At 33.0% G+C, this 144,179-nt stretch overlaps 8 protein-coding genes, 3 long non-coding RNA genes and 1 pseudogene across 15 annotated transcripts; 7 read left to right on the forward strand and 5 right to left on the reverse strand.

Moving 5' to 3' along the window:
• Positions 1 to 18,992: 18,992 nt before the first annotated feature.
• On the forward strand, positions 18,993 to 20,627 carry LOC146940123 (uncharacterized). The gene has a single exon (XM_085749845.1). The coding sequence runs from the start codon at positions 18,993 to 18,995 to the stop codon at positions 20,625 to 20,627; it is 1,635 nt and encodes a 544-aa protein (XP_085605971.1).
• Positions 20,628 to 24,771: 4,144 nt separating this feature from the next.
• LOC146940124 (uncharacterized) lies at positions 24,772 to 25,677 on the forward strand. Its single transcript, XM_085749846.1, has 2 exons — positions 24,772 to 24,988; positions 25,130 to 25,677. The coding sequence occupies exons 1-2, from the start codon at positions 24,772 to 24,774 to the stop codon at positions 25,675 to 25,677; spliced, it is 765 nt and encodes a 254-aa protein (XP_085605972.1).
• Positions 25,678 to 31,269: 5,592 nt separating this feature from the next.
• Positions 31,270 to 35,980, forward strand: LOC146940125 (sulfate transporter 1.3-like). Of its 4 annotated transcripts, none has more exons than XM_085753738.1 (14): positions 31,270 to 31,729; positions 31,838 to 32,190; positions 32,282 to 32,330; positions 32,425 to 32,632; positions 32,766 to 32,946; positions 33,127 to 33,192; positions 33,289 to 33,402; positions 33,518 to 33,634; positions 33,729 to 33,855; positions 34,058 to 34,344; positions 34,700 to 34,890; positions 34,978 to 35,060; positions 35,156 to 35,232; positions 35,387 to 35,980. In XM_085753738.1, the coding sequence occupies exons 2-14, from the start codon at positions 31,855 to 31,857 to the stop codon at positions 35,528 to 35,530; spliced, it is 1,980 nt and encodes a 659-aa protein (XP_085609864.1). In that variant the 5' UTR covers positions 31,270 to 31,729; positions 31,838 to 31,854; the 3' UTR covers positions 35,531 to 35,980. The 4 variants fall into 4 exon arrangements, with proteins under 4 accessions (XP_085609864.1, XP_085609863.1, XP_085609862.1 ...); XM_085753737.1 differs by having other exon boundaries at positions 31,270 to 31,322; XM_085753736.1 differs by having other exon boundaries at positions 34,700 to 35,060.
• Positions 34,619 to 35,498, reverse strand: LOC146940126 (uncharacterized). The gene is made up of 2 exons (XR_015031892.1): positions 35,361 to 35,498; positions 34,619 to 34,782 (listed from the first exon to the last, which is right to left on the reverse strand). It is a non-coding gene; the product is annotated as an uncharacterized LOC146940126 (long non-coding RNA).
• A 10,834-nt stretch (positions 35,981 to 46,814) lies between the features above and the next one.
• On the forward strand, positions 46,815 to 52,162 carry LOC146940127 (tRNA modification GTPase). Its single transcript, XM_085753739.1, has 8 exons — positions 46,815 to 47,423; positions 48,645 to 48,766; positions 48,932 to 49,135; positions 49,328 to 49,387; positions 49,665 to 49,803; positions 50,228 to 50,346; positions 51,202 to 51,432; positions 51,717 to 52,162. The coding sequence occupies exons 1-8, from the start codon at positions 46,862 to 46,864 to the stop codon at positions 51,909 to 51,911; spliced, it is 1,632 nt and encodes a 543-aa protein (XP_085609865.1). The 5' UTR covers positions 46,815 to 46,861; the 3' UTR covers positions 51,912 to 52,162.
• A 2,650-nt stretch (positions 52,163 to 54,812) lies between these two features.
• Positions 54,813 to 68,361, reverse strand: LOC146940128 (acetyl-CoA carboxylase 1-like; annotated as a pseudogene). Its single transcript, XR_015030014.1, has 28 exons — positions 68,005 to 68,361; positions 67,669 to 67,875; positions 67,431 to 67,592; positions 66,744 to 66,836; positions 66,557 to 66,652; positions 66,301 to 66,474; positions 64,299 to 64,392; positions 64,028 to 64,215; positions 63,910 to 63,960; positions 63,786 to 63,825; positions 63,369 to 63,493; positions 63,163 to 63,279; positions 62,923 to 62,997; positions 62,770 to 62,826; positions 61,250 to 61,354; positions 61,007 to 61,093; positions 60,550 to 60,930; positions 60,337 to 60,447; positions 60,169 to 60,255; positions 59,905 to 60,081; positions 59,451 to 59,528; positions 59,228 to 59,350; positions 58,515 to 59,068; positions 58,160 to 58,397; positions 57,695 to 58,050; positions 57,388 to 57,601; positions 57,089 to 57,265; positions 54,813 to 57,006 (listed from the first exon to the last, which is right to left on the reverse strand). The product of XR_015030014.1 is annotated as an acetyl-CoA carboxylase 1-like (transcript).
• Positions 68,362 to 75,173: 6,812 nt separating this feature from the next.
• On the reverse strand, positions 75,174 to 75,843 carry LOC146940129 (uncharacterized). The gene has a single exon (XM_085749847.1). The coding sequence runs from the start codon at positions 75,840 to 75,842 to the stop codon at positions 75,174 to 75,176; it is 669 nt and encodes a 222-aa protein (XP_085605973.1). The 5' UTR covers position 75,843.
• A 213-nt stretch (positions 75,844 to 76,056) lies between these two features.
• Positions 76,057 to 78,378, reverse strand: LOC146940130 (uncharacterized). Its single transcript, XM_085749848.1, has 2 exons — positions 76,685 to 78,378; positions 76,057 to 76,572 (listed from the first exon to the last, which is right to left on the reverse strand). Exons 1-2 carry the CDS (start codon positions 78,365 to 78,367, stop codon positions 76,057 to 76,059), a joined length of 2,199 nt encoding a protein of 732 aa, XP_085605974.1. The 5' UTR covers positions 78,368 to 78,378.
• Positions 78,379 to 81,104: 2,726 nt separating this feature from the next.
• Positions 81,105 to 92,943, reverse strand: LOC146940131 (acetyl-CoA carboxylase 1-like). The gene is made up of 30 exons (XM_085753740.1): positions 92,640 to 92,943; positions 91,486 to 91,864; positions 91,054 to 91,260; positions 90,816 to 90,977; positions 90,465 to 90,557; positions 90,281 to 90,376; positions 90,026 to 90,199; positions 89,652 to 89,745; positions 89,358 to 89,545; positions 89,226 to 89,276; positions 89,107 to 89,146; positions 88,830 to 88,954; positions 88,628 to 88,744; positions 88,461 to 88,535; positions 88,308 to 88,364; positions 88,103 to 88,207; positions 87,861 to 87,947; positions 87,399 to 87,779; positions 87,170 to 87,280; positions 86,980 to 87,066; positions 86,715 to 86,891; positions 86,276 to 86,353; positions 86,054 to 86,176; positions 85,327 to 85,925; positions 84,974 to 85,211; positions 84,512 to 84,867; positions 84,188 to 84,401; positions 83,889 to 84,065; positions 81,603 to 83,756; positions 81,105 to 81,490 (listed from the first exon to the last, which is right to left on the reverse strand). The coding sequence occupies exons 2-30, from the start codon at positions 91,831 to 91,833 to the stop codon at positions 81,434 to 81,436; spliced, it is 6,771 nt and encodes a 2,256-aa protein (XP_085609866.1). The 5' UTR covers positions 91,834 to 91,864; positions 92,640 to 92,943; the 3' UTR covers positions 81,105 to 81,433.
• Positions 92,944 to 120,690: 27,747 nt separating this feature from the next.
• Positions 120,691 to 122,138, forward strand: LOC146940132 (uncharacterized). The gene is made up of 2 exons (XR_015033486.1): positions 120,691 to 121,130; positions 121,909 to 122,138. It is a non-coding gene; the product is annotated as an uncharacterized LOC146940132 (long non-coding RNA).
• A 677-nt stretch (positions 122,139 to 122,815) lies between these two features.
• Positions 122,816 to 124,286, forward strand: LOC146940133 (uncharacterized). The gene has a single exon (XM_085757968.1). It carries the CDS (start codon positions 123,041 to 123,043, stop codon positions 124,025 to 124,027), a length of 987 nt encoding a protein of 328 aa, XP_085614094.1. The 5' UTR covers positions 122,816 to 123,040; the 3' UTR covers positions 124,028 to 124,286.
• A 189-nt stretch (positions 124,287 to 124,475) lies between these two features.
• On the forward strand, positions 124,476 to 125,922 carry LOC146940134 (uncharacterized). Its single transcript, XR_015033485.1, has 2 exons — positions 124,476 to 124,915; positions 125,693 to 125,922. It is a non-coding gene; the product is annotated as an uncharacterized LOC146940134 (long non-coding RNA).
• The last annotated feature ends 18,257 nt before the right edge of the window (positions 125,923 to 144,179 follow it).

Consider the following 144,179-nt stretch of genomic DNA (forward strand, 5'->3'; position numbering starts at 1 on the left):
GGTTAAATCATCGACGACTGCAAAAAATGTGTTACTAATAAGAATAATTAAGAAAATAAAATTCTTTTATTCTTAAATTACTTATTCTTGTGAAAAAAATTCTAAATAATACTTAATATGAAATAGAGGTCATATTTAATAAGTGATCTATACGACGTTTTTTTATTTTATTTTGCTAAAGATTAAAAACCTCTTCATTTGTTTTTGTATTTTACATTTTTATCCAACAAGACAAACGACAAAATTATATATCTTCATCCAAACGGTATTTAAAATTCACTTTTTAATTTTATATTTCATGCTTAGAGGATCTTTTGTTTTTTATAAGCTTTAGTAATTGACGAATCGACAAGCTTTAGTAATTGACGAATCGACCAAAAATACCTAAGTTTAAATTCTGGCTGAGACATGACAAACTAGACTATGAATTACCTGAGTTCTGCCCTCTATAAGAATTAGAGAGTTAACATTTAAAAAATTGTTGTTATCCCAATTTTCAAAAAATTAATTAATAGATATGATCGATAAATATTTTTTTTTTGGTACAAATAAATATATTTTTTTTAAAGAAGCCATACTAGTCTATCGAAATTGGCGTCAGGCAGAATCAAACATGAGACAGAGCACACTCTAAGGTTGTAAACCAACACCACCAAACCAACCAATAATATAATCCTTAGGATAAACTTTAAAGGATTAATAATTTAATATTTGAATATTGATGATGTAAGCTTGTTCAAAAAAATATGGATGATGTAATATATAATTAAACTATATCACAAAAAAAAATATAATTAAACTTTATGTTTCATAAAATTTATATTTCTTAAATAATTTTGCATCTTGTGGAAGGACTGGAATTTATCAATTATATGTGGTTGGTTTGAGAAGCCAGTCGTCTCTGTGTGTGTGGTTGATAATATTTGGGCTGCTAGCTTGCTTAAAAAATAGATTTGTTAAGCTTGTCATTATTTATTTTTTTGAGAGCAAGCTTATCATTATTGTTAAGAACAAATATAAAATCTTAGATTTTTTTGTCAAAAAAAAAAAAAACTTAGATGTTTCAAAAAAATAAATATAAAATCTTAGACTTACTTGAAAAAATAATTAATGATTGATGTCTACAGTACATAGATTCATATACATCACATGTTCAGTATGCAAGCCATTGACCATTTCAAAGAAATTATGCAATATTCTATTTTGGGGAGGGAGGAAAAAGGACTTGTATCATTGCTTTTTACCAGCAAAAAAATAAAACGTACCAATGCCAAATCATTCCAAAGTGTTCATTGAGCGTTTATGTTTCTTCAATTATAGTAGCAATTACATTAGGTTGAACCTTTATAGTATTAGCAAATTTGTAAGGAGTGAGTGGATAGATGAAGTAAATATGTTTTCTATTCAATATTTCTCTTACCATTGTTTTTAGAATTTAAAAAATAGATGTAATATCTAAAAATTATATAACTTTTTTTTTGAAGAAACCAGAATAAAATACATTAATCGAAATGAGCTCCAAACTCGCACAAGGAGTGCTTAGCTAGGACTCAAAGCATGATACGACCAAAGTTACAAGAAGAAAATCAAAACCTATGAATGAATAACATGGATAACACAATGAAGTGGATTTATCCTCCATTGATGAAAATCAAAAGTTAAGTGGTTGTTCTTTGCTTTCAACCATTAGAAGGAGAAGAGTTTGACTTTATCGAATAGACATTTTATGTTGTTGAAAAATACATTGTTCCGCTCCTTCCATAACACTCATACACTTGCCAACCAAATCAGATGAAGCAAATAACGACTCTTCCTGAAATTTCATCCTAAATGTTCAAAATATTTAAATTGATCAACTATAAGCAACATGTCTGTTGAGAAGATGCTCAACCATTGACGAATAAGTGGCCATATGGGACTAAACAAGTCACCACAAAAATATGGTCCGCATTTTCCTCCTGCTCACAACCACTTGTGCAAAAACCTGAATTAACTTGAATACATCCACGATGAATCAAATTATCTTTTGTTTGTAATCGGTTTTGAAGAACCTTCACGCAAACAAGGAGACCTTCAACAATATCACTTTTGTCCAAACTATATCATATAGGAATGATTTATCCCTTGACACTTCCATGGCCAACATGTGATCAATGCCACGAGCTGAGTACCCATCTTCCATATCTAGCTTCCATTTCTAGATGTCATCCACACCATTCAGCAAGAAAACGTTAGACAACGAGAGACTAGACTCCCACACATGTTCCTTCTCCCAAACTAACAACCTCCTCGGCCAATTCCACTCATCTTCCCATGTGCCCCAACCTAAAGCACAAATCTCAGTCACCATCGCAAACTTGTTTTCCGCAAAGTCAAATATTTCCTAAATATGAAATATTGTTTTCATTATTTTTTAAAATGCATTCTTCCTAACTTGTTTTATAACTTACCTCTATCACATGTTCACTACAAGAGTCTTCAATTTTTATGGAAAACGGTAGAATTCATAAAAATTGGAGGTGTTCTACGAAATCATTGTGGCATATTATATATGTCATGGTCCCCTCCTCACTAGGGTTTTTGGCTCTTATGGTTTTGGTGAAAAGATGCATATGAGCTCCACAGCCTTATGTAACTGACCTTTTAAGCCGGCCCACTATAATAATAATTATTATTCCGAGCATTATATACATCACTAAAGCAATACTTTCCAAATTTATATAAATTCCCTGCTTCATTTCATGCGATAGAATTAATTGAAAGCTCCATCCAAACTCATTTATGGTTTGGACGTGCAGAGAAGTTAAAATGCATATATTGTAGCTACTAATCATTTCTTACGAGTTGAGGAACTTTCTATTTTTTTTCAATAGAAATTGAGTGTTTTATTTAGATAGGAGATAGACACAAATAAAATATTGATGAGACGCATTTTAAAAATATTATAAAAAGCGAAATTCAAATATCTCATTTGTGTCGATCTCTTTCGTAAATGGAGCTGTCAATTTATTTTGAGAAATTGAACTCATTTCTTTCTTATCATTTCACTGCTGCTTAAAGTTGATTATTCTCCCATTTTCAACAGGATGTATAAATCAACTTCAAAACATCACTATATATGTGTTAGATTTTATTTGTTTGACTTCTATGGTAGATTATGATAGTAGGATGCTCATGTGGTTTGCAATAAATGCAATCATATTTGAAATTTATGGGGATGTAACGTAAGTATGCTAGTTATGCAATAAAATTCAAAGATGCCTTGCTTTATAAATCATTGCAATTTTAGTGGAAGTCAATTTCAATTCAAGTATTCACGTTTCTGGGGACTTGTATTGTATAGATTCTTGTTTTTGGTTTTTTCTTACTCTTGAAGTCTTGTTTGTATAGATATGCTCTGAGTCGTTATTAGTCCACAGAACATGCTATGTGATACAACATATTTGGCGAATAGTTTGATAAATAAATCTCTCTTGAGTCTGACCACACAGGAGAAAGAAATAAATATTCAAATTAAGTTACTATATCACTAGAATAGGAATAGATGTTGGGGTCATAAATTAAGACCATTAAGTTATATATATCTTCATATCCTAAAAAAAAAAAAAAAATCTATATCATCATATCAAAGTTGCTCTTTAAACATCTAATATTAGCTCACAAACACCTCCAACTGTCCAGAATACTACCGACGGCAATTAATTATCACTCGCTCGTAAATGGTCGTTCATTACCGTTCGCTCGAGAATGGTAGTTAATTGTTGTTCCTTGTGAACAAATACAGAAATGCATAGCGACATTCAAACTCATTAAAACGCAAACCATACATACTTCTTCCCTACTCCAACAAATCAAACCCCGTTAAAATTCTTCAAAGTCAAGCAACTAATCAATCAAACAACAAGTGTTCAAAATCTCTAAGCCTATACAATGTGATTTTTATATGTTATGTTTTTTTTAATTACTCGTTATATGTTAGGGTTTTTATTGCGAAATCGATGGTTGTTTGGGTATTTTTGATCAATTACTTGCTTGTTTTTGTTTGGCGATGATTGTGGATAAAACATTGTCGGCCACTCAATATCAAGTTGCATGAAGGAGGAGGATTTTCCAATGATTGTTTTTGCATTTTGATTTTACTTTTGTTTCATGATAAATGTTGGTATTGTACTACATAAACATCATTTTTCACTTTTGAATGAACGACTTAGAAATTTATGCATTTTGGAATTTCATTTTGAATTAATATTGGTAGAGTGCTTGAACGTGTTTACGTGTGTGCGCCCAATTGCTAATGATTTTTTGTATTGTTCATATGAATGAGTGCTTGAAAGTGTATAAGTTTAAGTGGTGCCCGATTTGACTAATTCTGAGTTTCTGCTACTGTATTGTTCATATTGATGTTGGTTTATGTGAACGATAGTTAATTGTCGTTCGAAGTATTTTGGACAGTTTAAGGTGCTTGTAAGCAAACACTAACTACCCTATATGTTAGGCCATAAATTAAGACCATGGAAGATCCAAGATGGTTGCAAATTCATAGTATTAGCCTTGAGCTGATGAGCATGCTCTAGAGGTTCAATCAAATAACTTTGTTCTTTGGAGCACCAATTTTCCCACCCCTTTATAATCTATGATAAAGTGTGTGTTTTCATTATAGTATTTGTTCCGGACATGCATACAGTCCAATGAAAAAAATCCAACAAAACGGTTCAATAAAGCCAAGCTTAACATCTCGTATAGAAGCACCGCAAAGGTGCACGCTAAGGCATGTGCGTGTCATCGCACATGAGCATGCTACCTCCAATCTTGGCCATTCAAATAATCTCTAACGGACTCCAAAGACCGGTGCTGCAAAATTCAAAGACTATTAACGCTCTCCATGGCTATATAAGGTGACTCAGGGTCACGCCCACCCATTTTTGCACACTTTTTCCACCTTCATACAATGACTCGAGCGTTGTAGTTCTAACGTGCCCGCATACACAATTATCCTCCGGCAAAGAAGACACAATTATCCTCCAACGACGAAGCTTGCTCTTTCCCTCCCCGAAACACGGGAACCACCGCGACAACAACCACAAATCCCGGAGACGGTTAACGCTCTCCACGAGTATATAAGCATGACTCAGCGTCACGTCCACCCATTTTTGCACACTTTGTCCACCTTTATACATTAACTTGAGCGTTGAAGTGCTAACGTGTGTCCGCAGACACAATTATCCTCCAACGATGAAGCTTGCTCTTTCCCTCCCCGAAACACCGTGAACCACCATGACAACAACGGTAAATCCCAGAGCTTCACCGCAACAAACTTTTACCGAATAGATCAGTATTAAATGCACACAATTAAATCACAACAGCAAATCCACGTTCATTTCTCTACTTGTAACCGGTGTGTTATGTGTGTCTTTTCCTAATTATGTGTGATCTCCGTGTTTTCATTTATGTGCGAGTTTTATATATGAAAATTGCTAAACTTCCCGAAAAAATTTCCAGCGACATATTCACGATGGAAATTGCTTGTTGCAACAAAAAAAAAATGGCACCACTACCTCCGTGTTTTCCGTCAAAAGCAAATTTTAATTGGCTGATGGAAATTCTTGAGACATTCGGGATGAAATGTCTCGGGAAATATAGCATTGCTGTTTATATATATGCTTTGTTTGGAGTTTGGAGGGGAGAGGAAAGGAAGGCTTTGGAGGGTTGAAAATATAGGGAAAAATGGTAAAACCTTTCACTTTTTTTGAAAGAGTGACTTTTTTGAGAATGATAAATTAATGTTTATGATTAATATATTTTAATTTTAAAAATATTATAAGATTAAATTTGACGAATTCATATAAACCCTCTTAAACCCCCAAAACTCTCATCCATTACAATTTTTGAGTTCCTTTAAATGAGAAAGATTTTGTATTATGAAAAAAAATGAATCTCCTAAAGTCTTTTGCTCTCAATATCATCTATTTCTTTCACCTGTTTCTTCCTTTATTTTCAAACCCCTCTTCCCTTCTCTTCCAAACTCCCAAACAAAGCCTTAAAATCTAAACAATTGTCGATATATAAAGTCTGATAAACAAACTACATGCAAAACAATTGTGCGCGTTTTATATATAAGAGTCTGAGCCATATAAAGTCTGAGCAAATGTGCGTGTTCTCAACCTTAACTCAAAAGTTAATATAAAGTCAGATAAACAAACTACATGCAAAAACAATTGTCAAGTTTCTTCAAACATTTTGTCAAAGAAAAAGTTTCTTCAAACATAACTACTTCACAAGTTACAACATTCTAATGCCGAAACCTAAGATTGGCTGGCAAAGAAAATAGCTCTTCGTGATGCCAATATCCTTGGCATTGATGTGGAAGCACTGTCTCCTGCACACAAGGTCATACAAAAATCATTAGCATACGTTAACGCTCTATTTGATAAAAAAAAATAAAAAATAGTTCATAAATTAATTTATAGCGGATGAACTTATAACGAATAAATTATAAACTAATTTATATCTGATAGCATATAAATTCGTTTATTGAGTTTGTATGGTTTGGTAAAATTAGCGGTTGAACTAACTTATGAATATTTATTTTTTTAATTAAGATTACAAAGGTAAAATTGAGAGAAATGATGATAACCTATAAGCTACTTGGACTAGCTTGAATATCAAGGGTTAATTAATAGCCCAAATACCTTTTGTAGTCTTTAAGTTAGATGTTTATAACAAGTTAGTTCTTTAAGTATTTTTAGTTACAAATTGATCCTTTAAAAAAAAAATTACAAATTGATTCTTTAAGTCATAGGATATTTACACTGTTAACCATTCTTTCAGTCAAATTCGTTAAAAAATCTATATGGACCATTTGACATTGAGGTGGTAGGTCCAAAAGTGTATGACATCAAACATGATTACTTATGCACATTTTCTGCTTCTTGTTTTTTAATTTCAAGCTTAATTTTACAAATAAATATTTTACCAACAATTTCATAAATCAAGTAATAGATAAAAAAAATCAAATCAAAATTTAATAATACACATATGAAGCCTAATTTTAAGAGTGGTGAATTTAAACCTACCAACTTAATATTAAACGTCCACATAAACACTTTTTAACTGAGTTTGTTTAAAACTAGTGTAAGGCCCCGTGCCAAGCACGGGATACATTTTATTTAAAATTCTTTAACGGGTTTTACACAAAAATAGGTTTTTCAAATATTATTTGATTTGTTTAGTTTGATTTCATTACAGAATTTTGACATTATGTTGTACTTTATCATCATATTTAAAATTGAAACAATAAATCACTGTTTATTGAGACCAAAAAGGTTAAATTTTATAAAGATATAACTATTTTTGTGAGAGTGGCAAAATAGTGATATAACAATAAAGATATAACTATTTTTATCGGAGTCGCCTTTTTAAATTCCCTGAAGATAGAAAAATAGTACATTCAAACTGATATATCTTCAAAATTAATTGACAAATAATTAAATATTATATTGTGTTATATATTTAAAATAAAAAAATAAAAACAAATTACGTTCAGTCATTCAAATCCAATTCAATGTTCTTGTAATGTATCTCTGTTCTTGTAATGTATCTTTGTATTTACTTTCAATACCCATCAGAGTTGGTTTAATTTCTTTCATTCTTAAAGGCTCACTTAAGTATAATTTCTATTAATGAATCCTTATTATTTTTAGTGTGGAGGGAGTGTGGAAGCTAGGAAAGTCAATTGGGTTAAGTGGGATAAGATGTTTCTTGGTCGATATACTTGTTGCTTGGAGGTTCGTATAGTGCAGAATTTTAACTTATCTTTGTTAAGTGAATTGTTTTGAATGCTAATATGGATCAATGAGTTTACGGTTTAAAGTTTTAGCATATTAGAATAGGTTGGAGGGAGTTCATGTGAAGAGTGGGGACAGTTAGGCGTATATGTGGTAGAAGCACTCCCATAGTGCTAAAATAAGGGCGGAGATGGGGATTTGAAATTGGTTTGATGACAACTTGACGATAGTGGAGAGTAATAAGAAAAATACACTTTTTTGCCATGATTCGTGGTTGTAGAGCGGTCCTTTGTGTATTATATTTAGAAGTTTTTTTTAGTTATCTCAAAATAACTGTGTCATGTCCTCGTGAGCTTAGCTCAGTTGGTTGGGACAATGCATAAAATATGCAAGGTCCGTGGTTCAAACCCCGACCACTACCAAAAAAAAATAATTGTGCCATTTAAGGAGATGCGTAGGTTAGAGTCGAATGAGGTTGAGAAGATGTCAAAGAATTTTTTTTGGAAGGAGGTGCAGGGGATATATTGTTGTTCTTTGTTGGACAACATTTTTTTAAGGCTAGCGTCATTGATAAGTGAACATGGAAAGTTGATCATGGTGAAAGGTACCCTGACAAAGGGGTATATCATCTGATGATGCAGGTGGAGCATGATGAACCTATGGCTCTAAAAAAATCTCATTGGGAACAAAGTAGTTCCTTTAAATGTCTCTCTCTTTTCGTGGAGGCTCTTGAATAACTGAATCTAACAAAGGATAACTTAACTTGATGGAGTATTTTAAATATGGACTCATTTTTATGTTCTGACAGGTGTGAGAAAGAGGAAAATGTTAATCATTTTTATTTTTAGTGTGAATTCTTCGATAATATTTGACATAATATTCTAAATTGGTTGGATAATTATTGTGTTCTTCCCATTAATTCCTGCGACAGTACTCTTAATGGTTCTCAACGGTTAAAAAAAAGGTTTATTTTAGTTTTTAGTTGATTTTGTTGACTTGCATTTGGATTATTTGGAAATACATAAATTCTTACATTTTTGTCACAAGAACCCGTTTATGGTGTTGTTAGATAAATTTACAATTCTCATTTAGTGGTGGCAAAATGCTAAGAAATTACGTTCGTATTTTGAGTTGCAATGTTACTGGAATAGTCCTTCTACTTGTCTTGGTTATTCTACCTCATGATTTGATTTTTTATACCTATGCATCTCGAACTTTGTATTTTCCTTTGTTAGGCACATCTTGTGCTTGAAGGATTTTTAATATAATTGATTTAACGTCTTCATACAAACAAAATCCACCTTAGTCAAGACATCAATTACATCAATATATAATATCTTAAGTGTTAAGTAACTTAACACTAAAATTTTCACGTTGTTAGAAAAGGGATGGGGATGGGGGTTCAAAATTATTGTAATGATAAAAATATGATTCAAATATATATATATATATATATATATATATATATATATATATATAACCAAACAATTACATTGATGGTTATAAATTATTACCTTGAAACAATTTAATTTTTGCTAACATAATGACAACAACAACATTTTGAGATTCACCAGAAGATAGAAAAGAGTTTAACTCTTCAACATACTCTCCAAAAAGAGTACATTTAACGCGATACCTATTCAAAATTGTCAAAGATTATACAAATATTAATTAATACCATAATACATGTTTTAAAAATACACTTACAAAAAATCAAGCTTACCCATTTGACTCCAGTTCAATGACATTCATCTTAATTTTTCCACTGTCTCATTGATATTCTCTTTAAACACACACTCCAGTCATGACTCCAATTACATCAGGTGCAGGTGTAAACGAATACACGTTTGTTGGGACCAAAGCAATTTTAGATAGTTTGACTTTTGTGTTGATTGTGAAATTCAGTTTGTATTCGCTGTGTGATGGTCGATACGAACCACTGTTGCAAGCAACATCAAATGAGGAAATCGTGAACACCATTCCCTCTTGGAGCTGCTCCTTGAACTTGTAGATCAATGTTCATCGTATAAACGCACTAATTCGATCACCCTAGATAACAAAGATTAAAACACTATACTTTAAACAAAAAAATACAAAAAAAAATCAAAAAACAAAAATGATATGAAAAAAGTACCTTTCGATCCTTTAGAACCATCTCCATGGAAAATGGTAGTTTTTGTTTTTGTAGTCTTGAACAAACCAAGCACGAACAACCTCACAACCAATGTTCACGATTGTTTTCTTGGCGAAACATCAGAGATGAAGTCGTGTTTCGTAGATATTTTTCTTTACAATAGAAAAAATTACAGAAATAACTTAGAGTATAGTTATCAGAGAACCAGAGAATAGAATAAGAAGAACTATATTTTATGATTCTTGTGTACTCGTACCCAAAGGCGATACTATTTATATAGAAAAATAGTACCATAACGGTTAATATCTATTAATTATTAATTTGACCGTTTTAAAATTAATATTATCAACGTCTTTAATATTATAAAATGTGCATTAAACGATTAGATTATATTTCATGTAACCTACAAAAAATTAACTTCATAACATTTGAAATTTAATAATATCTTATTAATATTAAGTAATATAATTTTGTAACGAACAAATATTAATTATATAACCTTAAAAACTAATTACTGCAATTAAATTTTTAATTAGTAGGTTACTGTAATAGTGTAACGGACAAAAATTCAAAATATAATTTATTTAAGTTATATATTATAATTTTGTAACCTACCAAATTTTTAATGTAACGTATAAATGTTAATCGAATACTAATTATATTAATAATTATTTGATTGTAACATACATATTTTTAATGTAACATATAAATTTTAATCAAAACAATAGTTATATCAATAATTATTTGATGTAACGTACTAATTTTTAATCTAACATATAAATTTTAATCAAAACAATAATTATATTAATAATTATTTGTTTGTAACCAATTATGTATTTTATGTACAGTTTAATGTTAAATAAAAAACGATTTTTAATAATAATTATAACTATTAAGCTTGTATTAAAAATAAGGAGAAATTTTTGGAACTAATGCCAATTAGGATTTTGTTGAGGTGGACATCTTTAGAGGAGAGGATTTTGAAATAGGCTATTTCTAAGAACTCTAAATTGTTAGTATAAAGATATGATAATGATGCGGATATTTATGACTTAAAGAACCAATTTTAACAACAACAAAAAAAAAAAACTTAAAGATTAACTTGTTATAAACATCTAACTTAAAGGACTGATGGTGGTATTTAACCTCATTAATACTTATAAAGCGTTTGTTGAAATGTTACAACCAAGAACAAATTTCGTAAGCAAAATATATGAACCCCAAAGTCTTCAAGCATTTAATTGTCTTGTTGAACCTCCTTCAAAAAAAAAAAAAAATTGTCTTGTTGAACCTTGACCTCAAGAATCCCTTCAATTCACCACCTTGCTGAGTTTGCACAATCCCTGATACCGGAAAAATCACCTCCGTTGACTTTCACTAATCTTTGTCAATCACCAACAAACATGCATGAACTTGAAAATCCCGAAAAAAACTTTTCGAGGTGAAAGATTAACCCTAATCTATACTTTAGGCTTCCAATTGAAGAACCCTAAAAATCTCATTATTGCTTACAATGATTCTCTTAACAAAGTATCTCTCATAAATTTCTATCTCAATCAAAGTTCTAGAGTTACACAAAGGATTTGAGAATGCAAGAATATGAGTTGGAAGAATATGAGAAAGTTTCATACTTAAAAAAAATGAGCAAGAATTTGAATTATAGAGTTTTGAAAACAACGCGAGTGAGCACTTAAAAATTACTCCCTCCGTTTTAAAATACATGTCCAATTTTTGTAATGTGCACTATTCACTTGACTTACTTTGACCATACTTTTCAACTAATGTGTAAATACAAATATTAATTAGCATGTAAGATGTTGTTTGATTTGTCTCGACAAATATTTTCAAAATATTAAATTTTATAATTTTTTACTTTAGATAATTAAAGATATTAACGGTCAAAATTGTGCATTTAAAGATATTAACGGTCAAAATTGTACATTGGCATAAGTGAAGTGGTTAACTTGGACATGTATTTTGAAACATATGGAGTATGTTTTTTACAAAGTGAATCAATTCACCATAAATATGAATTGATTCACGGACCCCAAAAACTTTTAGGAAAGTGATTTCCAACATAGTGAATTGATTCATATTCACTTAATTATTGTTGATAATATATAGTAAATAATTATATTTATGCTCTAAATATATTTTAGCTTACTCTCTAAGTTACTTAGGATATAATATTATGATGAATATTCATTCTGTAAATATATCATAACTTAGGCCCCAAGCTACTTACTTCTATATAATAAATCTTCCGTTGTGCTATTCAGACACACGGTATTTCATCATATGTCTCTCTTTTCTCTCTTATTCAACATGGTATCAGAGCTTGTCGAATTCAAGGGCCACCTACCGATTCACGCACCAAGCCCAAAGAGTGCTGGGAGTAACGGGGGTGTATTGGGAAACTCCCACGCGCCGCTTTTTCCACCGCGCGTGACGGCACTTCCCACCTCCGTTCAGGGTGCCGCTACTCTCGCCAGACTCGGAATTCTTTGCTGATTCCAGATCTGGTCTTTGTTTTCAGTTTTGATCCACGAAAATACTTGCTCTAGTTCAAACAGCCGTGAATCCTTTCGTTTTGCGTGATTTTTCTCTCTCCGGACAGTTTCAACACCGCTTCCGCTTGTGATCTTTTCTTTATTGCATAAGGCTTTTTTTTTTTTAATTCTCGGGAGTGACCATCTATCTTCATGACTCGTCCCAAATGTAGGTACTGTCACCGTTTGGGACATACTATTGTTCAATGCAGGAAACTTCAAGAGCGCTCTTCACGTCCTTTGATTGGTATATCTGACGCCATTCGGACCACCGATTCTTCTAAGGTTTCTACGCCAACTTATGAAGATTTTCTCCGATGGGTAAAATTTCGTCAAAGTTCCGCTATTTCGGGAGCTCACACCGGTAAATCATTTAGTTGTAACTCTACGTCACCCTCTCTTAGTCCATGGGTTCTTGATTCAGGTGCAACTCATCATATTACCGGTAATAAAGATTTTTTTTCCTCCCCTCTCACTACATCTGGTTACTTACCGAGTATTATCACAGCAAATGGTTTCGAAACACAGTCAACAGGCATTGGCACTGTCAGAGTGCTCCCTTCTCTGTCAATTACATATGTTCTTTATGTCCCTGGATCTCCATTTAATTTAATTTCTCTCAGTTAGCGGATTCGTTCGCATGAATGTGTTGTCACCTTTACTAAAGGCAATGTTACTTTGCAGGATCGGATTTCGGGACGGCAAATTGGTGTCGGATGTGAGTCTAATGGCCTTTATTATCTCTTAAACCCATCAACGGCATGCCCAACCACAGATTCCCCTCTTACTATACATGCTCAGTTGGGTCGCCCAAGTCTCCTCAAACTTCAAAGGTTGGTCCCTAGTCTTTCTAAATTATCCGAGTTGCACTGTGAGTCGTGTCAGTTAGAGAAACACAGTCGTAGTCATTTTCCCGATCGAGTCAATAAACGAGCATCGTCCCCTTTTGCTTTAGTCCATTCTGATGTCTGGGGCCCTTCGCGTCATATCTCCACTCTTGATTCCAAATATTTTGTCACTTTTATTGATGACTTTTCTCGTTGCACATGGCTATTTTTAATGAAAAATAGAGTGATAATGCCAAAGAATATTTGTCTCACCAATTTCAAAATTTTATGTCCTCCAATGGTATTCTTCATCAAACTTCATGTGCCCATACACCTCAACAAAATGGGGTTGTCGAACGGAAAAATCGTCATCTCATTGAAACCACTCGAACTCTTTTACTTCATAGTAATGTTCCGTTTCGTTTTTGGGGGGATGTTGTTCTAACGGCATGTTATCTTATAAATCGCATGCCTTCCTCGGTCTTAGGTAATCAAGTCCCACACTCGGTCCTTTTTCCTAATACCCCTTTACACTCACTTCCACCCTGTGTGTTTGGGTCCACATGTTTTGTTCATGATCTTTCTCCTGGTCTTGACAAACTCTCGGCCCGATCACTCAAATGTGTCTTTCTTGGTTATCATCTGTCTCAAAAAGGTTATCGTTGCTACTCTCCTACTCTTCGACGGTACCTAATGTCAGCTGATGTTACATTTTTTGAGTCTGTTCCTTTTTTTGGGTCAACCAATGTACCTCTTGACCCACTTCAGGATGATATGCCAACCTCGTCTGATATTGTTCCTCTTCAACCTATTGTGTCTGTTCCGCCCGAGTCCACTATTTATGTTCCTCCTCCCACGGAGCCTCCTACAACCATTCTTGGAGACCCTCCTGCGGAGCCTCCCACTCCACGACCTCTTCAAACTTACCAACGTCCTCAACCACCATCTGTTGTGCATGTTCCGACACCTATTCCAGATACTGAGGCCATTCCAGACTCTCCTTCGTCGCCACCGCCTTTATCGGATCAAACTACAGATGTTCCTATTGCTATTCGTAAAGGTATACGTCCTACTCGAAATCCATCTCCTCATTACATTGACTTGTGCTATCATCGTCTTTCCCCCTTGCATTATACTTGCTTGTCTTCTTTGTCTTCTATTTCTATTCGTAAATCTCCAGGAGAAGCATTATCTCACCCTGAGTGGAGACAAGCAATGATTGATGAGATGTGTGCTCTCCAAAGCAGTGGCATTTGGGAACTGGTTTCTTTACCTCCCGGAAAGTCGGTAGTAGGTTGTCGTTGGCTTTATACGGTGAAAGTTGGCCATGATGGTAAAGTTGATCGATTTAAGGCTCGCTTGGTGGCCAAGGGATATACTCAGATTTTTGGGTTAGATTATGGTGACACATTCTCTCCGGTCGCCAAAATGGCATCTGTTAGACTTTTTCTCTCTATTGCAGCTGTTCGTCATTGGCCTCTCCATCAACTTGACATTAAAAATGCTTTTTTGCATGGTGATCTTGAAGAAGTATATATGGAGCAACCACCTGGGTTTGTTGCTCAGGGGTAGTCATCTACCATGGTTTGTCGGCTGCATAGATCCCTTTATGGTCTTAAACAATCTCCTCGAGCTTGGTTTGGCAGATTCAGCACAGTAGTGCAACAGTTTGGTATGATTCGTAGTCAAGCCGATCATTCTGTTTTTTATCATCACTCATCCCAAGGGTGCATTTATCTTATTGTTTATGTGGATGATATTGTCATAACTGGTAGTGATCAACAGGGAATACTCCAGTTAAAACAACATCTTTCTAATGAGTTTCAGACTAAGGACCTTGGTAAACCCCGTTACTTTTTGGGTATTGAGGTAGCCCAATCCAAGGATGGTATTGTAATTTCACAAAGGAAATATGCTTTGGATATTCTTGAAGAAACATGTCTATTGAATGCCAAGCCAGTTGATACTCATATGGATCCAAATGTCAAACTTTTACCTAATCAGGAGGAGCCTTTATCAGATTCAGGAAGATATAGGAGATTGGTTGGAAAATTGAATTATCTCACAGTCACTCGTCCAGACATTTCCTTTGCAGTTAGTGTGGTAAGCCAATTCTTAAATTCTCCTTGCCAAGAACACATGAATGCTTTAATTCAAATTCTTAAATACATCAAAGATGCTCCGGGAAAAGGTCTCATTTATGAGGATAAAGGACGTACTCAGATAGTTGGTTACTCAGATGCTGACTGGGCAGGTTCGCCCATTGATAGACGATCCACTTCTGGGTATTGTGTACTTGTTGGAGGAAACCTGATATCCTGGAAGAGTAAGAAACAAAATGTAGTTGCAAGATCAAGCGCTGAGGCAGAATATAGGGCCATGGCACTAGTAACATGTGAACTCATTTGGTTGAAGCAGCTACTTAAGGAACTTCAATTCGAAGAAGCACGGCCAATGACGCTTATATGTGATAATCAAGTTGCGTTGCATATCGCCTCAAATCCAGTGTTCCATGCAAGGACCAAACATATCGAGATAGACTGCCACTTCGTCAGAGAGAAGATTGAATCAGGAGACATCGTCACAAGCTTTGTCAATTCAAATGATCAACTGGCAGATGTTTTTACAAAATCTCTGTGAGGTCCTAGAATAAGTTATATATGTGGCAAGCTTGGCGCATTTGACTTATATGCTCCAACTTGAGGGGGAGTGTTGATATATAAATATATAGTAAATAATTATATTTTTGCTCTAAATATATTTTAGCTTACTCTCTAAGTTACTTAGGATATAATATTATGATGAATATTCATTCTGTAAATATATCATAGCTTAGGCCCCAAGCTACTTACTTCTATATAATAAATCTTCCGTTGTGCTATTCAGACACACGGTATTTCATCATATGTCTCTCTTTTCTCTCTTATTCAACAATTATGAATTGATTCAATACCACCATAAAGTTTATCAAGCTAATTTTGAAAATAAGACCCACCAATTTGATAGAAAAAGACGTGAATCAATTCATATTGCATTATGAATTGATTCACTGTATGCAAAAATTTAAAAGACATGAAATTTTGAAGAATTACTTAAGCTTAGGTGATAGGACCATTGAGGGATAATAAACCTAGTTTTGACATTTAATCAAAACTATCCAACATACCTATCTAAATGAGCATATGCACTTACATTAGATCCATCCCCGGTTAAGTCTAAAGGATGGAAATCCATCACAAACTTTCTCCTCGTTAGAGTTCTCAAAGCTAAATATTTTTCAATAAGTGGTTTTTCGGAGGCCACCTTGGTTACAATCCTACATACACATAGAGGAGTATTTGGAGTAGCATCTCATTGTTATTCCTTGGATATATGTGGAAAATTGGTAATTAAATGACATCAAAGTTTGGTTAGACATTTGGATCTGATCGAGACAAACTTCGAGGCATACTGCTTCGATTCCTCCTAATCTCTAAAATCTGAAAGTCTCTTTTCTTTTTGAACCTGCTCTTAAAAATTGGAATCATGCACTTGTTACATTGTTCATGAATCACCATGACCTTGAGGATGTATGTAAAATTCCAATTCACTTTCATTCATCGTGTGATACTTATGGTCCTCCAAGACGCTTGTGAATCCCATAACGATCCCTCTACACTCCCTTAGAAGAAGCCATGTAGTTGATGGCTGAAATCTAAAGTAGATTGTGTGTCTTTTAGGACCCAAAGAAGCTTCAAGATTGATATTTGTTTGAATTTTGCTCTCCACCCAGCACATTTTGCTCGCACCCTGCAGCCATGCCAAAATTGCCCTTGCTTATGTTAAGTAACGCTGCGCAAGTAAACTCACGCTGCGCAAGTTAAGTAACGCTGTGCAAGTTAACTCACGCAGTGTTCCTGTTTTCGTACAAAACCCATTAAGCCGAACTCCAACCACCATTTTCTTTCTCTCCACCTTCAAAAAACCCAAAAAGTGTGATTTTTTGGGTCAAAATCATCATCCCAAATCATTGCAAATCGTCAGGAAGCAAGTTTCTACGCTCATCAAGCACCAAATATCAGGTATTGTATCATCAAAACTCATCTCATTTTGCTGGTTTTTGTGCTTGGTTCGTCTGGTTTTCGTAGGCTATAGGGTAAGGTGCGCAAGTTAACTTGCGCAAGTTAACTTGGCTGCGCGACTTAACTGTCGCAAGTGTTAAAGTGTTGCGTGACTTAAGTCACGCCACTGTGCAGTCATGTTTTTTGAATTTTTTGCGCCACTTTTGTTCTTGGTTAGCTTGTTCCGCAAGTAATTTATTTATTCTTCCTTTGTAATTTTTTTTATTCAATAGATATATAGGGAGATGGTTGACAAAGTCGCGGATGATGACGTTGAACCAAAACCGGCCAAAAAAGAAGGTTCCGGTGAAGGTTTCGGCGAAGGTTCCGGCGATGTCAAACCAACCTTTAATTTGAAACCATTTAAAGTCCAAATTCCAATTCAAGCTCGAATTGGTAAAATTGAAGAACCTAAACCGGTACCTACCGGTGTTATTTGTGAAGCTCGTGACACCGCCTCATTTTTTACAACAAATGCAAGATGGAGAGAGAGAGAAGAGTTACTTACTTGGGTTCGCGGACAAGGGGTAAAGGCTGGATTTGGTGTTTGTATAGATAAATCCGTTATAAAAAGGTCGTACTTGACGATGCAATGTGAAAGGAGTGGGGTATACAAGCCACCTAAGACAAGGAAGAAACTGAACCTTGAAGGCATTTGGCTCAAGGAAATGTAATTGTCCGTTTAGGTTGAAAGGTTTCTTTGATAAAGATACAAATGATTGGTGGCTTGCAATGCTTTGTGGAATGCACAACCATGACTTGGAGGAGGGAAAGTTACAAGGACACCTAATTGCGGGTAGACTTCGTGCGGAGGAGAAGAAAAAAGTTATCAAAATGACAAAGAGCTTGACGGTGCCTCGGAATATTCTCACCAATTTGAAGGAAAATAACAACGAAATTGTGACAACAATCAAGCAAGTGTACAATGTGCGAACAAGATGGCGCAAGGGGGAAAGAGGTAACATGACGGAGTTGCAATTCTTGATTTCGAAGTTGGTGGAGCATAAATACGTCTATTACACAAGATGCAATAGTGAGGAAACCACTCTTGAAGACATCTTTTTTTCTCATCCGGAGTCAATTAAATTGCTCAACACCTTTCCGACCGTTTTGGTCATGGACTCTACATACAAAACCAACAACTACCGAATGCTGTTGTTTGAGATAGTTGGTTGCACCTCTACAAAAATGACGTATTCCGTTGGTTTCGCCTTTCTTCACTTTGAACTAGAGGATAACTTTGCTTGGGCACTTACGAAGTTGAAAGGTCTCTTGTACTCAAAAGACAACATGCCTAAGGTGATTGTCTCTGATAGGGATGGTGCTTTGATGAAGGCCGTTGGCACAGTTTTCCCTGAAACATACACCATGCTTTGTTATTTTCATATTGGGAAGAATGTAAGGTCCAAGTGCATCACGGATTGTAAAGTTCACCCAAAGCCTCCTAAGGGTGCAAAAGTTAACAAGAAAGAATTGAACAAGAACAAGGTGACGAATAGCGAGGTTGTTGAGAAGTGGTGAATGCTTGGATAGAGTTGGTTGAATCTCCTACGGAGAAATCACATGCAAGTAATTTATTGAAATTCAAAGAGGTATGCATGCCATTTCCGGAATTCATTAAATATGTCGAAGAAACGGTTTTGAACCTTAAGGAAAAATTTGTGAGGGCATGGACGGATAAAGTCTTGCATCTAGGGTGTAGAACCACCAACATTGTTGAATCCGCTCATGGTGTTTTGAAAAAATATTTGAGGAGTAGCGTGGGTGATTTGGCATCATGTTGGGATGAAATTCGCAAGATGTTAGCCAAGCAATTTGGGGAGATACAAGGAAGTTTTGGGAGGAACAAAACGGTCTTTGAGCACAAATACAAAAAAATCAAGATAATGAAAGAGTTGGAGGGTTATGTTTCTAGAAAAGCATTGAGATTTATCTATGATGAATTGAAACGCTCCAAGACATTCGGATTTGGTGAGGAAGATTGTGGTTGTGTTCAAAAGACATCTTACGGGTTACCTTGTGTGTGTATTATTATCATGAAGAGCAAGCAAAAATTGCCTCTTGTCTTGGATGATATATACCCTCATTGGAAAAGGTTGTGTGTACAAGGAGAGAAGATTGATGATGATTTTTCCGTGATGGATGAGTGGAATGACATTCAAGAACTTCTCAAGAAAAGCCTTTACAATATGAAGCTCCACATCAAAGAGATGATGCGACAAATTGCATTTTCGGAAACCACAATTTTGTCTCCGCCTTTGAAAAAGATGGTAACCAAGGGAGCACCTAAAAGGAAGAGGACTACACTCAAAGTGTCATCAACGGGTCGAATCCCCTCTAGGTGGGAGACCATTGATTCTCAAAATCCGGATAGTCAACTTTCACAACCAAAGAGGTCACTTCCAAAGAGGAAAGATACACGCCTTGGCACTTACTCCCGCTCACAAGCTTCATCCTCTACTTCAAAACCGTTTTGGAATATCCCATACATTTCACAAATTCCCAATATCATGAGGCCTTTTGTTGAACAAATTGTGAATGTTAAAGGGGATGGTCATTGTGGATTCCGGGTGATAGCTAGGCACTTGGGGAAGGATGAGGAAGATCATGTTTTGGTTCGGTATGCACTTATTAATGAGTTGAAGAAGAACAATAGTGACTATATGCCGATATATGACACGGAGGAGCGTTATAACAAAAGCTTGAATGGTTTATACCCTCCAAAACGTACAATTTGTGTTGCGCCGGTAGATAAGTGGATGACCACTCTGGATATGGTTCACATTATTGCTTCTTGCTACAAAAGACCCGTTGCTTTATTGACTTTGCCCGAAACGGGTGGTGTATGTGAGACATATTTCCTAATCCGAAGTGCTCCTCCACTTAATCCACATTCCAACATCATGTGTCTTTGCTTAATTCCCGACCACTATCTTCATGTGATTTTGAAGGAAGGTTGTCCGTTACCACCAAGTTATAAGGAGTGGATGAACAACAAGATTGGTGAGGCGGAGAATTGGCATTTTGCGTTTTTGGATAGACAAAACGCTTTCAATGAACTCATGTATAAGGAGCCGAAGCCGCCAAAGAAACCAACAAATGAGCACAATCCAATTGTTTGTGATGATACTCCCACCCCGCAAAAAAAGGAACAAGAATTTGAATGGACGGAAGACATGGAAGAGGACGACAATTTAGGAATGTCACTAGACCTCTTAGATAGGTTATTATAGGTTAGGACAGTTATAGGTCGGTCGGTGTTCGTCCTATTTTTTGGTGGTATTACACCCCGACATATTTTTTGGTGGCCGGTTATGTAATTTGGATATTTGTGGCCAATATGTAACTAATATTATATATATTAAATGAAATGAATTATTTTTTTGGTGGCCGGTTATGTCACACCAATTATTGCTTGCATTACTTACTTTGTCTCTAATTATTCAACTATTTATTTTATCTCATTTATCTCATATTTGTTTTTCATTATATTTTTGTGAAGTTTGTGAGGTGGAACATGTCTGAAGATGCACAAGATCTGGTTAAACTTGAAGTCCGTTAATTATGTAGATGTGAAAAAGAGGGCTTGGTTCACTGTAAACCCCACCGACAAGTTGGACGAGTTGAAGGCAAAGCTTGACGACTTCTTTATCCATATTGGTTCAAATCATAGAACACGTGATGTGATAGTAAATGTGTCAGGCCTGGACTTGGGGGAGGATAAGGAAGAGGACTTCTGGAAGACCGTGTATTATCCACAACTTCTCAAAGATGATAGCGACGTTGATTTCATGTTTAGGGTAATGGTTGAGAATAATACTTTGTATCTTTTTGTCCGATCCGTTGAAGTGTAATCATTATTTAAGTTTAATAGTGTAATGTTTGACCGTTTATGTGAGATTATGTAATTTTATAAATTTATGGACAAATTTGTGTAATTTGGATCGTTTACGTGTCATTAAGTGTGTTTAAATGATTACGGGTCATTACCGGCGAATTTGTGTAATTAGGACCGTTTGGATTGTTATGTGTGATTATGTGATTGTGAAAAAAAACAATGTTTTAGTGTAATTTTTATCGATTGTGTCGTATTATCCCATAATATTGTTAAACTGGCGTAAGTAGGTTCAATTACGAGCATATTAAGGTTTGGACCCAAACTGCATTCAATGCACATCAGTACGGCATTTAATGTTGTACTGATATATCAGTAGTGCGTGAGTTAACTCGCGCAAGTGTAATACATTGCGTGAGTTAACTCAGGTAGTGTTTTATACTATACGTGACTATGCGTTAGTTAACTAACGCATAGTTTTACACTTGCGCAACTTAATTCACGCAGCGTTACTTAACTAACGCATATTATTACACTTGCGTTAGTTAACTTGCGCAAGGGTAAATTTGGAAAGGCTGCAGGGCGCGAGCAAAATGTGCAGGGTGGAGAGCAAATACTTTGTCCAAGCCCACATTGCATAATTTCCTTATGTCGCAACTATTGCTGAAGGTGAGGCCATTGCTCTTCAAGTAGCGCTTCAGTTGGCGGTTGACAATGGCTATGAAAGAGTCATTTTTCGAGAGTGATTGTTAATCTGTTTTTTTTTTTTTAAGAAAGAGTGATTGTCAATATGTAATTAATGATGTGCTTAATGCAGTCAATTATGATGATAAATTAGGGACTTCATTTAATACTCCATCCGTTTCAAAATGAGTGTCGTTTTAGGTGTTTACATACATATTAAGAAATGCAATGATTAAAAGAAAGAGAATGATTATTTTACCAAATTATCCTTATTAACTATTGGTTAGTTTTAAAAGTAATACTTTGGAAGTAGTGTGCAGAGTATTAATTGGAGGGTACAATTGAAAAGAAAAATTTATTATTGCATTGGAAACTGAAAGTGACATTCATTTTGAAACAATTTTTTTTGGCTAAAGCGACACTCATTTCCTCATTATAATTACACATACAAATAAAGGACAATTTAGTAATATTAATATACAAAATAGACACATTAATTACACTGATAATTTTTCTTAAGAAATGTGAAAAGAAAAAAAAAACAAGGGACGGAGGGAGGAGTTTGGATGAAATGAGCTACTTTTACTTCAACAAATAAAAACATCCGTGTAATCCTTTCAACAAAATAATCACAATTGTTTGCTAAAAAAATGAATGAAAATGTTAACTAATGTCCCCGGAGCACTGGATAAAGGACTTAAATAATAATTTTTTATGAAAAGTGTAATCAATGCATTGAAAATTGAAAACTTTGATTTTTTTAAAGAATAATTTTTTAATTTAACATACTTAAAGAGAATGAGCTAACATTGTTGAACAATGAGACGAAATTAAAGGTATTGAATTTGAGAGGGGAAAATGTGGCATCCATCCACGCTTACGTGGTGAAAATGAATATGGACGCAATGACGATTTGATTCAACATTAAAAAAGTACATTGTAGTATTTGTCTTACACATGTGGGGCCCTTGAAAACCAACACAAAAAGATCAAAGCAAACATTGCATTGACCTGACGACTTAAACAAGAGAATAGCATAGCTCTCCTTTTCTGACTTTTCAACCTCCATTGGTGTCACTGCCTGCGTTACAAAAAAGAATGGTCTGCCTGTAAATATCGTTCTTTTTTTTCTTTCTTTTTTGACAAAATAATTGTTCTTTCTACAACTATATAACTAAAATAGCATTGTGCTCACGAGCTTAGCTCAGTTGGCATGAACAATGCATAAAATATGTAAGGTTTGGATTCAAACTCCGGCCATCACAAAAAAAAATATGACTAATAGCATTCACAAAAGACATTGCATATTTTATGCATTATTCATACCAACTGAACTAAACTCACGAGGACATTTATAAATTTTTAATAGTAGTTCCTAAATAAGCACACAATTTCTCCAACTCAGCATCTCACACAAATTTCTTAAATCCACTAATCAACTATCAATAACTTTATATCATTACATTTTAACCTTTTAACATTAAAAGAGTGTGGGTCTCGCTTAAAATTTGGGTCTTAAGTGTGACCCTAAGTCATATAAGACCCCAAAAAATTTCTTCCCAATAGGTGTACCTAATAGGTACCGGGTCTTAAATGTTTAAGACCCTTCCAATGGAGATGGTCTAACATTTTTTTTACAAATTATTACTAACATTATAATAATCATTTTAATAAGGTAAATTATAGGCTAAATTACACCATATGTCATTTAAGTTATTTAATTGCAACAAGTTTATCCTTTAAGTATTTTTCGTATCACTTAGATCATTTAAGTTATTTAACTGTAACTTTAGTCCCGTAATAACTTACATTTTAAAGATCTAAAATTTATCAAATTGTTACGGTTAACTAACTTAAAGACCAAATTGGTGTGGAAAAAACTTAAAGGATTTGCTTATTCAATTAATTAACTTAAATGACATAAGTGGTATAAAAAACTTAAAAGACTAATTTGTTACAATTAAATAACTTAAAGAACCTATGTTGTAATTTAGCCTAAATAATTTTTTTTAGGGAAATTTAACCTAAATTATATAAATACTTTGAAGTTTTGTTGGATACCGATATACCTTAAATAAAAAATCAAAATTTAGTTTAATGTTAACTAAATTAATGTAAACTTATGATAAATCATTGAATAATTTAATAATAATTAAATATCTAATTAAACTTTAAAGTATCAAGGTGTTCACTTTTAAAAATGATAAAGAAACTTTGTTAATAGAGTCTCCTAACCTGTCCCCTTGTAAAAGCATCATGTATTGTTGACGTTAGCGCTTTGATCATTGTTTCTTTTTACCTTTATTTATTTACTTATTTATTTATTTACTAAATTAAATTTTGATTTATTTTTTTAGGGGTAAATTTTGATTTACTATCAACTAAAAATATTTCTTGTTAAAAAATCAACTAAAAATATTTACATTATCAATAAATCAAAATCAATTATATAAATAACTTAAAAAATAATTTTAATTAAAGCTATTTTTCCATCATGTGATAATTACGATTGATCAACACAAAAATATGACATCAAACTCGACTATAAATAAAATATGACATCAAACTCGACTATAAATTAAATTATATAGTTAATACATTTAAAATAAATTATCAAATACAATTAATCATGATTTATAAAGTCATTAAATACGATTTTTAATATTTTGGCCGCTGAGGGCCTGAACACTATGATGTCTGAAATGGTGAATACTAATGTTTTCGAGGGATACACCGTTGGAACGAATAACAGGTTGGTTGTTTCTCATCTTCAATTTGCTGACGACACTTTGTTGTTGGGTGTCAAGAGCTAGGCGAATGTTCGCGCTTTGCGGGCGGCCTTGTTGTTATTTGAGGAGATGTCTGGTCTAAAGGTTAATTTCCACAAGAGTTTGCTGGTTGGTGTAAACATTTCTGAGTCCTGGTTGGTTGAAGCAGCGTCTCTTCTAAATTGTAAAGTGGGAAAAGTGCCTTTTGTGTACTTGGGTCTGTCCATTGGAGGTGATCCTCGTAGGTTAGCGTTTTGGGACTCTCTGATGCATAGCATAAGGTCTAGATTATCTGGTTGGAAAAGCTGTTTCCTTTCTTTTGGGGGCCGTTTAACTTTGCTTAAATTCGTTCTGACCTTTCTGTCTGTCTATGCTCTTTCCTTCTTCAAGGCTTCGTCAGGTATAATCTCTTCCATTGAATCTTTGTTTAAATTTTTTTTTTGGGGAGGGAGTGATGATCATAGAAAAATTCCTTGGATTAGTTGGAATACTATTTGTCTTAAAAAGGAGTATGGAGGTTTGGGGGTTAGGCAACTGAGGGAGTTTAACTTGTCTCTTTTAGGGAAATGGTGTTGGAGGATGTTAGTTGATAGAGGTGGTTTTTGGTATAGGGTGTTGGCAGCTAAGTATGGTGAGGAGGCAGGGAGGTTGGAGATTGGGGGCCGGAGTGGTTCTTTTTGGTGGCGGGAGGTGGCTAAGATCAGGGATGGAGTGGGTGATGAGGGTGTTGGGTGGTTTTCGGAGATGGTGTCTCGTAAGGTGGGAGATGGGGCTTACACTTTTTTTTGGTTTGATAGGTGGTTAGGAGATGTGCCTTTCTGTCAGAGTTTTAGGCGGCTGTTTGATCTAGCGGAGAACAAGTTGGTTTCGGTTGCTACTATGTTCTCTCTAGGTTTGGGGGAGGGTGGTGAGGATTGGCAGTGGAGGAAAGGGTTGAGGGTGTGGGAGGAAGAGTTGTTAGCGGAGTGTAAGATGTTACTTTCTAATGTTCTCTAGCAGGTTAGTGTTTCAGATCATTGGCAGTGGCTCCCTGATGCTGTGGAGGACTATTCGGTGCGTTCAGCCTATCAACTTCTCACTTCACATGATCCTCCGATCTTGGATTCTTCAGAGAAACTGATATGGCATTCTCAAGTGCCTTTGAAGGTGTCTGTTTTAGCTTGGCGGTTACTTCGGGACATGTTGCCAACAAAAAACAATCTCCTTAGTCGCGACATTATATCTAGCGCAAACTATTTTTGCTTGGCAGGTTGCGATCAGGTGGAAACTGTGCAACATCTGTTTCTTCATTGTAACCTTTCTAGTTCTATTTGGCAGCAGGTTCGGTTATGGATTGGAGTTTCAGGTGTAGATCATCAAAGTATACATGCTCACTTTGTCCAATTTACTAATTACTTAGGTGGTTTAAAGGAACGTCGATCCTTTCTACAGCTACTTTGGCTTCTTTGTATTTGGCTAGTAAGGAATGACCGTAATAATAGATTGTATAATAATTCCCATAGTTCCACAATGGAACTTATGGAGAAGGTTAAATTTCATTCCTACTGGTGGTTAAAGGCTAATAATGTCACATTTGTTCATGGTAGTAAGCAGTGGTGGGTCCTCGTGAGCTTAGCTCAGTTGGTTGGACAATGCATAAAAATATGCAAGGTTCGGGGTTCAAACCCCGACCACTACCAAAAAAAAAAAGAACCCTTTGACTTGTTTGAGTATCGGCTAATTGCCGGGTTTGTATTATTTTGACAGCTACTTTGTTTCTTTGAGAGCCCTCTCTGGTACGCCTTGTGCCAAAGAGGTGTCTCTGTTTATGTGAATATATATTCCATTTTTGTTTCTTCAAAAAAAAAATTATTTTGAATGATTTTTTTTTTTGACGATATTTTTGAATGATTAATGAACACATTTGGAGGCACAAAAATCACGGTTAATAACATTAAAAACTATTCCCGTAAAAATAAACATTAAAAACTATGATTAATTTTTTTGAATAAAAAAACTATGATTAATTGTGTTTAAGGAATTACTAATGATTTTTTTTGCATTCCATTATAGTTACTCATAGTTACTAACATACTCCCTCCGATCAAATTTATAAGTAAAAAACAATTTTAAATCTAAATTTTATTTTTTAATAAATGTGATTAGATGAAGTAAATTTTTTTAAGGGCATACTTACTAACATAACTAACCATATATTTGTCGGCTGAAACCCTAATTTCTTCTCCTTCATTCACCAAAGAGGGGTGGTTTAGGGTCAATTTTTGACCCCAAATCACCCCTCTAAATCATTTTTCTCTTTCCATTCTATTTAAATAAGTGATTTTCACATCGAATTAGATTTTCCTTTTGTGATTTGGCCGTCTTAGTGCGACGCTGTTTTGTTTGTCGTCTTTGTGCGACGTTGTTTGTCTTTTCCTCTTGTTCAGGTGTTTGTTTGATTCAGATTGTCAGATTAGCTTTGATCAAGTGCAGATCCAACCAATGACTTTGGCGTCATCAACGTTGCAGATCCGGAGGCATGGCTATTTCGGTGATTTTAATATAGTCATATTTGTAGGCTTATGTACTTTGCCGTTTTATGCTATTAACATGGATGTTGTGAGTTTGTTCACAGATTCATCCTTTTTGTTTTTAGCGAATTTGTATTGCATCGATGTACTCTATCAATTTGAATGAATGAATGTCGTTTGCTTTGTGTCAAAAAAAAAAACCAACCATATATTTAAACTTTTTTTTGACGGAATATATTTAAACAGTTTAGTTATCTAATTTATAGTCAAAATTTAATGTCAAATTTGTTTGTGATGTTGCTAATAGAATGAATGAAATCCTCAAGTTAGGCCCACTCATGAAGTATGCCCGCAACATGGCGGTAATGATACAATGATTCTTAATTTGGATGACAGCGCTTTAATTATCTCAGGTAAAGCAGGATATGGTGGATTGGTTAAGAATTTTGAGGGAAAATTTCAATTTGTCTTCTATGGTAGTGTGTGGTTGTCCAATATTTTGAATGCAGAAATTCATGCCCTTATGATTGGGATTAAGCTTTGCTGGGAAGCTGGTTAGAAGAAACTGATTTGTTTTTCTGACTCTCTTCATGTAGTGAATTTAGTGTCAAAGGAAGTGTCGAGGCTTCATCACTATGCGAACCTCTTGAGCTCAAACAGATGTATTTGGTTAAGGAATGGATATTTCCATTCATCATATTTTTAGAGAATGAAACTATTGCGCGAATATATTTGCAAAATTAGGTACTAATCATTCAGAGTCTCTTGTGATGGTGTATCAACCATTACAATGTCTATCCTTAGCCTTACTAGTTGATGTTTTAAGTGTCTTTTTGGGGTGAATTTTTCGTTCCTATTTAACTGTCGTTTTGGTATTTTAAGGATATGATTTGTCAATTATACTCTTTGTCAATCATTCTTATATTTTTCAATAAAACTAATTAATGTTATATATTTGGAAAACTAAAGTTTGTTTTTTTAAATAAAGTTTGTTTGTTTTGTTTTAAAACAAAAATTTGTTTCTTGTTATCTTCAAATTTAAACAAATTTTTGTTACCTATGATAATAGTTTTTTTTTGTGGCGGTTGGGGTTTGAACATCGGACCTTGCATATATTATGTGTTGTCCCTACCAACTGAACTAAGCTCACGAGGACTACCTATGATAATAGTTGCATGAAGAGTTAAAATTCTATAAATAACATGAGTATTACTTGTTAAAAATTTCAAGAGATATGCACAATATTTAGAAAATTGAAAATTGTTTGTTATGAAAGAAAGATAAAGCGCGCAAAACAATAGGAATCTGTTGGAGAAAGATAGTAGTAACTAACAATTGTTTGTTACATATTAAATTTATTGGAAAGATAAAGTGTGTGTAAAAAAATAGAAAACTATTAGTGGATTAAAAAGAGGGCATAATAGAGAAAAAGTGTGCAAAAATACACTTTGCTATTTTTGTTATTTTTGTGTTAAAATTCTAAAAGGACACTTAAAAAGGAACAGAGGGGTAGTTTTTTCTTAGCTTTTTTCTTGTTTTTTTTCTTCCTTTTCTCATGTAACCGAAACAAAAATTCCTCAATTATTTTATTTTATTTTATTTTTTAACATTTTTATTTGACATTGGGATCATCTAGGTTTCGGTGTTGGTTGTTGTTATCGTGGATGTTTGAATAAAACATCCTAGGCAACTAAACAAACAAAGCTTTTCCTCCTCCGAGGTTTACGATTCGTAACAAACCTCTAATCACGTCTTGATTCATCCAATGCCATCTTAATTCATTATACCCACCGCACAAGAAGAACAAAAAACCAGTATCGCTATTGCGGTTAAGGATTCATCGAACCTAGACAATATATAATTTTGGTTAGGGCTTGTTTTCTCATATCGTTTCTTCTATATTTATGTGAGTCACATTCAAAGTTATAAAGTCGAATCTCACACATGAGAAGCATCAATTTCAGAAAGTGGTAAGCATAGCTGTAATATAATTGTTTAATATACTTTTTCTTCACTTTTATTTATTTCTGTGTGTGATGTTGTTCATTATTTCTTAGCTTAAGTTTTAATTTGTCCTTTTACACAAATTCTGACAGGTGAGTTTTTAAAGTGCATTCGTGAATAATACTTTTGGCGTTATATTATTTTATTGACATTGAAATCTTCCACTATCAATGGCTTGCATGAGAAGCTAAGGTTTAATAGGTGAGTCAATTTTTGACTTTATTCCCTTAAGTTATGATCTTGAATACACGTTAATTAGTGGCTTGTAACAAAAGTCCAGATTTTGTTTTCTAATTGAAGAATGTGTTATATTCTTCATGTGCATCCATTTTAGAACTTAGGAGTACATTTTGTGACTATATATGTTGATGAGAACTCATAGCATTTTCAATATTTGAATGATGTGGCTTCATGTGTTATGTTCTTAGTTCTTTTTTTTTACATGGCTTAAAAGTATTGCATAGGATATAAAAGTATTTATAATTTCTTATTCCAATGTAAAAAAACTCAATTTATGTGCTTCTTAAAATGCTCTAAGTGGTCCCCACAATTGCTAAGAAGATGTTCTTGCCAATGAATTGTTCTCTAGAGTGACTTTCATGCTATCGAAGCACAGACACTCCTCGGATTAGGCGTGTCCCGGTGTCCGACACGTAGACACCGACACCGACACGACACATGTAATTACACTGAATTATGTAATTTTCTCAAATTATAATTATTAGCAGTGTCGGCGTGTCAGTGTCCGTGTCATGTCTAGTATCTGTATCCGTGCTTCGTAGCTTTCATGTCATGCTCCTTCAATATTTCAAAAAATGAAAAAACGTTTTTGTCACTATTGGAGATGCACTATTAGTAGTATTATAAGATATATTACATAGCTTTGTAGATTAATAATCAAATGTTTAGAAATCCTCGTCATTTCTGAAATTGTGGACTTCATTACATACTATGATATTGAGTGTATACAAAAATTAACTATGTCACATGTTTTGAAAATATGTATTCTTATACACCACGAATTATACTAATGGAATCCTGAAATGTAAACCGCTAGTTCCTGTTGGCCAATCAAATATGTTTTTTTGTTTTCTTTATTTGTACTGACTTTTTGGTCTGAGCTTTGTTGAGGTTTAGGGATTTGATTCCTTTCTAATTGTTTTTTTCTTTCTTTCTAAGAATGGTATGTTCTTTTAAATTCATTTTTGTTTTAGAAAGGTACATTACAACTGATAAATTATGTATTTATGCTTTCTAAACAAAGTGGAGCTTTAGCGTGACACTCAACCTTTGTGCGAAGAGCTTTGTATCACCGACCCTTTTGATTGAAGATTTATACCGTGTCTAACACGATACCAACACACATGATTGTATTACATTATGTGATTCTTTGACAAAATTAAATTATGTCATTTTCGACGTGTCAATGACATGTTCGGTGTCCATGTCAGTGTCCGGACTTCATAGGACTGAAGGGGAACGTATCTAGACCCATATACTTACACTATTCGTTGGGGAAAAATTTAGAATAAATTTTCCCATAATATGAACATGATAATTGCTTTACTGTACACAACATTAGACATAATTGACTTTCTGTTAGATTTTCTTTTTCTTCATCAAATTATTAGTCCCTAGATTTGACAAAAGAAACTTACATATTGGTTTCAAATTCCTCAAATAAAAATTAGTATTTCCAATGAATGATTGTGGTTGACCTGGATTTAACTTTGCTGTCTCTCTTTTTCAAACTTCATGACTTTGTGATGGTTTTTAAAAGTCAAAGCAATACACTGCTAATGCCTGATTGTCATGTATTTACTGTCTGTTAGTCTTCTTGTTTTACTGCAGTTACTAAATTGCTATAGGACCATATGACTTGAGAAAATTCCATCTATGGTTATTGTTTGGTAGTGATTGAAAATTATGCATTCAAATTTAAATGCATAATTTGATAAGTATAGGATCCGTTTCACACATTAATTGGTTAAGTTTTCGTTTTCAGCTTGAGATCATTGACTCAAAGATAAAGTCATCGAAGTTATATAATCCACAGCTTCACAACTTCTTTCCTGCTCAATAAGGCATTGCTGATTGAACCAGTGACCATTCAAATCTTCTGTTCAGGTTAGCTGAACTCTTAAACAAAATTCTCTATGTAGGATCTACTTTTGGCAAATTATAAGTGATCCAACGTACTTAGATATTTGAAAATCGTTCAAAACATCGTCAGTAGAAGCTCACAGATGAGTCAAATATTTGATCAGTGTCGGTTAAACAAAAACAAGGAAAAATGAATAAGGATGTCTCAAATTTCACCTTATATCCTAACATTTATTTTATCCAACTATATAAACGAGGAGGACCATGAGTTTCTACTTCTAAGAAACGTCGTCAACCGTTGTTCAAATCTCTGATAATTTTTAATTATCAGTCCACCATAGAAATTGCCTATATTTTATCATCAATCTACATCTCAAAGTTTTATATTATGTCTCATTTATGAACTATCTAGTTGAGGTGTAAGCAACATGGTAGACTTTGCATGCAATATTTATGAACCATATTATATATTGTAATTTAATGTTACGGTTAGACTTTATTGGCATCACTGGTTATGACTTTTCCCTATATAATAACAGATTGAAGGTCACTGTTGATGTCTCCAATGGATTCTCCAACTGATAAAGATACAGACAAAAACAAGATGGATGAGAGAAGTTTGTCAGCTTCATATGATCAACAACCATATGCTTACAAAGTTGCAATTCCTCCAAAACAGAACTTATTCAAGGAATTCCAATACACTGTAAAAGAAACATTCTTTGCTGACGATCCTCTAAGATCTTTCAAAGACCAAAGTACATCAAAAAAGTTGATACTTGGTATTGAGTTCATATTCCCTATACTTAACTGGGGGAGAAGTTACAATCTTAAAAAATTTAGGGGAGATATAATAGCTGGTCTAACTATTGCAAGTCTTTGCATACCTCAGGTAATTTTGACTTATGATGCTAATACACAATTAAAATTCATATTATTATTTGTTACATATTTGATGTTCTTATACTTGGTTTGAAAAATAGGATATTGGATACTCTAAGCTTGCACATTTGGCACCACAGTATGGACTATGTAAGACTCTTTTCTTCAATTCCAAGATTTTTTTTTATAAGTGTTTTGGATGCTGAACTGAAATTTTGTTATATTTTGATATACCCTTTTACAGATTCAAGCTTTGTTCCACCACTTATTTATGCTTTCATGGGTAGTTCTCGCGATATAGCAATAGGACCAGTGGCAGTGGTTTCTCTCTTGTTGGGGACATTGCTTAGTAATGAGATTGATCCTGTTACGCATGCAGAAGAATATCGACGTCTAGCTTTTACTGCCACTTTTTTTGCTGGGATTACACAAGCAACTCTTGGGATTTTCAGGTATATTATACGAAGCACTAACACAGACACCGGATATACATGTACTACCAGCTGCTACTAATGTTACACTACTTAATATACTATGATGATCTTATAACTGAATCGGTTCTTCTGTTTTCTGTCAAAAAACCAGATTAGGATTCTTGATTGACTTCCTATCCCATGCTGCTATTGTCGGTTTTATGGGGGGTGCTGCTATCACAATTGCCCTTCAACAGCTAAAGGGTTTCCTTGGAATTAAAACTAAAATGTTCACAACGAAAACTGATATTATCTCCGTGTTGAAGGCAGTATTCTCATCAGCCAAACATGGAGTATGCTATCTCTCTCTCTCTCTCTCAATCAATATGAACAAGCAAGTTATTAACTAAATAAGAAAATGAGACAGTGTAAACTAATCTGAAGAAGTCCCTGCCTAATATTAAAATTTCCTACCAGTGTGTATGTTTGCAAGTGCAAAACTGATTGATGATATAATATTTAACATTTTGCAGTGGAACTGGCAAACTATATTAATCGGAGCAAGCTTTTTGAGTTTCCTTCTGGTCGCCAAATTTATTGTATGACATTAAACTCCCTACTTCATCTTATTATTATATCTGAAATATTTAGGACTATAAAAGTTTTTACTAATTATTTCATGTTGTGTTGATTAGGGAAAGAAGAACAAGAAATTCTTCTGGGTGCCAGCAATTGCCCCATTGATATCAGTTGTATTGTCCACTTTTTTTGTATTCATAACACGCGCAGATAAACAAGGAGTAGAAATTGTAAGTATATGTACTATTTCCATTCACATTCTGATTAATACTGTAGAATGTGAATGTTGTCACATATAGTCTTAATTACCATAGAACTAAAGTTTTTGACCATTGATATGTGAAGGTAAATCACATAGAGAAAGGGATCAATCCTTCATCTGTTCATGAAATTTATTTTAGCGGCGATTACCTTGGGAAAGGTTTTAAAATTGGCGTCATGGCAGGCATGATTGCACTGACGGTAAGTAAAAATGAATACTAGTACCTCTCTTTATGAGTATTTCTCCATTTACTTCAACAGTTTTCTAATTAAACTATTGCATTTTGGTTTTTAGGAAGCCATAGCTATTGGAAGAACATTTGCATCTATGAAGGATTATCAATTAGATGGAAACAGAGAAATGGTAGCGTTAGGAACAATGAATGTCGTTGGTTCTATGACTTCTTGTTATGTGGCAACTGGTAAGATCAAAGACAACATTTAATCGAGAGTTTTCAATTTCAGACAACAGTTTTTAATTTCGGTGATTTCAGAGATTAAATTGTCATCTTCATACATCTACAATTTTATGGACTAAATTGACGATTTATGCAACATGAACAGAAGTTGAGAGTATGTTTGTTTAGACTATTTTAGCATCTGATCGATTTTTTTCCCTTTCAGGTTCTTTCTCTCGGTCGGCGGTAAATTACATGGCTGGCTGCCAAACTGCAGTCTCTAATATTGTGATGTCAATAGTTGTTTTTTTGACACTGCAATTCATCACTCCTCTTTTTAAATACACTCCAAATGCCATTCTCGCCGCCATCATCATTTCTGCTGTCATCAGTCTTGTGGACTATCAGGCAGCAATTTTGATATGGAAGACTGATAAATTCGATTTTGTTGCTTGCATGGGAGCATTCTTTGGGGTTGTTTTCGTCTCTGTTGAGATAGGACTTCTAATCGCTGTAAGTACCAAATCTTAGTTATACTATGCTCTTAATTGTCAAAGTAATTCCTAATAGGGGTGTACATAAGACATAATATTCTTCAGCCAACCTTAAATTTAAAGACTAGGACTAAGTAGGACAAGAACAAATTGACTTGAAACACAAGCTAAGTAAAAATTTTAGATTCTCGCATAGCATAACCGGAGTCTATGTACTTTATTATAATTTATGACATTGCTAAGTAAACAAATAATATCACAGCAATTTAAACAAGGAATACATTTTTAGATAAATGAAAATATGAAATAATATTAAAACTAAAAAACACATGAGAGTAACTAGAAGTTTTAATGAGACCTTATTTTTGTGACAGGTTTCAATATCTTTTGCAAAGATCCTATTACAAGTGACAAGGCCAAGAACTGCTATTTTGGGGAAGATTCCTGGGACATCTGTCTATAGAAACATCCAACAATACACAGAAGCTAGTAAGGTTCCAGGTGTAATGATTGTAAGAGTTGATTCTGCTATATATTTTTCCAACTCCAACTATGTTAAAGAAAGGTACATAATATCTTCCTCCTTTGTTTATACATTGAAACAATCCAATTTGAACTTTTTCTTGAGACTTAAGATTGTAATTTCTTGCAGAATATTAAGATGGCTAACGGATGAAGAAGCAGTGAAAGGAGACTACCACACAAGAATTCAATTTTTGATAGTTGAAATGTCACGTTAGTATATACTTATTTTTGTCCTTAATTTGTTTTAGCCTCATATTCCTTGAGTAATTTGTTTTAGACTAACAAATTGTGATTATATGTTGCAGCGGTTACTGACATCGATACGAGTGGCATCCATGCCTTTGAAGAGTTACATAGAAGTCTTGAAAAAAGAAGTGTTCAGGTAACAAAATTAATCATGTCTGCTAGGATTTACCATTTATGTATATGAAGAAGCTTGGTTCATTTATATACTATATGATATAAATTATGATACTATAGGATAGGACAAGCTAATATGTTAATTCTTACCAAGAGTATGTTTCTTGTTTGAGCAGCTTGTTCTGGCAAATCCTGGTTCAGCAGTGACAGACAAACTTTACACATCAAATTTGGCTAACATAATTGGTCAGGACAATATTTTCCTCACTGTTGCAGCAGCTGTTGCAAATTGTGCTCCAAAGCTAGATGTGAACCCATGAAAAATTCAGTTAAGAGAGAAAATTGGAATGTGAGAATGATGAAATGGACAATGGCATAGTGGTTTTCATTTCAGCTTAGTAGATGATAGCAAAGTCAAAAGGATGAAAGATACTAAAGATGAGAGATATTATATTATATGATATGATATCACTAACAAAAGTTAGTAGAAAGGGGACTATATATTATACTCCAGAGATCCTTATCCTAAGGTGGGGAAATTAAATTAAAGAAAATAAAAGAAACAAAAAGTGCACCAGTTGTGCACACACACAATAATCATTAACTAGTCCCCTAGATTTTTCTTTGACATATTTAGTCCATAGAAAGCTAACACGGGTGCCTGCATGTATTTGTATTTGTATTTGTAACATTGTATTAATTAAGGATGGTCTCATTTTCTTAAGAGATGTTCTTCTATCCCTCTCATTTCATTAGAGGTTTTCATAAAAGGTGTATGATGCAACAAAATGTTAACTTTTTTCTTCCATTTAGTGTTGGCAATTCTTGTTAAAGGGGGCTTCATCAGTTTGAGCTTTGAATGACACTAGCATATTAAAGTTTGAGTGCCTTAAAGTTTTGACAAAACTATTTTAAGGATTTTTTTTTTTTTCGAGGGAACTATTTTAAGGATTTGAATAGTTGAGAAATGGGTTAAATGTTTGTTTCCAGTAAGTAAAATCAACAAATTTTGGCATTGGTCATTATAATTTATTTTTGGGTTAATTATGTTTCTAGTCCCTATAAAATAGCGACCTTGTGAGTTTAGTCCTTACTTAATTTTAATAGCATTTTTAGTCCCTAATTTTGTTTTTCTGCACTGAGTATTAGTCCCTACTCAATTCAAATTTGTTTAATTTATGCTTAAACTCTTAAATTTTTGAACAATTTTTTGCAGACATGTTTAGAACATTACTAAAAGTTCCTACGCAAAAAATTATCGCAAAATTTGATTTCTACATCCAGATTTTATTACTTTTTATCTTTAACTTTTGTCGTTTTAAAAAATTCATATTTAATTCATTTCATGTCAGAAAATTCTAAATTTTAGTAAACGAACCTTTCATAGTGTTCTAATCTTGTCTTAAAAAAATCGTTCAAAAATTTAAGAGTTTAATGATAATTAATCAAACTTTGTTTTAGCAGGGACTAAATTATAAGTAAATTTTTTTTATAGGGACTAAAAATGCTATTAAAATTAAGTAAGGACTAAATTTACAAGGTCGCTATTTTATAGGGACTAGAAACATAATTAACCCTTTATTTTTCAAGGCTTCATATCTTAAACCATTGTATTTAACGTATTACTACTATGTACTGTATATGGTCTACTAACATTTGTTAAAGCATTTGGATGAGAATTTGAGATGATACATTATTTCCACTTAATTAAAAGTCTTGAGTTTGTTCCATTCTCAATAGAGAATTTTGAGATCCATTTATTTAATGCTATACATATGGAGAGATTAATTTCTGCAACATGTTGGCTGATTATTATACCAAAAAATGCATTCATTAAATATATACAAATCAACTTGAGCATCTAAACTTTGGTTTCCAAGGGTGATATCTTCACACAACTGTTGAGATTATTCCCTTCGAAAATTTAGTGAATTTAAGGATTGCATCTCATCTCATAAATGGTAAATTTTCATAGGCATTGAGTATTTAAATTGGTACTTAGAGATACATACAAAGCTAATTAAATATGTTTTTCATCTCGTGAAATCAACAAATTTTGATTAAAGTGCTTAAAGAATTTTTTTTCCTATTTTCATTCCTCCAATTTAATTTAATTTTTGGGTTTTCTACATGTTTCTCCACATAAGTCAATTTATCTTAGGTACTTAAAGTTGGACATTTCTCCTTGTTGGATTTGAAAATTTGTTTACAATGCTTTTAGATACTAGTATCTTCCATTAAAATTAAACCAAACTTCATTGATCTCCATTCATCCCATCCCATAGATGAAAGCCTCGTAATCTATGCAAAATCTACAAAATTTGTTCGTTCCCTCTCATTGGAGGGAGCTATGTTGTTGTTGCATGATGCTATGACGCTTGACACCCCGCTTAGACTTAGATTTTATTCGCAAAATATGGTTTTAGTCCCTGCAAATATGCCTCATTTTGGTTTTAGTCTCTGTAAAAAAAAATTGTTTTTGGTCCCTGCAAAATTTTTTGTTTTTTAAAATAGTCCCTGGAGGGACTATTTTAAAAAACAAAATATTTTGCAGGGACTTTTTTAAAAAGCAATATTTTGCAGGGACCAAAAACTACAAAATGGGTTCAGTCATCATGTGCCACGTATGCAAATCATCACAAAAATGGGGTCAGGGTCTATTTTAAAAAACAAAAAAAATCGCAGGGACCAAAAACAAATTTTTTTTTACAAGGACTAAAACCAAAACGAGGCATATTTGCAGGGACTAAAACCATATTTTAGCCGATTTTATTTTTTGTTTTGAGTCTAACTTCCCTCCATTGAATAAAATAAAGCAAATGTTAACCGGTGCCCAGGGCACTGGTTAAGGATATTAAAAAAAATTATATAGTAGTTATTGTATTGAAAATTGTGAAATAAATCTATAAAAAGTTTTTAGTAATAACTTTCTTTTTTAATATCCTTAACTAGTGTCTCGGAACCAGGGGCGTATCCAGGATCCTGGGTCAGGGGGGTGCGGATACGCCACTAGTTCTTGGATATCAAAACATCATCAATGTATATCAAAACTTATGAATTAACGAATTATATATAGTTTATGAGTTTAATTTATAAACATCGTCAATGTAACAAAGTTTTACATGTACATTCAATGATGTGTATAAATTTATTATACAATATATATAAGTTAAACTCTATTTTAGTTTTAGAAAGTAACCTCAACAATAACCTTGGCTTTGTGACTAAGGCTTTGTCTGGGAGGGGAGGGGAAAACTTTGAGGGGTGGAAAATATGAGGGAAAATTGAGAAATATTTCAAAAAAATTTAAAAGAGTTTTTTTTAGAGAATGATAAATTAATGCATATGATTACTATATTTTTAATTTTAAAAATATTAAAACAACACAAACTAAATTTGAAAAATTCATACAAACCCTCCCCTCTCATTTTCTTCTATTTCTTCCACTTGCTCATTCCATTATTCTCAAGTTTTCCCCTCCCTTCCCCTCCAAACTCGCAAACAAAGCCTAAGAGAATGAATTCGATTTCTCATCCATGTGTGATCCATATTATTTTAGCCTTGAAATTTAAAAGAGAAACTTTAAACATTACTAATAAGAAAATGGAAAGAAAATCTAATGACTTAAAAAGTAAAAGACAAAGGATAAGCAAAGAGAAGAAATGATATTTGTACAATCATTTTCTAACAACTTTTTAACAACTTTCTCTCTCATACTCACATTATCTTCTTATTCTCTCTTCCTTTTTCTCTCTCTATTATTTTTGATCAATCAAAAGAGAGAAAACCAAAGTTGTCATAAAAGTTGTACTAAAGAGTTGTACAAATATCACTACTCGTAAGTAAAACAATTCAATTCAAGTTCGGCCATGTCATAAGAAGGTGAGATAGAAAAACTGTTGGGCCATGAAAGTTAGGATGTGTCATAAGCTGAACTATGGTGCAAAATATAAAATCCAGGGTCTGCAAAAAGTAAAAAGTAGGATATTTATTCTAAATTTTTGAAACTCAGGGTGTGCAAGTGCCCACCTATGTTGATCCGCCCTTGCTCGGAACACCCATTAGCATGACCTATAAAGTAAATCAACAATATTTGGCTATAATCCTAATATATGAAATTGTATAAATCCGGTGATTTTTTAACTCAACAAATGAAATTGTTAATTTCTAATTTTATATGAACTTGTCAAATGCCGTAAGCCTAAAAGTTTGACACATATATTGGATTGATCAGATAATATTTTGATCAAAGTCTAATGGTGAAGTTTCTCTTCGTATATATTTGAACTGCAGATATTCAAAATCTGATTTCAAATTGTATTTTAATTTAAAACTAGTTTAGAGACCCGGCGTTGCCTGGGTTAGATATTAAATAAGTTTTATAAGTTTGTGTGCACGAATACACGTGTCAGTATATTAGATTGAATTTATTTAAATTTACAATTATAATAATATCATAAAAATAAATATAAATGATGAGATGAATGTCCAATACAAGAATAAAAAGTGTAACAAAATCAATAATGAATTAGTCCAAGTGGTAAGAGTTTTGGGTCCCTTTAAACATGTGGTCATGGGTTTGTTTCGTGGCCCATGCGTATGAGAGAGAAAAATCAATTAAAAGGGAAGAAAGTGATTGGAATATATATATATATATATATATATATCAAAGTATATGTATGAGAAATAATAAAATTAATGTTTGGCAAACCTGAAGAAGGAAAAATGTTAGATGAAAAGAAGGTTTGGGGACTTTGCTTGTGCTCAAAATATGTAAATATGTGATTAACGAAAATTTATTTATTTATAGTTAACATTTGCATTAGAATATGCTGCTAAAAGATAACATAATAACTAATCGAACCTTTTTTTTATCAAAAAAAAAACTAATCGAACCTTTTTTTCCCTCGAACATAAAAACTAATTGAATGATATAGTGCTAAAAGATTAGTAATAATTAATTGAAGCTTCTTTTCCTAAAAACAAATAAACAAATTGGAGTCTTTTAATTATAAAATAAGATCATATATGTAAACTTTGTTGAAAGTATTATGTACAGTTTGTTGAGATATTTCTGCTACATAAAATATTAGAAATTCAATAAAAATTTAAAGAAAATATTGAGTGGATAAGATGAAAATGTTGGTTGAGATATTTATGTTAAATAAAATATTGGTTTTTAAAAATAGAAAAAATAATAAAAATATTGAGAATGAATGTGGAAGTGACACGTGGCATAAAAAATCTTATTTTATATATATACACTATTGATAAGTTTACCATATGTTTGGATCTGGTTGCATTAACCATCACATACGGGTAGCACTTTGGTGCCATTAATGGCACCGTGCCAAAATCTGAGTCATTAATGGCACCAAGATAGATGTGTTGTGTGGCCCAGATGCAATGACAATGTGTTTGTGTGACCCAAATTTAATGACACGGTGTCATTAATGGCACCAAAGTGCTACCCATCACATACTTGAGTTACAATATCAATCTCAATGCGATTCTTCAAAATTGTAAAGTGTAGCTTCGGCGGGACCACATATGGTGCCACCAACCTCACCAATATTCCAAACATGCACATAAAATCAAAATGAAAAGCATTTTTTAAAGAATTATTGCACTTTCTATATTCGATTCCACACGTTGCAATTTCTTTTTCTTTCTGACTTTTTACAAAGTTTGGTTGTATGAACCTGGCCTTCTTTTGCGACTTCATTCATGCAAGAGCTAACATTAGTATTTGTCTCGAGCACCACCTACTATGCTAATCGTAGGAGATATAATAATAATATTAAGGGTTAATATGTTTTTACCCCTGTAATTTGGGCGAGTTCCGATTTAACCCCTGTAAAAAAAAATTAGATTCCAACCCTGTAAAATAAGATTCTTTGATTTTAGCCCCTGACCCATGTGACTGTGCAGAATTGCTGACGTGGCGAGCTGAGTGGCATACTGACTGTGTATATCTGATTATGTGGCGTGCTGATTGTATAATTAATTTTATTTTTCATTTTTTAAAAGGTACACATGGCATTTGTGCCAATTTTTTTTTAAAAAAAAATTTGTAAAAATAAAAAAATGTCAAGATTTTTTTTTATTCGAAAAATATTTTCCAAAAAATTTTAATATATATTTTTCGAAAATTTTGAAATATATATTTCAAAAAAAAATTCAAATTATTTTTGAAAATCTGGAAATATATATTATTCGAAATTTAAAACAGATTTTTTTTGAAAAGAAGTTTTTTAAATTTTCTCAACAAAAATAAAATCTGGAAAATATTTTTATTTTTAAAAATCTGGATACAAATTTATTCCAAAATTTAGGAAAATTCAGATTTTTTTTTTCAAAAATTTTATTCCAAATTTTTTTTTACAATGTGTTACAGATTTGAGAATATTTTTTAATATTTAAAAATTGAGGATTAAAAAAATCTGGAAATTTTTTTAATATTTAAATTTATTCTTATCTATTTGTTACATGTGTTATTTCTATTGAAAAGTGAGGGCATTTTTGAAAAGAAACAGTCAGTCCAAAAGAGCTGAAAGATGTTGTTTTCTTTATATATATATCCCAAAATATTATATAAAAAATAAAAAATTCCTAAATTTACTGTATTTTGAAACTTTTGAAATTTTTTTAAAAAATCCAAATTAAACTAGAATTTTAAAAATATTCGAAAAAAATAATATAAGCTAATTTTTGAATGTTTTGGTAAAAAAATATTAATTTTTTTTGAATTTTTTTATTTTTTGAAAAAAAATCCAATTTTTTTCGTTTTTTTTAAATCGATTTTTTTTCTTCTTATTTTTAAATTTTTGAAAATTAATTTTCAGTTTTTTTTATCTTTTTAAAATTATTTTTTTAAACCATTACACAAATGTCAGGTTTTAAAAAAATAAAAATAAAAATAATTACACAGTGGCGTGCCACATCAGTGTCCATTACACACGTGTCAGGTTTTAAAAAAAATAAAATTAAAATCAAGAAAAATTCTTACGTGAACTCTTTCCCAACATATCATTTTTACACTCAACCAATTAAAGTCATACACCTCATTAAAATAATAAAAAGAATTAGTATCAGAATTTTTTCTCATTATTTTTAATATTTCTCTCTCCTTTTTCCACTTTCTTTAACCGACAAGAACCACCCACCACCAATTATGTTTCCATTTCCTTAATTAAAATCACATTTTTTTAAAGTTAATAACATGTGTCATATTTTAATTGGTTGGGTGTAAGAATAATGTGTTGGATGAAAGTTCATGCAAGAATATCTCTTAAAATAATTACACAGTGGCATGCTACATCAGTGTCTGAATGGGGTCAGGGGTGTTTTGTGAAGAATCTTCATATTACAATGGTGTTTTGTGAAGAATCTTCAAATTATAGGGTTGGAATCTAAACTTTTTTTTTACAGAGGGTAAACCGAAACTCGCCCAAATTACAGGGGGGTAAAAACATATTAACCCTAATATTAAAACCCATGTTTTACTTTTTAAACTTAAGAACTTTTCGTCCTAGCTTTTCTTTATATTCTGGTTTTTCCACTAGCTAGGAAAAAAATACTTGATGAGTTCTTAATATTAGATCTAATTGATTAAAATGTAAAATAATAGGGTTTCTTAGCCCCATTTTTGTTTATTAAGTGGAAAATTAAAGAGCAAGAAAAGAAAACTAAGAAATTCTCTACCTAAACACTCCAAAAATGTCCGCAAACAAGATAATGTTTAAATGAGGAGACGAGGAATCCCACATTTTTGAGAAATCAACATTAGTATTCAATAGGACCAAACATAGTTAATCAATCAAAATATTTGTCGTCTTCTCTTAAAGTATGAGATTTTTTTTATCGAGAAATGTTAGTAATAATTAACTATTAGATTAATATTTTCTTATTCGTCTAATTTTGAACCCATTACCTCTAGCTTAAACCACTTTGTATCCCTTAACTTAAATCAATTGAGTCCCCCACCACCATAAAGTATAAGTAAAAGTGACCACTCAAGAAACACGAGAGCTTTCTAAAAAAAGAAAATAAAGGTGCACGAGGATGAAAGTCATTTGAATTTATATCCAGATTAGAATCAAAAGATAAAAATCATAATTAATATTTTTCCAAATAGAAATTCGACCCCAATCACAATGTATCCTTTGTAAAAAATGAAAATTAAAGGTGTAGGAAGTACAAAGGGCGTGCATGCAGTAAATTTCTTTCCTGAATAAAAAGTTTGAAACGAAAACATTTTTGCTTGGGCCTGGATGAGAAGTGAATGACGGGCCAACGTCATTTGAATGGGCCTAGTGAGCCAGGACTATGGGTAAAAAACAAAAGATTTGGGGGATTGCTCTTTAGTAACCTAGCAATTACTCACAATCATCTAAAAAAAATACTCCAAACGATAGTTAACTATCATATTTAACCACCAAGCAGCAAACAATAGTTAACTACCGTTCATCACTTTTCAAATCATTTTATTGATTAAAAAGCTTCTGAACAAGGATTAACTATGAATGAGGGTGTTTTAACCGTTAGTGAGCGATTGTTAAGTGTCTATATAGCAATCTTCAAAAGATGGTTGTTTAATATACTTATCAATTTACTCACATTTTCTATAAAATAATCGAATGACAAGTTACGACCAAACCGAAGGAAAAAATTTTCCCACCCGATGAGGTTCTCACGCGCCTTATAAATTTTTCAAAAATGCCCTTGTGATTTTCGGATTTTAGAATCTGAACTGAGTTTTTCCTTTGTTATAGGATGAAAAAAAAAATGAGTTTTTCACCAATTCGGGTTTTATAATCCGAAAACCCCAAAAAATAGAGCGCGTTCATTGTTTTTTTTCCAGATTATAGAATCCGAACACCCCATAAATATCCTTATTCAAGGGCAAAATAGTTCGGATTATATAATCCAAACTGTATCAGCACAAATTCTGAATATGCTTGTAACATGGATAGTCATTTCAAGGACCATATTAATCTTCCTAACTCTCATATATCTGTTTTAGGTCATTGTTAGTTGTTTCTAGTCAAAAAAACGATATTTGATAGAATTGCTTCGAAACTTGGCCATAAAATCAGGAAAAAATCAAGGATCAAGACTCCCTTTGAAGAAACTTCTTATGGGACTCTGCCCCTCAAAATCCAAAATTTCATTGTTTAGACCCATTTTTCATTTTTTTTAAATTTTTCATATTTTCAGAAAAATCCGAAAAATATTGTATTAGTTTTATTTAATTTTTAGAATTTTTTAGTGGTATTTTTATAATTTTTTGATTTTATTTGACATGTTTTACCTTTTTTTGTATTTTTTGTTGTTTTTAAAAGCAAAGTTCAAAACTGCTGAAATGTGAGAAATGTTGATTGCTTGCAGCTTATATATAAGCATATTTTGGATTATATAATTCAAACTCCTACAAACTGTGTTAGAATTATATAATTCAAATTAGGAGTGTTTAAAACTGAACCAATCCAATAGAAACCCGCAAACCGAACCAATCCAAAACCGAAACCGCATTTGGTTCGGATGTATTCGAATCATTTTTTAACTCAACCACATGGTTTGGTTTGGTTTGTGGTTTTGATTTTACCAACCGAACTAAACCAAACCAAACCGCAATATAAGAAAAACACTAATTAAATATATATCACCTAGACCAATACTCATAGAAACTCAATGAAAACTTTAATAAAATACATATTTTTCTCTTGTTAAGTTTGTTCTTTTCTTTTTCATTCAAAAATATATTTATGTGCTACTTGAACTCATAGAGAATGATAAAAAATTTAGTCTTTTGTATTTCTTTGGAAACATTATTGGATTAAAATAAAATTGTAATGTTGGATGAAATTTAAAATATTGCTAAAAATATGTTGTGTTTCATCTTTTTAATTTGATTTTAATGTTGAATACAAAAAAAAACTATTGTATAAAAAAAACCGCACCAACCGATCCAATCCAAACCGCATTGGTTTGATTTAGATTTTATTTTAATAGTCAATCGAACCAAACCAAACTGCATACTTTTTTATCTTGCAGTTTGGATGATTTTTTTGGAGTAAACCCTCATTTGGGTCCCTGAAAGTTCACCTCGCTATCAGCCACATCCCTGGATCAATTAAACAAACCAAAAACTCCCCCAATATATGTTCCGTTAGTCAAATGCATCCAAAACATTAACTGGACGTTAAGTGTGATTGGAGAGGGACCTGAATGAATGTAATATCCCTCCATCTTCTTGAAAAAATTAACAAGTTCATATCTTCATCTTCCTTCATACCCTCCATCTCAAAACATTCCAAAAGACAAAAATAAGTTATTTACAATCATTATCTCTGCTATATCAACCATCAAGTCTGTTATCTCTTAATTATCGGTTTAATAATTATTCTCTATTCTTTTGCAGGAAACAAATGCCTAAACTTGGGTAATAACACACCTCCCTACATGTGACAGGTTGCATGAAGAAGTGAGCAAAATCTAAAACGTCATCGGGGGTATTGAAGTCAATGTAAGCTCTAGAGAATGATGATGATGACGATGAATGCTTGTGGTTGAGTGAAAGAAAGAAAGAGATTAAGAAAATTGAATTGAATTAAATTGAGCAACAAGAGCAATAAAATTAGTAAAAGTACGCACCTGGTAATTTTGGGAGGATGGAAAGAGAGCCAATTGTAATGACCAGCGAAGGAAGAGTCAATTAAGGGCATAAGAGAGTCTTGCGTAATTGTTGGAGGCAAGTGCCGAATCACCACCTTCGATCCGACATCACCCTACTTTGATTCAATTCAATTATTGGATTGGATCACATCTCCACTGCTTCTCAATTTCGATGGAATCATTCAATCATAAATTGTAAATAAATTAAATTGAAATTGTGCGCCCTAATTTCACCCAACTTGCCGTAACCACGACAGGAGAGGAACAAGAGTGTTGTTTCTATTTTGAGCATGAACAAGAGGAAATTTAAGATTTTTAATTTTTATTATGGTTTTGGGCTGTTGGATTATGGATTTTGAATTGATGATGAAGAAGAAGATAAAGGGGTAAATCAATTTTGAATTTTGATTTTGAATATGATCATTACTGGGCATAGGTGTTGGTGAGCATGAGTTCATGAGTAGTGTTGGAGAAGATGAAGGAATTGAGGGCATTGAAGAAGATTGAAGAAGATGAAGGCAGAAACATGACAGTTGTCATTTTGGTCCCTCGTCTATGAGTATAAGGGACACATCAGCACAGTTAACACCAAGTTAACGTTTTGGATGCATTTGACTAACGGAACAGACATTGGGGGAGATTTTGGTTCGTTTAATTGATCCAGGGATGTGGCTGATAGCGAGGTGCACTTTCAGGGACCCAAATGAGGGTTTACTCGATTTTTTGCCTCAAAACTGAACGAAACCGCTCCACAGATACCCTTAATTCAAACCAAGAGTATTTAAAAAAAAAAAGGCATGAGAATGTCATAGGTGGAAAAATTAATAGTCAAAATCAAACAAAAACACCAACAGAAAGGTACGACCCAAGTAGTAATCCAAATGGCATATTGAGCAACATTTGGAACGAAAATATCCTTCACCGATAGATAGACACATCAACAAGAGCAGATAGCAAAAGGCAGAACCAGAGCGATGGCCATGGCTATGTCTTCTTTCCGCATTATATTTCGTCGCATACTACACACCAAAACCAACAACCGTTTCTTCACTCCACCAACTACCGCCACGTGGCGTCACTCTCTTCTTTCTTCTCGCATTTCATCTTCAACTAATTACAGTTACAACGTTATCACCAACAAAGACGAACGTTTACTCGAACAAATCGACAACGAAAACAACAACACCGACGTTGTTGCAAACTCAACAACAATTGCAGCCATTGTAACATCCTTAGGCGGTCCCCCTGCCGCCGTCGGAATCGTTCGTCTTTCGGGTCCGCACGCGGTGTCTATCGCGGGTCGAGTTTTCCGACCCGCGAGAAACATGTGGCGGCCTACTAGTCATGTTGTTGAATACGGTGTCGTTTTGGATTTCGATGGAAATGTTGTTGATGAGGTAATAGCGGTGCCGATGTTAGCACCGAGGTCGTATACTCGTGAAGATGTTGTTGAACTTCAGTGTCATGGGAATGAAGTGTGTTTGCGTCGTGTGCTTAGGATTTGTTTAGAAGCTGGAGCAACACTTGCTCAACCAGGTATGTTAATTGTTATTAACCTAATCCTTATCTTTTCGCCTTATTTTAATAATCTCTCTAGAATTGTTTTGTTTATGAAAATAACTTATATGAAAACAATTTGATTTGATTATATTGTATATGTTGTTTATATGTTAGTAGTTATATAATAAGCTCTTATGCTACAAGTGCTTAATTAAGCTGTTTATTCAAAAGCTAGGATTAGAAATGACCTCGGAGTGTGCTTTTCTTAAGGTCTTTAGGTTCGAATCCTCCAGGTGCTAACAATTCATGTGTTAGGTCAGTCTATACAAAGTTTTGCTCTGACTTTAATTGGGCCCCCATTAGTGGACGATTGGACCAGATACCGAGTTTCCAAAAGAAATGACAATATAGGATGTGTGATAAGACTAAACATGATAAGATTAGAAACGACAACATTAGAGAGAGTTGGGGTAGCACCTATCGTAGAAAATCAAAATGGAGGAAACTCGGCTCAATTGTTTTGAGCATGTAGAGAGAAGACCTGTAGATTCTATAGGAAGAAGAGTAAATCAGATGGAGGGTAGTTAAATCCCTGGATGCAAAAACTATAAGGGAAACCATTAAGAAAGATCTAGAGATTAATGAGTTGAAATTGAATAGAGATATGATATATAGTAGAGCATTATGACGTCACTTGATCAATGTAGCCGACTCCACTTCGTGGGATAAGACTTGGTTGTTGTTGTATAATATTCAAACATGGCATTACTTGTTTGATGAAAGCTTCATAAAAAGATTCTGCATAAAACGACTGCACTGTGATATTTGTATTTCCATAGGTTATCTAGTATAGCTTATGAAAACAGCTTATAACTTATATAAAAATAGTTTGTCATTGTTTTATCTTTTGCTCTAGAAATAATTTATACATAAGAACCTATATGATAAGAGCTTATGTTAAAAGCGCGTAATTAAATTGTTTACCGAAAAAGGACCTAAAACTTATATGAAAATAATTTGACTTTATTTCATATTTTGTTACAGAAATAGCTTATACATAAGCACTTATATGATAAGTCTATAAACACTCATTTAAGTTGTTTATCCAAAGAAGACCTTGTTAAATGAAAGCTTCGTTAATAAATCTGTACTGCAATATTCACATTTACGTGCGTATTAAGTGGATATTTATTTATATATGTTAATATGTAGAATGGAGTACATTGCTATTTGGTGATTTGTGTTTTGTTCTTTCAGGAGAGTTTACTCTTCGTGCTTTTCTAAATGGTCGTCTGGATCTCTCTCAGGCTGAAAATGTTGGAAAACTGATTGCGGCCAAATCTGTGGCTGCTGCTGATGCAGCACTGGAAGGAATCCAGGCATGTCTAGCTCAATTTTGTTTTCTTCTTTTTATTACTGTATCAATATCATGATGTTATCTGCTTGTGTTAGATGTCAGACTTAGTTTATTGGTTTCATCTATGAGTGTTGGTGTTATTCTTGTTACTGTTCGATGCTGAAAAAGCTGTTATCTTCTTGGACAGGGTGGTTTCTCTTCTCTTGTCAGATCATTGAGAAATCAGTGCATTGACTTGCTCACTGAGATTGAAGCTCGTTTAGATTTCGAAGATGAGATGCCACCTCTAGATTTGAATGGGATTATGGATAAAATACACCATATGTCACAAGATGTTGAGAATGCATTGGAAACAGCAAATTATGACAAGCTTCTGCAATCTGGATTACAGGTATATGGTACAGAAGATAGCTCTTGACTTTGTAACCAGTGCTTATTTGTCATACAGTGCCCTTAGGTTGTAAGAGGTGTAGAACTTTTCTCTTTTAACCAAAAGAATTCTATGTGGGTCTATTTTTATATGAATTTCATGATATCTGTTCTTTACTTCCCTCTTATTAATCTTAATATGAAATTCTTGCAGATAGCAATTGTTGGCCGTCCTAATGTTGGCAAGTCAAGCCTTCTTAATGCATGGAGCAAAGTATGTCCCAATTACTTTACTTATTTACTACTATAATTTGATAATTTATTTATTTGATGAATCTTTAGTATTAGCTTTGGTATTAAAAGATTGAAATAATTTACTTCATTATTTTATGATGGTTAATTGGCTTCTGAACTCCACAATTTATTTAAGGGGTGTAACTAGTAGATGTTTGTGTGTTTGGGCAAAGGGAAGTCCATAGTTAGTAATCATCTTGGCATATTTTACTTCATGATTAGTTAACTTATTGAGCATGATTTCTTGTAGCATGCAGAGTGAGAGAGCAATAGTTACTGAAATTGCTGGAACAACTCGAGATGTGATTGAAGCAAGTATCAACATTAACGGCATCCCCATAACCCTTCTTGATACTGCAGGCATCAGGGACACTGATGACATTGTGGAAAAAATTGGTTAGACTTTCCTTCTCTGTAATCTGTACTGTATGCTGCAGGTTGTTTGATGTCCCATCAACTGTGATTTTATAATAAGTAAATGGCACACTTAATAAATAATAAAATAAAACTGTGATTTTATAATGACTATAACTGAAATAAAACGGCTTAGTTTAGTTGTTTTACAATCGTCTTCAACTTTCTCAATTAAAGAAATAGAATTATTACTAAAAAGCTGAATATTTTTATATAGGCTTGCAAATAGTTCTCAATTTTTTGAAATGGAAACTCCTGGAAAATCAAATAAGATTAGTTAGATACAGGGCTAGCAACTTTGCCTGATTTGATTAAGCAGTATTTAGAGGTATCTGGTTGCCTGCATGTCCATCAGTGTTTTGCTACTTTAACCATATTGCTCCACATGTATGTATCCTCTTAATAGGTGTAGAGCGATCTGAAGCTGCTGCTAGAGGTGCTGATTTAATTATCATGGCTGTGAGTGCTGTTGAAGGGTGGACTTCTGAAGACATCAAACTTCTTGAAAGGATTCAATCCGCTAAGGTTTTGCCACAATTATCTTTATTCCATTTAGTACTCTTGTTCATGATATTTAATAGGGTTAAATAAGTTTTTCGTCCTTAAAATTATAAGTGAATTTTGACTTTAGTCCCTAAAAAATAAAGCGGGGGATGTTTTCATCCTCGCATAACTTTTTCGTTTTGTTTTTTGGTCCTTAATGGCCAATTTATGTTCATATTAATGTCAAGACTATCACTCTTTTATGTTCAAGATGTATCTATGTTATGTCCATCTACTTTGTTCAACCTTTGTATGTCCATCTATTATGTTCAATCTTTGTATGTCCATATTACTATGTTCAAGAAATTTCAAAAACAAAATGAAATTTTGTGAGGATGAAAACATCCCGTTTTATTTTTTAGGGACTAAAATAAAAATTTGCTATATTTTTAGGGAAGAAAAAATTATTTAACCCTATTTAATAATTTGATAAAGATAAAAATATAACATTTTCTTATTTGGAAAGAGACATTCGAGAGGAATGTTAGCATCAGGATAATGCTGCCTAGTAGGCAGCATTGAACTAGAAGAGTGGAGTGGACATGGATCCCTTTCGTCACTACAAGAGTAAAAGTCTTAAAAAAAAATAGAGAGATCAACTACATGGATCAAACGAAGCTAGTTCCTCAAAAATGCCACTTAGATGCTAGAGTTACACTACACGACAAGAAAAAGACATCCTGTAGCATAAGCACCAAAAACACTAAAGATTTTACATTACATGATATCTTTATTTTGACATTAAACTGGTTCCTAATGTTATTTTCTACCATGTTGTAAGACAATAAAAAATGCATGTTAGTTTGCAATCTTTATTTAATCTTTCTGTAACGACAGGAATCAACTGGATCTTCAACCCCGGTAATCCTTGTGGTCAACAAGATAGATTGTAAGCCTTGTGCAGAGACTGAATGGGACAAAGGAATGCACAGTCACAAAATTTTCAGCAAACAAGTGTTTACATGTGCTGTAACCAGTCAAGGATTACAAGACTTAGAGAGGGCAGTCTTGGAGATTGTGGGTATGGATGGCATTGCTGCTGGGGGTCGCAGATGGACCGTCAATCAGGTATGATATCATATTGGCTTTCTGTCTCTCTCACAAAGTCTAGCTTCAATTTTTTAACCTTTTCATTGGGAAGAATCAATCAGGCAGTGGGAAAGCCTGTTACCACGAATCTATGTTTTGGTAAACTCAAACTAGATGTAAAAGGCGATTTTATACTTATTTGTGAAAATGGGTAGATGGAAAATAGCAACATAACTGGATGCAAAGTCTAGTTGCATTTCTATTTTCTATGACCAACCAAACATGCCCCAAGTGTTGATCTGTTTGACACATTGATGTTGCAGAGACAATGTGAACAACTTGTTCGGACCAACGAAGCACTTGTGAGATTACAATCATCAATAAAGGAAGAACTACCTATGGATTTTTGGACAATTGATTTGAGGGATGCTGCATTGTCACTTGGACAGATAAGTGGGGAAGATATATCCGAGGAGGTTTTATCAAATATATTTGGCAAGTTCTGTATTGGTAAATAATAATACAGTTCCCTCCCTACTTGGTGCTAAGTGATTTTTTGCATATTTTCAATCTTGTAAAACTCTATCTGGGCCAGTACACGTACCTCCATGAATTTAATATTTTAAAGCCGTGGGGATCAGTTTTATTGTATAATTTTTCTGCTTTTCTCACCACATGACCTTTTTGACTATGATCAAATAACCAGTGCTATGTATAACTATTTTTGGGAGGAATTTTCCCACCCTCAAATCAATCAGTTTTTGTGCGATCCGAAAGTGTACTTCTAGACAAATGAAGATTTTGTGTCATCCATGTGTATTTCTAGAGTTATGTATAGTTTTTTTTAGAAATGTTGTGAGTAAAGTTGCTTCCCAGTTATTTTTGTAATACAAGTCACAATGATGCTTGAAATGATTTCGTAATTGCTTATATGTTTTTTAGGGGTGCTTATGTGTTGCACATATTTTTGTGGCACATCGTCATCTTAGTAATTATTTTTAATCAGTGGTTCAAATGAAAGTAAAATATGATGCGACTAAAGTACGAGCAGAAGGCTAATCCACTGAAGAATGCTTATTTGGAGTGAAATTCATTCCCTCTTTAAAATATCGCAGAGACAGGTTTAGATTTAGATTCAAAAACTCTATCCGGTCCCCTACAGCTAATGTTCTTCACGTTATAAAAGACACTCACCCCTCTATGTTAAAAGAGAATATTGACCTCCCATATTTATTTTATCCAATTGACATATACCTCCCGTGTAAGTTACCGTTGTTAGTACTTTAGTACACTGCTGATATTAGCTTAAGTAAGTTGTGATGCTTCTTCTACAAGGCAAAGCAGAGTGTTGTGGCTAGTGGTGCTTAAGAAGTTACGCTTCAGGAGGCTATTAGTGGTGATATGTAATGGAATAGCTAATCACAAGAAGTGCTTGGCCGTTCGCGATGGCTCGCATGAAAAACAAAGGGTGGTGCTTTCGTTTTTGTGGGCATAGAGACAAAATTGTTGTTCACTATAGTGCAAAAATGTGGCATCAGAGGCGTAGCTATGCATGTCAATGAGGTAGCTTTGGCCAACAAAAAAAAATATATTTTAACTTGATCAATTAGTATATTTTGTAATTAGTTACTCTAATAATATATATTTCGCCAATATGTGACACGTAGAGTCGTACTGCTACTTGTTTGATATATATATCTCAGTTGGCCCCCTCGTAAGAAAATGGCTAGCTTTATCACGGTGTGGCGCGTGAAGTCGTGTTGCCGTGGCAATTCCTGGCGTGATGCATTGGTTCCTTCATTTCTGTTTATATAGCGAGAGATTTTTCCACTCTTGCTAAGGGATAGCTGCTCTCGCAGTCTCACACTTTTACATCCTTGTTGCCTCTTACAACTTTTTATTTCATTATTTATTTATGTATTTTTAATCAATATAATTGAATCTCTCAAAAAAAATTAGTTTTCTGCAAAATCCAATTCATACCCTAAGTCACTTTGCAATCTAGAAGAATTTCAATTATGTTATTTGCTTTGTTGTTATAACTTCGTACCAGTAGTATTTTGTCCAACTTTTCATATTAGTTTCATAGGCAGCAACTGTTATTGTTTGCAAGCAAGTTGTTTCCAAGTAATTTACATAAACTGCCAAGACATAGGCATGGGATGCCGCTACTTTAATCACAAGTTCACAACTTCCCTCAACCTTCGCAAATCACCGTTCTCTCGCCGTGAGTCGCACGATCTCGAAAGGGTTGCCATCGCCGGTGTGAAGATTTGAGTCATGGAGTTGCTGGGCTATCATGAAGAAGTGGATTAAGATGAGTTTGTGAAGAAAACAAGAGACCCAAAACGACATCATATTTATGAGTTTTTGTTCCTAACCATAGATCCGTCATTAAAAAAAATGAAGGGTTGAGATTGATTCATGGGAGAAAACTGGAGAAAATTTCAACTGGAGTGGATCCTCTCCGTAATTGAATAGAATATATAGCTTGTAGCGTTACTCTAAACCTACTCATCTTTTTTTTTTCTTATTCATTTTCGGTGTTGCATTATCTATGTGATATGATAATACCTCTTCTAATGGAAAAATATAGAGCAGGAAATGTTGTCTACAAATTGACCATGAAGTTATTTTAGAATCATGTATTGTTATAGTATACTTTGTCAATATCTTAGATAAAAAGTTCGCATTATATTCAAATAAATAATTCACATTATATTCAACTTAAGTATGCATGGAAGTAGAGATTGAGATCATTTGGTTTGTATTTGAGATACACATGGTTTTGTTGTCTAGATAAAGGTTATATCTCTGATATAGTTCGAGTTCTATATTCTTTTCGAGCACTATTCTTCTCTTTGTAATGATTTTGTAAGCTTTTTTCCTAATCTTTTCGAGCACTTCCTATGTATTTCCACATTCAGTTCTATACATGTAACAAAAATTCTTAGCTTTGTGGCCATCTTAATTTCTATATGCATTCAAGCTATCACTTGAGATTTTTGCTGACATATCAGTTGTGGCAGTAAATTATTCATAGTATTGTTGATGGTTATTGTCTCCTTTTATAAATTATCATAAAACATCTCAAGCATAATTTGGAGCCGCGCAACGCGCGGATCTTATTCTAGTTCTAGCAATAATAATAATAATAATAATACCAGTTGATCCCTCAAGTGAAAGTACATTTTCTGAGGGATGCTGCTACTTTGGTGATAACATCTTAAAATAGGTATATTTCTATATGGTCACGTATCAACGACGTGAACACAATACAACATGAGTACATGGGCAGATAACAAGAGCATTCACGGTCTCCTTACCAAGAGCATCATGCTTCCTTTTGCACACAACAATTCAAATAATCATATCTCCATGTTTCAACACATGATGAAACAGATGATAAATCTTAAACAGTTGATGTAATAACTAGATAATAACAAGAGTGTTTTTTACCTTGCTTAAAAGGGCGGCAAGACCTTGAGGTAGAGCTTGTAAATCTAGAGCCGAGTCGCCAATATTTGTCAACTGAAGCAACAGTCTCTGGACGCGCAATTCCTTTAGTTTATCCTCGTAATTTGCTGAATCATCCCTCCATCTGAAGAAGGCTTCATCGTCCAACCAAGCATCTTCACTACCTTTGGCAATATCAGAATTCAGATACCATTCTTTGAGCAAGTTCGTGGCAGAAACATATGACAATTGGTCACCAGCCGCATCTCTCACAATGTTGATCAGTGAGTGCTCACCGATTCTCCTGTGCAATCTCCGATAAAAGAAAGACCGTGAGTTACGCCAATCGATAACTTCTTTGATTACACCCTTTGCAGCCATTCTTAAGGAAGTATCATGCAGTTCAACAAACTTGATAGCTATCTGAGTATACAAAGGCAAAAGTTGTTTCTCACGGAATTTAATCTGTTGCTGCAGCGAATCATATGTACCAGAGTCTTTGTTACTCTTGGCTTCCGAAAGTTTTTCCTTAAGAGTAATCAATTGTTGATCAAGTCTTCTCATACACTCCAACAATTCTCTTGTTCTAAATTTGATCTCAATCATTCCTTCCGGTTCAAGGGCATTACCTTTAGCCGTTCGGTCAGCATACAATTCAATGCGGCCAGAGTTGATTCGACTGTCAGCAATAACCCAAGCCCCACCTCGGAGTGCACCCATCATTGGGATGTATACAAAAATGGGTTGCTTGTATGTTCTTAGGTTCTCCACAATAGTTGAACCAGCCTGAAGAATTCCTTCGAAAAGGTCCCTTTGCCCACCCGCAAAGCCTCTCCAGTTTGCGAGAATGAAAAGTGGGAGCTCTTCTCTATTGAAATCCAATATCGCTTGGGCAGTCTTGGTTGAAGAATCAGGAAACCAGACTTGGCCGGCTTGAGGAACAACCCTCTCGTGAGAATCAAGCTGACATGGATCAGCAGGTATTATTTGCATTACTGTTTGTGTTTCTACCGCAACAATTCCCACAGGGATTCCACCAAGCTTTGCCCTTCCTGTAACAACTGTCCTTGCCCATCCTTCTAGTGTCTCCACAAAGCTGTCTTTGTCAAAAATGCCTTTCAGCCACTTTCCTTTAACATCTAGAGTTCCAGAAATGGCAGCACGAGGATCGCATGAATTTCCCGGTAAATACTCCACTTCCCTCTGTGGGGGATCAATGGGCTTTACAATGGGAAGTGCACCACCTACATGAGAAGGAATGTAGCTAAGCCACTTCAAAATGGAAGAAACGCCTTCAAGGTCGTCCGAAACTGTAAGATGAACAACTCCATTTGTTGCCATGATTTTAGGTCCACCAAGTTGCATCTGAGAGCTGTACACTTCCCTACCAAGAACTTTGTTTAATGCCGAAAAACCGGTAAGAATCATAGGCTGATCAAGCCTCTGAATGCATCTCATCCCAAGCCTTGCAAGATAAGCACCAATTCCAACAGTTGTACCGGACGCATATGTCAGTGTAAAGGTTTCATTGTATGCCCTTGAATAGGCACCGGCAATGGCCCCACTACCACTCAAGAGTTCAAATCCTACTCCATATCCTTTGCCAAGAATGGTATCTATAACCCATCTTGTTTCTCCACTTTCAAGCTTTAATTCATGTGCCATCACGGATGATCCAATTCGGGCATAATCCTCAGGTGTTAAATATACATACTGAAAACCATGCTCAGGGTTAGATTCCTCAGACCAACCGACTCTGAAACAAGCTTTAACCTCCTCGGCCACACTTAAACGGGCACCAGAAGTTGCTGCTAAGTAAATTAAAGGTATTTTCTTCGCACAAGCAAGGTCAGTTGCTGCTCTAAAGTACACATCTTCTCCTGGGCCAAAAGAACCGGCCTTGAAGGTCACGTCATTTGAAACAACCAATATTGTCCTTCCAGACGGGAATTCAGGCGTACACATTTCCATCAACCAGGATACCATGCCAACATCATTGAGTCCAGGAGGACGTTTGGCAGGAACAAGAGGGGTACCCTCGATACCTTCTTTCTCTGAAAATTTGAGCTCTGTTACTTTTAGGAGGTCCTTATCTTTGGCTATTTGAATTCCTGTCTGTTGAATTGACCATGTCTTTTCTAAGGATGTTTGAAATGCCTGCAAAAAGCATTTCTCATAAGATAGCCTATTTTGACTTGACTTATCATCCACTGAACTAAATTCAATAAATATCACTTACAAGGGGAAAATCATAGCAGTATGTGGTGCTGTTCTTTCTTGCTGCAAGACGTTTTAGGTCAATAACTCCCAAAGGTTGATAGTTTTCATTCACTGGTACACCATGCAGCGGACCCTTTACAGTGACTGAACTGTAGACCACGTTATGAGTGGTGGCATCCTCCATCTCTCGATATATCTGAATTTTAGAAATTATGAAAATCTAATCAATATCTACAAATAAACTCCATTAATATAGAAGGTGAAAGTTGTGGCATGGAGGAAGCTTTCCTCGAGACTTTTAAGAATATAAAAACTTACATGCACAGTGCATGTATGACCAGTCACATTGTTTACAATGACCCTCCAAGCACCATTTGCTTGTCCACATGCTGTAATCCAAAGCTTGACTTCCCACACAAAAACACCTAATTTGTGCATTCTTACACCGACAGAGGAATGGATTTCCCGTGCCAGATCTTCCAAGATTGCCTCAACTGTTGTTTCTTCTTGACCAGCTTCGATGTTAATTTTCCTGGTATCAACATCCAAAATGTAAGAACCAGATGAAATCTTCTTTACTACACACTAATAAAGTATATTATGAGAATTTCGCAGTCATAATTACTTGGAATTAGGCACAAGATCATCTACTTTTTGCTTGCGGATGATATAGAGGTACATATGAGCATGTTCATATTTGATTGTCGTATTGTGTGAGTTAAGTTCCAACTCCTCCATTACTCCCATTAGGGACCTAAAAATGCTCCTTGAAGTAAAGGACATAGCCAATTGGGTACGAGAAATTTCTGCATCCAGTCTTTGATAAGAAGAGTATCCTTCATTTCCGGTTGGCTGTCTAAGAAGTGTTCGAAGAAACATTCTTTGAATTGGTAGCGGCTTAGTATCCACAACAGTGTAAAGGTGCCATTGACGATCTCGGGATGGTGTATACCGGATATTGTCATAGCCTTTAAGCTTGTTCTATAATCAGACAAATATTAATGAGTTAGAGATCAAGCATACAAGTGGAATATGCCTATTTTGCATATTTTAAAATAAAATGGGGGACTTAAAGCGCGAAATAACTAACCAATTCAAGATAAATGGATAGGGGAGGTTCCAGATGGCGCAACAGAGGTTCCTCTTCATAATATAGCTTTTCAGCTGACCAGTGAAAGGAATACCTCATTGGAGCACACCCTTCATCCTTATGTATGATACAACTAATATCTCCAACACCTGCAGCATGTATTATGGTCCCTACTTCCTGCTCTCTGAGTACTTTGGCCAACTTGTCAATTCTTTTTTTATCCTGATCCTCATCACCACTGCAAAAGACCGAAAAGTTAAGCTATACTACAACATAACCATTGGTACTTTGACAATAAAAAAAACTACTAAAAAAATCAGGTTCAAAATAATGTATTTAATTTCCAAAAATGTACCTATCTTGAAGTAAACTCATTTGGTTGTTGATGCCCACTAATCCAATATGCATCACATTACCATGGTTACTTGAGTCGCCAGAACCACTTTTAAATGCATCGTGAAAGTTATTAGTTGCTTCCCTTAATGCAGCACTCGTTATTACTGGCAAAACTTCAAGAGATTTAATTACAACCATAACTCCTGATTTCTTCCGTTCAACTTGTTCTTCTACGAACTCCCATGTAGCAATAAGGCCAGATTTGTGCCACTGTATCCTTATGCTCTCTTTGACAAGATATTGCTGGTAGAGCCTACGGATATAAGTTTCCACAACCCTCCGTTTAAGGGCGTGATCATTGTGATCAAATAAACCAACTAGAGCATCTTAAACAGCCAAATGAGAGCTCACAAGGTCATCCATTCGGTCATTAATGTCACTCTTCCTTTTCGAAGTATCAATATTTTCACCATCCTCAGTAAACATTTCTAGTTCTGAAAGACTTCCAGCAATGCTGGATCGAAGTTCACTCAGTTTACTTTGCACCAACAGTTGACTTGCCTTAAGAGCCAACTGCATCAAGATGATCACAAATCAGAATTTGCATCAAAATGTTCTAATAAATTAAAAGAATCGTACACAAGATTAAATTAAAAAAAGACATTGTGAGTTGTGACTCCTTAAAATATAACATGGCGCAGATCATAGAACCCTCTATATAGCATGACCAACCTCAGAATAAATTGATTGGTTGAGTTGGGAGAATCGGATTAATTGATCCCGATAGACAGCCGGATTAAGGTAAACCAGATTATCCATTAGTCGCAAAATTAGCTTATTTTTGCTCTTGACACCCTGAAACCCATGAAATCTAGTTAATATAATTTTTGTTTCATGTCAACAGGACAACAAGGAAGTAAATCACTCGAGATGAGTACGTTATAAAAGTTTATACCTGATGAGAGAGCTTGATATCCACAATCTTCAACAAATCTTTCTTGTATAGTAGACGGAGTCGTTCAATTACATCAGCCTAGATGTCAGGGGAAAGGGAAAATGTTGTGAATATTGAGAGAAACTGAATGATTAGGAATACATATTTTATATTAAAAATAGCTTCTTAGCTTCTATGTAGTTGAATGATAAAGTAAAAGTTAGTTCGATGAAATGAACATGGAAATGAAGAAAAATAAAATGTGGTGACATGTTTTTATATGACCGCCCTGAGACATACAATAAACAGTTTGCTTCCAGTAAATAAATAATTGAATAATAGAAGAAAAAAACACAATCATGCATTCTTTAAACATCGTCGAGAAAAACTAATTTGACGGGTAGAAGCCAAAAGGTCATAACAGCTAAAATTGTGCAAATAATATTGGTACAAATAATCATATAATCGTACTAACCTGAATATTATCACCGAATAGTTCTTCAACTGAAAGATACTCTTCAAATAGAGATTGAACAATTTTATGAGCATGGTTTTCTCTTCCACCCTCATAAGATTTTACAAGACTCATCAGAGGTTCAATTAGTCTTTCCAAGGCTCCTTTTTCTTTTTCAGGACAGGAGAAAATATGAGCCTGCAGTATAAAACAGACCCCATGAATTTACTTATTCGTAGTAAAACAGAAAACATCTGAATGAGCAATTCAGGAACATCAACTCACTTCAAGAACCCCCATCAATAACTTGGCAGGGAAATCAATATTTTTGGAGCTTGAAATACTCTTGAACTCCTTATATTTCGCTTCCAACTAAAAACCCACATAGTTCAAGGAAAGATTACATCAGAAAACGTTAAATCAGAGGGGGAAACCGGCAAGTTGTCCCTTTACCTCATTTCTTAGTTCTTTAGGAAGTCGGGTTTCCAGAACTGCCAAGCACTCTTGCCATTGAAGGAAAGGCAATTCAGGGCTGTCAAGGCAATTAAGCAAACTTTGCACAACCTGGTAGACAGATGTCTAGCTTGTTAATAAGAAAGGCATAATAAAATCCAAAAATAATGTTAGATTACATTGCAGATTAATCAAGGGGAAATATCTACTCACTTCATCAATATTGTGCTCATAGCCAGCAAGAATCATCCGTGCAGCATTTAAGCTTGCTGCACATTTCTGATGAACTTTACCTGAAATTGCAGTAGGAGGGCCCTGGATAGGGAAGCTCCCTGTGAAAGGTTCTGCCTTTCTTACTGCAGAAGGATCATCTAGGTCAAGCTTTGCTATAAGTTCACCAGCCTGCATGGCTTGACCTTCAGCCATTCTGAAATGAATAATCCCAGAAGCAGGGGAAAGAAGAGGCATGCACATCTTCATGACCTCAACTTCAGCATATGGTATGCCTGCATCAATGTGACTGTCATCTGCAACCAAATATCTCAGAAGCTTTCCCGGTGTCTCTTGAATTAGCTTTGATGGATCGTGATCATTCTGCATTTGAAAGGGGTTTAGTTAACTCAACAACAATTAAAAGAAATAGAATTTTTTAAGGTAGAAATAAACTAACCTGAAGCAAGCATGCCCTTCCATCTATTAGAAGGCGAGTTCCAACTGTGTCTTCCTCGGCATATATTACATGACTGTTTCCGTCCAACTGTGACAAGTGGAAACTACTGGTTAAGAAATCAAGAATCGGATATAGAACAAGGAATCAAATAAAATACTAAAAAGATTGATGTCCAAGATGATACTGTAATGGATATAACTGCAAAAGCAATAATATATAGGTAGTTTAGAGAACAATACTTGCCTGCATCAGCAAACCTCCATCATGTAAAGTATGTATCTCTGCTTCTATTACTGATTCATCCAATCTCAACCTATAACTTTGAGGTCCTCCTCGTACCACGTCAATCTAATAAAAAATTTTTTTTGGAAGATTTGTAAGGTCCAATTTTACCTATTAGGCATTATACTTTTAATGACGCTTATTAACTTGAATTGATAGAAAACATATGATTTTCCCCGATTTTTCTGCAAATTTAGTAATTAGGTTTTTAATATGAGAAAAGTTACTTTTACATCTTTTCTCGTGTCAATAGGTCTAAGAGATATAACACTTAAGGATAGACATAAATCAAAATCATTTAGCCAAAGAAATGAAGAACGATGATTGTGGATAATTCGCTTAACAGGATGCAAATGGCTTAGCGAAATGAAGTCAAAGATTTGGGAAGTAAAACAGGCAAATTTTGCTTAGCGAGTTGATAAATTCACTTAGGGAAATGAGGCGGTTTAGTGACTCTGGGGGAACAGCTGGACTTACTTCATGGTGAAGCAAAGTCTTTTCGCTAAGCGAGCATATATTTTCTTAGCGAAATTTCACTTATCCTGAAAGTAAAAATAAAAGCTCGATTCTCATTTGTTGATATACTTTTGGTCAATCAAGATTGGTACCTTTGAATTTGCTTAGCGAAATTCCACTAAACTAGGAAGTTGCAATTGAAGCTTCTCATCACCAACCTTTATGTATAATTATTTTAATGCTTTTATTTCTCTATAGTCAAACCATGAGTAGCTAAATTATCTGTTATTAGAGATGAGTTGAATTTGGATGAAAACTCTATGTTATGGTTCGATATTATCTCTGAATGAATTCTAGTATGTTGTTTATTTAATCCCTGTTCTTGCTTTTTATCGCTTGGCCGCCCTTAAATTGATTTACAGTTTACAACTTGAAGCGAGAGTGGAATTTGTAAATGCTTTGAGATTAAATATTCATGCCTTGGTAATCTAGAGACAGATGCGAACCCTCAAAACCAATATACAAATGCTTATTCTTAATTTTGAATATGCTAAAAGAGTAAAAGTTTAATCTCCAAGAGATTAGGGTTAAATAATCTTGATAATTGGTAACAACGTGTGGAATGGATTCATTGTTTGATATCTGATTAATATCATAGAGTTGAATTCAAAAAAATACTCATCCCATCTTCATCCTTATTAATTAAAAAACCATTTTAATTATTTAAACTTCAATATTGCAATAAAAAAACTAGAACCCTTTTGTTCGATTCAGTCATTAAAATACAATTCGATTGTATAACATAGTCCATGTGCTCGACACTCGGTTTACCATTTTAACTTTACTACTTGAATGATTCCATTCACTTGAGCAAATTATTGAACTACAAAGATATACACAAGTCTCCATGGATATGATAATCTAACATATTTTGATACCACAATAGCTATCAATATAAAAATTGAGCATTGCCTACCATAGTGTGAGAATGGACAAGAGAATGTCCGTCTAATAAGATTACATACCGTATATTTGCTTCCTTCAATGGTCAAGGACACTTGAGAATGGACAAGAGATATGTGCTACAATAATTATGAACTAAAATTAGTATCACTAGTAAATAAGAATGGAGTTAGATGCACTATGAATCACATGTTCCTCCCATTTGGATAAAATACCGTAGGAGGGATTTGCCCTTTTTCAAGATAGCCAACATAGTTTGAAACCAAAGCTGCACTGCTAGCAGAAGCTTTCTGTATTAATAAGAAACAAGGTTCGTGAATTCCGCAGTGAGAAACTAACAACAAATCAAGGGGAAAAAGGTGTGTGTGTGTGTGTCTATATATATATATATATATATATATATATATATATATATATATATATATATATATAATAAAAAAAACAAGTTTGCTTACATAGATTGCCCCTCCAATAACAGAAAGATACCAGGGAGGCCTCTCTGCTCTAATCCGCATTGCGATTCTATTGTCCAGCCATCCTGTGTGAATTTGATTATCTCTGTAATCTGAATCCTGAGATCAAATCAAATATTGCAACAATGTCACTTCGGTATTATAAAAATTTCTAATAAAACTAATATGTTGTCATGGTAGTGATTTACATTTAGAAGATCAATTGTGTAATAAACGTTGGTACAAATCTCTCCCCGAATTTGAATTTCCTTCAGCCCCAATACCATATTTGCAATTGCTAAAGCTCTAGATTCTCCAAAAGCAAAAACATGTCCTGAGGTAAAAAAATAAACATAGGATATTAGCTGCTGATTGTTAGAATTTCCGCAAAAGCTTTTAGCGAGACTAGAATTACCAATCATTAAGTAATTGCCGGTAAAGGTTTTAGTGGCAATGATAATTGTCGCTAAAAGTAGTTTTTGTTGTAGTGGAATTGTGTAAATACATGAATGCAAGAACAAGAAGGAATGCATATTATGGAGATTTGACACTCTACAGTTCAAAATTAACAAATTATGCAGTTTCTGGTTAGCATTTGAAGATCATTCATAGCAGTTACTACTTACCAAACTGAGAATCTGAGAATTCATGGATTCCTCCTCCAGACTGTAAACATATAACTGCCAAAATTTAGCACCTCGACATTAAAGTATTAAACAACCTACATATATGAAGAAATAGAAGACTTACCTTGATAGAGAAGTAAGCCCACACATTTGGATTGCTTTTAAAGCTAAGCTCCTGTACAAATATTTTAACTCAGTGCATAAAGTAAAAAATGATTTTGTTGTTGGATTTAGTAGTTAACCTGAACTTTCCCTCCTGTAGGCTTAAAACCATCATCAGGATCCTCGCTAGTTACTCGCACAGCCACACAATGACCTTTTGGCCTGGTAGATTCTACTTTGTCAAAATCAAAGGGAGTAGCTAAAACTGATGTTTTCCTCCAAGCATCATCGCCCGTGACATGTTCCATCCCAAAGAAACGCCTAATCTCTGTTATGTGAGAGTGTGAGACGCATGAAATATATGTATGAAAGCCATAAGGGTAAAACAAAGAGGATTGTTTCAAGCTGTACCGGGAATTTGCCAAAGAGGGATACCCATCCCAACGGCAACTTGTGCTGCTGGTAGATTTATCCCAGCTATCCATTCAGTAATAGGATGCTCAACCTGTATATCAATACATGCAAAACAAAATAAAGAAATATTATAAACATGACCAAAAGTGCTGAGAATTGCATGTATAGTTTCCCTCCTATGTGAACTCAAAATGGGCATTAAGAGGAAGCAAAAATAAAGAGTAGTAAAATCCCACCAAAAAAATTCACGTGGAAAACTCTCAATGTGAAAGTGGTAAAACACGAGTGCTAGTCTAGTAAAACATCTCAACTATAGGAAAGTAGGATTACAAAAGCTCTCTTGATACAAGAGGATATATATCTCTCAACTCTCACCAAATGTGATGGAAACACGACTCTCATTCTCTTAAAGAGGGTCGTGGATATGAGATATCAAGTCTTCGTTTAGATATAAATATTAAGAGTAATATTTACATTGGATTGATCTACCATGACAATACTACATATAATGTCATGTAAAAGTTATAAGCTACTCTAGTAGTGATTGTGATGCATGAAGAAATGAATACTTTTATTTATGTTAGCATTTTACTTTCTTTTAAATAAATAGGATAGGATAATTCAAGAGGAATATAAAGAAATGATGGAAATATGTTGGAATTACTACAAATGTTGAAGTTTTGTTGACCAAACAAAGTTTTATGGTCACGAAGACCTTCTTCAACACAAAGTTAGTGGAAATCAAGTAGCAACACTTCAGACGTGCTACCATAAGTCTCGAAGCTGTCACAAATCAATCAAGAAAAACAAAAGATCAAGGCCATAAAAACAGAGGATGTTACGGCCAGCCGTAGCCCCAGGCTACGGTTGTAAAAGCCTATTTTATTAAAAAAAAAATTGTAGAACTTGAATGGTCTTGTGTTAATGTCATTCATAAGTCTCGTAATTGCTGAAGAGTGCACGAAATAAGTAGCACTTAGGCTATAAATATGCTTAGCTTGCCTTGATTTTGTACCACTTACCATCGTAGAAACACACCAAAACTCTAGTAATTTTGTCTTAGTATTTTAAATAAAGTTTCTTTGTTTTTAAATAAAGTAATTTTGCCTTGATGAGTGAGTAGTCCTCATCTTTGTCTGAGAATCATGGAAAGTAGTCCTAGGATAAACTTTCCATAATCCTCTTCTTTTGTTTTGGGAATTCGAAACTATAATCTAGCCTAATTGTCTTTAAACAAAATAAAGGCAACATCCTTGTCTTTCGACAAGGATGTTGATGGAAATATAAGGCTAGAGAAAGGTATTGAAGCATGAGAATAGCCTAATGGTTTTTGGGATGAAATGGGTAATTGAGTTCAATAGGTCTTACCAACAAAAAAGCCAAGAAAATAAGGAGTTATGTCGGTAAGGCACACCCTTTGTTGATTGATTAGCCAAGAAAAAGTGAGGGTTAAAAAAGTATTGTTAACAACTCTCAAAACAAATTACTAAGCTAAAATGTCTAGGCCAACACATAATCTAAGTTTTATCATAAATTTCCATTTTCTATTAAAATTCTCCCTCTACCTTTTTACTTGTCGCATATGTAAGTTTTTTTTTTCCTTTTACATATCATTTTCAAAGTTCAATTCAACGTCAGTTACTGAATTTTTAATAAAATGAGATAATAAATGATTAAGAGTATGGTAGAGAAAAGATATATAAGTAACAAAATTTATTGGTTGTCTTTTTTTTTTTGACAAAAAATTTATTGGTTGTCTTGATATGTATAAAAATAAAAATAAAATAAACGACCAATAAAAAGGAATGGAGGGATCTCTAACATATCGATCATAAAAAATTGGAGAACCAAATTCAAGATCAAGTGATAAGTGAAAAACAAATTAACTATGGTGTGGCCTATAAATCAAGAGAAACCGTAGTAAAGTTGTCACATAAGTTGTATCAAATAGTTGTTCAAATATCATTGCTCATAAAAATAAAAAGTTAGAGTAAAACACCTGTAATCGTGGGTTCAGCTCTAAAAAGTAGTACGTGCCAGTTTCCATGCTATAAAGATACTCAACGGTAGCTACCCCAACATAATTTACAGATTTGACTAATCTTCTAGCCGCCTGTTCAAGTTCTTTCACCGTTTCTGGAGGTGCTACAGTAATGGGACCTTCCTCAATAATCTGTTACGGATGATTCATTATTTTATCTGTGAGATTCATTTTCACCATAACAATTTGGTGTAGTATCATAAGCTTTTCATACCTTTTGATGCCTTCTTTGAACACTGCAATCACGGCTGTGCAAAGCTGCAACATTTCCATGCTGATCACAAATCAATTGGACTTCAAGATGTCGGCTCTATTTAGAAACAAGAAAGATCGTCAGAATATATGATCAAGACTTCAACAATCATGCTCGTTCAGATCAAAGTTTCAGTGGTTTCTCTAACCTGTAAAGCAACTTTCATTATAAATATAGGTGAGCCCGGAACTTCACCTTGAACTTGCTTGAACAATGCCCTTACCTCATCATCATTATGAACCTAAAATATCCATATATCTGTTATTTTCTAAACTTTAACCTAATAAAGCACACCACAAATATGATTGGCACAAAATCATCATCATGAATCTATGTAGCACAACACTTCAGATTGAAGTTTTGTCTGGTGTCAAGGGTCGTCTTAAATATTTTGGAGGCTCTATTCTAATTTTTGGCCCTCAAAATTTTGGATGCCGGAATTAATATATGTAGGAATTTTGCCCTTAAAAATTGGTATATGGATTAATTTAGACCCTTAAACACTTTGCAGCCCTCAAAATTTGGGATTTATTGATATAATTGAGTTAGGAATTTCATGTTTGATTAAAATTTGGGCCTTAAACATTCCTAAATAATGTTTTAGGGGGAATCGGGTCCCTCAAAATTTTGAGTCCATGTGCCATAGCCCATGTTGCACATGATGAGGGTCAGCCCTACTGATGTCTGACCCTGGCACATGTAGTTACATTTAATCACTTATATTTTATCAAATTATTACAAGTTTCAACATGTCAGTGTCCGTTGCGGTGCTTTACAGGCATTGATACTGTAAATTTTTCTACATACTACATAGTTGACCAGACAAGAAGCAAACCTTTCTTATGCCTTTACCACCACCACCCCAAGATGCCTTGATCATTGCAGGGTAACCTACAACTTGACAACTTGCAATGGCTTCTTCTGTTGTATAAACACATGCCGCACCGTAAATTTCATCAGGAATAGTAATCAAAGAGATATTTGAAGGAACTTTCACCTGCAAAAAAATTGCAAAGTCATAATTTAGAAACCCCATTTGAAACAAATACATTGCAATGGGAGATGAAATTTACATGAGAACCACTCCATGGAAGGGTTGGAACTTCTGCTGCTTGAGCAATCAACAATGAAGCAATTTTATCTCCCAACGTTGCCATAGATATAGCAGGAGGTCCAAGAAATACAATTCCTTTTACTTTTAGTGCATCAGGAAGCTCAGGGTTCTCTGATGCATGACCCCAACCAGGCCACACCGCATCAACGTGAGTTATATCAGCAATCTGGGAAGTACATTGCAAGACCATTAGCAAAATTTATATGTTATATATAGGTCAAAAAATTCTTAACTACATAAGAACTGAAATGACTTGAATGACAAGAATAAGCTGAAGAAACCTCATGAAGTCAACATCACACCCCTCTAGAATAAGTTTCACATTGGCATAGTTATTGTTATTACTCCCACCAGGTACTTCCACAAATTGATTAGCAATTTTGATATGTTCTGCATTGATTCTCATGTCCTCTGGTGTAGCCATGGCAACCAAGAAAACAGCATTTTCCGTTCCAAACGTCTCGTAAGCCCAACTCCTAATGTTGCGAATAAACTTGACTGCAGCCATTCCATTGTTTGCAATCAATATACTATGAATTGGCCTGTTTCCCCCAAGGGCATTGCAGTATTCATCTATTTCAGGTATTGTAGCACGGTGCCTATTTGGTATTCTACTGTTTATGTTATCATTTCCACGCCCCACGCTAGCCATTATTGTTCTCCTTCTAGTTATTTCCAATATACATTAAAAAATTGAAGTTAGTATTTTTATTTGCAAGATTGGTAAGAAACTCCAATTTTCGAAGCACTCATAACTATGGCTGATAATTAGGTGAACTATTTGGATGCCCAATATCCAATCAATTATATAAACAATTTTTAGATTAAATAAATATTAATTTTCACTACTTATTTACTGTTTAGTGAAATGTTAATTTAATAATGTCCTTATTAAAATTATAAACTTGTTACGTGATCATAGATATTTTTTGCGTTAATCTTTCGATTATTATGGAAAATTGATTCTGATAATCCGGAGTTCGACCAGAAAGTAAGTAAAATCTGGTCAAGAATTGTTCCACCTTAAAATTGAACTTGGGTTCTCTTGAACAATTTGTCATTGACGGAGCTCATTAAACCACTTGAAATCAATTGTTTGGTTTCATGATAGAGATTATAACGATGAGAAACAAAATTGTTTTTGAGTGTATGATTATTGTGAGTATGACATCAATAATTTAGATAAATCAATATATATGTGATACTCCATCCGTTTCAAAATGAATATCGTTTTAGGTTTTTACAGACATATTAAGAAATGCATTAATTAAAAGAAAGAGAGATATTATTTTACCTAATTATCCTAATCAACTACTGATTTGTTTTTCCTTAAAGAAAAAATAATACTTTGAAAGTAGTGTATATAGTATTACTTGAAGGGTACAATTGAAAAGAAAAAGTTATTATTGCATTGAAAACAGAAAGTGACATTCATTTTGAACAAATCTTTTTGGGTAAAACTTAATATATCTCATTTATTAAATTACATATATAGATGATGTATATAGTGACGTGATCATTGAAATGACTCAACTAAGAATTTCTAATGATCAATTACTTTTAAGTATCAATGGAAAAATTCTCAAGAAAGAATATAATGGTTATTTTTACCTGAGATTGTCATGGTAATTAACATATTATTTATTGTATTTTAATTATGAGCATCTAATATCATATGGTGCTAGTTGAAAGGATCTTGGATACGATTAAATACTTGTATAATTAATGATTAATCATGATGAGACCCATCAACTCTTGATAATGAGTTTGATCTCTATGATAAAATTAAAACCCTAGTCAGAAAAATTGTAAAAAAAATGAGTTTCTTGAGTTGAGTGGACGATAGGACTCTTGGACATACAATCTTATAATCAGTGCCAAAAGCAATTCTAGCCAAAAACAACATGTTTGGTTTGGCTTTTCAGAATTGCTTTTATCCTCCAAAAGCAATTCTCCATGAAGCTACAAATCCTAGCTTCTAGCTTTTCTAGAATCAATTATAAACAGTAAATTTTATATTTTATTATTACAACCTATTATTTTCCTTTATTGCCCTTTATCAATTCTCCTTCTTTATCAATTCTCCTTTAGCTATGTCTATTTTAGTAATTATGCATTCAAAAACAATTCTACATAATTGTATCCAAACATAAATCAGTTTGTTTAATCAATTCTACATAATTGTATCCAAACATAAATCAATTCTCTCAGAATCAATTCTGTCAGAATCAATTCTATCAGAATCAATTCTGTCAGAATCAATTATATTCAAAGCTGAACCAAACACACACCCAGACTTGGACATCAATAGTGGAGCTAAATTTATTCTATTCTCTAATTATGAAACTTAATGTCTACTAAAAATACAATTTTATCCCTTCTTAATTTTTTGACACGTCATCAAAATTATATCCTTTTGTGTCTTTTAGTTCAACTTCCCCCTATATTTTCACTCTTAAAAACAAATTAAAACAAACCCACTCAATAAAACACACTAACTTAATCTTTTTTTAAAGAACAAACAAACTTAATCTTAATCCTTGTTAAAACAAATTTTCCTATATTTCAACTTCTAAATATCTAAAGAGATTTCCTCAAAAAAAAAATATCTAAAGAGACTGGGGGCATTAAACTTGGCTCATGTACAACTCAAAACGGGAATACAACATAATAAATCAGACCAACTCAAAATTATGAGTAAACTATCTATTTATTTTACAGTGTGTTTCATGTTTGAGTTTCGCAAAGTCATTTGCAGTTTTTGATGTGAACAAATTATTGAGGATGATTGGGTTTTATCCAAATGATTTTATAGATGTGTCGGAAGTGGCGTTACGCCATCAACTTACGAATTATATTACAAATGTTCGATCTGACCGAAAATTTGCTAAGTTGAAAGGGCTTTCAGATCATTGTGCAAAACTTGTGGAAACAAATAAATGCAACACATTTGCTTTGGTTTATAGACTTTTGAAGTTGACTTTGCTCTTGCCGGTAACAACTGCAAGTGTTGAACGTGTTTTTTCAGCTATGAAAGTTGTGAAGAGTAACCTATGTAACAAAATAGGTGATCAGTGCTAAATGACCGTCTTGTAACTTATATAGAAAGAGATGTTCTTTTAACAATTAGCTAGCAATGATGTCATTTTAGCTCATTTTCAACAAATAGATAAGAAACGAGATTTTCATTGTAATGTATTGTATCAAATAATGTTATTTCTTATTTTTAATATAGTTTGCATTATTTTTTCTTTGAAAATTTAGCCCCACAGTACCAAAAGTCTGGATCCGTCCCTCAGGAGCATCAATTGTTGGTGAATCACCAGGTTTTTTTTTTCATAAGGCAAAAAAAAAAAAACACTAAAAGACAGGATTGGGGCCTAAACCCATGTATACAAGAAAACACCAAAGTCAATCTAAGGCAAGACAAACCCTAAGCTGGCAGAGATAGGTACATGATACAAAGAAGCCTATAAAAAGAAGATAAAGCAAAGCAAACTAGCAAACAGAAGCATATCAAAATAGTATTCTAGCCCATAATAGCAAAACAATATGCATGCGTCTTCCAGTGAAATATATGTTTGCATATTCTTCAGTTATGTCCCTGTGAATCCTATAGTGAACTTGTGATTTAATAGGTACTTGTGTTGCACAACAAATCCTCATGATCGGTTGGGCAAAGGCCAAAGGTTTTTGGCTTGTGACCTTGGACTTGGTTCTGAAATCACAATATATCGAATCTCATTTGAAATTACTCGGGCGATGTCTGTCTCGTTCTTTTGGGCTTAATGTTGTGCAAGATCAGCATCAAGAACACCTCTGATGAAATGCTCTTGAGGTGCTTGTTTGTGCAGTTTTCTGTCTCTAAAATGCATGACAAATAAAGCATATTAACTAAAAAATATTCCATGCTTTAAAATTTTCCATAATGTAGTTTTAGAGGTTATGATAATTTTTTTTTTTCAAGATATCATAAATTAAGCGTGCATGCATTAAATTATCTTTTTTTTTTTTTTGGTACAATGCATTAAATTATCTTTAAGACATACATCACAGTGAACAATATCAAAATGCATCAAACTAGTTATAAATCCTATTTTTCATACATTTTAGCAAATTTAATCAATCAATTCAAGATGGTATCACACCATATGAGTTCTAACACAATTTTTAAATCATAGCATGTTATTATTCTTTCCATTCCTTATCAAACATTTCATGATGTCTTTCATATTTTTACAATGACATAAACATGGATAACATGCAATATTCAATAAATACAAACCATGTGATTCACTAATAACACATACCTTTTGAATTGAGGCTGATGAAATAAAGATGAATGTGAGAGTGAAAAATGAAATCATTGAATGGGTTTCACTTGTTTCAAGAAAAAGGATGAAAATTATGAACTTGTATGTGTTGTGGCTTTGAGAGAATTTTTTTACTACACGAAATGTGGCTCGTTTAGGGAATCAAAACATAAAGTTCCTAGTTAAAAATTGATTGATTCGCTAAGCAAAATGATGCATCGCTTAGCGAATTTAGCATAATACAATATTTTTCAAGTGAAACCACATGACCAGTGCAGAAACTCGGTTAATTCATGAATGCTCATGTTCAAAATACACGGTTGTTTTACATCATTAGTTCGACGCGTGATTCTTATATGATCAAGATGGCAATGAGGATGCTTTAACTGCTCTTCCCTTGAGTCTCTGGGAAGTGTATGTTTTGCTAACTTTTTCAAACAAATCGAAGCAGAGCTCCTCTTTTTGGTCCAATTTATAGTCAGCCAATTATCACCAATATCCATTATTATTTAGGACTTCTGAATGAATGACTTTGTTAGCATCATAGGAGACGTATCACCATCCTCAATGTCCATCACAAATAGATCGTGCTAGAACTCAAATTTGCCCACTTTGATGTGGACAACTTCCAACTTCACGCGTGGTTTTTTTGCAAGATCCGTCAACAAACTGCAATATTGTATTTGTTGGCTGCTTGATCCCAGATCAAGCAATGCCTTCTTAAATAGAGTAATTCCTAAAGGCGAGAAAATCACAAGAAGGGAGAGTTTGAATTGTGATGGATTTAAAAATCTTTTTCTCGTGTTCTTAAAATAAGATCAAATTGAAATATATGTAAACTGAATGGTAAGAATAGAGAAAACAACACCAGAGATTTTTATACTGGTTGACTTCGACCTTGGCACCTACCTCCAGTCCTCCCCTTACCGACAGAGTTTGCCTCAAACCTTGGAGGACTTAATCTACTATAATCTAAACCGGTTATAAGCAGTGTTGTAACTGGTCAAGGAAGGATTACAAGACTTCGAGAGGGCAGTTTTAGAAATTATGGGTATGGATGGCATTGCTGTTGGGGGTCGCAGATGGACCGTCGATCAGGTAGGATATCATATTAGCTTTCTGTCTCTCTCACAAAGTCTAGCTTCAAAAAAAAAATTAGCCTTTTCAATGGGAAGGAGGTTTGTGCAATTTGAAAATGTACTTCTAGACAAATGAAGAGTTTGTGTCGTCCAAATGTGTATCTCTAGAATTATGCATGGTTCTTTAGAAATGCAAGGGTGAGTTAAATTGTTTCCATACTAATTTAGGAATATGATAGTCGCAATAAAGCTTGAAATACTCCCTCCGTCCAAAAATGTAAGTAAAAATGGGTTAACATAAGTTGATGTATCTGACACAAATTTTGAACAAAATACATTAACTTTTGTTGACCAATTTTTGCTTACATTTTGGGACGGATGGAGTAGTAATTTTTTGAAAACTAACCAAACTATCACACTTTCTTTTTTTGAGGGGGAACCAAACTCTCATTGTTTATTCTAAATTTTCATTATATTTTTTGTTAGAATATTAAAAAAAAAAAATTAGATTAGATTATAATAGGCTTAATTACATATTCGATCCCTTAACTTATTTGTTTTTTCCGATTTGGTCCCATAATTTTAACTTTTTCCAATCAAGTCCCACATGTACACCTCCGTAACTACATTAGGTCCTTTCTGTCATTTGCTCGTTAGTGATGCAGACGTGGCCAATCCCACGTGGCACGTATATAAGAGAATTTTTTTTTCTTCCAGATTTCCTCCTCTCCTCCATCGTTTTCCTTCTTCCCTCGTTCTCCTACTCTCCTCCTTTTTTTCCATCGATTTTCATTCTTCTCTCCTCCTTTTGTCATCGATTTGCTGCCTCTTTCAAACACAACACAACGCAAATTGGAATTCTAACCCAAACTGTGTTCATCTCTTTCACAAAACCCAGTTTCGAAATTTGAATCTCAAATTGAATCTGAAGATGTCAAAACCTAACCCAAATTCATGGCAAACGGGTCAATCTTCTAATGGGTCTGTTGGTTCGAATCTAAGGAGAAGAGTAGCAACACAGTGCAGGTGTGGGGATGAAAGTGTGATTCGCACTGTTATGGATAGTTCAAACCCTAACTGTGGTAGGAAATTTTGGGGGTGCAGAAATTACAAGAATCCCTTTGATAAAGGCTGCAGCTTTTTTAAGTTAATTGAAGAAGATTATAATGAAGACAGTGATAACAAGTCTGCAAAGCTTGAGAAAAAAAATTTGAAGTTGAAGACTCAATTGCAAAAGACAAGATCATGGTTAAAGCTATCTTTGATTTTCGGATTAACATCTTTTGGGCTATGTCTTGTGTTAGGGACAACACTAGTGTGCAAAATGAGTGGCACATGGAGTTTGATGTATTTGAAATAGTATGTTAGGGTTGTAATAGATAGGATTAGGATTGTAATGTGATGAATGAAATGTGTGAAGTTTAGGATGAAATGATTAATGAATTGTTCAATGTATGACTATTATATCAATGAAAAGATGTTATTGCATATTTTGAAATGATGAATGTTTGTTTATGTTCCTGGTATGCATTTGTGTAGTGAATTGAGTATTGAATTGAAATGATGAATTGAGCAATGCATTTGTTCCTGGTAATGAATTGAGTAATGATGAATTGAGTATTTGCAAGAGAAATTAACCATAAAATGACAATTGGCTGAAGGTAACCATTAGAGATACATTAGAATTCTAGCATGCCCTTAGGCATTACAATTGCACAGCCATAATGTTAAATGCACTGTGGCATTACATGAAACCAAAACACAAATATCAGTCATAAAACCTAATGCACATAGGCATTTACATGAAACCAAAACAATGTTAAATGCACTTAGGCATTACATGACAGCAAAACCCTAAACCAAAATAATGTTATCAGAACTTTTCAGTCATAAAACCTAATGCACATAGGCCTTTACATGAAACCAAAACAATGTTAAATGCACTTAGGCATTACATGACAGCAAAACCCTAAACCAAAAAGACTGTTATCAGAAATATCAGTCATAAAACCTAATGCACATAGGCATTTACTTGACACCAAAATAATGTTTAAATGCACATAGGCATTGCATTACTGCTGGGTTGATGCTGCACCATCAGTTCTTGCAGACACCTTCTTCTTTTTTCCCTTAGCTGCTTCTGGTTGTGTTGATGATTGGAGCTCTTTTTGCTTCCTCTTTCTGGTTTTTCTGTTCTGAGCACTTGTTGCAGAGGTTCCTTGAGTAGCAGATGGTTGTGTGTTTGTCTGACCACTTGAAGACTGACCATGCCTAGTAGTTGCTTGAGTTGTTCTCTGAGTAGCTTGAGGACCTTGAGATGTGTTTGTCTGAGATGCTTGACCATTTGTTGTTGCTTGAGCACCTTCAGTGGCTTGAGATGCATTTGTCTCAGATGCTTGAACATTTGTTGTGTTAACAGTCTGAGTAGATTCACCTTCAGTTTGTTGTGGTGGTGGGAGCTTACAAGTGGACTTATTATGTCCACTTTCCTTGCATCTGCTGCACTTAATTCCATATCTTGCCCTCCTCATCTGACCATCATCTCTCAGCAATTCACCTGCCTCTTTGTTCCTCTTTTTCTTAGGCCTTCCTGGTTGCTTCCTAATTGGTGGTGCCTGGAGGTCATTATACTCTGTCCTCTCCCATAGATTCTGACCATTGGCTGGATAAATTATAGGAGCATAGCAGGCTGCATATTGGTCCTTCTTGAAAATGTCTGGGACAAACTCATTGATGTCCATATCTTGGTTCTTCATGCAGGAAATGGCATGACAACATGGTAAGCCTGTCAACAACCATTTCCTGCAATCACATGACCTTCTCAACAGATTCACATAGAACTTTTCAGTTGTGGAGTTGATGTTAATAACTTGAAAATCATGCACACTTGAACGCCTAACAAGATAGAAACAAATTATATATAAATTTCAGAAAACCAATCCAGAGAAATCAATTTCAAACTAAAATAGATGGTGAGAAAGTGACATACCTAACCATCCAATTATTGGTGTTAGCAGATTCCCTTACAAGTTTTTTCTTAATGTTTGGAAGAACTACATCTTCATACCTAGCAATCCTCTGCCTATTTGATTCCCACCTCTCCATCATGTAAATCCTGATGTCCTCACACATAGTTACAATTGGCTTTCCTCTAGGTATGACAATTGTTGAGTTAAAAGCCTCTGACATGTTATTTACTAGGGTATCACAGAGTGGCCCAGAAGTGAACTTGGACCTACTCCAGTGCTTAGCAGGGATCAACTTCAGATATTCATAAGCACCCTCACTTATCTTTCTGATCTCAGTCATTGCATCATCAAAGGCATTTGAGTAAGTTGCCTTAGCAGCTCTCCACATCAACTCCTTCAATTTTTTTCCAGGAAATTTCTTCCTAAAGTTGTTGTACAAATGTCTCACACAGAACCTTTGGTCTACATCACCTAGCAATTCAGTAATAGCTGGCAAAAGTCCCTGCAAAGTGATGATATATAAGTAACTACATAATGCTAAAAACATATAAATAATGATATATAAGTAAGTAAAATTATGACCTTAATATGATAAATAATGATAAAAAGTTTACCTTTTGCTGATCACTTATAAAAGTGTATGTTTTGCACAAACTGACACCACCTAGATCTCCAACAAGCAGGTCTAAAAACCAAGCCCAGGACTCCTTTGTTTCTCCTTCAACTACAGCAAATGCTATTGGCATCATTTGATCATTTGGGTCTCTTCCAATGGCAGCTAACAGTTGGCCTCCATAGTAACCCTTTAAGAAACATCCATCCAACCCAATAATTGGCCTATTGCATTTGAAGAAGCTCTCCTTGCAAGCTTTAAAACATATATACATTCTCTGAAAATGTGGACACAAAACAGCACCAGGCACTTCTAGTTGTTCTTCACTTCCCTGAAAAGGTTGAGTACTGACTCTCACAGTTGAATGAGGATTAGACCTTATCAACTCATGGGCATAGTCATAGATTCTGACATATTGCTCCCTGAATGACCCATCAACCAAGTCCTTTGCAATCCCTCTTGCTCTGAATGCCTTACTTGGACCTACTTCAATACCCCATTTCAACTGTGATCTCTCCATTATAGTAGACAACTTCAGATTTGGACTCTCTTTCACCCTATTATGCAACTTAGGTCCCAACCACTTTGCATTCATAATCCTAAGTTTGTGTCCCCTGCTACAGTTATGGTCTCCTACCTTCCTTAGTTGCCAAGTTTCCTCTTCAGGTATTTTTGCTAAAAAAGCCATCCAACTACAAGTTTTCTTACATGCAACCCTAACCCTAATCTTATCATTTTTTTTGAACTTCAACTCCCTACCAGAATGAACAGCATATGTTCTCATGGCATGAATAAAATCATGTTTAGACACAAAATAAGTTCCTACTTCCCACTTGTAATCTCTCATGTTGTCAGGAAGTTTGAAGGTAGGAAATTTCTTCTTCTTATTCCTCCCATACTCTTCTTCCTCATCAGTTTCACAACCACTATCTAGGTCTTCAGTATTATATTCCTCATCTTCACTAAATCCTCTCTCCCTGCCTCTACTAGACTCACCAATCTCACTATTTACCTGCTCAAGTAAAACCTCATCATCAAATATAGAATCATTCTGAACTTGTTTTTTCTTTGATGGTCTTCCTCTCTTTCTCTTAGGCTTAGAAGTTGAACCACTTGCTTTCTTTCCTTTCCCTTTATCTCCTGCTTCACTCTGCAATTGTTCACTTACAACCTCTGCAGCAGGTTCAGTTTCTGTAACAACCTCTCTAACAGCAACATCTTCATCCACATTAACTTCTTGAAACTGGTTCAAAGTAGGTTCACCCACATCAATGTTAAAATTCCCAAAGTTATTTTCCAACCCTATCTCCTCATCTGAATGCCCCTCAAAATGTATATCAATTGCACTGTCCTCTTTCTCCACACTTTCACAACCTGACCCATTACCATCCAGTAAATCATCTAGCCCATTCCTGAATTCTGCATCTAGCCCATGTGGTTCACCCTCCCCATTTTCATTAAGTTCTGCCCTAGACCCACTCTCATTAACTACATTACTCCCCCCATTCAAAGCCCCATCCAGATCTGTCACAAAAGCACCACCAGTGGGCCCCTCATTTATTCCTTCATTAACCCCACTTGCTCCCTCAAAAATATCATTTCTCTCAGTGGTCCCCAAATCAACATTCTCTGTGTCCCCACCATCCAACTCAGCCCTCATCTCTGGTCCCACATTTTCTTCCATCTCAGCAAACACAACACCAACATCAGGGCCCACATTTTCCACATTAACTTCTTCCACCTCATCTACACCATTTCCCACATTATCCTCCTCAATTTCTACTGCAGCTTCCATCTCAGGGCCCACATAATCCTCCTCAAATACATCATCTACTACTTCAGCTGCAGCTGCACCATGAGGAGGGACATGTCCTAAAGGGTACTCAATCAAGGGATTCAAGTAACCATATTCAGGTGAACATATAATGTGTTCTACATACAAGTGAACTCTACCATTATCCTCAGCTATGAATTTCATCCTTCTACAACCCATGTCATTCCTCAAACGAACCAGTTCATCCACTCTTGCAGGATCATAATACCAAAGACTCTTAACCATTGGGTAGCCTAAACGTTTTATGGTTGATAAGATGGAAAAATATGCCCAGTAGTCAGGTTCACACTCCAACTCAGTTTCAGCACCATCATAGGCATTATGGTTAAACTCAACAAAAGCCCCCCCATGGTGTAGCACAAGGACAAATCTACCATCCTCAGCCTATAATTCGAAAAGCCTAACCCTAATTAGTGTGTTTTCAAAAATGAAGACATTAACAACATAAATCATACATACACGTTTTTATATACAAACTTGACAGATTAACAGTAGATATCGAAGATACATATAAAGCAACCCCTCAAAATTTGATTTTCAACAACTCAAACAAACCCTAAACCAGGATACGAAAAACCCTATACCAGAAAACATTCAAAACCAGACACCAAAACCACTTTTCGAAAATACCCTAAACCCTAACTTTTGAAAATTTAAAGAAAACTAACCTCGACGAAAGCATCAGCATCGAAATCTTCTGGTTCAGCCATTTTCGTCTTTCTCTTCCTCGATTCCAACTTCCTCTTTCTCAGAGCGAGCTTGTCTTTCAATCTTCAAGGTTTGTGTTCGTGTTCCTCTTTCTCTCTCTAACCTTCAAAACCTCTTTCTAATTCTGTAACCTTCTCTCTCTATTCCAACGATTCCCTTATATACGTGCCACGTGGGATTGCCCACGTCTGCATCACTAACGGGCAAATGACAGAAAGGACCTAATGTAGTTACGGAGGTGTACATGTGGGACTTGATTGGAAAAAGTTAAAATTATGGGACCAAATCGGAAAAAACAAATAAGTTAAGGGATCGAATATGTAATTAAGCCATTATAATATCTCTTAGGATTAAATTTTATATTGTTTATTATTACTACTATTATTATTATTATAAAAAAATATTATTATGATGATTTTTTTTTTATTTATGATTGAGTCTCTATCAATATAAATAGAGATTAGTATTTTGTTTTTTAATCAAGTTAATCAATTGCATTCTACTGGAATCACAACCTTCTTTTCTTGTTTTCTCTTCTCTTTGAATTCATATCGTTATAGTTAGTCAATGGTGCAAATGAAAGTAAATTATGATGCAAGTAAAGTATGGGTAGTAGATGTTCGTGTGAGCTCATCTCAGTTTCTAAGGGTATTGCATAATATATGCAAAAGTCGGGATTCAAACTCTGGACTTCCGACTTATTCACCTTAAAAATGTGAATTCCAAGTCTCTAAACTATTTGAAAATATATATATATATATATGGGTAGTAGACTAATATAGTAAAGAACGATTTCCAAAATTTGGAATGAATTCCATTTATTCATTAAAATAAAGGAGATTAAGGTACAGTCCTTTTAAATTAGAATCAAGATCTTTATCCGTCCAAGGAACAAATTTTGGCCTTCATGTTATAACAGATGTTTTTTAAAAACTAAAGGGAGTTTACGTGTTTTTTTTTTTTTGTGGTGTCCGGGGTTCGAACTCCGAACCTTGCATATATTATGTATTGTGCTTATCAACTGAGTTAAGCTCACGGGGACGTTTACGTGTTGTTGAAGAAAACCTCCGGGGAAGTAAGTGTAATTTTTGCTATTTAAAATGACAATAACAAATAATAATAATAATAATAATAATAATAATAATAATAATAATAATAATAATAATAATAATAATAATAATAATAATAATAATAATAATAATAATAATAATAATAATAATAATAATAATAATAATAATAATAATAATAATAATAATAATAATAATAATAATAATAATAATAATAATAATAATAATAATAATAATAATAATAATAATAATAATAATAATAATAATAATAATAATAATAATAATAATAATAATAATAATAATAATAATAATAATAATAATAATAATAATAATAATAATAATAATAATAATAATAATAATAATAATAATAATAATAATAATAATAATAATAATAATAATAATAATAATAATAATAATAATAATAATAATTGATGTTAATAGCACTCCTTTTATAAGTAATTTTTGCTATTTAAAATAAGAATATCAAAAATTGATTTACTTTATAAATAAAAATACTTTGAAACCACTTGTATAATCTAAATTTTGGTGTCTACATAATTTTGCAGTTATCTCACAATCATCCATTCATCACCCCTTCCTTATTTTAAACAAACCGTGTTTTTTTATGCTGTGATAGTGTTTAAAGTTGGCGAAAATGTGAATTTTCCAAACAAAACTTGTTGGAAAGCTTGATATTTTGGCTTAAAAAGATTCATAAATCCACGGCCAATGAGTCAATTTTTGATAAAAAATAATTTGTAAATAGCAAAAATAGCAAAAATTAGTTATAAATGGAGTACTTATAAAAGGAGTGCCCAAAACTTTGTTTTTCATAAAAAATAATCAATGTTACAAATTATTACATGTTTATTCAGATACACGCAAAGAATCAATCAACCAGCAAATAAATAGACCAAACATGGTGATGCTGGTTATGATCCTCTAACTGCATAAATTAAATATCTATCCAAGACCGAAGTCATTTACAGTTTGATCCCTCAAGTGAAAGTCCATTTTCCGAGGGATGCTGCTACTTTGATGATAACATCGTAAAATGGATACATTTCTATATGGTCATGTATCAACGACGTGAACACTACAACATGAGTGCATGGGCAGATCACAGGAGCATTCACTGCTACTAACCGAGTACTTTGCGAAGTTCACTGGTCAACTTATCGCGACTTGATGCTTCCAACTGCACGTGAAAATTCAAATAATAATATATCGATGTTCCAAAACATGATAAAGTAAATGATAAACTGTAAACAGTTATGTAATAACTAGATAATAACAAGAGTGTTTTTTACCTTGCTTAAAAGGGCGGCAAGACCTTGAGGTAGAGCTTGTAAATCTAGAGCCGAGTCGCCAATATTTGTCAACTGAAGCAACAGTCTCTGGACGCGCAATTCCTTTAGTTTATCCTCGTAGTTTGCTGGATCATCCCTCCATCTGAAGAAGGCTTCATCGTCCAACCAAGCATCTTCTCTACCTTTGGCGATATCAGAATTCAGATACCATTCTTTGAGCAAGTTCATGGCAGAAACATATGACAATTGGTCACCAGCAGCATCTCTCACGCTGTTGATCAGTGAGTGCTCACCGATTCTCCTGTGCAGTCTCTGATAGAAGACAGAACGCGAGTTACGCCAATCAAGAACTTCTCTGATTACACCCTTTGCTTTCATTCTTAATGAAGTATCATGGAGTTCAGCAAATTTTGTAGCTATCTGAGTATACAAAGGCAAAAGCTGTTTCTCACGGAATCTAATCTGCTGCTGCAGAGAATCATATGCACCATAGTCCTTGTTACTCTTGGCTTCAGAAAGTTTTTCCTTCAAATTAATCAATTGTTGATCAAGTCTTCTCATACACTCCAACAATTCTCTTGTTCTAAATTTGATCTCAATCATTCCTTCCGGCTCAAGGACGTTACCTTTGGCCGTTCGCTCAGCATACATTTCAATGTGGTCTGAGTTGATTCGGCTGTCGACAACAACCCAAGCCCCGCCTCGGAGTTCACCCATCATTGGAATGTATACAAATATGGGCTGTTTGTATGTCCTAAGGTTCTCCACAATAGTCGAACCAGCCTGAAGAATTCCTTCAAAAAGGTCCCTTTGTCCACCTGAAAAGCCTCTCCAGTTTGCGATAATGAAAAGTGGGAGTTCTTCTCTGTTGAAATCCAATATCGCTTGGGCCGTCTTGGTCGCAGAATCAGGAAACCACACCTGCCCGGCTTGAGGAACAACCCTCTCGTGAGAATCAAGTTGACCTGGATCAGCAGGTATTATTTGCATAACTGTTTGTGTTTCCACCGCAACAATTCCCACAGGGATTCCTCCAAGCTTTGCCCTTCCTGTAACAACTGTTCTAGCCCATCCTTCTAGTGTCTCCACAAAGCTGTCCTTGTCAAAAATGCCTCCCAGCCACTTTCCATTAACATCCAGAGTTCCGGAAATGGCAGCACGAGGATCGCATGAATTTTCCGGTAAATACTCCACTTCCCTCTCTGGGGGATCAAGGGGCTTTACAATGGGAAGTGCACCACCTACATGAGAAGGAACGTAGCTAAGCCACTTCAAAATAGAAGAAACGCCTTCAAGGTCGTCCGAAACTGTGAGATGAACGACTCCATTTGTTGCCATGATTTTCGGTCCACCAAGTTGCATGTGAGAGCTGTACACCTCCCTACCAAGAAGTTTGTTTAATGCTGAAAACCCGGTAAGAATTATAGGTTGATCAAGCCTCTGTATGCACCTCATCCCAAGCCTAGCAAGATAAGCACCAATTCCAACAGTCCTACCGGTAACATATGTCAATGTAAAGGTTTCCTTGTATGCCCTTGAATAGGCACCGGCAATGGCCCCACTACCACTCAAGTTTTCAACTCCCAGTCCATCTTCTTTGCCAACAATGGTATCTATAACCCATCTGGTTTCTCCACTTTCAAGCTTTAATTCATGTGCCATCACTGATGATCCGATTCGAGCATAATCCTCAGGTGTTAAATATACATACTGAAAACCATGTTCAGGTTTAGATTCCTCAGCCCAACCAACTTTGAAACAAGCTTTGACTTCCTCGGCAACACCTAAACGGGCACCAGAATTTGCTGCCAAGTAAATTAAAGGTATTTTCTTTGCACAGGCAAGATCAGTTACTGCTCTAAAGAATGCATCCTCGCTTGGGCCAAAAGACCCGGCCTTGAAGGTCACATCGTTTGAAACAACCAATATTGTCCTTCCAGATGGGAATTCAGGCGTACACATTTCCATCAACCAGGCTACCATGCCAACATCATTGAGTCCAGGAAGACGCTCTGCAGGAACAAGAGAAGTACCCCAACTACCATCTTTTTCGGAAAATTTAAGCTCTGTTACTTTTAGGAGATCCTTATCATTAGCTCTTTGAATTCCTGTCTGCTGTATTGACCAGGACTGTTCCAAGGATGTTTGAAATGCCTGCACAAAATATTTCTCGTCAGATAACCTAGTTTGACTTGACTTGCTATCCACTCAGTAAAAGGAGATGGTGTACATACGCAAACATACAGCCAAATGAAACATCGACTAAATTTATTAAATATCACTTACAAGGGGGAAATCATAGCAGTATGTGGTGCTGTTCTTTCTCGCTGCAAGACGTTTTCGGTCAATACCTCCCAAAGGTTGATAGTTTTCATTCACCGGTACACCATGCAACGGACCCTTTACAGTGACTGAACTGTAGACCACTTTATGAGTGGTGGCATCCTCCATCTCTCGATATATCTGAATTTTAGAAATTATGAAAATCAAATCAATATCTACAAATAATCTCCATTAATATAGATGGTGAAAGTTGTAGCATGCAGGAAGCTTTCCTCGAGACTTCTAAGAAAATAAAAACTTACATGTACAGTGCATGTATGACCAGTCACATTGTTTACAATGACCCTCCAAGCACCATTTGCCTGTCCACATGCTGTAATCCAGAGCTTGATTTCCCACACGAAAACGCCTAATCTGTGCATTCTTACACCAACAGAGGAATGGATTTCCTGTGCCAGTTCTTCCAAGATTGCCTCAACTGTTGTTTCTTCTTGGCCAGCTTCTATGTTAATTTTCCTGATATCAACATCCAAAATGTAACAACCAGATGAAATCTTCTTTACTACATGCTAATAAAAGAATATATATATATATATATATGTGGAGAATTTTGTAATCATAATTACTTGGAATAAGGCACAAGATCATCTATTTGCTGCTCGCGTATGATATAGAGGTACATATGAGCATGTTCAGATTTGATGGTGGTATTGTGTGAGTTAAGTTCCAACTCCTCCATTGCGCCCATTAGGGACCTAAAAATGCTCCTTGAAGTATAAGACATAGCCAATTGGGTACGGGACGTTTCTGCATCCAGTCTTTGATAAGAAGAGTATCCTTCATTTGTGGTTGGCTGTCTGATAAGTGTTCGAAGAAACATTCTTTGAATTGGTTGTGGCTTGGTATCCACAACTGTGTAGAGGTGCCATTGACGATCTCGGGATGGTGTATAGCGAATATTCTCATAGCACTTAAGCTTGTCCTATAATCAGATAAATATTAATGAGTTAAAGGGCAAGTACAAGTGGAATATGCTTCTTTTCCACATTCTAAAATAAAACGAGGACCTGAACCGTGAAATAACTAACCAGTTCAAGATAAATGGATAGGGGAGGTTCAAGATGGCGCAACAATGGTTCCTCTACATAATATAGCTTTTCAGATGACCAGTGAAAGGAATGCCTCATTGGAGCACGCCCTTCATCCCTCTGTATGATACAGCTAATATCTCCAACACCTGCAGCATGTATTATGGACCCTATTTCCTGCTCTCTGAGTATTTTGGCCAACTTATCAATTCTTTCTTGAGCCTGATCCTCATCACCACTGCAAAAGACCAAAATGTTAAGCTATACTATGATACAGTCATTGGTGCTTTGACAATTAAAAAAATAATAATACTAAAAAAAATCAGGTTCAAAATTAATTTCCAAAACTGTACCTGTCTTGAAGTAAACTCATTTGGTTGTTGATCCCCACTAATCCAATATGCATCATATTACCATGGTTACTTGAGTCACCAGAACCACTTTTAAGAGGATCGTGAAAGTTATTGGTTGCTTCTCTTAATGCAGCACTGATAATTGCTGGCAAAAACTGAAGAGATTTAATTACAACCATCACTCCCCATTTCTTCTCACTATGTTTCTCCACCAGTGTTTTGTCTTCAACCCCATTCTTCCGTTCAACGTATTCTTCTAAGAATTCCCATGTAGCAATAAGGCCAGATCTGTGCCACTGCATCCTGATGCTATCTTTGACAAGATATGGCTGATAGAGCCTACGGATATAAGTTTCAACAACTCTCCTTTGAAGGGTGTGATCGCTGTGATCAAATAAACCAACAAGGGCATCTTCAACAGCCAAAGGAGCGCTCACAAGGTCCTCCATTCTGTCATTAATGGCACTCTTCCTCTTCGGAGTATCAATATTTTCACCATCCTCGGTAAACATTTCTAGTTCAGAAAGACTTCTAGCAATGCTGGATCGAAGTTCACTGAGTTTAGTTTGCTCCAACAGTTGACTTGCCTTAAGAGCCAACTGCATCAAGATGAACACAAATCAGGATTCGAATCAAAAAAAATTTGAAGAAATTAATTAAAAAAGACACTGTGACTCCTTAAAATATAACATGCAGATCATAGAACCCTCTATATAGCAGGACTAACCTCAGAATAAACTATATGGTTGAGTTGGGAGAATCGGATTAATTGATCCCTATAGGCAGCAGGATTAGGGTAAACCAGTTTATCCATTAGTCGCAGTATCAGCTTGTTTTTGCTCTTGACACCCTGAAACCCAAGAAATGCAGTTAATATAATTTCTGTTCCGTGTCAACAGGACGTCAAGGAAGTAAATCACTCGAGATGAGAAGTTATAAAAGTTTATACCTGATGAGAGAGCACAATATCTACAATCTTCAACAAATCTTTCTTGTATTGAAGACGGAGTCGTTCAATTACATCAGCCTAGATGTCATGGGAAAGGGAAAATGTTGTGAATATTGAGAGAAACTGAATGATTAGGAATACATCTTTTATATTAAAAATAGCTTCTAAGTAGTTGAATGGTAAAGCAAAAGTTAGTTCGATGAAATGAACATGGAAATGAAGAAAAACAGAATGTGTTGAAAGGTACTTTTATGAGCGCCCTGAGACAAACAATTAACAGTTTGGTTCCAGTAAATAAATAACTCAAAATGTTAACTGAAGGAAACCCAATCATGCATTCTTTGAGCATCGTCGAGAAAAAATAATAGAAGCCAAAAGGTCGTAGCAGATTAAATTGCGCAAATAATATTAGTACAAGCTATCATATAATCATACTAACCTGTATATTATCACTGAATAGTTCTTCAACTGAAAGATACTCTTCAAATAGAGATTGAACAATTTTATGAGCATGGCTCTCTCTTCCACCCTCATAAGACTTTACAAGACTTGTCAGCGGTTCAACTAGTCTTTCTAAGGCTCCTTTTTCGTTTTCAGGACAGGAGGAAAGATGAGCCTGCAGTACAAAACACACCCCATGAATTTATTTATTCATATTAAAAGGGGAAAGCATCAGAATGAGCAATTCAGGAACATCAACTCACTTCAAGGATTGCCTTCAATAATTTGGCAGGGAAATCAATAGTTTGGGAGCTTGAAATAATTTCGAACTCCTTATATTTAGCTTCCAACTGAAAAACCACATACATTGGTTTAAACACTAGTTCAAGAGCAGATCAGATCACGTCAGAAAACATTAAATTACATGGAATAACTGGCAAGGTGTCCCTTTACCTCGTTTCTTAGATCTTTGGGAAGACGGGTTGCCAAAACTGCAAAGCACTCTTGCCATTGAAGGAAAGGCAGTTCAGGGCTGTCAAGGCAATTGAGCAAACTTTGCACAACCTGAGACAGATATCTAGCTTGTTAATAAGAAAGGCATATACAAGTCTCGAGTAATAATGGAATCCAAAAATATTGTCAGATTCCTTTGTAAATGGATAGAGGGGAAAGATTTACTCACTTCATCAATGTTGTGCTCATAGCCAGCAAGAATCATCCGTGCAGCGTTTAAGCTTGCTGCACATTTCTGATGAACTTTACCTGAAATTGCAGTAGGAGGGCCCAGGATAGGGAAGCTCCCAGTGAAGGGTTCTGCCTTCCTTACTGCAGAAGGATCATCTAGATCAAGCTTTGCTATAAGTTCACCAGCCTGCATGGCTTGACCTTCAGCCATTCTGAAATGAATAATTCCAGAAGCAGGGGAAAGAAGAGGCATGCACATCTTCATGACCTCAACTTCAGCATATGGTGTGTCTGCATCAATGTGACTATCATCCGCAACCAAATATCTCAGAAGCTTGCACGGTGTCTCTCCAATTAACTTTGATGGATCGTGATCATTCTGCATATGAAAGGGGTTTAGTTACCTTAGCAACAATGAAAAGAAATAGAATTTTTAAAGGTAGAAATGAACTAGTTTCACCTGAAGCAAGCAAGTCCTTCCATCTATTAAAAGCCGAGTTCCAGCTGCTTCTTCCTCTGCATATATTACATGACTGTTTCCATCCAACTGTAACAAGTGGGAACCACCGGTTAAGAAATCAAGAATCAGATACAGAACAAAGACTGGCATAAAACACTAAAGGGAGCAATGTCCAGGATAATTCTGTAGTGGTGAGAACTACAAAAGCACAAATATATAGGTTGTTCAGAGAACAAACTTGCCTGCATTAGCAAACCTCCATCACGTAAAGTGTGTATCTCCGCTTCTATCTCCGATTGATTCAATTTCAATTTGTAACTTCCAGGTCCTCCTCGTATCATGTCAATCTAGAAAATTGTTTTGGAAGATGAGTTATGCAAATTGAGCATTGCCTATGATAGCGTAAGTCCCAAACAAAGGTAAGGGAATTACAAAGAATGTACATACCGTGTATTTGCTTCCTTCAATGCTCAAAGAAACTTGAGAATGGACAAGAGAAATGTGCTGGCAAAATTATCAGCAGAAATTAGTATCACTAGAAAATAACAATAGAGTTGGAAGCACTATAAATCACATGTTCCTCCAACTTGGATAAAATACCTTGGGAGGGATTTGCCCCTTTTCAAGATAGCCAACATAGTCCGAAACCAAAGCTGCACTGCTGGCAGAAGCTTTCTGCATTAATTGGAAGCACCGGTCATGAATTCCATGATGAGAAACTAAAAAAAACTCGAGGAAAAAAATATATTAAAAAAACGTTTGCTTACATAGAGTGCCCCACCAACAACAGACAGATACCAGGGAGGCCTCTCTGCTCTAACCCGCATTGCAATTCTACTGTCTAGCCATCCTGTGTGAATTTTGTTGTCTCTGTAGTCTGAAGCCTGGGATAAAAATATTGTAATAATGTCACTTCTGCATAGTAAAAACTTGCCATAAAACTAATTTGTCATCATGGTAGTGATTTACATTCAGAAGATCAATTGTGTAATCAACGTTGGTACGAATTTCTCCTCGAATTTGAATTTCCTTCAACCCCAGTACCATATTTGCAATTGCTAAAGCTCTAGATTCTCCAAAAGCAAAAACATGTCCTGAGGTAAAAACATAGGATATAAGCATCTGATAGAAGATAAGCCATAATATTGGGAACTGTGTAAATACATGTATGCAAGAAAAAGAAAGAAAGCATGAGTTGCAGTTTTTCGTCATCATTTGAAGATCACTAATAACAGTTACTACTTACCAAATTGAGAATCTGAGAATTCATGAATTCCTCCTCCGGACTGCAAACATGTAATTGCCAAAATTTACTACCTCGACATTCAAGTTAAACATACAGAATTGAAGAAATAGAAGACTTACCTTAACAGAGAAATAAGCCCACACATTTGGCTTGCTTTTAAAGCTGAGCTCCTGTAAATATTTAACTCAGTATGTGTTACGGGATGAATAATAAAGTAAAAGATGAGATTGCTGTTTGATTTAGTGGTTAACCTGCACTTTTCCTCCTGTAGGCTTAAAACCATCATCGGGGTCCTCACTGGTGACTCGTACAGCCACACAATGACCTTTCGGCTTTGTAGATTGTGCTTCGTCAAAATCAAAAGGGGTAGCTAACACTGATGTTTTCCTCCAACCATCATTTCCCCCACCATGTTCCATCCCATAGAAACGCCTAATCTCTGATAAGTGATAGTGTGAGACACATGAAAAATATGTAAGAAATCAAGCAAATAAGAATGCAATAATAGTAAGAAATGCACGTTATATATATGTATGAAGCTGTACCAGGAATTTGCCAGAGTGGGATGCCCATCCCAACTGCAACTTGTGCTGCTGGCAGATTTATCTCAGCTATCCATTCAGTAACAGGATGCTCAACCTATATATCAACAAATGCAAAACAAAATATAAGTACTCAAATTCCTATGTCAATGCATAAATTTAAGCATTATCATAAGGAACACAGTGCTTCTGTGTCCATTTTCGAACAGAATACTAGCATATCAGTCATAAACAACTGGAGAAACCAGAGTCAAAAGAAGAAGCAATCAAGTTATAAGAGAGAAAAAAATTAATTACGGTGTGACCTAAAATCAAAGTTATGAGAGAAAAACAAACTAATAACGGTGTGACCTAAAATCAAGGTTATAGTACAACACCTGTAGTCGGGGGTTCAACTCTAAAAAGTAGTACTCGCCAGTTTCCATGCTATAAAGATACTCAACGGTAGCTGCCCCCACATAATTTACAGATTTAGCTAATCTTCTAGCCGCCTGTTCAAGTTCTTTCACCGTTTCTGGAGGTGCTACAGTAATGGGACCCTCTTCAATAATCTGTTACAAATAATTGATTAGGTCATTACCGAGATTCATTCAACCATGACAATTTGGTGTAGTGGCAGAGGATTTACATACCTTTTGATGCCTTCTTTGAACACTGCAATCACGGCTGTGCAATGCTGCAACATTTCCGTGCTGATCGCAAATTAATTGGACTTCAAGATGTCGGCTCTACTTGGAAACAAGAGAGATCGTCAGAATATAATCAAGACTCCAGGAATGATGCTCATTCAGATCAAAGTTCAGTGGTTTATCTAACCTGGGAAGCAACTTTCATTATAAATATAGGTGAGCCTGGTACTTCACCTTGAACTTGCTTGAACAATGCCCTTACCTCATCATCATTATGAACCTAAAATATACACATGTCTGTTAGTTTCTAAACTTTTCCGACAAAACACACCAAAAATATGATTGGCACAAGATTATCAACATTGATCTATGTAGCAATGAGATTTCATATTGAAGTTTCTCCCTCTGACACTGACACATGTAGTTTTTCTCAAATTATTATCAGTTCCAACATGTTAGTGTCTGTGTCAGTGCTTCATAGGCATTGATACTGTATGATTTTCTACATGCTACAGAGTTGACCACACAAGAAGCAAACCTTTCTTATGCCTTTGCCGCCGCCACCCCACGATGCCTTGATCATTGCAGGGTAACCTACTACTTGACAACTTGCAATTGCTTCTTCTGTTGTATAAACACATGCTGCACGGTAAATTTCATCAGGAATAGTAATCAAGTCACTTTCTGGAGGAATTTTCACCTGCAAAAAAATTGCAAAGTCATGAGTTGCGAACCCCATACAAAAGAAATAAACTACAGCAGAAGATGAAACTTACATGAGAACCACTCCATGGAAGGGTTGGAACTTCTGCTGCCTGAGCAATCAACGAAGAACCAATTTTGTCTCCCAATGCTGCCATAGATATAGCAGGAGGTCCAAGGAATACAATTCCCTTTGCTTTTAATGCATCTGGAAGCTCAGGATTTTCTGATGCATGACCCCAACCAGGCCACACCGCATCAACGTGAGTTATCTCAGCAATCTGGAATATACATTGCATGGCCGTCAGCAAAATTTATTAAGTTATGTAGGTCAAAATAATGATAGCTACATAAAGACCGAAATCTCATATGAAGCAGAATAGTACAGAACAAATAAACATGTCCAAGTACAAATTTCTTTTCATGCTTTGTTGCACATTAACTTGACAAAATCGACTTTAACATTACTTGGAAGTATCAAACCTCAGGAAGCCAAAATCACGCACCTCTAGAATAAGCTGCACATTGGCGTAGTTATTGTTATTGGTCCCACCAGGTACTTCCACAAATTGATCGGCTATTCTGATATGTTCTGCATTGATTCTCATATCCTCTGGAGTTGCCATGGCAACCAACAAGATAGCTTTTTCCGTGCCAAATGTCTCGTAAGCCCAACTCCTAACACTACGTATAAACTTGACTGCTGCCATTCCATTGTTTGCAATCAATATGCTATGAATCGGCTTGTTTCCTCCAAGGGCATTGCAGTATTCATCTACTTCGGTTGTAGTAGCAGGGTGCCTACTCGGTAGCACACTGTTTAAATATCCATTTCCACGCCCTGCGCTAGCCATTATTGTTCTCCTTCTAGCTGTCTCCAATATACTACACAGTAAAAATAAATAAAAAATTGAAGTTAGCTTTATTTTTCTTTGCTCCAATTGATATTGCTTCTTCACTAATAGAAATCCAGAAAACTTTCATGTGAATTATTCATGTACAGAAGAAACTCAAGATAAAACATAAACAAGCAATAGAAAGAAGAAAAAAAATCATCTTAACTTATCTTGCAAGATTGACACAAAGTAAAAAGAATAAAATAATTAAAAATGTTAGGTTCTGTTTGGTCAACCATAAATGGACTTGCTAAGAAACTCAAATTTTGGAAGCACTCATAACCATAGCTAATAAGGTGAACTCATTTTGTAAAATCAGAACACTACCCATTAAATCCTATTACAAATTCATCAATCCCAAACTTAAAGCTTTCACTAAAACATAAAAACAGCCAAACACAACCTAACACTTCAGCATCTCTGTCTTTCTCTCTCCATCACTCTCACTTTCAGATGCAATCAGTAATCCCAAAAAAAAAAGCAGAATCCAATGATTGCAATCAGTAATCACTCAAACTTTTTCAACTAAATATTCACCCCCACCTAGTGATTTAGCATACCATAGAAAATTTAAACCAACCCACTTAACAAAAAAACAATTTTTTCAACAATTTCAAACAAATTGGGCATAAAAATTTTCCCTTTTTTCCTCCTTCATAAACAATATCAAATTCACCTAAGCATAAGAAATAATCACCATTTAATCACTAAAACAAAACAAAAAAAAAGATAAAATGAAGAAGAAATGGATCATGGACACAAACCTTGGAATAAAAAATAAACAATTTTGTAATATTTAATTTGCTGCTACAGAATTTTGTTGTAGGTGTTTGAGAAAAACAAGCATTGAATTTAAGAGGTTATAGAAGGTGAAAAAAGTGTTGGGATGAATGCATGTATATGATGATCATGCAAAAACCAACCAAACTAACAAGAGGGTAGGTTTGGTTTTGGTTTAACGTTTGATGAATGTCTTGAATACTATGAATTAAGATAGCACGTGGTACTTGTCTCTTCCACAACACCTCTCTCTATCTCTCTCCTAAATATACTACTAGTAGAAGAAGTAGTTCCCAGCTACCCACTTTCTCTCTCTTAATATGGCTGCTATAAGTAATTACTATTCAACACTGTAATAATAACTCATTCAAATAAAGGGTAGTAAAAAAAAAATTGGATTTTGATTGGGACTAAGAAATGGGGTTGTGAATTAAGAATGAAATGCACGTTGTTGTTGTAAAAGGATAATAATTGAAATTAAGAATGATTGAATAAATAGTAGTATTAAGGGGTTGAGGTGGTAGTTGAATTGATAGTTTTGTTTTTGTGTATGATGAAATGATGAAGTGATGAAGATGTGTGTGGGTGGGTGCCTCTCTTGACTATCCGTTTGCTGGCAGTAGCACCCACCAACCCTTCTTCCTATTCAGTCAAATTTGGATGGATCATACATTCATCACCCCTTTAACTCTATCTTACTTTTGCCTAATTCATGTTTTTTAAGATAATAATTCATTAATTTGCATCTACTTTGTATTTATATACTTTTATAAATAATAAAAGTTTACTAGTTAAGTCGGAATTTAATTTGGTTATTCTCGGATACTAGTTAAATCAATTTTATCTTCAAAATTGAATAAGTGTTTGGTATCACTGTAGCTTTCACGAGACATCGTGATATTCAAAAGATATATATGGTAGTTTTTACAAAATCACAGTGGTTTATTGTGAATCTGCAAACTCTTCATATACTCAATATATATTAAGCATATGTTTGGTATCATGATGGGTATATTTATATTTATAAAATCATGGTGGATCATTGTGATTCTGACAAACTACTCAGGTACCAAACATAGATCAAGTCTATGTTTGGTATCACGGTGGATCGTCATGATTCGACATACTCATCGTGATACCAAAACATACACTAAGTGTTTGTTTAGAATAGTGGTGGGAGGGATCGTAGACTCATGTTTTTATAAAGGTACAACTAGTAGCTTCTTGTTTTTCAACGTGGAAAGAACCTCAACACATCTTTTGTGAATAGAAGCTAAATCAAACACATTAATTCTAACTTGAAGTAAAAATTGCGTAAAAAAAATTGAAGTAGAAATTTGAAATTTTTATTCTAGAATTGACTTTTCCTTCAACTTATTTTTAATTAGAATCGATTTTTACATAATTATTAGAATCAAAACAATTTTTATCACTGCATAATCAAACACACAAGTGAGGTTTGTCATATGCCCTCATCCAATATCAAGAAGAATCATCAACATACTTAGGAATTCAATGTAAAATTTACATATAACCTATCAATTGCGCAACTTGATACATAAACTTAAATCATTGTATGAACATTGTACCATATGACATATGTGTTAATGTCATGTTGTCATGTACTTTTCTCTTCTTTTTTTTGTACAATGTACTTTTTACTTTATTATTAGTACCATTTTTAAGGTATAATAATGTCATTCAAAATAAAATAAACTTCTTGGAATATTGATGCCAAAAGTGAAACAAATAAAATCAAGAGTTGACCTTTTAAATATGTATAATTTGTCATGCATGTGAACTAATCAAATCTTAATCGTTAATTTATTCATCAATTATTAAGATTAGTTACTTTACTCTTTAAAATAAGTTGTTCATTAAGGAGATATGGCTGTGTTTGTTTTTAAAATAAGAGCATATGTATGATTTTTCCTGACAAAGACATGAAATTCAATATTTTAAATAACCAACAATGTTAATCATTAATTATTTTTTTTAAAAACAACCATTATTAATGTTGAATAATGAAAAATAATTCACTAAAATAAGTTTAATGAGAAAGGATAATACTATAAGAATAATATTTCTTGCACTTACATAGCATCAGTCACTATCACATCAGTGTATTATAGGGGCAATTGTTATTCTCCTATTTCAAACATATGACATTTTTGGTGTTGAATGTTTGATGTGTCATTTATATGTGATAATCATAGCACCTGTTGAGAAGGTTGGGGAAGTGAAAGCAAGAGGTTGGACTATTTAATAATAAAGAAAAGAAGGAGATGAGTAAGCATAGGTAGCATTTCATTTAATTAAATCGGTGGGAGGTTTAATATCAATATTGATTATAGCATGGGTTTGGATTATAGTTGGGAGTTAGGTTTATTCATGTCATCCTTACCTCCCTTATTGCCTACCTGGGGCAACTACTCTTTATTATTGTTTTTGAGTTAAATATGTTCATCTCCACGTAGCCAAACTAGGGTAGACAATGCAGAGTTGGACAATTTAATTAAGGAGAATGCTAATGAGTGCGCTTGGGACATTGGTTAGAGTACTAAAATAAGTAACTTTGCAATAAAAAGTTGTGCAATCATTGCTAAAACAAAAGTTAAAGCTTGCATTTCCAAGACATAATTTCTATTAATGTATTCCTTAATCATTGCTCTTAGGGTACTGGTTAGCAAAACCCTTTAATTAAGGCCAACTCAACTCACACTAACAACATATTTAGCATAAATAAGCAAAAGGGTGTGTAAGGTGTTACTTTGGCGTTAAAAATTTAGCATTATTATTCTAAGGGATACAGTTCAAATGACATACAAATGATCGTAAAATGATTATTAATATTTTCGCATTTTCCACATTTTTTTTTTGAAAAATGATTTGTAGTAGAATCCGAACAAATGGTATTTTGAAGAAACAATAGGGTGTGCGAAAAACAGTTAGTGTGAGAAAAGTAATATTGAAAAATATTATGACCTAATGGAACCCAAGTCTGTCAATATAGAGGCCCAAAGAGAGATATTTCTTCTATCAATACCCCGATCAATGTTATTTAATGGAAACAATATGAAAACGTGTGTTATGAAAATATCTAAAGAAAATTTTCCTAATTGATTGGGGTGCCGAATAATACAGCATGTGCTCTATTGTGTGTATTTAAGGGGGTGTATTTGATTGAGATTTTAAAAGACTATTTTAATAAAAAAAAGTCTTGAAGATTTTAAAAGATTGTGTAAGAATATAACAGACTTTTAAGATTTGGACGGATTTTAACTCATAGACTTTTAAAATTTGAAAGTATTTTGTGAGAATTCGTAAGATTTGAAATGATTGTATCAAATTTTAGTAAAACTTAAAAAATACAAGAGTGGATGAACGAAGATGTTAAAAAATTAAAGGTTTGCATGATAAAAAAAATGGATACAATTTTTAAATTTACAGTAACAATTTTCATGAGATTGCTCTACTAATATAATAATAAAATCAAAACTTATTCCTTAGAAAGAAAACGTATTGCTACTAATATAAATATGTAAGAACACAACAACAAAAATAACATAAACATGCTATAACGTGATCTTGTGCTATAACGTGAACCACAAAAGAAAGAAATCTGGAAAAAAAGAAAAAAAAATGACATAACGACACTCGTAGAAAAAAAATGAAAAAGGAAGTCAAGAATAACAAATGTTGATGAGTGTACCGGGAGAACAGACGAAAAAATATATACTTGGAGTAAAAAGAATCTCAAGAAATCTCATGTCTTTGTATGAGATTGTTAGTTTTAAAATTTTCAACTAAAAACTCTCACAAAATCCATTATACCAAGTAATCCATTGAAATCTATACATTTTTGAATACCAATAGACAATTTTTAAGTTGACAAAAATTTTGATTGAACACCACCGGATTTTGTTGAACTCTTTAAAAAATCCTGAAAATCCTAATTGAATAACACCGGAGTTATTTATAATCTTTTAAAATCTTGATTGAATGCCTCAAGATTTTTATAACTAAAAAGTCTCTTAAAATCCTTCAAAATCTCAATTCAATACACCCCCTTAATTCTTGTTCTCTATGTTTGATTATCCTAGAAATACAATTGCAAAGCAAAAAGGCAAAGAATACTAGAAAATGATATCAGAAGAAATCAAAGAGTAATTATTCCGGATTTGAAATTTAAAGAATTTACTGCAAATGATATGTTTAAAGAAATAATCTCAATTTGTCTTTTAAATAAATCAAATAAAATTACATCTCAAAATAAGAATTTGGATTATGAATGTTCCATATCTTCCCTTTCTCAAATAAACCATATGGTCAAGATATCAAATCTGGATTCCTTTTTTTTTCCCTTTTTTTTAGTGAAAATTCAAGGAGAAACGTGAGTTTTTTACTAAAAAAAAAAACTTTGGTTTTATCAACAAAAAAAAATCTTTGGTAATTAAAGATAATAAAGTCATTTAGAATTAGAATCACCAAGTGCAACTGGCACCTCTGAAATTGAAAATATCCCCGATCTTACATCCTTGTTTCTACTCTAACCTAAATTTTTCTTCAGTAAAAAAAAAAATTCATCTAGAATCGTTTGTCTAAAATTACAAAAATTCAGCTTTAAAATTGATTATGTGATTGATGAATGGCTAGTTTGTTGGTTTGAGAGTTTTGAGACCACGAAACGGGTAGAAGGAGCAATAACCTAGATTTCACTAAAAAGTATTTTGAGAAAAGAAATGCTCGCTTGACACCTAAAAATCCACTTAAGAGCTTGAGATAGAAATAAATAGATGAAGTATCATATAGATGTGATATGTTAGCGATGTGATAGGAAGAGAGTGATTGAGAAAAATAAAATGTTAAAAGCATGTATAAAAATTCAGGATGTTTAAATATAAGAGTCCTTTGATAAATATTATTTTGTCTTGTGTTGGCCTCTTAAAGAAAATTCACTATGTTCATCTTTATGTGCCACGTATCATTGTACAACTTGTGCAACAAATTCAATCAATATAAATTCTCTGAAAAGTACTTTTCTTCTAATCATGTATCGAATCATATATATATGATAGCATACAAATTTCATAAAATTGCATAAAATTGAAAAGAAAAGGTAGAGAACAATAGTGAAAGTGTGGAACCTGATAGGTCGTCGGAGTTTGTCACTGTAGGAGGGGTTGGAAACAATTGAGACTGCATTACTTTTGCCAAGAAGATTCAAGAACTGTACTCCTCGTCGTTGATGATTTGAATTCTGCAATTTCCAATTGAGTTTTGGATCCAAGTGACCAATCTTAAGTCGGAACATAGATGCCATTGTTAGTAGATCAGTCACTTGTTTCCAAAGCACAAAATTATAAGTGCCTCATCAAATATAAGTGATGGAAATCCAATCTAAACCCTAGAGAATGTGATTGACTAGTATTCTCATTCTAATAAGCTCTTCATATAAATTTTTACTCAACTACTTATTATGGAATAAAAACCCATTAATTTTTTAGTAAATATAGAAATCATGGATGTCAACAATCTCATTAGTTGGCTATTACCATGATTCGATTGGCTCCAGAAATTAATTAAAGCGTAATGCTTAATGTTACGATAAAACCAAAACAAGAAACACACGAATTAATCTGGTCCCTACATTTATACCAAGGCACAACCATGATTTCCATATCTCACCGAGCTAATACATTTTCCTTTATCTAAAGCAGAACACGTTAGCATTCTTGCTCTTCTTCTTGTGAATCATCTTTCGTAATATTTAGCAATTAAACATATTTCGTAAAGTAAAAATATTATTCGATAGAGAAATATTTTTTATAATGTTATTTGTTACATTACAAAGAGTTTTCAGTTTTGTTTATGAAAGATGCAAACAAAAGAGCTTTTTTTTTAGACTCTGCAAACAAAAATCGTAGATTGGAATTCTTTGATTTTAATATTTGATTATTTTTTTATGCACATATGTTAAAGGTCAACAAATATTTTTTATTTACTTAATAATTATATTAGTGTGATTTTTTTTTCCATCAAAAAAATAACGAATGTGATTTTTATTTTTTTTTTCCTCTTTTTCAATAATTTTAAAAAATTAAATGAAAACTAATTATAAGATAATATAATAGTAATGTATCGTTTTATAAATAATCACCAAGTAACCTATAACTATATATTATTAATATTTTTAGAGAAAGTATATAGTAGTAGTAGTATTTTTTTTTTTTTTTGAAGGAATATAGTAGTAGTAGTAGTATTGTTGTTGTTATTATTATTATTATTATTATTATATTTATTATATAAAAAAATTATAATTTTGGTTGAAACAATTCTTGGTCAATGGTTTGTTGTTAATATAATTCATTTTGATTTCTTCAACAAAAAAAAATCTTGGTCAACTTCGGATTACTATGGATCATTTTTTCTAGAAACTGAAGAGTTAACAAAAAAAAATATTTTCTGTTATTATTTTTACATTTATGTAAATGGGAAAAGAAATCGTGTCAGAATATATGAAAGCAGAAAAGGTTTGTACCTCCTTAAAAAAAAAAAAGGTTTGTACCGAAAAGGGAAAAAAATAGGAAATCGTAGAGGAATAAATGCAATTAAAGTATATTGAATTGTAATACCATTAAAAGATATTACAACTGTTTTTGACTGGTACTCATGAGTCACGTATGCGTTATAACTTATGTGCATGAACATAATTTCGATTAATTATTTTTTAATAAATAATTGGAGGAAAAAAGTGTTATAAAAAAGGGTGCTGCTAGCCGGTGCCCCAGGACACTGGTTAAAGAACAATAAAATTAATGGATCCCACTTAATTTACTTCAATCTTTATATAATACAAAAGGATACTTCTATGAGCATAAGTACACGTGGCGCCTCATTTTGCTTCTAGCATTTAATGCTCCTCAAACAAATTTTTTGCAATGCATAAGACCTTTGATCAAGATAGTTGCCTTAATTATGTATTATGTAAATATTTGATTAAAAAATGCTATCAAATATACAGTATTGTTTTATGTACATGTGCATTTTGCCTTAACAATATGTATTATATACATTTTAATCCAACCGTATTTTATGTTTATGGAGGAATCCAACCGTATTGTATACGTACGATATTATTATATACGTTCATTCCAGACTAAAGTTTTTTTTTCTTTTCCATTCTAATATCGACTCTAATTGACCGATCAATTTTACATATTAGTTACCGATATTTGTTGTGATTACTAGGAGATAACTTAATTATTGTGTACTTTTTTTTGAAGGAATTAATTATTGTATACTCTTTCTGAAATTTTTTTAATCTTTGGAAATAAGATTTATCTTAAATAGGATCAACGTTATGTACATCGTATCAAAACAGAGTGCCACTTTTATATATCATCGTATCAAACTAATTTTTTAAGTCTCTGAAAAAAATGTCGTCCGTATACACTGTTTTTAATCAGAAAAAAATAGCAATTGGCAATACCATTTTTTTTGGCAATTACTCTGTTTGGACTCCAATGTTTTTTATTTTTGCCATATTGTTTTTTTGTGTCCGTTTTTTTTTATGATATCATGCTATTGCCGTAATGAATACATAATTAATTTGGTTTACAAATATGGTAACTTCTTTCTTAAAAAAAAAAATATATATATATATATATATATATATATATATATATATATATATATATATGGTAACTTCTTTACCATTTCATCACCGATTTTTCTACACCACATGGTGTTGCCCACTCAAAACAATAATGATTTGGTCAAATGATCAGTGTTGCCGGACTAAAGGAGTTTTTTTTCTTATTTGGAAATAGTTGATTGATATCATGTAGTAGTAGAGTGTATAGAACGAAATAGTTGATTAATGGTTAATTTGCAATCAAGTGCTACAATAATCTCTATTATAAACATTTCCCCTATTTTATTTTGATAGTACACATGGCAACTTTACAATGATATGTGCATTTAATGTTTTCTTTCATCTACACACCAACATGTTTTATTTTTTAGGGAATATACACACCAAAATGTCAAGTGCTAAAATTCGGATGAGTATTTATTGTACCAGGATTGCAATCGAAAATTTTGGAAAACAAAGGGTAATGAGTTTCTTGATTTTTTTTTTTAATAAACGTAACATTACATATGAAATAACTCTGATGTGCTAAAATTTGGAGGATTATTTAATGTACCAGGATTGCAACTGAAAATTTTGGAAAGCAAAGGGTAATGATTTTTTTGATTTTTTTTTTTAATAACAATTGTGACCTTATTGTGACTAATCAATTAAAAATTCTATTGACAATTATAATCAACTTAAAAAATTACTGTTTTGTTTTTTTGAAAATTTTAGTATTTATAAATTGTTGCTACATTGTTTAAAATTTTAGTGTTTGAGTTTATAATTTTACGCCATGATATTTGTAAATTGTTGCTACATTGTTTAAAATTTTAGTGTTTGAGTTTATAATTTTACGCCATGATATTTGATAGTGACAATTTGTAAATTGTTGCTACATTGTTTAAAATTTTAGTGTTTGAGTTTATAATTTTACGCCATGATTTAGTGTTTGAGTTTATAATTTTACGCCATGATATTTGATAGTGACAATAATTTTTTTTAAGGAATGTTTATTTTTTTTTTGGTGGCGGCCGGGATTTGAACCTCTGACCTTGCATATTTTATGCATTGTCCTTACCAACTGAGCTAAGCTCACGAGGACAAGGAATGTTTATTTGCCTTAACTACTAAGGATGCATTGAAAAAAAAAACAAAAACTTATTTAAAAATCATTGATATGTCTTATTTGCCTTGACTTCAGTGGAAATGATATGCCTCAATTCGTACAATTCTATGCCTCAATTCGTGAAAAATAAATTAGCACAATTGTACGGATTCATAAACAGAAAAAACAAAAAGATTAGCACAATTCATTGTTCTTTTTAAGAAAGAAAGTTAGAATTCAATGGTATGTTTAATCATGCAAGTTGACTAAAGAGCTTATAATGAAAATAGAATAAATGGAATGTTTTATTCAAATTGTTACCTAATTTGAAAACATGCTAATAATGACAATAAATAAAAATTAATTGTATTAACTTTGTAGGGATATAATTCATCTATAAAATAAAAGATCTAATTCATTTTCACTTCATTCTGAAATTCATTCTCAAATTTCAATATTTTTCCCAAAACCTTTCTTTAGGTTTATTGAAACGTTTTCTTTATTTTAAATTTTAAATTCTTTTTCATGGAATCAATTTCTCAATATCCCTCTTTTTGTGGTTCAACTTAGGTTTGTTCATATATTTATTAATTCATTTTCACTTCATTCTGAAATTCATTCTCAAATTTCAATATTTATCCCAAAACCTTTCTTTAGGTTTATTGAAATGTTTTCTTTATTTTAAATTTTAAATTCTTTTTCATGGAATCAATTTCTCAATATCCCTCTTTTTGTTGTTCAACTTTGGTTTGTTCATATATTTACACAATTTTCTATTTTCAAATTTAATTATAACACATCAGTTGCTTTTTTTTATGGAAAAAAAAGATGTTCATCTATTTTGGTGGTGAAGCTTATCATATTTACTATTTGTCAATTCATTCATTTGTGTTGTACTATTTTTTTAGTCTATTTATGTTGTACATTTTTTAAACAAATTTGACCATGGACATGAATTGACCTCCTTTTGCCAATTCGTGTCCAAAAAAATCAATAAAAAAATATCGGAACATATTTGAAAAACAAAATTTCAATTTAAAATTAAATGTCCTGACATATAGACTTGCCACTAAAAGATTGTGATGAAAATATAATTGCTGCTTTTTTTTTATTTATTTTTGTAAAAATTATTATGTACCTTGAAGTTTTGTTTGATATTGTGTTTTTGTATATAAAATGGATATTGTGTACAAAGTTACTTTCCAAAGATTAAAGTTGAATTATATCACTAAATTTTTGAAATTTAATGGTATTTTTCAATATAATTTAAGAAAACAAAATTAATAGAATATAGCATCCGGCTTGCTTAAGAAATATAGCATCAAACGAGTAAATTCCTTTTTCTTAAATTTTAGTTTTTTGGATGTCATTGGTTTTTTTTTATTGTTTTACGGTTTATTAAACATTTGGCTTGCTTCAAATCAAAAGTACACGTGACATCTTCACATTCTCCATCTCATTTAATGCTTATTTATCATCCAATTAAATTGAATCATGACTCATTTATTTTTTATTCGCCAATCACTTTTCAACCGTGATAATGAATAAAATCTTATGTCTTTCATTTGTAAATAGTATTTAGGACAGTTTTCAAATTAAAAATAGCAAATTATAGATATTTTAAACATCTTTTCTAACAAGTTTTTTTAAGATAAAAATTTAATAAGAAAAAATGAAAAATAAAAAAGCTTAAGGACATTAACTTAACCCAATATTCTGTCCAAAAAAGAAAAAAAAACTTAACCTAAATAAAAATTATGGACATAAACCGGATTAAAAAAATTGACAACACAATATTTTCCATTAATTTCTATGATTTTCTTTGTCCCAATTATCTTTACTGTCATCTTATATTTCATTTGAAAATATTCTAACTATTCATTGCTTTCTAATTTTTTTCCAGAAATATTCAAATATAGAAATAATCTTATTTTAAAAAGATTGACACTTTTTTTCGACATGGTCATGTTGATGAAGTTTGGTAAAACTTTGGTTTTAGAAAATGGGCATCCAAACTTCATTGTTATAATCTTCAGTTGGTAGGTGAATTGACTGACTCAACCCATACCTAATAATGAATAGTCGATGGTATTTGGTTTTTTAGACATTGCTGGGATAATGATCTTAATTGATTTGATTTGATCTTTATATATGTTCTTTTTTTCTTAAATTTGTCATATTCTACATTTTTTTATACAAGAATGTTATGTTCGACATAATATTGATCCTTATATAACAATATATTATTCTTGGAGTTATTTTGGAATAAAGATATAAATCAATGATTCGGATTCCATTTTCATAAAACACTATCGTTAATTATTGTCAAAGAAATCAATATATCATGTTCCATTTCCGTCGTTTTTGAATATGAATCAACCATTAATGTAAAAAAATTAATCAATCAATGTATTTGACTTCTCTTGCTTGGAGTGGAAATTTTATATCATCAAATTATAAAATGTATAATTAAATTAAAGGAAGGATTAAATGACAATAAAAATTCATGAATGAATTTATATGAAAAATAACCGTTCAAATAAGGCTTAACAAAAAGATTCAAATAAGAATATGTAGATTTTACAATGATTAAAGAGACAAATATGTCTTGATAATAATAAAAAATGTATAATTACTTCAATGAAAATAATAAGTAAAAAAAAGGACAATTATATGAAAATATAAAAGGTTTTTTTTTTCTTAGCAACTAATTGGGTCTCAGTTTTTACATTAACCCATAAATGTAAATTTTACAATATCATATTTCTAATCAATTATCATTATCAATTATTTAATAGAAACGTAGAAGTCACAATTGACACATTAACATATATCCTTTAAGTGTGAGACTTTATACATCTGTGATCTGTTGACAGTCAAATAAGTTTAAAAGGAGGCACAACATGGTTAAAAAGATGGATTGATGGTGTTTTCACGGAGGGAAGTTTATGTTCATAAAAGTACGAGAAATAGAGTAAGAATACGAGAAAGAAATTTGAACAATAAAGAAATGGTAGAAGAAAAAAAAGTAGTGTGTTTTGTCCATAAAAGTATTGGAAATAGAGTAAGTTACTAATAATTTTATGGGTTAGTTAAAAGAGTTGGAGATTTAAGAGTAAATAAACTCTGTTAAAAAATAGACTCGGTTAAAAAAGGGCACATCATTTTAAAATGTCTTATAATCACGTACTTTTTTTTAAGGGAATAATCACATACTTTTTCTACTCATCATAACACATATGTACTTTTCCATTAAGTGATTCAACCAAAGACCAAAATGTGAAGGTAATTTATCTGCTATTGGTTGGATAAAAAAAAGTGCAAGCAAACGACATCCAATAACTTATATTTGATATAAAAAATTGAGCAAATTAAAATTCAAAAAATAAAAGAACATTTTATCATAATGTTCGGAGTTTTGAGGGAGCCTACAATGGATTGGACCATCACATTGGACTAAGAGAAACCCTACAAGCGAGATTGAGATCACATCTTTGCCTAAAATCTTAAGACATTATGTATATTTTTCATCTCGCTTATATGTTACTCAGTATATACTATTGCAGCTGATGTAGAAGTTTAACCCACACATGACACATAAACATCCCTCCCTTAAATGCGAGACTTCGTATGTTTGTGTTATGGTGAGATAGCCACATAAGTTCAGAGGCACAACATGGTAAAAAAATATCGGTTGGCGGCGATTTCAAAGAGGGTTGTTTGTTTCATTCTTTCACAATAAGAGATAAAGTAAAGTAGCAAAGGAAAGAAGATGACAAATGAATTTAAACTTGAGAGAAATTATAAGAGAAAAAAAAAGGAGTGTTTTTATCCGTAAGAGTCATTAAAAAAATGCCACTCAATTTAAAATAGGTAATTATGCTACTAAAAAATTAGACTCATAAAAAAATGTCACTTAATTTAAAATATCTAATAAACATGTATTTTGTCAACACATCATAACACATCTACATTTTTCCATTGTAAGATCCCACAAAATATCAAAAATGAAGGAATTTGAAATAATAGAGAGGTTGAATAAAGTTTTTTGCATGGAAGCGAACAACATTCAAAATAAAATTTTTAGATAAAGAAATCAAACAGATAAACCCAAAAACTAACAGAACAAATCATTATTATGTTCAAACTTCCATGGGAGCCTACATCGATTTGTATTATCACATTAGACTAAGAGAAGTCACACAAGTGTGATTCACATCACATCTTCTTTCAAAGTCTTAAGGCTTTATGTATATGAGGAATCTCACTTATATGTTGCTCGCATTTACAATGTGGAATTTTAACTCACACTTGACACATTAACATCTCTCCATTAAGTGTCTGGAATTCCGTGTCCGTGATCCACTACCAAGAATCACTCCCGCTACTCCACAATATTGAACCGGGATGTGATACCACCATTTGAATTTCTGGAGGAGCCCACACTGGTGTAGATCGACAATTTGGAGAAAGAACAACCACGCAAGTGAAAATGATACCACCGTATCTTCATCCAAAACTTTAAGGCTTACAAATAAAATTTTTGTTAACTGACACTTGATACATTGCAACATTCTCTCCCTCAAATATGACGAAAATCTAGCCCGTGCTTGGCACGGGTGTCCATACTAGTTAAATTGAAAAGATAGTCAACTTAATTAAAATAGGAAAACGCTGCACTTAATACTGTTAATTACAATGATGATCTTTCTACACACATTTCTTTTCATTTGTTTTTCTTAGGAAATTTTGGAATTAATTTTTTTTTTAAATCCACTTGTTTCCTTGCATATCATAACAAAAAAATTCCTTCCTGTGAATTTTACACTGACCTATTTTTTTCCGTGAATTTTTTTTTATCACTTTTTTCTTCTTTCAAATGAATTCACAGGAAAGCCTACCCAAACCAGATTTTTTTTTCCACGTATTATTTTCTTCCGGTGAAAAAATCTATTGTTTTTTTTTTACTTATTAAAAGCTGTAGAAATATGGTACTGAGATAGCCGTTGGCAGTCATATAGATGTGTAAACAGATGAAAAGGATGCTTGTATAGTAATAGCCGTGACTTTAAGAATTGAGAGAGTATTGAATAGAGTTTTTATTAATCTTAATTAGTTGATTTGTTTTACACTTTGATTGTGGTAAAATAAATGGAACCCATCAATTAATTGTTCTTAACCGGTGTCCGGGAGGCACTGGTTAGCATTACCCATAAAAAAATTAGGGGTTTTCTATCATGTGCAAATTTGCACATGATAAGAAGTTTAAAGTAGCAACTTTGACTTGGAACTTGTGTTTTTTACAATAAATATGTAGCTTTTGAATAAATATTTGTTGATTTTCAATGAAAAATTACTACTCTTGGTTTACCTTAACATGTGCAATATTGCACATCTCTATTACTACTATATATATTTGCCTTGAAAAATTGTAAAAGTACACGTGGCACTCTAAATTGTTAATCATCATTAATGCTCTAATTAATGTTCTAATACACCTAAAACTTCAAATTTCAACTTGATGTTCCATTTGAAATTCAAATTTCAAGGCTTAGTGAAATAGGTAATGACAATCTGACCATTAAAAAAATTAATTTCATTTAAATTGTTTTAAGGTATGACTTTGATATTATTTTTGTAATTTTGAATAGAAATAATAATAATAATAATAATAATAATAATAATAATAATAATAATAATAATGATTTATAGTTATAACATTATTTAGATATCAAGTGCCTATATGCACAACAATTATTGAATTTGTTTTAATGTATAAAACTTATAAAAAAAATATGAATCCTTACATTTTTTTTAAAAATTACTTTCTTATATTTTTTCTGTAATTTAAAAAAAACCCTAAATAGAGAATAAAAAAAATAGTTTGCTTTAGAAGTTTATTAAAAAGGATGATGAACAATATCAATATAAATGCTTGATGGAATTAGCACAAAGAGAGGTTACAAAATTAAAAGAAAAAGATTTCTAATGATTTCGTTATAAAGACTCCTTTTTGAATGTGCTTGGTATGAAACAAAAATACTAAAATACCCTTGCAAAATTGTCTATATAAATGATATTCGAAAGACCATTGCAAATTACATTGCTTCTTCCATGTATTCTCTTTTTCTTATTAGTTTCTTTGCTTCTTTTTTTTTGTCAATCGTTGGTTGCTAATTTTTTTTTGTGTGAATGAGAAATATTTTGTTTGCCAAACAATATTTGATTGTTTATGCAATTTATTTATTTTTGAAAAAATATGATCTTTAGTAATAATCGTTATTATAGTAGTTTCCGTATTGTTGTGTTTTTTTGTGTCTTAATGATTATAACTATTTTTCTAACTATTGTGTTTTATTTATTTTTTTGAGAAAATCCATATCACTGTTAGAGAACTCTCATGGTATGATAAGATACAGAGTTAGGATGAGAAGATTAACGACACTGTAATGGAAGATTATACATTTATATTTTAGTTGTCATCCATTTTCATATTCAACCAATTCATTTTTTTGAAGGATCCAATTCATTTGTTTGATTTACATGTTGTAGTTTGTAGCTATATTTTGTTTTTTTTTAATATGTGTTAGATACACTTTGTTTTTTCATATCATGTTAGAGAAACGAGTGTCATCTTTATAAACATCAAAACTCTTTTGTACATAATGTTTTGTATTATTATTCAGGGCCGGCCCTGTGCAAGTTCATCAAGGCCCTTGGCACAGGGCCTAAAACTTAGAGGGGCCTTAAAATCTGGAAAAAAACGAAGAAAAAAAAACTTGTACCTACGGCCAAAATGCGTCACTAAATGTCCTTTTTCCGTAGGTAAAAGGTCTGAAAGGCAGCAATTTTGTTGTCAATTATGCATTATCCATAGGTAAATACCTATTTCTCTATGGGTAAAAGTCTTTAGATTTTTTTCAATTATTTTTAAATGAAAAATTGTCAAGATTATAACGGGGCCTCCGAATTGTCGGGGACGGCCCTGTTATTATTTATTATTTAACCAATTCAATATATTTGTTTATTTTAAAAAATGCTTTTCTTAAAATAAATATTTACCTTATAAACTTCTGTGGTCAATTTAGTTTATTTGTTTATTTGATTTCAATATTGTTTTATCATATTTCCTCAAAAAAAATATTGTTTTATCATATTACTCGAATTATTATTTTACAAATTAAATGATGATATTGTTTAAAAGAGGAACTTATATAATTACAAAACAATTTGAAAAATATATATTATCTAAATTTTATTATATTTTTACACAAAAAAAAAAAACTTATGTACATTGCCTTTTTTTGGTCACTTATGTGTTTTTGATTGAAGTTAACACTTTTATATTGATTTATATTTAGAAATATCATAATAAAAAATCATTAATGTAAAACTTATGTATATTGCCTTTTTTTTGGTCACATATGTGTTTTTGATTGAAGTTAACACTTTTATATTGATTTATATTTAGAAATATCATAATAAAAAATCATTAATGTATTTGTTCAAAATAAAATCTGTAATCAATGTTTGTAAACATAAGGTCATAAGTTTCTCATTTGTTTTTTTAAGGAAGTTTCTCATTTATTTATTAATAAGTTTTTAATTTTTTTTTTGTTCAAATATGTTTTTAAATTTATTTATTAATATGTTTGTAAACATAAGGTCATAAGCTACCTTTTCATAATTTCACATTTATTTTTTAATATGTTTTTTTTTAATTTAATGAAACTAAATATGCAAAAGTACATGTGTATTGTTTCTCCCTAATTAACTGCTTACGTAAAAAAAAATTATTCACAAATTAATATGACCATTAATACGCACATTAAACACAAATGGTATTCTTTTTATCTTTTTTTTTATCCCCTATTCTTTTTATCTTTAGCAAAACATATTCTTCATCACACATTCAAATTTGTCAATGAGATTATATATTTTAAATGTCCATCAATTCTTAATCTTTATGTTGCATAAAAAAGACAATCTTAACATTTATGAAATATTATACACTTTTTCTACTCAAAACTGAATCAAATTGTTCAGCGCAAATTATTAATGCACTAATTAAAACATGAATCATAAGTTCCGGTAAAAATAAAACATGAATCATAAGCATTCAAAATTAAAACCAATTCAGAGCGTGTATCAAAATTATTCAAAATGCACGTATACGGACCTAATCATTAAGGGGAAAATTAAGGTAATTTCTTTTTCACCAATCCAAAAAAATCAAAATTACTAAGTTAAATAATCTCTTAGCCATGAAAGTTGACTCAATTGGTAAGTAATTGACTCATCCAGATGGTTGAAAATTACTTTTGTAAGCGTTCTAGGAATCCAATTCACTTATATTTATTTCCAAAAAAAAAAAATTGATGTTAAATGTGTAAATTCATACGGTATAAACATAACTTTTTTTTTGTATGATTTTCTCTGTAAAAAAGACAACAGTATAATGTTTGCTTATATTTTTCCCTAATAAATACATTTGCTTATTGTGCCAAAACAAAATACAATTACTTATAGATCGTGACATTTTTTACTATAGGTAAATGTGTAGGTTCCAAAATTTTATACAATTTACTCATTTTTTAATGATATGTTTGGTTACCCGTCTATAATCATCCTTACAGTTTTCAAAATTTTATACAATTTATTTGTGAATGACTCATTTCCAATTATAAAAAATTTATACCTGTTATTCAAGGGTATTTGGATGGGATGGTAAGAGATTTTCTTAAGCTTCATCAAAAATCATATGTTCAAATATAGTCTAAAATATACAACAATGTTAAATCTCCTAAGAGAAATCTTTCCCATTCATTGTGGTCTTACTCGACTCCATTTACGCTTAAAGGATACACGGTAAAAAAAAATAGTCAATACTTGCTTGATTAATTTCCATGAATGGTAGTTACTATAAACATTGTTGTATGTTTGGAACATTAAAAAGTTGTCATCCAACAATAGTGCCTACCAGTTGGGTGTATTTTAGTAACTTTACATTTTTCAAGTATTTTTTTTTTTTGTAAGCCGGGAGAAAGGACAAATATCAAGAGGAAACAACAGCATCTCAACTAGGTTCGCATCCCGTATCCTATGCCGCCAAACTCAAAAAAATTATTAAAAAAAGGGGAAAATACATACACAAGAGGGGGACTAAGCCAAAACCCTCAAAAGCTGAAAATAAAAGAGAATGAAAAATAAAAGGGCAACAATTTATGTTAAACTTTTAGCACGAGTCTCTGGAATTGCAAAAAGTCAACATCACCAGCAACATGGCTTTGATTTTCATCAAATCCACCAAAATCATCAATAAACATTCGGAATCTGTTCGACACCGCGAAAATCAAAGATTCCGCAATAATAATTAACAATGGTTTATGAGACGGAAAGCAACTCCTGTGTCCGAGTTGCCAATACCTTAAGCACTCCAATATAGGACAATCATTGGACACTTGGAGATGAAGCACCCCTTGAGCGGGTTCTATACGGCGGTTTCCCAAGTACATGTTGTTGTCTCAATTTCTGTTTTTGCTTCTTAAACAAAACCAGTGTGAATAGATATATTTAAGTTTACATATATAATATATTTAAAACAATTTTATAGTTTGAGAAAATTAGTCCTAAAAATTCCTAACTCAAATAATAAAAATGTCAAAATTGTTTCATCGGATGTTATGATTGATATTCGATCTCGGACTCTTTCATGGTGTACACAATTTTTCAGGGGAGTTAACACATTTTACAAAGAAGATCCACAATAGAAATCCCATTTTATGTACCTAAGTGGATCTTAAATGTATACACCGTCTATTTTATAATATACATCTAACTTACAAGAGTTTCAAAGTACACGTTGCACATAATCTTGCTTTCTATCATTAGTTGCTTTCAATTGTTTTTTTCTAATTGCTACCATTTGTTCATGTCTCTATTGCTTTAGTGGCCTATTTCTTTTTTGGTAATGATATCTTTGGTACTAATATTTTATAGAAGTTGTCGAAGTCAATGCAATTTTTTTTAATGTCTTCCCTTTTCACATTAAACGTATTGAATGCAAATAAAAACCTCTGACAATAATTTTGTATTGATTTTGGGTACCTATTTTGTATTCAAATTTATAGTCATGTCTTCACTATATATACTCACGTTACTCGAATTATTTCTGTACTTTTTCTTTACTTAGTCTCTCTTCACACACATCCAACGAATTTTTATTTTTGATTTACAATTTTTTTATAGCTACAAAACATGGAGTACACTTATAAAAACAATTTTTATATTCATGACATATGCAGAATTAAATAAAATATGCAAAATTATTTTTCTTACACATTATTAAGTATATTTTTTTAATCTTGGAAAATGTTTTGATAACTTTTCTTATTCTCTTAGTGTTGAATCATTCACTACACGATAGATTCAGCCACTTATCAGCGTTCACTCTGCAACTGATTCAACCACATATTAGCTTCTTATGTTTGTTTTGATTCATGTTGTGCTTGATTCTTAAGCCCGTGTGTGTGTGTGTGTCTCTTATTTTTTTCGTTCAACTTTTTGTGTGTATTGAATCAATTTATTTTGGTTTTTCCCCTATGTTCAATTGTTTCATAAGAAGAATGACCACAAACAATTGATACGAGTAATGATGAAATTAACACTGTTTTTCAACTATACAAGCAATATTTGAATGCCTATCATATTTCTCTATACATCGTTTTTTATTACAAAATTCATGTAAATTTATTATTCATTTCATCAATAAATTCTTTTAAGGTTATTCTACTATCTTTTGATAATATACATATCCATGTAGAAGGTTCTTAGACCATCCACAATGGTGGGTGCTTCACCTATTTAGCACCACATTAAATAGGCACCCTCATTGTGGAGTATAACATATGAGTGCTTAATTTCAAAAAAAAAAATATGGGTGCTTATGGAGGAGGGTGGTTATGGAAGCACCCTCTCTCTCTCTTCATTTTTCATGGGGTTCCATTTAATAAATCTTAGTAAAATGAATAAATTTTGTTAAAAATGTAATGATATAGAGTTATTTGTAAGGGCCTATTTAATAATTCATTTTGAGGTGCTAGGTTGGAGAAAATTGGTGCTTATTAATTATTACCGTAAAATTGGTGATATGGACATAGGGGACCCACTTAAGCACCCAATGTTGGGTGCTCTGTTGTGGATGGTCTTACATTCACAAATATGGAATGAATTTCGATTAGAAATTTCTACCTCAGGTCTGGGTTAAAGGATATGAATAAATATATTTTTTTTTCTAGCATTTGTTCTTCTACTTATTTTACTTCCTTTTTTTTTCAAAGCATTATAATGTATCATTGATGAAAAAGTTCTTGGATGGTCACAAGGATTTAGACACTTCGTTTGGTCACACACAAACAATGCTTATGATATAATCATTTAAAAACTAATGATTCTTTAATTATTATTTTTCTATTATTTTTGTTCTTTTTATGTATGTGATATCAAATGAAGTGTCTAATTCTTTATGTTCACACAACAATTCTCTCATAGATGTCATTAAAAAGCATTAACATGTATTCAAGTCAAAATTCCAAAAAAAAAAAAATCATATTTACTTTCTATACCTTTTTTTCTTTCTAAAATATATTTTGTTGTCATATTTACCTTTTTTTATGTTGATTTATTCTTTCTTTTATATAAAAAAAAAGAGATTCATTCTTCTACCAAAAAATAAAAGAGATTCATTCTCATATGTTTTTATCTCTTCCGATTATTCTTCGTTATCTATACCTTTTTTTACACAAACAATTTAAATAAAGTTCACACCTTATGAGAAGGAGAATATTACTAAGTGTTCATGTTTTCTTGAACAATTGTTCTCTTTTACATGTTAAGGAGCAACATATATTTTTAATAGGAAATGACACTTCCAACCAACTGTTTTGTTCTTCATTATAGGATTGGTTGAATTTTTTTCTCAGTTCACTATTAACTTCCATGTGTATGATGATTTTGAGATATTTTATTTTTAATTTGTTTAATAGTGTATATTTTTAGTTTAAATTAGTAGCTTAATGGATTTGGTTTTGAATCCACCTTTTTTTTGGGATTTCCTTTTTATTCGGAGTAAGTTGGTCTAAAAGAAGCTGTATTTATCGGATAATGTTAAGTTGTGTGTCAATTTTATAATCCTATATGATAATCCCTTCATGTATATTTGACTTCTTCTAGATTCTTTTTCACAAATAAAAGGTCTTTTGAAATTAGGAATTCGCCTCAAAAGACAACAAATAAGATGTTGATTTCAGGAACGAGTGAGCGATGATCAACAAAAAGTTATAAATGTGGAAAATTATCAAGTTACAGCAAAATTTTACTTTTGCAAAAATTTGCATCAACAAATTAATCAATCTATATAATTTGTTTTTTCTTTTTCATTGGTAATTTTTTTTAACATATCTTTCTTAGTGTGAGACTATCTACGTTTGTGATTTGGTGACATAGTCAAATAAGGTCAAGCGGAGGCCTAATATGGTAAAAAAAATGTGGGTTAATGATGGTTTGATAGAGGTAGGTTTATGTTCCTATCCTTCATGAAAAGAGCAAAAGGAAGTATCAAAAATAGAATGAGTTACTGGTAATTTTGTAAGTTAGTTGAAGGAGTTGGAAATTTATGATTAATTATTTTATTAAAAAATAGACTTAATTAAAAAATGCCACGTTATTTTAAAAGAGAAATGCTTCTTAGTACGGAACGAAAAGCTAAGGGAAGAAAATGCATTACGTGGCAGCCAATTTTTTACCCCCATACTGCCTTTATTCCATCCAATACGAAATTATAATTCTCCCAGCGTGAAACACCTATGAGTTTCGTCTTTTTTTGTATGCAAAGCTCCGTACTATATAGCATAACTGATTTTAAAAATGTCTAATTAGCATGTACTTTATCAATTCAGCATAACATATCTACATTTTTTCATTGACCCCACCAAAGATCAAAAGTGAAGATATTTAAAACATGGAGGTTGGATAAAAAAATTGCATGAAAGCGAACGACATCCAAAAACTTATATTTAATATATTTTTTTTTAGCAAATGACATCCATATATTAAGTAAATGGATCACCACACTTAAATAATAGAAACCCCACAAGTGAAATTAACATCATATATTCACCCAAAACATTAAGACATTAAGTGTATTGGAAATCTCACTTATATGTTGCACAATTTCTACTACTGCATCAAATGTAGATGTTTAACTCACACATGACACATTAACATCTTTATCTTAATTGTGTGACTCTTTGTGTCTGTGATCAGATGAGATAGCCAAATAAGATCAAAGAAACAACATGATAAAAATTATGGGTTGGTGGGTTTCATCATATAGGGATATTTTTGTTCCATTTGTTCTTGCAAAGAGAGAAAATAAATTAAAAAAAAAAAGAAAATGAAAAAGTAATTTGAACATGATATCAATGATAAGGGAAGAATTAAAGGGGTGTGTATTTTACCTATGATAGTATATGGAATAATGAGTTTCTGTTAATTTTATGAATTTGTTGAAGGATCATTGGAGATTATTGGGTAATTATGTTACCAAAATATCATACTCATTTAGAAAATGCTAGATCAATTTAAAATGTCTAATAACTATGTATTTTTTAAGGATAATAATCATATATTTTGTCAACTTAGCAAAACACATATATATTTTTTCATTGTCTGATCCTACCAAAGATCGACGGTAAAAGAATTCAAAATAATAGAAGTTGAATTAAAATGAATGATATCCAAAAACTAAAATTTAAGATAGAAAATTAAACTAATGGTACCTAAAAACTAACCATATAAATCATCATAATATTGAGATTTATGTGGGAGCGTACATTGAATTGCATCATCATATTCGGTTAAGAGTAACCACATAAGTGAGATAGCCATTACATCATTATTCACAGTCTGAAAACATTAGGTATATGGATCATCTCATTTTCAAAGTCTTAAAAGATATATGGGTCATCTTACTTATATATTGCGCAACATCTAATCTTGCATCCAATTTAAAATTTTAACTCGACACATTAACATCTCTCCGCTAAGTGTTGAACTCTCCATGTGTGTGGTCCACCACCAAGAACCACTCTTGCTCCCCCACAATGTTGAACTGGGATATGATACAACTGTTGGGCCTTCTTGAGGAGTCAACACTGTTGTGGATCGACACATTGAAGAAAGAGAAAACACACAAGTGAGAATGATGCACCGTCTTATCCAAAATTTTACGGCTTAGGTATGAGTTTTTTTCGCTTGATTTTGGTTCGACTTCCACTCTTTTATCCATTGTTGAGCTTTAGGTGGCACTTGATAAATCACAATATTCTCTACCTTGAGTATGTCAAAATTCTAGCCCGTGCTTGGCACGGGTCCACATACTAGTGTTAGACAAACCCAAAAAATTATCAAAAAAAAGTAATGGGCAATCTTAAAATTAAAAGAGTTTTAATGTATTAATAAATAGTCATATAAATTGCTTGAAACATAATGGACAAATTATGAATCAGAAAAAGGTACCTGTATTATTTGTATGGTTGCAGATGTGTGTGACTGTGTGTAATGTGCAGACATAAGTTTGAGTAATTTGTTGCTGTAGGCTATAATCTTTTCTTCAAATTAGCCCACATGCTTCACTTGTAGATATTTTCACCTACAAAACAATTAGTATAGAGGTATATTAACGTAGATAAATTGAATTGAATCACCAAATTTTTATTGATTTTGCATAGTACCTGTCGGATCTTGTTATGAAAAATGAAGACAATATTTTTTTGGGGGAAAAAAATATATATATTGATGCTGGCATTGTATTTAATATAATTGGATGATAGATCAGTCAGTATATTGACAGCATACCTGCATTTCTAAGGTGTAGATGATAGTCAGCACTTCCTCAGAAGAGAAGTGTCTGTCAAAATCGAAACATATATATAGTTCCTAAAATAAAGTCAAAGAAAAATTTTATAACCAAAATAAGCCTAAGTGGTCAAATTGAATTAGGGCTACAAAAAAAAATTCTATTTTGAGTGCATTTACACTATTGCAGGTTCTAGTTGGTTTTGTGCAAGACTTCTTCTCATTCTTGATAATTGGTTAACCCTAGAAAATACCCTCATTGCAAAATAACTTGTATGTATCACTTCCAATTTTCAGTTGGCTTTTAATTGATCGTCATTCTCTTCTCTTTTTTGATTCTTTTTTTTTTTGAAGAATTTTTTCTTTTTCTGTTAAAATGCGTAAAATTATGAAATGAATATTTTCATAATATTTCTCTTATAATATTCTGTCTTTGAATTATAGAGATTTTAGGAAATCTCCTATTATAGTCAATCGATGGAGATTAATTTATTACCATATATTTTTTTGAAGGATTGTTACCATATATTGTATTTTGCAATTTACAATAATATTTTTTAGAGTAAATTACACTTCCCTCCCCTCAAAGATGCTTGAATTACACTCTCCTCCCCTCTTATGTTAAAATATACATTTTTCTCCCTTGAAAAGTAAAATTTATATTCCCCTCCCCTATAAGATGCTTGAATTACAACCCCCTCCTTAATAATTAAATATGCACTACACTTTAATCTATTTTAATATAAATAAATATTTTTATGATGTATACTGATTTTGAACCACCATTTTAGAAAAATAAATTCATTTTTTTTATAATTTAAATGTCAATGATAATGAAATTTAAATATTTTGCTATTAATTTTATAATTTAGAGTATAAAATTAACTTTTAAATAACCATATTTTATTGTCTTTAGTAATTTTTACTTATTTTAATTTTATTTTGAGTTGTTTCATATTTTATAATAAGGTTTAAAACTATATGTTAATGAAATTTTGAATAAAAATAAACGAAAATACGTATTCGAATTTTGGTTATATTAAAATAGAACCGCAATACTATTTTTTTTAAGTGTGTTAGATTATTATTTTTTTGCTAGATTATTAAAATAAAAAAAATATTGAGGGAGTAAAGTGTAGATTTTAACATAAGAGTGGAGAGGACTGTAATTCATGCTTCTCTTAGGGGAGGGGAGGGGAGTGAAATGTTTTCTAATATGTTTTGAATAAGAGGGCAGGGGAGTGTATATTTTAACATAAGAGAGGACGAGAGTGTAATTCAAGCATCTTTGAGGGGATGAGAGTGCAATTTACTCTATTTTTTATGGTGATTCGCTATTGTCCATTTAGGTTGTTGGGTATTTTTATTTTTTTATTTTTTTAGGGAAAGGGTATTTTAAATTTGAAAAGGCTTTCATTTGGAGATAAACTGTGACAGATTGTTATGAAATATTAGCCCTAACATATGAATTATAAAGTTTTTTTTTTCCTGAAAGATTAGCCATAACTCATGAATTATAAAGTTTTTTTATCTGGCATCTTTGTTCAAACTAGGACCTCTCATTAAGCTGAAAGATATTTATTATCATCTCATCCATGTGTTTTTAGATAAAGATGTGAATCAATGTATGAAATGCTAGTATTGATTAAATATGTTCTCCAAGCTATTATGTTATATGTTATGAGTATTTTTTTCTCCCTACCACGATAATCAATGTTATTTTTTTGATCAAGATAATCAATGTTATTGAGAAAATGTTGAATGTTTTTGTGGGGTCATATGGTGAAGCTACTCATAGAAGTGTACATTGACTATCTTGGGACAAGCTAACAGTTCACAAATTTTTTTGAGGTATTTGACAACTTTTAACTTAGCAATGTTGGGAAAGCAAGGTTGGAAATTACAAACCCAACCGGATTATCTGGTACCTAGGATTTCTAAGCTCGGTATTTTCTAAGTAGTAACTATTTTGAATCTAAACTTGGACGCAAACCAAGGTTTGTTTGGCAAAGTATATTTTTCGCAAAAAGAGTGGTCAAAACAGGTGCAAGGAGGAGAATAGGTTCGTTTGTGTATATCCCTGTTTTTTATGCTCCATGGCTTAGAGATGGAGTGTCTATATCAAGTGAAGGCCAACCACTACTAACGGGTCAGCAGGCTCGCACACATATGTTCATTAAACATGAAAATCATATGTGGAATCATCACTTGGTGAAACATTGTTTTGATCATGCTACAATTTAGAGTATTTTGAACGCGCATTTATTCCCATCGGTAGTAGAGGACGAGATTATTTGGAAAAAGGAAAAAACTAGGTGTTATATGGTTAAAAATGCATATTGTTTTTGTTTGGAGGAGATTGTGGATAATTCACATTTGCATCGACCTGACCAATAGACGAGTATTTGTAAGTTAAAGTTGTCTCCAAAGGTGAACAATTTGATTTGGCGAATATCTTGAGGTTGTGTCCTAACAAGGGCAAGGCTCAGGGATAAAGGAACAGATTGTCAGACGGAATGTGTGGTATGCACCAGTAATTACGAAGATGCAGCACATATTTTATTTGATTGCCTTATGGTCGTGAATGTTTGAAAGACTTGCGACTTATGGAAGGTTATAGAGAAGGAGATGTGGCAAGATTGTATAGTCGAAACTTTTGTTAGACCAAAATTGGTTAATGGAACAAAGCTCTCAAAGTTTTGATGATAACAAAAGCAATATACAAATCACACTTGAGAACAAGGATTCTCTAATGTCAAAGCTCTCGACATGAAGTTAAAACTCTCTAATGTCTGTTTAACAATGCAGGAAATTTTAAGTACAAGTGAAGTACTGCATCTGCACCAAGTCAAAGCTCTCGACATGAAGTCAAATCTTTGCACTTGGTCAAAGCTCTGGCCTCATGTTACTTTCTACGCTAAGCTGTTGGAAGCTATGGACCTTGATGAGCATTATGTCATAGATAAAGAAAAAACTCTATAACAAGATTAAGGTCAACTATTAAAGTCAACGCTATTGTACAAATCTTCTGGAGTAGGATCGTATGTACCAAGCATATGACACTGTAAAACTTCATCGATTCATGCAACGACTAGTATCTTAAAGAATGAATGCTTTTTCTGACTTATTCAAGGGAATAAAACTCATTTAAGATCATCATTGATGAAATTCAATGACTGGAGTGTTGACCCTCCAAATCTCCATGATATCTCAGCATTCATCCAGGCATTCAAGATAATGATTTCTTCCACAGCGGTCATCGACTTAATCTATATATAAAGGACCAATGTTGATTGAAGAAGGTTACGACACCTACAAAATTCAAGCATATAAAACGTCTAACATGTTCCAATGTTTTAACATTATATACAAGGGTAAAACATGTACTTTATGTAAAATGTAGGGGTGAAGGTATAAATGTAAGGGCATAGGGTAAAACTTTCCTGTCTTTTTGGGTGTGGCCCAATGTTAGTGATTACTTGAGCCTTGTAGTTAAGGAACCAGTTTGAAACAAAATAATAAAGGGCCAATTTTTCCTCATTAGAATTTTAAAAAGACAATTTCTTTTCCCATTTCACTCTCTTCTCACGCGCCCTATTGTATTTGAAAAATATCTATATTCGGATTATACAGTCCGAATATATTACCCTCAACTCCCTAAAATTCTTATATCCACTGCAGAAATTCTTACCCTTAACTCCCTCAAAGTGCTGAAATAACCAAGTCTACATCAATATCAACATATACGTATCATAAGACAACACAAAAAAAAAACATGTTTAACAATTAACTAAATAAGGATTGCATTATTATACCTAAAACATGGTTGCGTATCAAACAAGATGCTTAGTCTGATAACAACATCCATTAATAATTCAATAGGTATATACTTTATATGTCGCAACATTAAGTTCCAAAATTGTCGCCCAATGATGAAGGAAGACAAGTGATTAAGCCATAGAAGTTAAAGTTGTTACGGCTAGTGATGTAGTATCAAAAGTAAGTATTTTTGTGTATCGTTTCCACAGGGACTAGCACGATATTAAAGTCGTTCAACAATCGATGTTGCTCTAAACTTATGGTTCAAATGATTGATTGATTAAAAACTAATCTAAATTGAAATATAGCAATAAAATTGAGACGAAGTATGTAAGATCCGAGTTTTTATTTTATTTAGTTTGCTATTTATTTCATTAAACTATTTTGTTAAAGTCGAGCCGATGTCACTTATTATTTGATGAATGTTTTATGTTATTTCATTAAAAAAAATGAATATAAATATTTATTTTATTATATTATTATGTGTGTGGGATACAAATTGCATGATTAGGATAATTGTTTTATTAGAGAAGAAAAAGTACGAAAATTGGGTGACCATGGGAATATATAAAAAAATAATGAATATTGTTACCTTGTAGATTTTCTTGTGTGTGCTAGTACTATACCTATTATTAAGGAAGGCTTTGACTTGGTATCAATTTCATATAAACTTAGTGTACAGGAAAAGAGAACTAAAGCAACGTGTTTAAAAAGATAAGTGTAACCTCCTATTTCTTAAGTATAGTGCCACTCATTTAGGAAGGAAGTTAGTGGGAGGGTTATTTCATCGGTTACCTCATTCTTTCCATTCATTTTTACTGATTATATACTTTGAAGAAAATAGAGAGAAACTGAGAGAGAGAGTCTTGAAGGAGGAAGGAAGGAGAACTAAAGATCCACCCTAAGGAATAACAATTAGACTTATCACCAAGTGTAGAATCAGTGGAGCAAAGACCACGAGTAGAAATCTTAATTAATAGCTGCTATATTGTTAAGGTAAGGGAAAGGGCGCTCCATTTTTATTATTTTATTGTATATATGTATTTACTTGTTAAAATGATGATGTTTTGAACATGTTTGTGTATTTTGCCATGCGTATATACTATGTGAACTTGATTTGGTATTGCTTGATTTTGAGTTTAACTTCTTGTTGTCATGCCTAAATTGGGGTCTTGCATATCTCATTAGTCGGAGTTACTGTTGGTGTAATCTATGTCTCTAGCAGGTGGTTAAGACATTGATTAATTTAGTTGAATACTCATTGTGAGTGACTTATTTTGTGGAGTTCATAACCAATGTCGCATACATACATTCATAGTCGCGTGGTGCCCATAATTGGTTGGGACCCGAAGTCTTGAGTGCCCATAATTGGTTGGGGCTCGTCGTTTCCTTTTGAGTGCTCATAATTGGTTGAGGCTCGTTGTTTTCTTTTGGTGCCCATAATTGGTTGGGACCCGTGGGGTATGTGGTGTCCATAATTGGTTGGAGCCACGGTGGAGTGTTCATAATTGGTTGAAGCCCACAAATATCTACGAAGAACTTTTGTTGCCCTATAAGGGAGGTGATATCCGGATCATTTGTGTCGCATTTAGGTCAACCTTTAGGGTGTCGTGCATTTGTCGAGTCCACATGTGTTTTGGGGTGTTGACATTTTGGGTACTTTATATTAATATTAGTACTATTTGCATGCCTTGAAATACATGTTACATATATGTATGACTTGTATATTTGTTATTTTTTTTGGGAGTTGACCCTTTTCCGCATTTGAAATCAGATATTGATCATGACCTATAGATTGAGGCTCCGAGAGATGTGGACCTTTGGTTCGCCTGGCGAGATTTTATCACAAGCGTCCAAAGTTATGACCAGCTAGGGTGTGTCTTGGGGTAGTGAAAGGCCAAGAGCCTTGCTCTTAAGATTTTTTTTTTTTTTTTTTTAATCTTGATGTAAAACAACTCTGATTTACTATTCTGAAAATTTAAGAGAAACTTATTTACTCATTTATTTTGAAGTCAACGAGTTTCAAGTTATTTTTATTATGCAAGAACAAAAATAGTTCATCTTTTTCACTAAGAATTTCATAAGTTAATGTCCCAAAAATCTGGGTCGTTACATTTGGTATCAGAGCAGTTCGATCTAGTTCGGACTGTGGGGATGTCGGGGTAGTTTGTATAAGTAATTTTAGTGCTAGTCATGTCGGTTGAAGTCCTCTAAAGAAGAAGTGCATTTCTGACTTACTCCAAAAAAAAAAAAAATATATCATGTTTTCTTGAAATAGTGTGTTCTAAGCGCAAGTGCGATGACCTTGACCTTATCTATGATAAGTAGTGACAATTATGTGAGGTACTAGTATCAAGAATGTGTGATGTCTACACCCAAGTTTCTTAGGAGGGTTGTCTTTCGTTATCGGGATTTAAGTGATTGGATAAACTCATTAGATATTAACTACAAGTAGTAGTAGTAGTAGTGAACGGAATAATTGTTAAGGAGGGAAGGATGGCCACCTCATTGGAATTGGTTGGCTACCATCACTTTGCGTGTACCTAAAGGATGTTGAACTATTGCCGCATTGTTTAATGGATATTTCTTTGAAGAGTGCAAATATTTGCTTGAGTTGAAAGAGAGTTATGTTACTTCATTGATTTTAATAATCTTGAGCGTTGGTAAAGAAATGTGAGACTTGTATTGTTAACTACATCGCAAGAGATTGCTACAGATATCTTGAGAGGAGTTCCTAAGCAGGTAAATCTAGGTGGTGGATAATGTGAATCAAGAATGTCGAGGGTGAGAGGTTTTTAAGATTTAAATTTGAGTGGTAGAAGTCTAAGTTTCTGTGAGTTAAGATAGTGGTTCTATGAGTATTTATGAAGATAGAGTAATGACTTGTTTAAGCATTGCAGGAAACAATGCCTCCAAGACGTACTCCGGCGACTACTGGAACTTCTGGAGATGTTAACACCCAGATGGCTCAGGCTATGACTAACATGGCTGCTGCTGTTGCTGCACAAACAGCCGCCAAAATTCAGCGAGACCAATTGAAACAGCAGAGAGAAGCTAGGGAAGCAGATTCAAGGGGATTGACAGATTTTCGTCGTCACAATCCACCCCAATTCCATGGAGAATTAGACCCAGAGAAGGCTGATCTGTGGCTACAAGAAGTGGAGAAGATATTGAAAGTGATGAACTGTCCTGAAGAATCGAAGGTGAACTATGCCACGTATTTGTTGCTTGGTGATGCAGAGTATTGGTGGAAAAATGCTAAAAGTATGTTAGAAAATGCGCAAGAGGAAATCACATGGGAGGTTTTTCAGACCAAGTTCTTGGAAAGATATTTTCCTCAGAGTGCAAGAACTAAATTGGGTGATGATTTTCTGAAGTTACGACAGGGCAACATGACGGTAGGAGCATATGCAGCAAGGTTTGAGACATTGTCCAGGTACTTCAAGTTCTTTCGTCAAACTGTGGATGAGGCCTACATGTGCCACCGATTCCAAGAGGGGCTCAAGGATGAAATTCAAGACATGGTAATGCCATTGGGAATTCAACAATTCCATCCTTTGGTAGAAAAGTGTAGAGAAATAGAAGCGATGAAGAATAAGAGACTTGCTCGAGGGAACAACAATAACTTTGGGGGACCAACTCGTTCCAGCAATCAAAACCGTGGACGAGGAGGAAATGGGAAGAAGCCCTACGAGGACTCCAGAGAACCTAAAGGGGATCATAATAATTCATCGGAACCTAGTGCGGGAAACAATGGAGACCTCTTTAAGCCAAAGCCATACTGTTTCAAGTGTGGAGATCCGGGACACTATGCTGACAAGTGTACCGCGGAGAACAATCTTTGTTATCGTTGCCGTGAACCGGGACATCTTGCTAGGGACTGCAAGGCGTGAGAAGAGTAAGATCCGGAAAATGTGGCAAGAACAACACGTAATGCACCAGGACACCTATATTCCATTATGGGATATGAGACTTCAGTTCATATGATCCTGGTGTTTGAAGTAGTCTAGTAAGGGTTAGAGATATTAGAGTTATTAGGTAAGAAATAAACTAACGTTCTCGAGACTTTCTCTAGTGTCAGTTTCGAGGACGAAACTATTTTAGGTGGGTAGAATGTAAGATCCGAGTTTTTATTTTATTTAGTTTGCTATTTATTTCATTAAACTATTTTGTTAAAGTCGAGCCGATGTCACTTATTATTTGATGAATGTTTTATGTTATTTCATTAAAAAAAATGAATATAAATATTTATTTTATTATATTATTATGTGTGTGGGATACAAATTGCATGATTAGGATAATTGTTTTATTAGAGAAGAAAAAGTACGAAAATTGGGTGACCATGGGAATATATAAAAAAATAATGAATATTGTTACCTTGTAGATTTTCTTGTGTGTGCTAGTACTATACCTATTATTAAGGAAGGCTTTGACTTGGTATCAATTTCATATAAACTTAGTGTACAGGAAAAGAGAACTAAAGCAACGTGTTTAAAAAGATAAGTGTAACCTCCTATTTCTTAAGTATAGTGCCACTCATTTAGGAAGGAAGTTAGTGGGAGGGTTATTTCATCGGTTACCTCATTCTTTCCATTCATTTTTACTGATTATATACTTTGAAGAAAATAGAGAGAAACTGAGAGAGAGAGTCTTGAAGGAGGAAGGAAGGAGAACTAAAGATCCACCCTAAGGAATAACAATTAGACTTATCACCAAGTGTAGAATCAGTGGAGCAAAGACCACGAGTAGAAATCTTAATTAATAGCTGCTATATTGTTAAGGTAAGGGAAAGGGCGCTCCATTTTTATTATTTTATTGTATATATGTATTTACTTGTTAAAATGATGATGTTTTGAACATGTTTGTGTATTTTGCCATGCGTATATACTATGTGAACTTGATTTGGTATTGCTTGATTTTGAGTTTAACTTCTTGTTGTCATGCCTAAATTGGGGTCTTGCATATCTCATTAGTCGGAGTTACTGTTGGTGTAATCTATGTCTCTAGCAGGTGGTTAAGACATTGATTAATTTAGTTGAATACTCATTGTGAGTGACTTATTTTGTGGAGTTCATAACCAATGTCGCATACATACATTCATAGTCGCGTGGTGCCCATAATTGGTTGGGACCCGAAGTCTTGAGTGCCCATAATTGGTTGGGGCTCGTCGTTTCCTTTTGAGTGCTCATAATTGGTTGAGGCTCGTTGTTTTCTTTTGGTGCCCATAATTGGTTGGGACCCGTGGGGTATGTGGTGTCCATAATTGGTTGGAGCCACGGTGGAGTGTTCATAATTGGTTGAAGCCCACAAATATCTACGAAGAACTTTTGTTGCCCTATAAGGGAGGTGATATCCGGATCATTTGTGTCGCATTTAGGTCAACCTTTAGGGTGTCGTGCATTTGTCGAGTCCACATGTGTTTTGGGGTGTTGACATTTTGGGTACTTTATATTAATATTAGTACTATTTGCATGCCTTGAAATACATGTTACATATATGTATGACTTGTATATTTGTTATTTTTTTGGGAGTTGACCCTTTTCCGCATTTGAAATCAGATATTGATCATGACCTATAGATTGAGGCTCCGAGAGATGTGGACCTTTGGTTCGCCTGGCGAGATTTTATCACAAGCGTCCAAAGTTATGACCAGCTAGGGTGTGTCTTGGGGTAGTGAAAGGCCAAGAGCCTTGCTCTTAAGATTTTTTTTTTTTTTTTTTTAATCTTGATGTAAAACAACTCTGATTTACTATTCTGAAAATTTAAGAGAAACTTATTTACTCATTTATTTTGAAGTCAACGAGTTTCAAGTTATTTTTATTATGCAAGAACAAAAATAGTTCATCTTTTTCACTAAGAATTTCATAAGTTAATGTCCCAAAAATCTGGGTCGTTACAAAGTAGGCCAATTCACGCCTGGCGTTAGAGTCGTTGACCAAGCATTAAATAATGCACTCTTATGATCGCTTAAACTGATTCTAGCTTTACTCGATATTATCACATATCGCTCAACAACATCATTCGTGTCCAAATGATGTCGTGATTTCTATTGAATCGTTTAAATGTCAATTTCCCAAACTATTAAATGATACAAAATCTTTGAGTTCCAATATTCAAAGTGATAATCAAAATCTAAATTCCATGTCTAGAACTTTGACGTATTGATAGATGACTATTCTAACCTTAGATTCAAAAGCATCTTTCAACAACATTTCAAATCATAAATATAACATTAAACACAAGAATAAAATGAAAATCAAGTAAAAATTGCTAGAACCATATATTTAAGGATAAAAAGAATACATATTAGCTTGATCAAGTACCTCTAACCCCAAAGGATAGATTTAGCTACTTACTTTCATAGTAGCCTTGCAAAAATGGAAGAAAAGATGAGGATTCATGACAAGATTCATGATTTCTCTACAAATCTTGGGAAGAATCCACTTCGAACACTCTTGCTTCATTTTCTCTCTCTAGAAATGCTCGCTCTCTCTCTCTCTCTCTCTAAAAACCAGAAAATATCAAAGACAATGAATGGATTCCTAAAAAAATGAGAGAAAAACTATTAATATGGTTGAATCTGTCAAACTCGCTTATAGCGAAATTTACTCGCTTATAGTGAGTTGCACGAAAATCTGCTCTGCTCCAATGGATGAGCTCCACATGTCCCTTATCCTCTTGAACTTGCTTGACTCTCTTATGACCCGCTGATAGCGAGTTGCCTCTGGACAAAACTTGTTATAAGCCAAAAAACTCGTTACAAGCCAAAAACTCGCTATAAGCCAAAAAATTATGCACTTTGGTTGATTTTTGGTCCTTGCTTGTATTTTCCTGCACAAAAAGGGGTAGAATAAGGCACTAAATCATAAATGGCATAATTGCATCAAATTGAGCTTTTCCCTTAAGTAGTTTGCAAAACAAATCACTAAAGTGCCTAAATTAACACAAGAAATATATCACTTTTGAGCACTTATCAGCCAGCCGTAGTGTGTGGCTACGACCGTGACATCTTGATGACATCGATTTTGTGTATTTTTATTTTGGCACTTGAATAATCTTTATGTAAATTTTATTCTTAAATATACAAATAATGAGTTATGCATAAATTTGGCAGTGTCTTGCCTTTAAGTATACGTAGCCTTGCTTTGGTTTGGCACCACTTACCAACAAAGAACCATTGTGCTTGCATTTTCTTTTTTATAAAGTTTTCTTGAGCTTACTTTATTTTTTTTAGGTAGTTCATTCTTATGATGCCTGAGTAGTTTTCTTTAGTCTTGAAATCATGAAAAGTAATCTTACGAGAAGCTTTCTATAATCCCAAATTCTTTCTTTTGTTTGGAAAAATCCATTCACATAATCTAGCTTTATTGTGCTCGATCGAAACATATACAATCTTCTGATAAATGAGAATGAAGTTGGAAAGTTGTAGGAAACATAAAGTTAAACAAAAGTTTTGAAGCATGAGAATAACCCAAGACTTTTTCAGATGAAAATGGGTATTTGGCTTTAATGTCATACCAACATGGAAACCATGAGAATAGTGAGACATGTTGTTGGGTCACTTTTTTGTTGTTGTTGGAGATTGAATGATTGATACAAAAGAGAACACCCTATCTTTAAGCTTATATTTCTAAGGCATAAGAAAGGAATATGATTTGGAATATTCCTTATAATGATGAATTTCAATGATTCTAAGGCCTTTTTATCATTACATATTTCCAAAACAAATTTCAATCATTCATTATATAAAAATCTAAAAACACTTTCTTATTTACATATTTGGGAGAAAAAGAAAACCTTGAGATTTACAAGTACTTGTGAAATCGATATTTTTATTATAATGGTAAAATTGTTCAATTGCGGTGTCATCACCTCTTTAAGCATTTGCTATTTATTTAAGTCATTTTAGGTTTTAATTATTTTATCCAAGTTGAGTTTGATTATCAAGGAAATTGTTTACTCATAAATTAGAAGGAATGAAAGTTTGGTGAACATAATTGCAAGTTATGCAATCTATCTAAATCATCTAGCGAATGATTTCCTCGTCAAGCAAATTAACAAGAAGAAAATGGAATTGTTCTCTGACTTAAATGGCCAGGTGAAGCAATTGGTTTGTGTGACGAATTTCTAATCCTACAATATTTGTAGATACTGAATATCTGAATCGCTGTCATGTTTCTGTAGACTCTGAAAAGTCTATTTTCACCTAAAAGAGAAAGTTATGATACTCGAAGTGAAAAATGAAGGCACTAACAACAAAAGCATGTTAGTGACTATAAATTTCCTTACACGCCTTTATACTTCTTAAATTGTTCAAAAAATTTAAAATTTGTCCTTCAATTTAATTAATTTACATTGTGAAAATAATGAAATAGTTTTGAGTTAAATCAAATACACATGCCTGATTAGACCGATTTTTTTAAAGATATTTTATTTAGAATCAACGTTTATGAATACCTTAAGTGTTAATAAGAATTTGAATTCTATTCTTTGTCAATGTTTGATTCTATTCATTCATTAAAGCATGCTAGTTAATTCTAGAATCACTTTTTTTAACCTAGCCGATGAGTTGCATGTACTCTCATGTTTTAATAAATAATGAATACTGGCAATTGAATATTAAACTTTATGTTTTGAAAGAATTTTGTCATTTTAAAATGTGTAGGAAAAAATCTCAATTGAGTTCTAATCCATTTAGCCAAATAAAACTAACCATGTTAGATAGTGACTTTTTTCTACCCCTTTGAGATGAAAAAACTGTAGAAGAAAAAAAATTGTTTGTCAAAATCTTTTGACCCTAAACCAATAAAATAAAAGTCATGTCATGTCCTTCTATCGTAGGATAGGAGAGCATATATTATATAGGGTTTCGTTCAAGTTTGGGAAAATAAGGTGGTTTATAAATATTTAAAAATCCATTGAGGAAAGTAATGTAATTTTGATGTATGTAACATGTTTGAATGTTAGCTTAATAATACAAGTGAAAAGAAACGAAAAATTCAAGAAAAATAAAAGGTTGTCAAAGTATAACATAATCACTAGAAGAATAAGTGGAACATGAAAAGAAAAAGAGAGTGGTTGTTGTAGATAGTTGAACATAAATAATAAATAATATCTTGTTTGTATGACTTTTTGAATCCTAAGAAAAACATTAAATTTTGTAGCATGACCACATTACATCCTTGAATGAAGATCTTAGGAATCCATGATTGAACGTTAGTTTGATTATTGCACTTAAGATGTATTTCAAAACATACTTGATGTATATTGATTGTCTCAATTGAAAGCAACACCAACCACTAAGTGCATACAAATTGTGAGCATAGTAACTATGAATTGATTAACTACGAATTTGAAATTTTAAAATTCTAATTTGATTATATTCATGTTTTGATTCATGTCTATTCAAAAGATTTGACTTTTGAACTTGCATTTGCATGAATCATGCAAACTATCAAGATTTTATTTAAAGTGTTTGGTTGATCACAAACGTTGGATGCATAATGCAGTACTTAATTTTTATAAATTATGTCTTTAACCAATTTTTGTAGGATTTTTGTTTGGAGACAAACAAAGTTCTAAGTTCATAAGAATTGATAAGTATCAAAATTACATGATATGGTTGTCCATTATTTATTTTTTTTAAACATTATAAAGTTGGGCCAATTATGAATTTCTTGCACTTGCGTGTATGTGTGTGTATATATATGAATTTCCATGAATCATCATAGTTGTTGGATCGATATTAATGGTCATATGATGCAGAACCATTGACTAAAATATATTGCACACACTTTAACAATAGAATTTGTTGTAGAATTGTGTTTTCATCCTCTTTATGATAACAATAAGTACTGTATACACTTGTATTTTATTTTGACGAGAGAAAAAAAGTTGTTGTGATATTTTGAAATATCTATACAATTCTTTAAAATGATTATTACACTTTTTTATGTGAAATTAACTTCTTTTTTTTACCAAATGTGAAATTAACTTTAAAAAGATAAAATAGAATGAAGGTGTTAAATGCAATTATTATTATTATTATTATTATTATTATTATTATTATTATTATTATTATTATTATTATTATTATTACTACTACTACTACTACTATTACTACTACTACTACTACTACTACTACTACTAGAATTTAGACGGACATGTTCTTATTGCACTAATGCTTATAAATTACGAACATTAATTTTTATGAAATTTTGATTAAATTTATTTTGATTTTGATTAAATTAGGGATATAGATAATAGATATTTTGCACTTTCATATTGTAACAAACTATACTTATCTTTTTAAATGATACAAACAAAATAACAAATATAATATCTTTCAAAAGTATAACAAATATAATATAAATTCTTATCTTTTTAACAACACAGCAAAATAACTTTTTTTATAGTCAAATTTATTTAAGGACATAACTGGAAGGAGAAAATGTCAGCTCGAAACAATCCATGATGTAACCGAAAAATAAAAGACAACATATTTATGGTATATTCTATCAGGTGAAATGTTTAATTTGTAGCAAAAATGTTTTCAATTTCAAAACACACATTACAACACTACAACTAACAAAACCGACGTTCGAAAATAGCTACCAATCAGAAAACTTTGAATATGCATTATTATCGTTCATAGAGACCACGTGTGACTCATCCAAATTTGTATAATGTTTTGCCTTGATCATGGGTGCCAACTATACCAAAATTGTAGTCTATTCTTTTGCAATAAGATCATTTCTTGCCGATAGAAACCCCGTGTTTCTTTATGATTTTTACTGCCTTCAAAAGAATGTCCTACCACATACATGGTGTCAAAGAACAATCATTAGGTATTGTTTGGCCTATTTTTTTTATTTTATACTTCTCTATAAATTTTAGGAGAAGACAGACATACAACATTTAAATTAAACACTTATTAGAAAAAATATTCTTTTTTTAATGAAGAAAATAGATTGAAATGAGCTTGTGGTCGAAGTTGTTGAAACTAACATAAAAATGACTTACATGTAGTCTTTTCTTTTGGTCCGCTCTTCGAACCCTACTGACCACACTTTTCCTTTTTTATTTTTTATTTCTTCATTTCAAAATATGAGACATCGTTTAACATATCTATTTCTTAACAAAAATGATCACTTGATTTTGTTATTTGATATTTTTTTTGTTGCTTGTTGTTATGCATTATGCACGATAAATTGCCACTATTTAAGATTTGCACAATACATTTTTGTACGATATAATTTATTTTATTAAAATGCATTGTTTATAAAATATTTTATTCAAACTTTTAACGATTACTTATAAATAAAATTATGTCAGAAAAATAATGTATTTTAATAATGGAGTTCTTCTAAAGATTATTATTTTAAATATTTGTGATTGTTGTAGTGTTGGAATGTGTGTTTTGAAATTGAAAATATTTTTACTACAAGATAAACTTTTCACACGATAGAATATACCATAAACTTGTGTAAGACTCATTTATTGTCGTCAAAATCTGCCTTATATGTATACTAGGGATTCTGTAGCAGCCCAAGTCATCTTGGAGGTTAGTGTATTCACATTCCAGAACACTATTGAAGTAGTGAGTATTTACCTTTCACTAAGTACAGTTTCAAATTTCTTTTCTTTCAGTGGTTCCTGAAGAATTGTGGCGTTTCAGTCGTTCCTCCTTATGAACGTCCCGGTGGACTGAAAACCCGAAAATCTTAAAATTACATATACCGTAAATATGATGCAAAAATTAATGATATATACTTTTAAAAAAGGTGTTGCTCTTTTGATTGCTTATTATTTAAGGATTTTTTTTTATCATGTGCAAGTTTGTATATGTTAAGAAGTTTAAAATAGTAACTTTTCATTGCAACTTTTATATTTTGTATTAAATATATAACTTTTTAATAAATATTTGTTGTTCCTCAAATTTTGTTTTTGTTTTTCAATAAAAAACTTGCTACTTTTAGTTGTTGTTACATGTTCAATATTGCACATATTGCAATATTGCACATGTTAGACAAATCTATTATTTAATATGTCTAACCGAGATAACATAATTGTTTTCCTGTTCATTACGCTTCTTTTTCTAACTCCCACATTTACTCTCATGTACCCTCATTTTTAACATCCATACATTACTGATTCAAATTAAAACTGTTACTTTAGTAGTATCTAATTTCTAAACCCTTTGTTGAGACCAACATAAACATAACATTTCATGCATTGTTTCCACATTGAGGGTCCTAAGTCACCATTTGTTATATATTCATATATTGTTTCATACATTGTTTCACTCAGAGGGTTCTAAGTCACTCAATTTTACTGATTCAACTTTTTTTAGGATGTTTTTGATTCACATTAAAACATTTAGTTTAGTAGTATCTAGTTTTTAAAAACTAATTTTTTTGATATTAACACAACCATAACATATTACATACATTGTTTCGTTGTAGAGAATCGTAAAAACAAACGGGTAAAAAAATATAAATTTATGTCATTATTACATTAGAAAAAGCTTGACTGAAGTCCATTTAACTAGAATGGACATGGAGCCAGCTCCTACTAACATAAAGAGATTGCATTCTAATCGCATGCTCCTACTCGTCTGCAACCTCGCAGACATGAAATCATTAGCCAAGAAATCAACAAGGGCCATATTCTTTGCCTGCAGAGGCCGCATTCAAGATTCCTTCAACAATGAGGGGAGTTGAACTATCTTCATCATAAATCTGTTGATCACTATATTTATCACAATGCCTATTGAAGTTGCCAAGGAGAAGAATACTCATGTGATATATCACTCAAATTTGCCTACAATAGTTTCATACTTTTTAAAAAATAAACACATAAATTGTAAATTAAGAATAAGAGCAAAGAAATGTGAATACAATTCACTTTATGGGTGCAATAAGTATAAACAACATCAAAGTTTGTCTGTTTTAAAAAAAAAACAAAAATAATTTTATTTAAAGAAACACACCACAACAAAGAACAATCCTTAGGTATTTGTTTGGCCTATTTTTTTATTTTATATTTCTCTATAAATTTTAGGAGAAGACAGACCTACACCATTTAAATTAAACACTTATTAGAAAAAGTATTTTTTTTTAATGAAGAAAATAGATTGAAATGAGCTTGTGGTCGAAGTTGTTGAAACTAACATAAAAATGACTTACACATAGCCTTTTTCTCTTGGTCCGCTCTTCGAACCCTACTGACCACCCTTTTCCTTTTTTATTTTTTATTTCTTCATTTCAAAATATGAGACATCGTTTAACATATCTATTTCTTAACAAAAATGATCACTTGATTTTGTTATTTTATATTTTTTTATTGCTTGTTGTTATGCATTATGCAGGATAAATTGCCACTATTTAAGATTTGCACAATACATTTTTGTACGATATAATTTATTTTATTAAAATGCATTGTTTATAAAATATTTTATTCAAACTTTTAACTATCACTTATAAATAAAATTATGTGAGAAAAATAATGTATTTTAATAATGGAGTTCTTCTTTTTTGGTTACAAAAAAGTTTAGGTGGGTTCGGCTCCGGTCACCACCAGGGTTAGGGCACGCCTCCGGGCCCAAAGGGCACTTATAGAGGTACTTACAGATCACCCACCAACACTGCCCTCACATCGGCAGAGGGAATCGAACACACAACCTTCTACAAGGAAGTGGTCCGTTCCTTACCAACTGAGCCAACGTGTGTTGGTATAATGGAGTTCTTCTAAAGATTATTATTTTAAATATTTGTTATTTTATAATAATTTAGAATAAAATTAGATATCTTATAAAAATATTTACCAAACAACATTAGCTTTATTCATAAAGTTCTTATTTTTTAACTTTCGATTAAAGTAATTTGTATGCCCTAAAAAATTTGGGTCAAACGCACCCATTGTAATATCCCGCCTGTCAGCATCGGTATATTACCCGTTGACCGGGTCAGAGGAATTAAATTATGGAAAAGTAAGTTAATGGAAATATTTTATGAGATGTCAGCTTTATACGGGAAAAGTATCAGATTCGTTTTAAACACGCTTGAGGCAAGGGTATTATGGTAATTTCACGAAGAAAGGATATTTAATTGGATTTACCCCAAAAATATCTCACTTTCTTCTTTCCTTTCTCTCTCTATGTTGACCAACAATTTCTCTCCCTTCTCTCTTCTCTTCTCCCACGCCCCTTTCTCTCTTTTTCCACCAAACTTTACCAAATTTTCTTCCATCCTTGGCAAGCTTTTAAGTTATGTTTTCTTATGATCTTTTGAACTAAGAGAAGCTTGTATTATGTTTGATTTCTCCACCTCTTCTCTCAAGAAGTGATTCAAGGATTTAGGGTTTGGTTTTTAATCAATAAGATGGGGCTTTAGGTTATTGTTTTGGGAGCTCTTGATGAATATGTTTCATGGGATTGGTGAATCAAGCAAGAATCAACTAGGGGTTTACTTTGAAAGCAAGAGTTAGGGTTGGTGTTTTGTAAGTTCAAGGATGGATCAAGTGATGATTTCTTTATGGATATGGATCAAAGTATCTTGGTTTGCAAGAAAAGCATCATGATAGAAATGATTTGGGCAAAGGAAGCAAGAGGGACAAAGCTAGGGTTTTGGCATGTTTGGTCTTGGCACATAGTGATGCTTCAAGAACTTGTTCTAGGTGAGTTCCATAGACAGCATACCCACCTATGGGATCATGTGTTTTAGCTTGTAATGTAAGAATGAATATTAGGCTTTTATCTAGTGTTATGTTACCCTTTCCCTTGTTATGCTTGATATGCTTGTGAATGCTTGCTTCCAGACTGTTTTTCAGGTTTCCATGACCACTAGAGATGTCATATGCCTTGGGACACTTAGTGATGATGATTTGTGGTTCAAAACAACAAAAATGCAGGTGCTGCCTGCACCAACTCGCCACGGCGAGTATGGAGCTCGCAACTGCGAGCAAGATGGACAGGAAGGGGTGGCTGCTCGCCACCAGCTCGCCACTGCGAGTTCAAGGCGAGCAAACAGTGGCCGCTGCCCTGTTTTCTCGTCTTGCCTTTTTGTCGTGCTCCGGTTCGGTTTCCATTCACGTAATTTTTTTTATAAATGTAAACCCTTCATAACTAATCCCCAAGGCATAGGTTTTCCCAAGTAAATCTCTTGTAAAGTGAAGCAAGTATTTAGTAAGGTAGTAAAGTATAGCATATGAGAGAAACATGTCATGAATGGGGTAGCAAGTTATGCATTAAGCAAGGGAAAACTAGAGCCTTGACATAGTCGTCGAGAACTAGATAGTTAGCAAGAATTCCTAGATGATAAGACGCGAAGCATGTTATCTTCGCACATGATTAAGTATAAGATTGCAAGCAGGTTAAGTCGTGGTTTGATTAGTTAATCACTCCACCATGTTTAAGAGTTTACAAGCATGAATAAGTATGTATTTACCGCTAATCGGATCGATCAAGGTTCCGAGGTAAACATGTATGCATGATTAGGTTAACCCTACATGAACGACAAGACCATGACATGTATAAGTAGGTGGCATGTCTCTTGCAATCCATGAAGGTATGGATTCAAGGGGTTCTCATTATGAGAACGATTCAAGCCGTAAGGGACCCGCATGTCACCGAAAACGCAAGACTAAGAATTATAACCGCATGTCGGTGTTCGTGTCTCTTGTTATCCATGAAGGTATGGATACAAGAGGTTCTCGACTCAAGGGGAACGATTCAAGCCGTAAGGGACCCGCACGACACCGAGGGAGTCCGATGTACGTACATCGATCATGTATGGGATTGCTCTCGGGGTTACTCCACCCGGGACTATCCGTAAAATGAACCAAGATAATTGTTTGTTCAACGCTAACATAATAATGAATGAACTTACGTACGACCATGCATGATATGATTATGTTTATGCTTATGCAAGAATGACTTCAAGTATGTCCATGTTATGAACAAGAGCATTAGATGCTATAAGATAAGTGCAAGTCATGTATAGAACAAGTAATGAACATGACACCGATGACGGTTTTAGGTTTCCCCTAATCGTCCGGTTTAGGAACGTGCCATGACTATGTTATGTTTAGGCCTTGATACGTGGAGCGTATTCTTGGCTATACGGTTTTAGATTCCCCCTCGACCGCCATGACACGTATAGGAAGTGAAGCCTATAACAAGTGAGATAAGCCTATGACGGTTCTAGCATGCACTACCGTCTAGGAATTATGACCACACACGTATAATCAACCGTCAGGTTGTATTGTAGACACGTGGTGACCATAGGTTTCCCCTGAGGTTACCTATAGCCTAGGATTTAGGGGAACTCACTGAGACATTATGTCTCATCCCAATCCTTATTTGTTTCAGATGTCAGGTTGGACGTCAAGGTAGTAGCCGGATGGATTTTTCAGCAAGAGTTCGTTCGTACCTGAAGCATGAAGTATATGAATCTCAAGGACGTATTTATTTTAAATAAGAGAAGATATGATGTATTGATATTGTACGAACGTGTTTTGTTGTATATAAATTCATTCGAAGTTTTTATGTTGTATATTTTAATGTATCCAGTACTAAATTCAACGCACGTGCTAGACTTTCTAGATACGTCTAGTATGGGTGTTACACCCATAGTAACATAAAACAATAGAATCAATTTACACCTTAATGATCAAAACGAACTTCTACCAAGAATTATTAATTTTCCTATAATATGATTAAGATATAAAAATAATCATCAATCCCTCTACACCAACAATTTGTTTTGTTGATAAAATACACTTATTTTTTTTAGAAAAAACACACGCACGCACACACAAACGCACGCACACACGCACAAGCAACCACAATTTAAACACCCACAAATGCAAACTAAAAAAGAAAAGAAAATATATCACTAAAAACATCAACAACATTATTCTACACCAAACCATCCCTAATTAAACCACCACAAATAATTTCAAATCTTAGTTAAAGTAATATTCATATTACATGAGCAATGACCCTTTGACGACGAAGTTGGTCTCGTGTCCCTCCTCCACAGCATGGCCATGCACTTGACCATGACCAAAGTTGCGACTCCTCAAATATGCGATGAGATGTGTCTCCACCATCAAAGCTCCCATTGCAGCACACATGGCTATAAATCCAGTGAAGGGAAAGTCAGCACAAAGGTGATCTTTCAGGCAAGGGGAAGTAAGTTTTTCAAATGAAACGATAAAACATGGATGAATCCTCTTGCCAAGATAAGACCAACATCAAAAGCTTTGATCATGAAAAAATAGTGTATCCCCTGGTTTAATGAAGTCACTAGAATTCTCTGTAGTGGGATGTAAAACCCTAAAACATTAGCAACTAGAATTGTTGCAAGGGCTGCCAACGTTTAAAGCATGGCTTGTTTGATGTCTGTTAGTTCCTCATCTTCTCCGCATGTCCGTTCAAAGATAGTTAGAGTTGGGAGAATTAGGAGGATAAAGATAGAAAAGAAAAATCTTTCTTGTTGGAACCTCACCTCGAATGTTATGACTTAGAAGCAATGTGTTGATACAAATGTGTTGATTTGTTGTTGTGACCGCGTTTTTCCTATTTGGGCGATTTAGAGTTTGTTGCTTTAATGTTGTATGACTTTTTTTTTTTCTTTTCTTTCTATCTGTCGTTAGAAGTTTTCAGTTTTTGGCGTGTTTTGTTGTTTGACTGATTGTGTGCCTTGCCTCAAACTTATTCAATTTTTCACTATTGTATTTGTGCCCCTTTGTTGTCTGAGTGCTTGTAAAGCATGACATGTAGAGGTAGCTCTTGTCTCTGACAAGGGAGCAAGTTTTAAGCAGTCTTTTAAATGTAAAGTAAGAAGGAAAAAAAGATAATAATTCGTTGAGTAAAAAGTTATTTTACGAAGACTAGAAGGAAGAAAGTTTTATTGATTGTGAGTGATCTCTAATGTTTGTGTGCTATTTGGTACAGAAGGCCAATATAATGGGACTTAGCGACTAATGAGTAAAATATGAAAATAATAATAATAATAATAATAATAATAATAATAATAATAATAATAATAATAATAATAATAATAATAATAATTATAATAATAATAATAATAATAATAATAATAATAATATATTAAGCTTGTTCCTCTAAAAAACTATAACAATATTAATAAGAGAAATAATATTTGAACAACTATTTTGAGACAATTTTTATGACAATTTTCTCTCTCATACTCACGTATGTATTCATTTTCTCTTTCTATTGCTTTGATTTTTGTGCTAAGACTTACTCCCTCCTGTCACTATTATAAGCAAAAGTTCACTTTTTAGATTCATTCAATAAATGATGTATGTAGTCTATATATAGACCGCATACATCATTTATTGAATGAACCTAAAAAGTCAATTTTTGCTTATAATAGTGACCGGAGGGAGTACATTCCTTTATATATTTTGGTTGTTTCACAAGTTGTCATATAAAATGGTTGTTCAAATAACATTCATCTATTAATAACAGATAAATGATATTTTGACAACCACTTTTTAACAACTTTTGGACAACTTTCTCTCTCATACTCACATGATGTTGTTATCCTCTCTCTTCCTTTTTCTCTCTCCATTGTTTTTGACCAATAAGAAGTAAGAAAAACAAGGTTGTCAACAAAGTTGTCATCAAATGGATGTCAAAATATCATTACTCTTAATAATATATGTATTTAATACCTTCGTTCCATTTTACTTGTTTTTTTAAGGTTAATTTCACATAAAAAAAGTGCAATGGTCATTTAAAAAATTGTATAGATATTTCAAAATATTGTAACAACTTTTCTTTCTCCCGTCAAAATAGCCACTCATGAAATACAAAACTATACATTACATATATTTATCATAAAGGGGATGAAAACAAAATGTTACCATAAATTCTATTGTTAATATGTGTGCAATATATTTTAATCAACGGTTCTACCTTATATAACCATTATCGGTGGCCTCTTATTCAACATCTTATATACTCCCTAATAATACCCGTCTCCGGTACATTACTGCCATGGGTCATGTACCATACATGAGACACTTTTTTGTTTTTTTTTTGCTGCAAAACTAATTATAGACATTGGATTGGTTTGGAAGGTAATGGATGGTTGAGATTAAAATGTCTCTTTACCTACTAAAATATATTTATTTTAGGCAATAAGGACCCTTTTTTTCCAGTTTGATTTTTGGATTTTATTTTTTCGTTCATTTTAGTTTTAATACTAATTTTTTAAAATGCAATTGAACATAGAATTAAATGTCGTAAATGGTGTTTAGGGAATTCTCATAAATCTAGAAATGTTTTTCAGGACCGTTTTTTTTACCAGTTTAATTTTTAGAATTTTTTTTGTTCGCTTATTTTAGTTTTAATACTACACCCTCCGGTCACTATTATAAGCAAAAATTCACTTTTTACGTTGATTTAATAAATGATATATGTAGTCTATTATGTAAACCACCTACATCATTTATTGAATGAACATACAAAGTAGAGTTTTGCTTATAATAGTGACCGAATGGTGTATTTTTTAAAATGTTATTGAACTTAAAATTAAATGTCGTGAAAATTTAGAAATGTTTTTCAGGACTCTTTTTTTTTGCCCAGTTTAATTTTTGGAAGTTTTTTGTTCGTTACAATGTTTAAAACATTGAACCACCGACAAATTAAATTTTCTTTTTATTATAATCATTTGAACTTCATTTTGACTCTTATTAACTCGTATAATACGTTAATATATTTTAAAAAGGGTAAATTAAATAAATTCTCCTTATAAATATTCAGAATTTCATTTTTAGTCTCTACAAAATAAAATCGCACTTTTTAGTCCCTTTAAAAAAATTCATCAACATCTTTAGTCCTTGTAAAAAATTTACGTCAGCATTTTCGGTCCCTAAAATGCTAAAGGAAAATGTCATAGGGACTAAAAAGTATGATTTTATTTTTTAGGGACTAAAAACAAAATTCTGAATATTTGTAGGGACTATTTACTTAATTAACCCTTTAAAAAAAGTTATACGGTGTTAATTTATAAGATGTTAAATTGACATGAATAAAAATTTGTACTATACTAACTTTATGAAATTAATAATAATAGATTTTGTGCGTTTGACTGCAAAACTAGTAAAAGTTCCATGCTTTCGCATGAGTCACCTAACATTGCGATTATTATATAAAAAATAATTAGATTGTTAATATTGTAGAGTGTCTATAGATATTAAATGAAAATTATAAGTCTTAATGTAATGTTTCTCTTAAATATTTTTTTCTTATATATACAATAATTTCTTAAATAGTTGAGTCACACCAATTATGGATTTTATTTGCTTATATATGGGAAGACAAATTTTTATGTAAATATATGAGTAAATATCTTATAGGAATATAAACGAAGTAGGAACTTAAATTTTGGAAATCGGAATTTTCGATATAAGTCAAGCTGACAAACTATCTCATTAGAAAAGCTAGTCAACATGGAATGACATTACTCCGACGATCAAAACGGATGCAACCGACTAACGATAGCAAATATAATAAATCCAACTGTTGAATATGACCATAATTGAACAAGAACGAAGTATGAACTAGAATTTCGGCAATCAGAACCTTTGGTATAAGTCAATCTCACAAACCTTTGGTATAATCAGAACCTTTGACTAGATTTCTAATGAGATAGTTTCTCAGATTGACTTATACTGAATATTCTGATTTTCGAAATTTCAGTTCCTACTTCGTTCTTGTTCAATTATGGTCATATTCAACGGTCAGATTTATTATATCTGATACCGTTAGTCGGTTGCGTCCGTTTTGATCGTCGGAGTGATGTCACTCCATGTTGACAGCTTTTCTAATGGGATAATTTGTCATCTTGATTTATACCAAAAATTCCGATTTCCAAAACTTCAGTACCTACTTCGTTTATATTCCAATAAACAACTTACTCATATATTTACATAAAAATTTGTCTTTGAATATATAAACAAATAAAATCCATAATTTGTGTGACTCAGGTGTGACTTGACTATTTAAGAAATTTTTGTATATATAAAAGAAAAATATTTAATAGAAACACTACATTAAGACTTATAATTTTCATTTAATATCTATAAACACTCTACAATATCAACAATCTAATTATTTTTTATATAATTATCGCAATGTTAGGTGACTCGTACAAAAGCAGGGAACTTTTACTAGTTTTGTAGTCAAACGCACAAAATCTATTACTATTTACTATCAATTTCATAAAGTTAGTATAATACAAATTTTTATTCATGTCAATTTAACATCTTATAAATTAACATCATATAATTTTTTTAAAAATATATTAACGTATTATACGAGTTAACAAGAGTCAAAATGAAGTTCAAATGATTATAATAAAAAGAAAATTTAATTTGACGATGGTTCAATGTTTTAAACAATGTAACGAACAAAAAAACCTCCAAAAATTAAACTTGGCAAAAAAAAAGGGTCCTGGAAAACATTTCTAAATTTTCAAGGGAATTCCCAAAACACCATTTATGACATTTAATTTCAAGCTCAATAACATTTTAAAAAATAGTATTAAAAACATTTCTAGATTTATGAGAATTCCCAAAACACCATTTAAGACATTTAAGTCTATGTTCAATTGCATTTTAAAAAACTAGTATTAAAACTAAAATAAACAAAAAAAATAAAATCCAAAAATTAAACTGGAAAAAAAAGGGTCCTGATTGCCTAAAATAAATATATTTTAGTAGGTAAAGAGACCTTTTAATCTCAACCATCCATTGCCTTCCAAACCAATCCAATCTCTATAATTAGCTTTGCAGCAAAAAAAAAAAAAAAAACAAAAAAGTGTCTCATGTATGGTACATGACCCATGACAGTAATGTACCGGAGACGGCGCCCTAATAATAGTAAACTTACTAACTTACTTTCCCTAAAAAAAGAAAAGTTTCTAAACTTACTTATAAAAAAAAAAAAAAGTTTTGATACAACCTATATGGAGCGTACAAAATATAAGTCACAACAAAATTTCTCATACAATAAATAGTAAAAAAATTAAGTCGTGCATGACATTGGTACACACACTAGTTAATTTAGTTTTTTTTTTTTTTTTTGAGGAAACACTAGTTAATTTAGTAACCGTGAGATCCATACATATTCAAATATGACGGAGTTTGCCATAACATAAATGACAAAAATAACCAACTTGAATAAATTGGTGGATTCTAGGGTGAGGGTTCAATTAAGTCCCTCACCGGTGGACCACCATGAATATCAATAAGAGCCATTAGATTGATTGAGTTTATATATCTTATTATACACTATTTACATTGAATTACACTTATCTTTTTCCTCCCTCTCTATTCCTTCAATCTTTGAATTCATAATCACAACGGACGACATGGTGGTAATGGTAACGATCACAGATCATTCAGTTTTATTGAAAAAACCATGACATATAATATATTAGATAGCAGTATCACACATTCTAATCCAACAAAAGTGATTTTGTGAAAATTAGGAATATAATAAAAAGAAAGTAAAGGGAGTAGAAATTCAATTGTCGAACATATGATTATTTATTTATACAACAATACACCAACTTTTCATTAGAATTTGCAAGGCTTTTCTTTTGCTTTAATTTTTGGGTATTTGTCCAATATATGTGTTATTGTTTGATATACGCTACCAGAACATGTAACCAAACTGCCAACAAGAAACTTTGTTAGAGAAAGAGCGTGGTTGGAGAGAGGAGAGATATGATTGAGTGTGGTTATAATTGATGAGATTGTATAGACTTATTTAATCCAATGGTCAATTAAAGTGGTACACTGGTGAGAGACTTAATTGAGCCCTCACCTTAGAATCCACCGAATAAATTGTATTAAATTAATGGCTATTTTTTTTTAATCTCTATAATTATTATTTTTAGTTTATATTTTTTTTTTCATTTTTATTTATGTTAAGTTCATTGATGTGTACACTTTGAAATTTTGAATGTTTTTTTTTACAAACATCATAGAAATGACAAAATAGATCAATCCGTACAGTCCCGCCTTGTTATTAACCCGTCTAAAAACGAACGAAACAAGTCTAAAGATGAGTAAAACACAAGAAAAGTGGTTGAATTGTGTTGGTCTTTTTAAAACTTTTACTAAGTGTTTCTGGAAAGTGAAAACTAGTTAGAGTCGAAAGCTGAGTTCAATTCAGAGCATTAAAAAGAGTATGTAAGCGGCCAATAAAATCAAAGAGAGAGAATATGAAGTGTTTATACACTTCGTAACCAATGTCTTGAAAATATTCGTTATCTAGACCTATTAAAATCAAATTAAAAGTTTCAAAAGTGTTTTTTTTTTTTTTACCGGCAAACTTTCAAATGTTAAGAATCTTACTTCCTCTCAAACTCAAAGTAAGTTAAGCACAAAAAAGAGTAAAATGATTAATTAATATTTGAAGTGATACTTGAGTGTGGTCCCAAAGCACAAAACAACCACACGACACCACCGCATCTATTTAGGCTAAGGTCACTTCTCTTTGCGTCCTTACAAGTAGTGGTTCCCTTTGTTTTTCTGTATGCAAATTAATTGAAAAAGAATGGGGTCTCTTGTGTCTTTTCTGTTCTCTACAAATGCTCCAAAAATGAATCTGTTTCCTATCGCTGTTGCATTTGTGCAAAATGGGACCTACTTCATGCAATGCTGACTATGCCACAGATTCCCTCCCAATGCATCCTATTCTTCAATAATCATAATTAAACAACTAGCTTAAATGCAGTTAATAAGCCAATAATTCTCTATTTTCTAATGTATCAGGTTCTCAATTATGCTTTCTTTTTTGTGAAATCATTCTCTTGAACATTTTTGTGTGTCAGATTGTTCGAAGGTAGAGAGGGAGAAAAATCTAACTAGACTCATTTAGATGCCTTCTAATCTACGACTCTTCTTTCAACACCAAATTATTTTACTAACCACCTATCTCATGTATAAAATATATTTTTTAACTTTACATTGCAAAATATTTAAACTTGTGCAAGCATT

The sequence above is a fragment of the Medicago sativa genome, chromosome 3, assembly GCF_051527215.1.
Source record: "Medicago sativa cultivar Bolivia chromosome 3, Bolivia_mono, whole genome shotgun sequence".
NCBI classification, from domain to species: Eukaryota; Viridiplantae; Streptophyta; class Magnoliopsida; order Fabales; family Fabaceae; genus Medicago; species Medicago sativa.

Excerpts from the sequence above, each read along its gene's own strand:
- LOC146940123 (XM_085749845.1), top strand. The coding sequence starts at position 18,993 with ATGCCATTTCCGGAATTCATTAAATATGTCGAAGAAACGGTTTTGAAC.
- LOC146940124 (XM_085749846.1), top strand. The coding sequence starts at position 24,772 with ATGTCTGGTCTAAAGGTTAATTTCCACAAGAGTTTGCTGGTTGGTGTA. Across the intron at positions 24,989-25,129 it reads ATTATCTGGTTGGAAAAGCT|GGAGTGATGATCATAGAAAA; the intron begins GTTTCCTTTCTT and ends TTTTTTGGGGAG.
- LOC146940125 (XM_085753736.1), top strand. The coding sequence starts at position 31,855 with ATGTCTCCAATGGATTCTCCAACTGATAAAGATACAGACAAAAACAAG. Across the intron at positions 33,856-34,057 it reads TTCTTGTTATGTGGCAACTG|GTTCTTTCTCTCGGTCGGCG; the intron begins GTAAGATCAAAG and ends TTTCCCTTTCAG. Across the intron at positions 35,233-35,386 it reads TTGAAAAAAGAAGTGTTCAG|CTTGTTCTGGCAAATCCTGG; the intron begins GTAACAAAATTA and ends TTGTTTGAGCAG.
- LOC146940127 (XM_085753739.1), top strand. The coding sequence starts at position 46,862 with ATGGCCATGGCTATGTCTTCTTTCCGCATTATATTTCGTCGCATACTA. Across the intron at positions 49,388-49,664 it reads TTCTTAATGCATGGAGCAAA|AGTGAGAGAGCAATAGTTAC; the intron begins GTATGTCCCAAT and ends TGTAGCATGCAG. Across the intron at positions 51,433-51,716 it reads GCAGATGGACCGTCAATCAG|AGACAATGTGAACAACTTGT; the intron begins GTATGATATCAT and ends TTGATGTTGCAG.
- LOC146940129 (XM_085749847.1), bottom strand. The coding sequence starts at position 75,842 with ATGGACATCAATGAGTTTGTCCCAGACATTTTCAAGAAGGACCAATAT.
- LOC146940130 (XM_085749848.1), bottom strand. The coding sequence starts at position 78,367 with ATGGAAGAAAATGTGGGACCAGAGATGAGGGCTGAGTTGGATGGTGGG. Across the intron at positions 76,573-76,684 it reads TTATAAGTGATCAGCAAAAG|GGACTTTTGCCAGCTATTAC; the intron begins GTAAACTTTTTA and ends ATCACTTTGCAG.
- LOC146940131 (XM_085753740.1), bottom strand. The coding sequence starts at position 91,833 with ATGGCTAGCGCAGGGCGTGGAAATGGATATTTAAACAGTGTGCTACCG. Across the intron at positions 91,261-91,485 it reads ATGTGCAGCTTATTCTAGAG|ATTGCTGAGATAACTCACGT; the intron begins GTGCGTGATTTT and ends TGTATATTCCAG. Across the intron at positions 86,892-86,979 it reads TATTGAAGGCAATCCTTGAA|GCTCATCTTTCCTCCTGTCC; the intron begins GTGAGTTGATGT and ends TTTGTACTGCAG.
- LOC146940133 (XM_085757968.1), top strand. The coding sequence starts at position 123,041 with ATGCCTCCAAGACGTACTCCGGCGACTACTGGAACTTCTGGAGATGTT.